The sequence below is a fragment of the Leptodactylus fuscus genome, chromosome 2, assembly GCF_031893055.1.
Source record: "Leptodactylus fuscus isolate aLepFus1 chromosome 2, aLepFus1.hap2, whole genome shotgun sequence".
Lineage (NCBI taxonomy): Eukaryota > Metazoa > Chordata > Amphibia > Anura > Leptodactylidae > Leptodactylus > Leptodactylus fuscus.
Window position 1 is genome coordinate 37,219,923 of NC_134266.1, and position 144,179 is coordinate 37,364,101.

Sequence of the window (144,179 nt, forward strand, 5' to 3'; positions counted from 1 at the left end):
CACATAGGACTGTACCTTGTATCTGTTTTTTGAAATGGATTTTTCAATTGCTTACAATGACAAGATGAGTATTACTCTCCTTATGAAACCTCCTGCCCCTCATGTAACTGCCCTGGTCCCCTGCTAGTCTCTGTTTATGGGCACCAGCAGTGACATGGTTTTATATATATATATATATATATATATATATATATATATATATATATATATATGTTTCATACCGATGACCTGTCCACAAGATAAGTCATTGGTCTGTGGTCTTTGGGGGTCTGACACCTAGACCCTACACATCTCGGCTGTCGTGGATGGGGGATTCATGCAGACTGCTCCTAGTGCAGTAATAGATGAGGTTCAGCAGCCCTGTCCACTGTGCAGTGCTGGTCCTGAAGAATTGCAGCAAGGCAGCTTTCTGTGCACTGCACCAGCTCCTGACACCTGAACAGCCGATCTGTAACCTTCCCCTCTTTTCAGCTGGGTCCACATGCTACAGACCCTTTCTGCTATAGATCCTCTACAGTTGTGTTTTTTTGTGTGGTTTGGCCATGGATTTGATGTGTTGGGAAGTCTTTTTTTCTGTGGGTGAAAATAGCTTTTTGACAAGTGGGAAGCCATGAGACTGGAAAGAATAGTGCAGTGTACCTAATGGACCGTGCTTGACCTATATAATAACTCAGATCATGGTTATTCCACTGCAGTCGTTTCCAATTACAGGTGAAGTTCATCCATGACCAGGCCTCCTCTGCACCCCGCTATCGTGGCTTCTTCCATGGAGTACGGGAAATTGTCAGAGCGCAAGGTGGGTTCAAGTTCTTGCCATTTTTGCATTAGTAGAAAACACAAATTTTGTAGGCAGAAAAGGAAGTTGCTTAAAACTACATTATGTGACCCCTTATATTCAGGTATATATTGTACTGTGTAACCGTGGGAATAATCCCTGCTATTACAATAGAATTTCCGTGCTTCCTGTATTATGGATCATGCATAGTAATGTCCATGTCTTTTTGCAACCTTACAGGGGTACGTGGGACATATCAAGGACTAACCCCCACTATTTTGAAGCAGGGCTCCAACCAAGCAATCCGGTTTTATGTCATGACCTCACTACGTAACTGGTACTTAGGTGAGTAGTTGCCACTTACACATGTAATTTATCTTATTTCACACATTAATAATATTGTATATTGCTAATAAACCATATAACATGATATTCATGGAGACTTGAAAATCACAGAAAATAGTTCAAAGTAGTTCAGACAACCCTTGGATAAGGTAACACTGGGTACTTGGGTAAGTAACTGTTTGTATGTTGTCTGTCGAATGGACCTACAAAGGAAGCGTTAGTGTTTATTCACACATCAGGCTTTCACGGCCATGTGCTATCCGTTTTTTGGAATGGACAGCACGTGGTTCCATAGAAAATAATGGATCTGGTCACACAACGGTGTCCTTTTTTCAGTGGTCCATGTGTCCGCTCCGGTAAATAGCAGAACATGTGATAGCTGCATTGAAGATCTGAGCATAAATGGCACCTGATCAATTGACGTCAGCAAGGACCAGTTAAGCTATATTCACACCATAGAGCAACATTAAAGAGGACCTTTCATCAGATCGGGCACATGCAGTTTTATATACTGCTGGAAAGCTGACAGTGCGCTGAATTCAGCGCACTGTCAGCTTTCCCGATCTGTGCCCGGTGTAAAGCGCTATCGGTCCCGGGACCGTAGCGCTTTAGTGTCAGAAGGGCGTTTCTGACACTTAGCCAGGGACGTCCTTCTGCCCAGCAGCGCCTACCATGCTGTACAGTGTGAGCGGGGAGGAACGCCCCCTCCCTCTGCTCACACAGCTCGTCCATAGACGAGTATTATCAGGAGGGAGGGGGCGTTCCTCCCCGCTCCACAGTACAACACGACCGGCGCCGCGAGGCAGAAGGACGTCCCTGGCTAACTGTCAGAAACGCCCTTCTGACTGTAAAGCGCTACTGTACCGGGACCAATAGCGCTTTACACCGGGCACAGATCGGGAAAGCCGACAGTGCGCTGAATTCAGCGCACTGTCAGCTTTCCAGCAGTATATAAAACTGCATGTGCCCAATCTGATGAAAGGTCCTCTTTAAATTCAATGACTGTAAATGGTGGCTATTTACATGATGTAACGGACCATCAAAATAGGTCGTTTTCTATTTTTGTCTATGTGATAAGGTCAAATCCGTGTTTATGACTAATTGACCAATAATCCTGGGTAACTGTCGTCATCCTAGTTAATTAGGCTGAGTGCCAGCAATAAGGAAATGACACCAGACACACAATGTTGGTATTAGTTCCTCTCTTAACCAAGGAGGAAATACTGACGCACTTTTATTAAAGCAATGTGGGGTTAAATAGCAGCAGAGAAAGGAAGAGAGATAACAACAATGTAAGTTTTCATATTCATTCCTGATTGCTATGGTACAGCTCAGACAGAAAAACTTTAAGAAGTTCCATATATAGCCAGCTACTCCTGGTCCTGCGCGGTGTCCCAAGGGAGTTGTCTTCTGGCAGCCAAGCATTTGCTTTTCTTGCACTCTGAAGTGCAGGTGCCATCTTGTCAACGTATCACTACATCCTAATTTCAAGCATAAGCAACTATATCTAGCATTCATCTTTTAAGGATTCAATGTTTTTCATACATTACATGATTATAACCTTCACACATGTTCACAGAATCCTCCAGACACTGCAATGTTTGGAGGATCCATGATAATGGGTGCCACTGGGTTGCAAAATGGCTGTGAAAGATGGATGTTTTTCACGGCTGTTTTGCACCTCGGTCGTGTGAATATAGCCTAACTGTGAGACTAGACTGACAATGCTGAAAGGTAGAATATGTAAAAGGAGAGATGTATTTCTTTTACCTGTGTCAGACAGCCCCTTTAAAGGGATTCTATCATTAGACCTGAAGAACCGAAACCTAATCCGCTTAAAAAGTGAATGCGCATAGAAACCCACGAACCGCTTGAAAAATGCGGAGAAAAAAGTCCTGTTTGGGAGACTTTTATCTCCGCATTTTTAAGCGGATTCGGGGAGAGAAACCCCAACCTACAACAGGAGCAGGTGTGCACCTAGCCTTACATGTAACCTCTGTTCTTATTTTAGGTGATGATCCCCAGAGACCTATTAATCCTATTATCACCGGAGTGTTTGGTGCCATTGCCGGGGCTGCTAGTGTCTTTGGTAACACACCTTTAGATGTTATCAAGACCAGGATGCAGGTAATGTGTTTATATCACTGCAGATCTATTTGGATAGAAAATCTTATCGTATTAATACTTAGAAGTATCTGAGCTCTGTGGTTATTTGACATTTACACTGTGTCCTCTGTATACTATTGCTCTTACATACCAACAGCTCCTTGAAAAATTGCAGGGAAGTTTGCGACTAGAATGTACGGGCTGCTAAGAGAATCCTCATAAGCAAATGACCAGAAGCTGCTTTACCCGCATAGAAGAGAAGCCTGTTTAAGGAGGGCCATTCACATCTTCCACCAACTCCAGCCCTTTGCACCTATTGATAAGTGCCGCTCCACTGATTGTCACAGCTGGAATTTTTCTAGTCCCCATCATTCCTGAGTGATTGCTGTTAGTTTTGGTGCCTAATGTGCCATATAACCTCTGTAAGGTGAATCCCACCCCTTATCTGCTCCAGCCTGACAACGCCCACCTGACTGTACAGAGTCTAAAAAATTGACTGCACTTTTTGCTCGTGAGTGGTGGGGGCTAGCTAAAAATTCGAACTGTGCCTATTAAATTATGCAAAGACTAAATAATACTGCAGATTTCAAGATGGGCCTGATCTTTTCTTCAGGTGTAAGTGTTCTTAGGAATAATCTTTCAGTTCCAGTGTGTGAAAAGAAAATATCGGACCTATAAAAGTAAAGTTTCAATTCGACAAACTTCTTTTAACACCTCTAGCACAGGATAGGTAACAACTTGCAGGTCGGTGGGGTCTGACAATTAGGACCCCCACATAACAGTAATATGGGGATCCGAATACCCTGTCTGAATGAAGCAGCGGGTTGAGCCGATGGGAAGATGGGACCCCTGTTCTTGTGATCAGTGGGGGGGGTCCTAGTGGTTGGACCCCATTGATTAGTTTTCCCTATCTTGTAAATTTGGGAGTAACTTGAAATACTGGAATACCCCTTTAAGGTTTTGCTCAATTTATTATCATGGCATCAGTTCATAGTGTAGCCATGTCTGCTTTTCATGTATATCCAGAACAATCCTATTGACTTTCATCACAGGTTTCTTGATGTTTTGTTAATGTGAATGGCAAAAATTGAGTAAGAGAAATGTAAAATCACTAATGTGAACAGAATCCTACTAGTTATCCTGCTAATAGTGCTGATGATCTATGTTCTAGGGCTTGGAGGCTCACAAATATAAGAGCACTTTAGACTGCGCGAGCCAGATACTTCGCAATGAGGGTCCCTTGGCGTAAGTACCCAGTATTTACTGATTCTTCATGACGTGGCAGCAAATCATAGTTAATGTATTATGTCTAGTTCTCGTATAGCCCTAATGTAATATTACCTTTATCCCAGAATCTTCTGGGTGACACACTCCATTATTTAGTTTAACGCAATTCATTAAACCAATCTTATGAGATTTTGTTAGAATGGTTTTCTGGCCCCAAATCGAATTTCCATACTGATGATGGATCCACAGAATGGGTCATCATTAAGTGATCTATTGGGGGGTCTCACACCAGGACAGATCATCTGTTCTAGCCTCCTCTAGGTTCCTGGAAGTTACTGGTGGACGGGCGGCGTGCGCAGCACCACTGCTATACAAGTAATAAGAGTGGCGCAGCAGCCCCGTCCACTGTATAGTGGTGCTTCAGGTGAACTGCAGTGCTGATCCTATTCTATAGTAGCAGTTAGAGATGAGCGAACACTGTTCGGATCAGCCGATCCAAATAGCACGCACCCATAGAAATGAATGGAAGCACCTATGACACTGACTTTGCCGGCAGCCGGCCGGCGTCACAGGTGCTTCCATTCATTTCTATGGGTGCGTGCTGTTCGGATCGGCTGAACAGTGTTCGCTCATCTCTAGTAGCAGTGCCTCATGTGCTTCCCGTCCACCAGTAGCTTTTGGGCACACAGAGGCTGCTAGAATAGATGGTCTGTTCTTTTTCACCTGGAGCACCAGTTTTCATGTATGGTTGCCACCTAGGGCCATCGTCGAACTGGCTAAGTGACACTTTCCTCCTGAGCCGACATCATACACTGTAAACCAAATACTGCTGATGGTTCAGATTCTGGTTCTTGTTTTCTTTCTTTGGATTCCTCTGCTGCACTGTGCATGTACCAGAATCCGGTGCATTGACGTGTGCAAGGCGTGATCTATGCCATTCACTCTTCTCTAGTCCTTATAAATTACTGAAACGACAATATCTTTCCTCCATAGGTTCTACAAGGGAACCATCCCACGTTTGGGCAGAGTCTGTCTGGATGTTGCCATCGTCTTTGTCATCTATGAAGAAGTAGTTAAAGTTCTTAACAGAGTTTGGAAGACCTCCTAACACTGCTTGTGCGACCCGGAGAGCCGCGCTCCGCCTGGCGGACGGACATGTTTTCTATTTTAATTTTATCCTCATCTGAAGCACTGAATTATGCTTGTTGGGAATATTGTAAATTATCTCAAAATGTCATTTTAACCTCTTGTTATTGTATGGTAAATGTGCGTGTAATGTCTGGATTTGCCTTAAAGCTGCCAAATACCTTGCGGTCATTGATTGTCAGATACCTTATTGTGGAATGATTTGCCTGAATTCACTTTGAACTAGACTTGAAATAATGTTTATATGGATCTAATGGGATCCACTGACTATCTCATGTATATGGAGGCCTAATGGCAGATGTAGATGGAGGGGGGCAATGGCTGGACATACTGGTTTAATGGCCTTACTATTGAACCAGCTGTACTTTTGTAAGAGTGCTTGTTCCTGATCCCCCGAGAATCGAGCAAACGCTTGTTTGACACCTGATTGCATTGCTTATGCAGCAAAATAAATGTATGATCATTGGTATGGCATCACCCATAGGATGTGTGGCCAACAATAATGTAAATGTATGGGCACATCCGTGATTAGAGATGAGCGAGTACTGTTCGGATCAGCCGATCCGAACAGCACGCTCCATAGAAATGAATGGATGCACCTGGTACTTCTGCTTTGACGGCGGCCGGCCGCTTAACCCCCTGCGTGCCAGCTACGTCCATTCATTTCTATGCGAGCGTGCTATTCGGATCAGCTGATCCGAACAGTACTCGCTCATCTCTATCCGTGATCGTTCATTGTTAGCAATTGTTAGGTTCGGATCACATCTGCGCCTGGTCTCCGTATGGGGATTCCAATCCCCTCTCTGGAGAGAAAGGAACTGCAAGCAGCACTATTTTCTCTGGTCCCCATTACAGTCTATGAGGTCCACAGGTTTCCTAAGGGAACTGCTTTTTTATGTGGATTAGGTTTCCGTTCGGGGGGTTTCCCAAGCGGACCCTGAACAGAAAATCTGAGTGCAGATGTGAACCTACCCTTAGTGGGACAATTCATTACAGATCATTGTTCTGTTCTTACTCTCTCCGCTTTGAAATAAACACATGATGTCTATGGGGGACATAGGTGATAGCCAAATAAGACCTTAGACAACCATTATCTTGTTTATGTCCAGTCATGAAACCCTATAACTATTACAAGTGGCTCCTACATCCTACACCCATGACCACATGAATGTACTTCTATATTCCACATAGAAGCGAACATACAGGAATCATATCTAAAAAAGCCCTTAAATAACTGATCTACAAATGTGCAGAAGCAGCAGACACTATATTGAGCTTTCAAGTCATTCCGCATAGGTTCACATCAATGTGTTTTTTATAATTCTATATTTTTTTTTTTTTACTTTGATATATTTAAATTGTTCTTTTGTAACATTTACTATATATCCTATATGTGTAGCACACGCCAAACACTAGGCCTCATCCCTCCCAAAAATACAATGAATGTACGATTCATTGGGGTGAATTTATTATCCTGGTCATGCCAGTTTTCTGGCGCAAAAGTGATGGTTATACACATTAGATGGAGAACAACTTACATTTACCAGAATAGCTCTTCAGGGTGCTCTGCTGTATTAACCTATGGGAGACAGCCATAGTGTCATGTAGAGAATGGCCGCCCCCACTATATGTGACTGGAGGGATTAATTGTACCTTTTACCTGTAGCACCTTACTCTTCTTTATCTTTCCTAACTTTGTGCCAATCCTGTATTATATCTATGTAACTTTGTGTGATTTTGTGGCTATTATTTGCCTAATGTCATAACTCCTAAGCTGACCGACGTCCTCACCCTCCATGCTGATACATTTAACAGCTAACCTGTGTAAATAAACCGGCCACGTGTTATATGTGGCGTGGTATAGATTTGCTTTGGTAATTATTTTGTCTTTGTGATGGGCTCAAAATGGTTCTGGGTATTGCAGCGAATACTTGAATGGGAAACGGCTGCTACTAAAAGTATGGCGGGTCTGTGTCGCAACACCGAGCAAGTAAACAATGTCTGGAGCTGTGCTCTGCATAATAATAACCAAAAACGAATGTCAACCCAGATAACCAATGTGCTATTGTGCATGACGGTTATTTCAGTTCGGTTGTTAAATATTTGCGAGGTTCCACCTTCACTTTTGTTTGGACTGATGACCTTCAAACCGAAACTGCCACACAGGAGTGAAGGCCCTGTTTGCAAGAGCTTACAATCTATGAGGTAGCGGGGGTAATACAAGAGGTAGAAATGCTTATACAGTTTTCCAGCCATCGTAATGACATAAGGTAACACAAAAACATGTACAGTGTTGGCCAAAAGTATTGGCACCCCTGTAATTCTGTCAGATAATACTCTTGTTCTTCCAGAAAATGATTACAAGCACAAACTGTTTGGTATTAATATCTTCATTTATTTTGCTTGCAATGAAAAAACACAAAAAAGAATGAAAAAAAAAAAATCAAATCATTGATCATTTTACACAAAACTCCAAAAATGGGCTGGACAAAAGTATTGGCCCCCTCAGCCTAATACTTAGTAGCACAACCTTTAGACACAATAACTGGGAACAACCGCTTCCGGTAACCAGCAATGAGTTTCTTACAAGGAACTGCTGGAATTTTAGACCATTCTTCTTTGGCAAACTGCTCCAGGTCCCCCCTGAGATGTGAAGGGGGCCTTCTCCAAACTGCCACCAAGAGATCTCTCCCCCACAGGTGTTCTATGGGATTCAGGTCTGGACTCATTGCTGCCACTTTACAAGTCTCCAGGGCTTTCTCTCAAACCATTTTCTAGTGCTGACCTGAAGTGTGTTTTGGGTCATTGTCCTGCTGGAAGACCCCTGACCTCTGAGGGAGACCCAGCTTCTTAACACTGTGCCCTACATTATGCCGCAAAATTTGTTGGTAGTCTTCAGACTTCATAATGCCATGCACATGGTCAAGCAGTCCAGTGCCAGAGGCAGCAAAGCAACCCCAAAACATCAGGGAACCTCCGCCATGTTTGACTGTAGGGACCGTGTTCTTTTCTTTGAAGGCCTCTTTTTTTTCCCTGTAAACTCTGTGTTGATGCTTTTTCCCAAAAATCTCTATTTTTGTCTCATCTGACCAGAGAACATTCTTCCAAAACGTTTTTGGCTTTCTCAGGTAAGTTTTGGCAAACTCCAGCCTGGCTTTTTATGTCTCTGGGTAAGAAGTGGGGTCTTCCTGGGTATCCTACCATACAGTCCCTTCTCATTCAGACGCTGACGGATAGTACGGGGTGACACTGTTGTACCCTCGGACTGCAGGGCAGCTTGAACTTGTTTGGATGTTAGTCGAGGTTCTTTATCCACCATCCGCACAATCTTGCGTTGAAATCTCTCGTCAATTTTTCTTTTCCGTCCACATCTAGGGAGGTTAGCCACTGTGCCTTGGGATTTAAACTTCTTGATGACACTGTGCACGGTAGACACAGGAACATTCAGATCTTTGGAGATGGACTTGTAGCCTTGAGATTGCTCATGCTTCCTCACAATTTTGCTTCTCAAGTCCTCAGACAGTTCTTTGGTCTTCTTTCTTGTCTTCATACTCAATGTGGTCACACACGGACACAGGACAGAGGTTGAGTCAACTTTAATCCATTTCAACTGGCTGCAAGTGTGATTTAGTTATTGCCACCACCTGTTAGGTGCCTCAGGTAAGTAACAGGTGCTGTTAGTTACACAAATTAGAAAAGCATCACATGATTTTTCAAACAGTGCCAATACTTTTGTCCATCCCCTTTTTATGTTTGGTGTGGAATTATATCCAATTTGGCTTTTTGACAATTCTTTTAGTGGTTTTCCATTGAAGACAAATTAAATGAAGATAATAATACCAAAGAATTTGTGATTGCAATCATTTTCTGGAAGAACATGAGTATTATCTGACAGAATTGCAGGGGTGCCAATACTTTTGGCCAACACTGTAAATATTAAAAGGTTATGGGTGTCAGACAATGGCGACTCCAGGAATAGTTTTTTTTTGTTTTGGTTTTTCCTTTGTGCAAAGCTTTGGATTTTTTAAAGGGATCCTATCATTAAAACTAATTTTTTTCTGCCTACCACGTAGGAATAGCCTTAAGAAAGGCTATTCTTCTCCTACCTTTAGATGTCTTCTCCGTGCCGCCATTCGGTATATAATCCGGTTTTCATCAGTATGCAAATGAGTTCTCTCGCAGCACTAGAGACGTCCCCAATGCTGCGAGAAAACTCTCCAGCGCTGCCTCCATCTTCTTCAGGAACGTCGTCTTCACGCGTCTTCCTCCTGTGCTGGCTTCAAACTTCTAGGCCAAGGGCAAAGCCGACTGCGCATGAAAATGGCCGCTTACACAGTATTGTAAGCGGCCATTTTTTTGTGGCCAGCAGGCATGCACAGTTGGCTTTGCCCTAGGCCTGAGGCCCAGAAGTTTGAAGCCACCACTGGAAGAAGACCCGTTCCTGAAGAAGATGGAGGCGGCGCTGGAGAGAGTTCTCTTGCAGCATTGGGGACGTCCCTAGTACTGTTTGAGCGCTGGGGCCCGCCCCCAGTGCCGCGAGAGAACTCATTTGCATACCGACGAAAACCGGATTATATCATACCTCCCAACCGTCCCGATTTCCACGGGCCATTCACAATTTGGGTGACATGTCCCGGTTGGAGGGAGGTATGTCCCGATTTCAACTCTGATCTGCGTCCAGAACACATATGCGGCTGAAGGAAGGAGCTGACACAGGTCAGCTCCTTCCTTCGCCGCTACCGCCGGCTACTGGCTTGTAGATGCGATGTGATGGCGTCACATCGCATCTACAACTGTGTCAGCGAGAGAGAGAGAGAGGCGCACAGAGAGCGGCGAGGGAGCGGGGGAGAAGGTAAGTGTAATGTGGAATGTGAAACTGGGGGCAGATGAAGGAGAGGACGGCATGACACTGGGGGCAGAGATGGAGAGGACGGCATGACACTGGGGGCAGATGAAGGAGAGGACGGCATGACACTGGGGGCAGAGATGGAGAGGACGGCATGACACTGGGGGCAGATGAAGGAGAGGACGGCATGACACTGGGGGCAGAGATGGAGAGGACGGCATGACACTGGGGGCAGAGATGGAGAGGACGGCATGACACTGGGGGCAGAGATGGAGGGGACATGAAACTGGGGGCAGAGATGGAGGGGACATGAATCTGGGGGCAGAGATGGAGGGGACATGAATCTGGGGGCAGAGATGGAGGGGACATGAATCTGGGGGCAGAGATGGGGGACATGAATCTGGGGGCAGAGATGGAGGGGACATGAATCTGGGGGCAGAGATGGAGGGGACATGAATCTGGGGGCCGAGATGGGGGGACATGAATCTGGGGGCAGAGATGGAGGGGACATGAAACTGGGGGGCAGAGATGTGGGGACATGAAACTGGGGGGCAGAGATGTGGAGACATGAATCTGGGGGCAGAGATGGAGGGACATGAATCTGGGGGCAGAGATTGGGGGACATGAATCTGGGGGCAGAGATTGGGGGACATGAATCTGGGGGCAGAGATGTGGAGACATGAATCTGGGGGCAGAGATGGAGGGGACATGAATCTGGGGGCAGAGATGGAGGGGGACATGAAACTGGGGGCAGATGAAGGGTGTATATGAAACTGGGGGAGAGATAGAGGGGGAACATATAATTTACGGGTGACTGTAGGAGGATTATACTGTGTGCGGGCACATGAAAAATTAACGTGGGCAGAGTCAACACAAAGTGGGCGGGGCTAAAGTGCCACGGCGCGCTGCCGCACATTTTGTCCCTCTTTCAGTTCTACAAAAGTTGGGAGGTATGTTATATACCGAACAGCGGCGTGGAGACGACATCTAAAGGTAGGAGAAGAATAGCCTTTCTTTAAAAATGAATATCGGAAAATGGAAGCGGGGGAAGGGGTTCTGGATAGGCCATCAATTTTTAAAAGACAGATAACTCCTCTAACAGAATCCTCTAAACAGTGAAAGTTAGTGTTGTAGTAATTTTTTTTACTAGAATAAATCACAATCTGCAGTTCCCGCTAATGGCCTCTAGATGGCAGGTTTTCTTCAAAAATAAAATCTATTGTCCATCCCTTGTACAAGCCTGTAGGCTATGATTATTACTAAGGTGTGTGAAAGAAACAATCTGGCGGGCCACTTACTTCCAAGTGAGATTCTGTTTAAAGGATCAAGTTTCTTCCAATTTCAGTAGTTTTCAGTCTGATATACAGCATGAATTTTCCACATTATTAATATACAGGGTCAGATTAAAATGATGCAGTGACCCAGGATCCCAAATACACTCACATGCTTGAGTTTTGTCTAAATAAGTGGTGATCAACCTACCGCATTATGGGGCGTCAGATGAAACCCTGGTCTCCCTTCCAATAAGCTGCTCAGTATGGCCCTCTACTCACTAGTAGGGTAACATAGTAGAGGAGGTTGGATGAAGATCCAGGTCTATCCAGTCCAACCTATAAATCTACGGTGTAGTCAATGCCTCCTGACCACCCCAGATCCACTGGGAAGTCTGAAACATGTCCAGGACTCCATGGACTCTGTGACACTTGTAGTTGCCATTTTGTCACAGTGATGTCCAATTACTGCACTGACCCACAGACAGCGTAACCCAGAGGAGACCAGAAGTGAGACCAATTCCATCTGTCGTGGTATGAGGCTGTGTTTTCCTTTTTTTCAGTCTGTTTTGGCTCCTAAACACAAAGTATTTATATAATCTTTTTCCATCATTGTATATCAGACGCCATAACTTTTTATTTTCCCAATCTATGTAACTGTATCAGAGCTTGTTTTTGTGCAGGACAAACTGAAGTGTAATGGAACCATTTTAGGGATAGATATGTCTATTTGGTTACCTGTTATTAACTCATTATAGGAGAGAATGGAAAAAAAACAGCACTTCTACCATTGTCGTTCTACACTAGGGGTCCTCAAACTTTTTCAACAGGGGGCCAGTTCACTGTCCCGCAGACCATTGGAGGGTTGAAATATAGTTTAAAAAAAAACTAGGAGCAAATTCCTCCCCACACAGTATTAAATGCTCCACAGTAGCCCCCCCTCCTCACACACTATACACATAGTATACACACACACAATTATACTTACCTGAAGTCCCATGAAGAGCCGCCGGGTGTCCTCCTCCGTCAGACTGCAGACACTGATGACTTACGTCATTGCGCCTGCGCAGAGGTCACTCTCTGCAGTCACTGTAGGCCGCGGTCACGTGGACCACGGCCTACACTGATAGCTTTCAGCTGTATGTGCATTTGCACATACAGCTGAAAGAAGGGATCACTCACTAATGGGGAATCCTCTAACGCAACGCTGTACGTGCCAGCAGAGAGGGCTTTACATGCCCTCTCTAGCACGCGTGCCATAGTTTTGCCAACACGGCCCTTGAAATTTCATTATAGGAGCGCCCCTGCCAGAGGGCAAGAAAAACGTCCTCGGCGGGCCGCATGTAGCCTGTGGGCCGTAGTTTGAGGACCCCTGTTCTACACTACAACTTTGGCATTGTTCAATTTGTAGCTTAAATAACCTAATAAATTCTCTGGGTCAATACTATTGCATCAATACCAAATTTAGATTTTCTGGAAGACTATAGGAATGGTGAACCCCATTGTTTAAGTGTTATTGTCTTATGGCAGTAGCACCATAACTACAACTCCTTAAAGGGATTCTACCATTAAAACCTCTTTTTTTGTGGATAAGACGTCGGAATAGCCTTTAGAAAGGCTATTCGTCTCTTTCCTTTAGATGTGATCTCCACCGCGTCGTTCCTTAGAAATACCAGTTTTTACCAGTATGTAAATTAGTTCTCTGGCAGCGATGGGGGCAGGTCTCAGCGCTGAAAATGCGATGGGGCCGGCCCCACTGCTGCCCGAGAACACGATCCTGCGACATCTCTATCTTTGGCTGGATCCTCCCCTTCTCTGTCGTCTTCCCAAAAATGGCCACTGGCCGGCATTCACACTCGGCTCTGTTGGTGTCTCACTGGCAGAGCCAACTGCGCAGGCGTCGGAAGTGACGCAGGAGGAAGACGACAGAGAAGGGGAGGATCCAGCCGAAGATAGCGGCGTCACAGGATCGTGTTCTCAAGCTGCAGTGGGGACGCCCCCATCGCATTTTCATCGCTGGGGCCTGCCCCCATCGCTGCGAGAGAACTAATTTATATACCGGTAAAAAACGGTATTTCTAAGGAACGGCGCGGCGGAGGTCACATCTAAAGGTAAGAGACGAATAGCCTTTCTAAAGGCTATTCCGACGTCATATCCACAAAAAAAATAGGTTTTAATGGTAGAATCCCTTTAAAGAGGTTGTCCTACTTATAGATATGCATTCAGTCCTTTAGATCATGCAAAACATCACAGGTTTTCAATTGGAATAAATGCTTTTGTGTCTAGATATTGCTGTTACATACTTGTTATGGCGCCCCCTGCTGTTATCTGTTATTTCCTGTACGAACGTCCACCTCATGTGTCCATTGTTGATGGTCGCTTATCCTCAGTACCCGATCCTCTTGTATATTGGTTGCAAAGTAACTTCTGCTACTATACAGGCCAACCAAGCAGCGACTTCTCACCAGAGCTGAACTCGTAAGGCCATTTCCATATGGATAGTAATTTACATCTGTATTTTTTGTCCTAAATCAGTAACGGGTCCAAAACACAGAAGAGGTGCAAATCTTTCCATTATGCTTTTGTTACACTTCTAATTTATGATCATTAAAGCAAAATACTGACCAAGAACTAACTTTGTGAAAGTGACCTTTGGCCATGAGATGTCATGAATAGAACACCAGGCAGCGCCATAAGAAGTACGTAACGAAAATATCGACACAACACGCAGGTGCATTTTCTAATGATTCCTACTTAGGTTTTGCTTGATTTATGAGAGTAAATTACTAGAGATGAGTGAACACTGTTTGGATCAGCCGATCCGAACAGCACGCACCCATAGAAATGAATGGAAGCACTTGTGACGCCGGCCGGCCGCTGGCAAAGTCAGCGTCACAGGTGCTTCCATTCATTTCTATGGGTGCGTGCCAGTGGCGGATCCAGGGTTTGCGGATTTGCAAATTAGGCCCCGCCCACTTTTATGTTGACTCTGCCCATTCTCATTAATTTTTCATGTGATTCCACACAGTATAATCCTCCTACAGTCACCCGTAAATTATATGTCCCCCTCCATCTCTCCCCATTTTCATATACACCCTTCATCTACCCCTAGTTTCATGTCCCCCCCTCTATCTCTGTCCCCAGTTTCATGCCATTCTCCCCCTTTATTTGCCCACAGTTTCATGTCCCCCCCATCTCTGCCCCAGTGTCATGCCGTTCTCCCCCCTTCATCTGCCCCAATGTCATGCCATTCTCCCCCCCTTCATCTGCCCCAGTGTCATGCCATCCCCCCCTTCATCTGACCCAGTGTCATGCCATTCTCCCCCCTTCATCTGCCTCAGTGTCATGCCGTTCTCCCCCCCTTCATTTGCCCCAGTGTCATGCCGTTCTCTCCCCCTTCATTTGCCCCAGTGTCATGCCATTCTCGCCCCTTCATCTGCCCCAGTGTCATGCTGTTCTCCCCCCTCCATCCACCCCAGTGTCATGTCGTTCTCCCCCCCTTCATCTGCCCCAGTGTCATGCTGTTCTCGCCCTCCATCTGCCCCAGTGTCATGCCGTTCTCCCCCCTCCATCTGCCCCAGTGTCATGCTGTCCCCCCCTCCATCTGCCCCAGTGTCATGCCGTTCTCCCCCCTCCATCTGCCCCAGTGTCATGCCGTTCTCCCCCCTCCATCTTCCCCAGTGTCATGCCATTCTCCCCCCTTCATCTGCCCCAGTGTCATGCCGTTCTCCCCCCCTCCATCTGCCCCAGTGTCGTGCTGTTCTCCCCCCCTCCATCTGCCCCAGTGTCATGCCGTTCTCCCCCCTCCATCTGCCCCAGTGTCATGCTGTCCCCCCCTCCATCTGCCCCAGTGTCATGCCGTTCTCCCCCCCTCCATCTGCCCCAGTGTCATGCTGTTCTCCCCCCTCCATCTGCCCCAGTGCCATGCCGTTCTCCCCCCTCCATCTGCCCCAGTGTAATGCTGTTCCCCCCTCCCCTTCATTTGCCCCCCAGTTTCTTTGGGCCCGCTCCATCTTTGTCCCCAGTTTCATGCCGTTCTCTCCCCACCCCCTTCATCTTCCCCAGTGTCATGCCGTTCCCCCCTCCCCTTCATTTGCCCCCCAGTTTCATGGGCCCCCTTCATTATGTTCCACCTTAATATTTAATACAAAACAAACACTTACACTCACCTTCTATCACTCACCTTCCATCGTTCCCCCGACGCTCCTCTCTCTCACTCCAGTCACATACGCGATGCAGGAGCTGTGACCTCAGCTCCTGCTTAGCTGCGGCCCGACTTGCGTGTGTAAGCGTGATGTGATGACGTCATCGCGCCTACACACGCAAGCCGGGCCGGAGCTTTAAAGCAGGAGCTGAGCTCACAGCTCCTGCATCGCGTATGTATTCAGCTCATTGGCGGACGGACGCCGATGAGCTGAAATCGTGACAGGCAAGTGCCGGGGGGCCCCCAGAGGCTCTGTGGTCCCCGGCACTTGCCCGACTATGCCGAGGCTGACCGGGACCATTTTATTAGGGTTGCCCGGCCCTGGATCCGCCCCTGGTGCGTGCTGTTCGGATTGGCTGATCCAAACAGTGTTCGTTCATCTCTATAAATTACTATTTGATCATGGGGCAACACCTATACGTATGGTAGCCCATTTGTCTGTCCATCCTAGATAACTATAGACAGGTGGTGACTTCCTCTCTTGCTTCCTCTCTTGCCCCATCACATGCACTTCCAAATCTACCAAGTTACTCAATAGTGTATATATGCAAAGAGTGACACTTCAAGGGGTTGTCCGGGATAAAATAATATTACTACTCTACGCTAAACACCCTGCCCCCACCTAACGTCTAATTAGTTTACAAAAAAAGCTATATTTCCCTGTATTTCTGGGGTGGTTATGTGACTGCCCCAGGTACATTTTCAGTTTTTTCATTAACGTTTCATTTCCCTTATTTCCGTAAATGGAATGTCACCTATACTAACCCCTACCTCAGAGTATTTACCTGTCTCCCTGTCCGGATCTTCTGGGCACAAGACATCACTTCCTTCATGCTACAGCACATGCCGGCACTACCCTTCTATTGCGCAGACACCAGCAGACGTCAAGAAGAGGAGGAGTCGGCCCCCCAGAAGGAAGTGATGTCTGGTGGTCACAAGATCCAGCCAGGAAGACAGGTAAGTATGATGGGGTGGGGGGGTTGAGTTAGTTGGGAAGGGCTAGTAAAGGGCGGGCTAGCTAGGGAAACAGGGAGGGGAAGGGTGTGAGAGAGGGAAGTACTGTGAATCAGTTCTGAGTGAAGCACAAGGCATCATGGTAGTTGTGGGAGAACAGAACAGGAAGATTTCAGGCGCTCCCAGAGAAACCCAAAAATCACTCAAAACACTGCTAAAGGTATTTGGTTACACTTATTAACCTATTAATAGCACTAACTGACAGTGGTGTAACTAAACTCTTGTAGGCCTTGCAGGCCCCAGTACAATCTTTTGTCAGGGGCCCCCTACCCTCATCCCTACAGCAAATTCTTGATAGTGATGGTTACGGGGGCAAAAAAGTTTAATCACCCTTAGTGTGGTTGGGGTAATCTGTGGGTCTCCTTGGCTTATGGGTCAGATGGAAGCTGCAATCTCAGTACTGATGCCAGTGCTTATGGACCTCCTAAGGCTCCTGGGCCCCGGTGTGACTGCCCTCAATTTACGTCCCTGCTAACTAATCTTTTCTGAAAATTAAATTTTGCTTGGAAAACCCCTTTAAGACTGAAATAGAGAAACTCCCCAGTGACCTCTGAGTATCACACTACACATAGGTAATGGTATCTGAAGAAGAACAATTCTTAAAAATGACTCATGCTGAAGGCGCATATTCCTATGTAGGCAAGTCTGTATTTACCTAAGACACACGTTCTGCTAAGTGGAAACATGGAGCAAAGTTCATTCTTTGTTCTTTTTGGAAATGATGTCATTATGTGTACCTGACCTCTCCGTACTGAATAAAGGCGGAGGATTTTTTTGTTTACTGGGCGTCTTTAGGTCCCTTGCTGAGTGTGACCTCTCATTGTTATAACATGGAGTGATACATACAGTATCTGTGATCTTCTCTTCACAATACTACTTGCTTCTGACATATTTCTAGTACTGTATTCCCATAGGATTGCATAATTATCTGCGCTATTAAGTAGAATATGTATTGCACTAAAATATGGCATATCTCAGATATAGCTCAGGAGAGGTGAGTATAAGTATTTGTTATTTTTAGTCAGCCCCTCCCCGGGCTGGCATCTATTGGACATACTGTACCCCTTTCCATTAACAATATGTATGGCGGTGAGGGAACCAGGTTTTCCCTGACTGCCATCAAGGTCTGGGGCCCTGGCTACTTCCAGCTGGCTGCGGGCCCTCTGCCACTCTGGGCCCAGACAAGGTCACACCCTGTGCGACTACGATCATTTCTCCACTGGCTAAAGGCACTTCTTGTTCCTCATATTGTGTCTCTGCATTGCAACATAATTTGTAGGTAACTGAAGCCATACTTATGGCTCCATAGACTTCTATAGGTCTAATATAGATTATAGGCAATACGCTTTCTGTCTTCTCACCATATATATTTACTGGTTTTATTGTGGTGTCCGTGTGTATGTTCTATGTTCTTATGATAAAAGTATTTTTGGGATTTTTCCCATCACTGTGGACAATTAGTTACTCATTACCATATATAGTTTGATAGATGTTCATGATTATTTGGTACTATGGTTGGAAGTAGATATACTGTATTTTGGGCTCATTTATATGGGTATAGGTATTCTGCAGATAAGTTAGGATCACCTGAGTTAAAGGGATTCGATCATTAAAATCACTTTTTTTTTTCTCAGTCATGCGTAGGAATAGCCTTAAGAAAGGCTATTCTTCTCTGCTCTGCCGTTCGGTAGAAATCCCAGTTTTCGTCTGTATGCAAATGAGTTCTCTCGCAGCACTGTGGGCGTTCCCAATGCTGCGAGAGAAATCTCCAGCGCGGCCTCCATCTTCTTCTCTGCGTGTTTTCATCCGGAGCTGGGTTCAAACTTCTACGCGTGTCCGGTTACCCCAGCTGGGTAAGCGGCCACAAGAAAATGGCCGCTTACACCAGGTGGGCATGCGTAGTCGGCTCTGCCCGAGGCCCGACAGCAGAACAGACTGCGCATGCGTAGAAGTTTGAACCCAACTCCGGAAGAAGATGCACAGAGAGGCCGTTACTGAAGAAGATGGAGGCCACGCAGGAGATTTCTCTCACAGCATTGGGGACACCCCCCAGTGCTGTTTGAGCGCTGGGGCCCACCCCCAGTGCTGCAAGAGAACTCATTTGCATAGAGACGGAAAACGGAATTTCTACTGAACGGCGGCGCGGAGAAGATATCTAAAAGTAGGAGAATAGCCTTTCTTAAGGCTATTCCTACGTGTGATTGAGAAAAAAAATGTGATTTTAATGATAGAATTCCTTTAAACTGTGTTTCCCCTGTTTCTTGCCTGTGATGCCAAGATATCCTTTTTTCTATCAATATGCAAATAAGCTCTTTGGATCATCAAGGGCATGGCTGTCGCTCCAAAAAGGTAAGTGGCAATGTCATCATTGCTCCCAAATGCTCACTTACATATTGACAAAAAAGTCAGTATCTCAGCAACAAAGGCACCAATTCACAAGAGGAAAACAATGTTTGATTCGGGTGACCCTAGCCTATGTAGGGCTGGGAAATATGCTGGGATCTGTTGATAGACTCCCTTTATAAAAGATTGTATTACAAATTATGTCACTTATCAGATAGCGTCCTAGCACTGGAACCCTTACAATCACAAGAATGGAGGCCATATATCTCGCTATATAGTTGCTGCTCCATTCATCTCCATACCTATGACGTGTTTTAAACGCTAGCTTTGAAATCTCGTGTGTCCTACAGCGAAACCCGGTGAGATGTTGGACCCATAATGTAACGTTATAGCACATATGACATCAGTAACACAAACCATAAAGACAGACATGATGATGGAAACAATAGGTAATTACCACTCATACACATCTAATGTCAGGGCGTCCCTTAGAACATGGTCTTCTACAGACAGACCTGCTGCCCTCTACAGAGGTATAAAGCTACTGATGGAAATACGGATGACAATGAGAGGAAATAACACAGGAAACTGAGACTATGTGAATGATAATACAGGATACTAAGGACTTGTCATATGGGAGTGTGGGACACGTTATTAGTGTGACCTAATAGAAAATGCATGGGTTAGGAGACTCCACTCTCGTGTGACCCTCACTGGAGAAAATAATGGGTTAAATAATAAAAGGTCAAGAGCTCTGGTCCTGGTTTTTGTGTTATTGTCAATGTAATAGTCCTTTCAGTGTCATCTAATTTCAGTGCCATTGTAAAGTGTGAATCTGACGGACAGATCCAATGACATCAATGGACATACATAGTTGAGTTTTTACGCACGGACAAAACGCTAAAGCATGTCCAGTGCTGACCGTTCTTCCAGATCAAAAAAGGACTTTCCTTGAACTTTGATGCTGTTCGGCCCTGTACCATTCCTTTTTATACTCTGTCATTCCCAAAGCACCACAGAACATAAAAACACTCCTGACATCCATAAGGCGAATCAGAGGATATTATTCTAGTCTCATGTTTTTACTGATTTTCTGATCATTTTACCTAGGAACAAATATATACTCGAGTATAAGCTGAATTTTTCAGCACAGTTTTTGTGCTCCAAAAGCCCCCCTCGGCTTATACTCAAGTCAAGCAAAAAAAGAAAAAAAAAAAAATATTTTTTTTTTTTTGGGAGGGGGGGGGGGGGGGAAGGGGGGGGTCTATGGCCAGCCGCAATAGTAATGTATAGAATCTCCCATAAAATAGTGGAAAAACAAAGAAGCTTTAAAAAAATATATAATATAAAAATAAAGTAAATAAAAGTTCTAAATCCCTCCTTTCCCTAGAATACATATAAAAGTACAAAATGACTGTGAAACACAAACACATTAGGTATCCCTGTGTCTGACAGTGCCCGGTCTACTGAATATAGGGGATCTGCAGTGCTCCTGTTCCATCGGGAAGGGGTTAATAGGAGCACTGCAGATACCCTATATTCAACCAGGCTGAATTCCAAGTAGGGAGAAAAGACCCAGTCCTCAAGCTCAGGGAAGGGGCAGACAGACAACCAAAACACCCCCTCCCCTTCCCCAGCAACTACTGCACCCAAAAACGCCGATCATTTTAATTTTTGAAATTTTCCAGTATCTGCTGCTCCCCCCCCCCCCCCGGCTTATACTCGAGTCATTAAGTTTTCCCAGTTTTTTTGTGGTAAAATTAGGGGCCTCGGCTTATACTTGAGTATATACGGTAAATGGGCTCCAGTTTTCCGCATAGATTTCATGATTATTATAAAGACACTGCACAGATTTATTAATCTGTCCAAAATGTCTGTCTTGGTTAGATCCCCTGATTTCAGACACATCCCCTGTGGTGTTTGTTAGTTCTCACTCATAGCACCGCACTAGGGTTGAGCCGATCTTGCGATTTCAGAATCGTTTTTAAAATCCAATTTCCGATCATTTTCCATCTGAACCCGATCCCAATCCTAATGCAAGTCAATGGGATTTTTTAATGATCGAAAATCGGATTTTAAAACCGATCCTATTCACTACACAGCGTGGAGTCCAAATATTGAACGCTTCAATTTTTGGGGTCCACGCTGTGTAGTGATTAAAAAATCCACCGGTTACTTAGTCCCCCCCTGCTGTCCGCTTACCTGCACAGAACCGCTGCCGCTCCCCGTTCTTCTCAATCCTCTCCTCTCTCATTCACAAGCTGGCAGAGCACCGTATGTGCCCCCCGCCTCCCTAGGTTAGTGTAACTGATGCTGGGAGTAGGCGTGGCTTGTTGTGGCTTATGAGAGTGTGGGCGGGTACCCGCCAACACTATAAGCCACAAGCCCTGCCTTCTCCCAGCATCTGTAACACTAGCCTAGGGAGGCGGGGGCATGGACAGCGCTCTGCTGGCATGTGAATGAGAGAGGAGAGGACCGAGAACAATGGGAAGCGGCAGCGGTTCTGTGCAGGTAAGTTGAGCGATTGGGATCGGAATTCTGTTCCCGATCCTTTTTAGGCGGGATCGGAGCCCGATCACAATCGTAAAATTTACTTGATTGCCGATCGGGATCCAATCTTTTCCAATCCCCATCGCTTAACCCTACACCGCACCCACGTTCTGGATAATGTGCCTGTATTAGTTGTGAAGAGATTTTCTTTTTGGTTAAAGGTGTTTACATTATAGGTTTCAACTATGAATTAGTACGGCTTGTTGAGGCTGGCGGTAACCCCTACAATATCTGCTATATCGGAGTCTTTTTTCTATGCGACATCTGAAAAAATTAAGCATTGTATGGTGCCCAAAATATCAATATGCTCGAACAGCAAAATGTACAGAAACTGTTTAGACATCAGACATCCAATAGCTTTTTGTTCTTTTCATGTTATCTATACATGGTCATAAGCGATTTATTCATTTTATATATAGCCTGTAGGTGGCGCTGTTATTGAGGCCAACGAGTTTGGAGCTACAAAATTTTCATGCGATCAAGTTCACATTTAGCAACATGAGATCATGTGGGATAAACCTCACAATGAGTCACAGCATCGATGACAACTGTGTCATGTCAGATCATTTCCAACCCTTTATACCTATCAAAATAATTTCCCAGTACATCGTATGTACGCAGCGCCACGTGATGGGAACTAACAGACACTTTTTTTTTTCTTTCCTTGGTAACTATTGATCCAATACACAGGATTTAGCTGGTAACGTATTTTTGGACCATAAGACAGACCAAGACAACAAAAACAGGACCTGCACGATGGGGCGGCTGTGGTTCTCACACAGTCCTTTCCTCTGCTATGCTGATCTGATAGATTGGAGTCAGACAGAGAGGGAAAGACATTTGCAGCCATACAGGACTCAGTCGGGGAGGGGGGGGGGGGGGGGTAACACTGCTGAACCCCCATAACTTTGGATTATAAATTGCAAAGACTTTTTAGGTTTTTTTGTTGCAATTTATGACCAATAAATATGAAGTTTCCTTATTTAGTGACTTCATTCTTTTGATCTTGAAATTTATGGGATCCTTTACTTCACTTGGGTCATTCCGACCACCAGAGAATAATATGCCACTGTTTCTTCAACCTTCACACCAGAACCTCCTGTATGGACCATTCCATAAAGGCTTTTCACAGGTCACAATAGGACAGGCTCTTTAACTATATACCTGTGGTTTATTGTATTAATAAAGATTACATGGTCTCCTACCAGGCAGGGATGGTGCTGGCTCTAGCTGTCCATGTGGTGCTGTACTGTGAGATCATGGGATTGAGATCAAAGAAGAGAGGGGGGGAATCTAAAAATGAAGATGCTTCGACTAGAAACAGAAGTGCAATATACTGTACAAAGAGGACTGCATACAAGAAGAGAGTAAGAGACAATCCGGTGTGGGGTGCAGGGGTGAAATAAAGTGTTCTTGTCAGACTTTAAGAATGAGACTTTAAGGATTATACAGGGTTTTGCAAGTGTTCAGCGCCGTGTTCATTTTTATTTTCTTGATAGGAGTCCTAAAATTTACTGGTCCATCCAAGGGCAGGGGAAAGTATCTAAGACTACCAAAGCACAGTGTGCATAGAGTAACCTGAGAAGCTAATGGCCATTTAACAAAAGCAGAGAAAGGACTGGAATACAAAGACGCCATGTCCAAAAGAGTAAAAGGAAAGAGCAGATATTTTATCCAAGCAATATGCATGTATCATGAACCGTATGGTTCCTTTAAATGCATGGTTGCAGACTATATCATTGATCTATCAGATCAATAGAGGGCTGAGAGACTGCAGTTCCTTTCCCAGCCACTTTAGAGTAGGTGGCGCTATATAGTTCCCCTTTGACACAGATTCTATCTCCATATATGAGGAAAGGACATAAAATGCAAAAAATAAAGGACAATGAGCTTTCTATATCTATGAGTTTCATAGATCCCTCAATCATAGTGTCCCTCAATCACAGTCTGGACAAGGAGGTAACATGACAACTTCTTCAAACAGATGGGATTTTAGATGGAGGTACCAAAGGATGTCACTGGCTGGTCGTGATCACTCCGAATATGTACAGTACACAACACTACAGGTTTCATTGTGGCCACACATGAGAAATTAAATAAAAAATTGTACAATTTGGGTTACAAAGTAGTCACATCAGCAAAAAATAAAATGAAGTCAGACAGCACAAGACATCTGTCATGCCTTACATGCTCTTATGGCGTCTTGTTCTGACAAGGTATTTTAACTATTTATGTATTTATTGTGATTTTTTTTTTTTTTTTTTTTTATTGTGAGCCACAGGGAAATATTTAAACTCCCTATATACAGGCTAAGGGTCAGACTGTATACAGCCACATGGCTTTCTATGAATGTTGACTGGTCCGCTTTCCTTGTATAAAGCAACAGATCGTAACTTTATTTTTATCCTGGATTTAGTGTCTTTTGCATATTCATGAAAGTGCCCGGCATGGACAGTTCCTTCCACTTGAAATGACAAGAAATCTGAGCAGAGCAACAGGACTTGCAAGAAACAAACAGGAGACGGCTCCAGTCACTTGACTCTCTGCTATCACAGCCGCTGACAGATGAACATCTAAGTCACTCTATTAATATCACACACTCCCGGTATCCCATTTCCCAAGGACTATGCTTATAGCCAGGACTTCTGGAGTTAAAAATGCAGGAGACGTGTAACCCCTTACGTGCTGAGGATATCTTAATTTATTAGCTGCAGCCCAGGGCCACATCCTCCAAGGGTGCCCAAAGTGCCCCCAGCGCAATGTTACACTATTATTTACATAGCAAAGGTGGCAGAACTGTCAGTCAACAAGAGCCTCCCGGGACTCAGGCACCAACTAGACCTATGGTGGGAACCTATAAATAACCAAGATTTGTTACTGAATCCTTCTGAGAAACAACAACCTATGGAAAGCCTGTAATTGTGTACATTGTTTGCTTCTTCTTTGAAAGGCTTGGCATTTATAGCTGCCATACCGGGTAGTCCCTCAGCTTTACAAAGAATGGGGTCATTCACTTCTTGGTAGGACAACATTAGCAATAGTAACGGCCCCCTAATCCATCCAACAGTCTTTTCTTATCTAAATGGCATCTAGACTCGCCTAGCACATGAACCAACAGTAGTCAATGGGCTCAAGAGCCATTTCTCTATATAGAACCGGTTAAAAAAAAACAACCCCCCCTCCCCCTCAAAAATCCGATAGCCTACACATTTCCATCCGTTTCTTTGGGGCTGAGTACCAATGTTTCTTGACCTGTTCTCACTGAATGGAGACTACTCTTAAGAAGTAGCAACCTGCTGGTTTCCCTAAAGAAAAATCCATGGGCACTACCCATCAACCACAAGAAGACCAAAGTCATGGTATTCCAGAAGAAGGGCCACAATAAAGCCCCCATCACCCACCTCACATTAAACGGCTCCACACTGGAGAAAACCAACAGCTACACCTACCTGGGGCTGGAGCTCAACCAACTTCAAAGTAGCAATAGAAACCCTGAAAGGAAAAGCCTGCAGAACCTTCTATGCCATCAGAAGACAACTGTACCACCTCAAGCCACTGGTGAGGGTCTGGTGCTGATATTTGATAAAGTCATTGCCCTGATTCTCCTCTATGGCAGCGAGGTCTGGGGCCCAGCCACCTACCCAGACCAGCCAAAATGGGACTCTAGCCCAACAGAGACTTTCCACCTGGAGTTCTGCAAAAACCTGCTCCATGTCCATCGTAGCACCTCCAATACAGCAAGCCGGGCAGAACTAGGCAGACTCCCCCTATGGCTCACCATGCAGAAGAGGGCAATAGCATTCCACGCACACATTCAGGGCAGCAAACCAAACTCCTACCACCACCAAACATGGCTAAGCCCCAGAGCCCTGAACAAATCTGGCACTTTCCCACCAAACGACAGCCAACCACCTAACCAAAACCACCAACAGGCAACGATCAAGGCCCAAATAAAGGGAGCCATAGAGAGAAGCACATCGAAGAATGGAGAAACAAAATAAACAATAAAGAAACTCACCATGTACCAGTCTCTGCAAAGGGACTACACCATGGCCACATACCTGGAAAATAATACCCCACCCCAAACACAGACAGACCCTGAGCCGGTACAGACTGAGCACCCACAGCCTACAGATAGAAACGGGGTGGCACAGGCAGACGTACAGCCACGGGAGAACAGACTGTGCCAACACTGTGACCGAGGGGCCCTAGAAGACTAGGCCCACTTCCTGCAACATTGCACCAAATACTCAGCAGTCAGGGCCGCCTACTACCAAAGACTCTCTGCCCACATCCCAGACTTCACATCAGCAGACGAGAAGAGGAAACTCTACATCCTACTGGGAGAAGAGGAAATGTGGAGATCGCTGCCCAATATGTGTCCATCTGCTGCCAAATGAAGGGAAGATGAGACCCCAAGGATTATTATACCCCAAATCAAACGCCCTCCCATACCCACCACATGTCTATTGCCCACTTGTCAAACAAGGAGAACAACAAGACCCCAAGGACTATTGTACCCCAAGCCACCCACCATCCCACTCCACGCCTGCCCCCACCCTCACCCACTCTACTTGCTTTGGCAATGCCAAATACCTATTCAGACGTGCCAATAATGCTTCTTTGTATTGTATTGTATTGCATCCAGATTCCCGGGCATTAAGGAGTGAATATAGGGGAGCGACTCAGGCAGTGCCTTTAGGAAGAGCCACAAGTTAAATCTGTTCTACACTGTCTACCAATAAGTATTTGGACACCTGTGGTCCGAGCGGCAATTACAGCCACAACCCTCCGGGGCTTTCCACAAGTCCTTGTATGACGGCTAGTGGTATTTTATTCCATTCGGCTTGGAGAAGACAGGTAAGTTCTTTCACCGATTTTGGTCGGCTGCTGCACCCCTTAGTTCGGCGATCCAACTCGTCTCAGAGGTGCTCGATAGGGTTCAAGTCTGGGCTCTGGGCAGGCCAGTGCAGTCGGGTAACCTGATTGTCACTGTACCAAGCCATGGTAGACCTCGCTACATGACAGCTGGCGTTGTCATCCTGGAAGTAACATTAGTCCGACCCATAGAACCGCCATAATGTAGGAAGCACACTTATCTAAAATAGTGCAATAGGCGTCGGCGTTGAGTTTACCATGTACTGGTGCCAAGGGTCTCAGCCCATACCAGGAGAAACACCCCAGACCATAACTCCACCTCCGCAGAACTTTACTGGGTGTCCAAATACTTATTGGTAGACAGTGTTGATCTTAGGCCCTCTCCTGCTGCCTTACTGATATGCCTACACCCAAATTCTGTCACTTTTTAAAACTCAAATAAAATACATTTTACACATTGCCATTGCCAATGTGTAAATGTCTTACAATAGGCAAGACCTATTGCAAGACATTTACACGAGTATGAACAGTTCATACACTGCAAAAGAATAATACCATGTGCCATAAACCGAGACTGATCCAGGAAAGCTTCTGGCATATAGCATAGGGCATTCACATGTATCATTCATTCAGTGGGGTTGATGTACATTTTAGATTGCGATGATGATGATGATGATATTAAATAACCGGATAATGGTAATTAGGAAAACCGACAAACGAAGGAAAGAATCAGTGTCGTTTAATATCAGCCATTAAGGAACAAGCAGTCTCCAGTCTTCTTCCCAAGCCCATCACACATTTCCACTACTGTTATTTGCCATAACAATAAAATCTATATTACATTAAAAAGTCAGTGCATATATAAGAGCAATACCAATAGGGGGTGTCTAATAAAACATGGTGGAGTGACTGTGACCTTATTTCACAGAATTACAAGTAATGGTGTAGAGACACAAAATAGGACCGGTCACCCCTTCCTGATGTGCTTGCCTTAGTAAATACCTGCTGTCCCCATGAAACAATGCTAAGGCTGTGGCCCCACGTTGTGGAAACACAGCTTTTTTTGGTTGCAAATTTTGCTGCAGTTTTTTGAGCCAAAGCCAAGAATGGCCACAAAACGAATGAGAACTCAGGCTCTTATACTTTTCTCTTCTGCTAAATCCACTCCTGGCTTTGGCTCAAAAAACCACAGCTAAATCTGCAACAAAAAAAAAAGCTGCGTCTCCGCAACGTGGGGCCTCAACCCAAAGCATCTTTTCTTAGAACTCTGCATTCATTGTGCCTTCTAGAAATCTATGAATAAATTGATATTTTCTGTAGGGGTGTCCTCACATACTCGGACATTGTCCAATCCGTGCTGACTGTATGGTCGCATCGCCTTTGACAAGCAGAATGGTAACACCTAGTAGTCATAAATTCCTTGGAGGAAGAACACAAGGCAGATGCTCCAAAATTGTTATTTCATGGGGAAAGCATATTTACTAAATCAGACACGTCAGGAGAGACGACAGATCTTCTATAAGGATGCAAACCACTGCTCAGAACTTCACCACTCATATAAAACAGGACATGTCGCCCCTCCCGATCGCTCAGCTGTATTGACCATAAACCACTATCTTTTCTCAGAACTCTGTGTTGCGATGTTCCTCACCACAAACAGGGTGTTACTATCCCTGTGTCTATAGGGAGCGTCTCTACACACATGGTAACCACAGGTAGAATGACAAGGGGAATCATGGTGCCCAGTTGACAGTGTATTCACACATTTCCAGGAGGAACAACAGAGGAGCAACACAACACAGATTTAGATGAGAAAAGAGGTTCAACATTTCTTTATGGGAATACAACTTATTTACTAAAACCGATAAGTCAAGAGAAGTAACAGGTCCTCTTTAAAAATAAAGATAAAATATTAAAAACCAGCACAGAGTATGCATATACATATCCGTGCCAATAGTCTATAACTTGTCAGCTAAACCACGTCATACAAATAATATATGTAGATCTGTGGTGATAGAATAAAACCTTACTATATCCATATGGCGAGTGGCGGAACATATACTGAATCCATTAAAAGCAACCCAATATAATGGGAGACGAGATACAACAGGTCTCTGTATAAAGAGTCTTGGTAACCCTTTTATCATGTGAATGAAGGGTGGCAGTAGTGAGGGCACGTGGAAGCCCTGTATGCTTGGCCTCGAATATTCTATACACAACCAGTGGACACATTGAAAAATACAAAGATTTCATTCTATTCTTTGGCTTGTGATTGAGATCCCATTGCAGTCCATGACAGTCTCCTATTGCACTGATGAGCACATAGGGATATTCTATAGAAATATTAGATGTCCAGTTTAGAAGAGGCATGCATATAATCTATGCTCCATGGGAAGAAAAAAAAAAAAAAACAGAACAAAGACCAAAAAAACCATAAAGAACAAAGCCGCAGTGCATTCACTTTCATGGGAATTAGCACCAGACTGATCGTCACAGCATTGGCTCACTTCTGTGAATCGGAGTCTCTTGCTCATCTAGGTCAGCGCCTTGTAGCACAGGCTTGGTTGGTTTGGAGGCTGAGACAATGAGCCACCAGGGTGTCATTCAGACTTCAAAACAAGTCCAGAGGTGACAAAACCAACACATCCACCTCCTTTCTGTCAAGCGGGAAACAATGAATGGTTCTGTAAAAATAGAGAGTGTCCTGAGCACCTTGTGGACATTCCTGTGTTATCTGTCTCTCTGAAGGAAGCCACAGTGTCCGCTGCAGGAGAGACAGATAGAAAGACATGTTGTCAGACGGCTGCTGTGATAAGATGAGGCCCGAGCGCTGCCAACCTTGACCAGGGCAAGCAGTGGTGGCGGAGATCACTCAAAGCGTCGCAGGTGGTTGTAGAGAGACTGAACGTAGGTGAACACACACATCGGGTCCGGCTTCCTGCCCATCATCAGCATGTCTTCAACTTCAATGAGACGGTCACAATGAGCCATTTTTCTGAAATAAATTAACAGGTGATCAATAACTGAAGCAATGATGTATGGAAATGGCAAATAATAATATTAATATAATAACACAAAAATCTGAAAATAATCTCTTTAAATATTATTGCAATAAACTCCTTTCATAGAAAAAAAAAAAAAAAATGTATAAGATTTTTTTAAAAGTATTATGAAAGAACATTAATCTATATAGTGGTGACTAGGGTTGAGCGATCGGGATCGGAAAAGATCGGATTCTGATTTCATGATCGCGATCGAAATTCCGATCCCGATCTTTTCCGGTGGGATCGAGGTCGGAGGTTATCTCAAGATCGGCTCAACCCTATTGAGGTATATATTATGAATAGGGTTGAGCAATTGGAATCATGAAAGATCGGATTCCAATCAAGCAAATTTCATGATCGGCTGGAAAATTACCGGAAATCAGATTTTAAAATCGATTCCTGAAATCTCAAGATCAGCTCAACCCTAGCGGTGACCCATACGATCTTGGCATGGGCACCATGTTTCTAAGCAAAGAACACTGCAAATTTACTACAAAACTAACTGCACTGATTACTCAGGAACGGTGGGAGAAAAAAAAAATCCAACTGTACTTGAACCATTGGAGCAGCGACTATTAACAGATGTTAAGAACGGGAGGTGGTGAAAGGTCCTCTTTGCTCTTGTTAAGGTTTTGGGAGTGCCCAGTCTACCTACTGCTTGGCATGGATTGAACATAATGTGTAACCCACTGACTCAGTCAAGTATAATGCCTTCATAAACTTCTATCATGATGGAGGAATATAGAAAAACAGGATTTGGCAGTGCCTTTTAATAGCCATTAGTTACATAATAACCATATTTCAGCTATCCCTTTAATACCAGCTTAGTCGTAGTAATTTGGTCCACTAGTTAATCTGATTTTAGGATTTATCTCCTTGTTTTAGGGGAAAAAAAACCCGTAATGTTCTCTTTGAAATGCCGCCGCTCATTAGTAGAAGCCCCGGCATAGCAGCGCCAAAACACTTGTGTAGACTGTTTTATCCTGTGCCACATTGTTCATACTTCATTTACGGCACAGTGACAAGTTCACTTCTGGTCCAAGCTGCAGATTAGTATTCAGGACGGCAGGATTTCTGACACTGGGTGCTCCCAAATCTCTGATTACATGCAAAGGATTATGATGAGGTTTGATGAGGCGTTGGTAACAATGCCGCTCGCATCCACCTGCTCTTCATGTGCTTGGATTTAGCCAGCGCTGACAGGGCTCAAGCCTGAAAACACTTTTTTGTAGTTCTGTCATTTCAGATCAGAATATGGAAGGAATACTTCCAAAAATAACATGGACTCCTATTATAACCGAACGAAAATAACAGCAATGAAAGGGGGTTTTCTGCTTTGGACAGTCCTTAGGGCGAGAGACTTTTGTTCATGGAGGCATGAAACCAAACGTGTTTCTGCAAGGCTGAAGAAATACATTGAAACAAATGAAGACATGCGGTGTCCATAAAAAATTGGGGGTGTGAATAAAGCCGAAGTCACTGCAGGCAAACAGATGCACCCCTACTGGTATGTGATGACAATGATCACATGATAATGCAGGTAAGGGGGCATTCATACGGAGTAACGCAGCGCTGATTCTTGCATGATAACTCGCGTAAGAATCCGTGCTGCAATACAGAATCCCTTTGAGTTCAATGGGTTCCGCTTAACGCATGTAACACATTGAAAACACGGTGGCTCAGTGGTTAGCACTGTAGCCTTGCAGCGCTCGCTGGAGTCCTGGGCTCGAATCCCGCCAGAAACTTTCCGTGTTTGTGTGGATTTCCGCCCATTCTACAAAGACATACTGAGATTAAAAATAAATAAATAAAAACAAAAGTACATTGTGAGCCCTATATGGGGCTCACAATCTACATAAGAAAAAAAAAACAAAAAAAAAAAGTCAACAAGTCAATGGGGGGCTTTTTATCCTATTTTCAATGTGCTACGCGCGTTAAACAGAACCCGCTGATGTCAATAAGATTCTGTTTTGCAGCGCTGATTCTTATGCGAGTTATCGTGCCAGAATCAGCGCCGCGTTACTCCATGCGAATGTCCCCTAGTATGTCCCTTCACACTCCCTACATTACTGAGCTGCAGCCTTAGCGTTAGAAAACTGCCCAAGGATACATTCAGATTTTGAAGCCAAACCAGGGGAGAACCTATAGAGGACATATACTATATCCTCTTTTTTAAATCCACCCATAATTTTGGCTTCAAAACTACATTCACTAAACCTGAAGTGCCGAATTCCCTGCAGAATTACCACTGGTCAGGGGAACCATTACACATTTGTCATTGAAATCAATGGGCTGTAATGAGGGAGAAGAATGAGAGGCCCCCTTGAATGTATATGATGAGGGGGCACATGGTGTCACTGTCCCCAGGAGTTTATATTAATTATTTATTTCAATAAATTTAATCTAATTTGGTTTGGTCTTCTTTTATTATCCCCCTATTTCTTGAGGTAATTCTACAAGATGGTGCTTACCAGTTGGGGTTAAGCAAGGTCAGCTGTGCCCTTGGCATGAGTAGGTTCTAGAAGTTTCTTTCTTGATAATCTGCCCAGTAACGGCCTAGCAGCGGATTGCCAGATGTTTCTGCCCAGCAACGAGCTTATCAGCTGATTGGACAGCTGTTTGTGAAAGGCGGGAAATTTGAAGATAAAAGACTGCTCAGCTGGTAGCTCTGTGAGAGTTCCTGAGGAGACCAGCTGGAGGAAGTCAACGCCCACCTATCTACTATGGAGGAACTATTGAAGAAGCTAATGGAGAGAGCTGAATCTGCTGGCGGAGAAGAATGGCTCCAGAGTTGCCTCTCACAGCCGGAGACAAGTGGGACATTGCGCAGCCAAGCCGAAGTACTTACCTTGTCGGATGTCGGGAGCGGAGGAGAAAGACAGCCTGCTGTCTCTGCCGGCGAAATTTCAATGCCGGCGAAGAGAAGCCGTCGGAGCCGCGTGGCCTATACCCTGCCCACTGACGTCAGGCGGGGTTCAGCGAGTGCAGGCAGCCGGACCAGGGGAGAGCAGCGTGTGGAGCCCGGATGGAGGGAGAGACCGCAGCTGCAGCAGGAGAGCGGCGGTTGCCGCGAAGACGCCGCCCTGGAGCCCAGCAGACCCCAAAGCAGTAGAGGTCAGAGGAGCACGGCGGGGGGGAGCACGGGGGGGGTCACGGGACACACAACGGCGGCATGATAGCCCATGTCCCCCCGGGCACCCTTATCAGGGTATCTCGGGTGAGAGACAGGGAAGGAGCTATAGCCTGGGATCACAACATCATTCTGAGTTGTGGTAGCTGCCGGTTGTAGATGTACCTGCCCCCCTTGCGTCCCCTGCTGCGGTGCAGAAGACAAGTTTACAGCACAGAGATGGATCCGGTGCCACTGATGACAGCTTTCAAAATCCACATCAATCCTCTGGTATAGGCCAGGAGGCCGCAACGGCTGGTGAGAACATCCATGTCAAGTCTGTGTTGAGATTTAATGCAGTTAATTAACAATTTTGCTAGTGCTTCTAAAGCATCTTCTATATCAGAGGCTTGGATTAAGCCTTCTAGTGTGATTAGCAATGTTTGTAGTGATGCGAATGTTAACCCGGTTATTGAAAAAGGGTCAGGAGTATCTGAAACTTGTGTGAAGGAAGCAATGGCTTGTGAAATTTCCCCGCTTGGCTATCATTTGAATATTTCTGTGAAAGTGCGGATCTGGAAATTAGAATTTGTTGAATTATTGTCATTGCTTCCTTCCGCAAAGGAAACATTAGTTAAGGTTGATAATAAAAAAATAAATAAATAAAATTAAAAAAAAAAAAAAAAAAAATGATGAAAGAAAGCGAGTTGCATCGCGTTCTTTCCACAATTGGTTGCAGGCCTTCTGCATATACGCTGCGGTACTAATAAAAAAAAAAGAAAAAAAGAAAAAATCCAAATTTATGTTCAGGGCTGTTCCAACATATAGTTATAATTCTAGAAGCTTACAGAAATTTTGGAGGGATGGCCTGGTTTACATATGTTGAATTATTTCATCAAAAAATAGCAGTGTACCCCTCCCTAAAATGGGGTGTAAAAGATGTTGGATTATGGTTGAATCTCATGTTACCGCAGCGGAATGCTCCAGTAAGGCAATCTACTCCTACTCAACCTACCATGTGGAAAGGAGTATGTTTTGCTTTTAATGAATCTTCATGTAGATGGTTTAATAATTGTAGGTACCGTCATGAATGTTCCTTTTGTGGCGGTGCCCACCTCATGTCAAAATGCTTTAGAAAGAATGCACTGTCAGGACAACAGCAGCCTAGTACAAAGGAGTTCTGATAATTTTAAGTCTGTTAATTTACATAAGCAAGTAGTGGCTAAGAAAATTGAAAAAGAATTAGAGTCAGGTAGGATAGCAGGCCCATTTTTGGACCCACCTTTCCTTAACTTTAGAATTTCCCCTTTGGGTATCGTTCCTAAGAAAGAACCTGGGTAATTTAGATTAATACACCACTTGTCCTACCCCAGGCATCATTCTCTGAATGATGAATTATTAAAAGAAGAATGTACAGTTGAATATGCTTCTTTTGTTGATGCATTGGTATTGTTAAGGAGATGCAGGCATGGGGCCTGGCTTGCAAAGGCGGATATTAAGTCTGCTTTTTGCTTGCTGCCAGTACACCCGAAAGGTTTTAATTCGTTAGGTTTTCAGTTCGATGGTAGGTATTATTTCGACAAGTGTCTTCCTATGGGATTTAGTAGGTCATGTAGTTATTTTGAAGCTTTTTCTTCATTTTTGCATTGGGTAGAGGAGAAAGAAGCGGGTAATGTTAATATTGTTCATTATCTTGATGATTTCTTGTTTGTAAGTAGTTCGGATTCTGATGGTTGTAGTTTGTTATTGTCTAAGTTTTTATAGATTTGTAATTGTTTTGGAATCCCGATTGCAGGTGAAAAGACTGTGTTACCTTGTTTGTCATTAGAATTTTTAGGAATAGTTATTGACTCAGAAAAAAAATGGAATTTCATTTACCCATAGAGAAAATTGTTAAGATGAAAGCATTGCTGGTTGATTTTTTAGCTAGAGCTAAAGTCACACTAAAAGAGTTGCAATCGCTCCTAGGTTTGTTAAATTTTGCTGGGCGAGTAATTCCGATCGGTAGAGTTTTTTGTAAACGTTTATACAGAGCTACGTGTGGTTTACAGTCACCACAGTCACACATCAGATTGACTAGAAGTCTAAAAGAGGATTTAAATCTATGGCTAGAGTTTCTTTCACATTATAACGGTTCTGATTGTTGGCAGTCAGAGTTCATTGAGTCAGATGCATTTCAATTATTTACTGATGCAGCTGGTGGAATTGGGTATGGAGCTTTTTGTCAGGGCCAGTGGTCAGCGGAGCATTGGCCTAAGGTTTGGTTTGAGAATGAAATTGTGAAGAACATTGTTTTACTGGAATTATTCCCTGTAGTAGTAGCAGTAGTTATATGGGGTTCAGTTTTCCAAAATAAAAGAATTTTATTGTATTCAGATAATCAAGGAGTGGTATTTGCTATCAACACACTCTCTTCTAAGTCAGAAATGGTGGTTAAATTGTTACGGCTTTTAGTTTTGTGTTGCTTGAAGTTTAACGTGTGGATTAAAGCGAGATATGTAGCAGGGAGAAATAATGTTATAGCCGATTCCTTATCTTATTTGCAGCTAGATCAATTTTTTACCCTGGTACCGAATGCAGAGAGATTTGGGATTCCGTGTCCAGTACATCTTTGGGACCTTATTTGAGATTGATTGGTGAGAATTTAAGAGCATCCATTGCACCGAGAACATGGTCTGATTACTCGGCTGCATGGAAAGACTGGATTTAATTTTGTAATTCAATAAGAGTTAATTGCCTAGCAACTAATGTAGCCTTAGTATTGATTTTTATCTGTGATCTTATGCAAAAAGGTTTATCAAGTGCATCAATTCAGAAGCAATTAGCTGGAATATCATTCTTTCTGAAGTTGTCAGGTAATCCACCTTTAGCTCCCCAATTTTGGTGAAACAAATGTTGAAGGGGCATCACAGAATGGTACCTCCTCAACCAAGAAGAATGCCAATATCAATTGTATTATTAGAGAAATTATGGGAAGTGTTAGAAGTGATCTGTTTTAATCAATTTGAGTTATCTTTATTTAGAACTGCTTTTACAGTTGCCTTTTTTGCAGCGTTGCGGATTTCGGAGTTGGTGGCAGAAAACAGCTGTTCTAAATCAGGTTTGGATATAAAAGATGTTCAATTGGATGATAACATATTGACAATTTTCTTGCTCAGGTCCAAAACTGATCAATTGGCAAAGGGTTGTTTTATTCAATTATATGGATTGCAGCAGAGGAATATTTGTCCCATTGCTACTGTAGCAAAGTGGTTAGTAACAAGACCCAATACGGTTGGTAACTTTTTGCTACATGTAAATCTTAAGCCGTTAACAAAGTTTCAATTCAACTCTGTCCTTAGAAAATGTTTATGTCAGTTGGGTTTGCAACATTTTAAAATCTCAGCTCATTCTTTCAGGATTGGAGCTGCTACTGAAGCAGCAAGAATGGGTCTAGATGATGCTATAATAAAAAAGATTGGCAGATGGGAATCACATCGTTTTAAGCTGTACATAAGACCTGAATTATTGTTGTTGTAACTGGTTTTGCTTTATTCTAGGTGATCCATTAATAATTTGGCTAATTGGTCATTCTTTTATTTATTGTGCCCTGAAGAGAGCGCAAGTGAGAAATTACAAGGAGAATTTATCATTTGATTTAAATACTGTGAGAATTTTCTGGAAAGGCATCCGTGGTATGATGTGGAAGTCCTTGATTAGCGAAGTTAGAAAGTTAAGTTTTTATGGCCAAATCCTCATGTAATTAATATTCATTTAGGTGGGAATGATATTGGCAAAGTTAATACATTGGATCTTATGTCAGAAATGAAAAGAGATTTGGCATTCTTAAAATGCTTATATCCTGATGTTATTTTGGTTTTCTCTGAAGTTAGTTCCCAGGTTAGTTTGGAACAATAGTGCAACTAATTTTTTGGATAGAATTAGAAAGCGGTTAAACAGATCCATGTCTAAATACTTACCTTGTTTAGGTGGTTTTTCCTATCGCCACATTGATTTAGAAGGTTTTATTTCAGGGCTTTATAGGAAAGATGGTGTTCATTTAATGATGCTGGTAACGATATTTTTAATGTAGGGTTACAAAATATGATTGAAAATGGGCTGTTGGTGTTTGGGGGGGGGGGGGGGGGCCTTGACTAGTTAGTCAAGGCCATGTGGGGGTTTTAGTCGCCCAGCTATCGCTGGGAGGACTGTAAGTTTACTGTATTGTTATTTGGTTTTATGGTATTTTGGTTCTAATTATTTATTTAATATTTATAAAGTTTGAAGTTTTAATGATGATTTAATTATTTATTTATTGTTGGATTGGTAACCCCATAAATAAAACACCACGGCCATTTATCTTCCATTAAAAAGTTGTTGTGTTTTTATTTCATTGATTTGAAGTTTAAAGTTAATTTAATGAAGGTTGTTTTTTCCTGTGGGTCATGTGACACCATGAGAGGCCCCCTTGAATGTATATGATGAGGGGGCACATGGTGTCACTGTCCCCAGGAGTTTATATTAATTATTTATTTCAATAAATTTAATCTAATTTGGTTTGGTCTTCTTTTATTATCCCCCTATTTCTTGAGGTAATTCTACAAGATGGTGCTTACCAGTTGGGGTTAAGCAAGGTCAGCTGTGCCCTTGGCATGAGTAGGTTCTAGAAGTTTCTTTCTTGATAATCTGCCCAGTAACGGCCTAGCAGCGGATTGCCAGATGTTTCTGCCCAGCAACGAGCTTATCAGCTGATTGGACAGCTGTTTGTGAAAGGCGGGAAATTTGAAGATAAAAGACTGCTCAGCTGGTAGCTCTGTGACAGTTCCTGAGGAGACCAGCTGGAGGAAGTCAACGCCCACCCGCCCGCCCAATATGTCAATTATGGACTGTCGTGGAGTTTTATTAGTGGGGGTTTTAGTCGCCCAGCTATCGCTGGGAGGACTGTAAGTTTACTGTATTGTTATTTGGTTTTATGGTATTTTGGTTCTAATTATTTAATATTTATAAAGTTTGAAGTTTTAATGATGATTTAATTATTTATTTATTGTTGGATTGGTAACCCCATAAATAAAACACCACGGCCATTTATCTTCCATTAAAAAGTTGTTGTGTTTTTATTTCATTGATTTGAAGTTTAAAGTTAATTTAATGAAGGTTGTTTTTTCCTGTGGGTCATGTGACACCATGAAGGAGAGAGGGGAGAGAAAGCAGGTAGAGAATATTTGCACCCACTCTCAGCTCTATGTGGTAGGGGGTGCTGATTGGGAAACCACCTCAATTAATGCTGAATATCGTAGTAGGGTATTGGGATATGGGAATGTAAGGAGACAGGTGTTCAGTGGGACTATTTTAACGCATAGTCTAGTTCCATGGAATACAAGGTTATTTGCTAGGGGCACAAGACGCCTCCACATCATTACAATGCAGGCCTCTAGTAAACAATACCATGAATTATCATGTCAATCTTACCATTTACCACATAATCCTGTACCTTATAGGTAAGCGGCGGTAAAGAGAGGAGTAATACTGGAGGACCGGTGCCGAGTGACACATTAGAGGTGACTTATACTATGGAATTCCTGTTAACAAGCATAGTTTGGTCATATTCTGTTAACATCTGGGTGGAGACCTTCTCAAATGTAGAGCCCGCACTCAGCATGCCTTTATGAAAAACACTCCTTTTTTGTGTTCAGGCACCGCAGGAAGCAAAACTGAGTCACTCCATTTATTACATTGGAGCATCGGCCTTTGTATTCTGCAGAGTCTAGAAGTAATAAGGGCAGACTTGGGTCAGATTCATACAGAGCAGTTTTGTTTCAGTTTCCATATGTATGAATGCACCATGTTCCCAACGGTGAAAAATATAGGAAGGCTGCTGGAGCGGGCAAAATCTTTATGTCCTAAGATGACCATACATATTAGATGAAAGGTGTTCCAATCTTAATAAGGAATCCCCTAACCACTGGAGGTAACCCACTGCCAGGAAAGCGTTAACGCGTACGCTTTTCTGCTGTAGATTATTTTCTGCAATGTGTGGATGTGGACGAAACGTGGGGCCCGGCCTCTCCTCATTGTGGGCACATAGAACAAGCATATGGTTATGTGAAGTCTGGGGTTTCTTTAAAAAAAAAAATTAAATAAATAAATCTGTCAGTATAAGGGCCCCTTACACGGCGTAAGCGCGCCGCTCATTTAGACACGTATACACGTGTTCGAGCGTGGCGCTTCAAAACAGAACCCATTGATTCCAATAAGACAGCGGTTCTCAACCTGTGGGTCGCGACCCCAGCGGGGGTCGAACGACCAAAACACAGGGGTCGCCTAAAGCATACCTCCCAACTGTCCCGGTCGGTGGGAGGTATGTCCCGGTGCCCGGAGGACACCGATGAGTTGAACACAGGCGATTAAAGCAGGAGCTGTCACAGCCAGCTCCTGCTTTAACGCTGTGTTGCGGCTTCTGTATGTGTACCCGCGATGTGATGACACATCGCGGCTACAACTATATGAGTGAGCGAGACTGTGGAGAGAGCAGCGGGGGAGCGTTGGAGTATAAGTTTTTTTTTTTTTTGTTTTAAACATTAAGGTGGAACATAATGAAGGGGGGGGGGGAAACGGCATGACACTGGGGACAGAGATGGAGTGACATGAAACTGTGGGCAGAGATGGGGGAACATGAAACTGGGGAACAGATGGGGACATGAAACTGGAGGAAGATGAAGGGGTTATATGAAACTGGGGGAGAGATGGCGAGGGGACATATAATGTACGGGTGACTGTAGGAGGATTATACTGTGTGGGAACACATGAAAAATTAATGAGAATGGGCGAAGTCAACATAAAATTGGGCGGAGCCAAATTTGCCGTGGCGCGCCGCATATTTTGTCCCTCTTTCTAATCTTCAAAAGTTGGGAGGTATGCCTAAAGCCATCAGAAAATACATATTTCCGATGGCTTTAGCCACTGAGAAGCCGCGCTACTGTCTGCAGCAGCGCTATTCAGCTGGAACGCACGCCGTTATGGCGCGTGTTCCAAACTGAATGGGGTCACCGCAACATGAGGAACTGTATTGCAGGGTCATGGCATTAGAAAGGTTGAGAACCACTGCAATAAGAAAAGCGCGTATATCGGCATATACGCGCGGCTTCCCATTGAAATCAATGGGCTCTGTTTTGAAGCGCCGCGCTCGGACACGTGTATAAATGGGTGGCGTGCTTATGCCATGTGAAGGAGCCCTCCGTGTTCGACCAACAGCTATCAATTGAAGAACAATACCAGACACTCGGTCCGCTATCCGCTAAAATAGCAGATATATGTGGAGTCCGACGTACCCACTTGGGTAATGGGGTCTGTTGGGTAACCATTGTTTTTAAACAAATCGATGGACAATCTGAAATTGGTGGACAAAAAATTTGTACATGCAGGAATTTTTCATCCACCGATTTCAAGAAGACCCTGCGATGGAGTCTCCGACACAGATGTGAACTTAAGCCTTATGTGTATGGCTAGCTCAATGCTAAGGCCCCACACATCAGGTCCCTTGTGGGATGACCACAGCAGACATACTGCGAGTAACCACTTGTGGCAAAAATAAAAAAATGAAAATGGCCGTTTTTCACTGCAACTTTCAACTGCAATTCCTGGGCGGCTGGCCCTGGCTTTCAACCTTTACATTGCGAGATTGAAAACCACAGGTGAAAGTGCAGCAATAATTGAGATGCTGTATGTTAGAAACCTGCAGCACAAGACACGGAGGCTGAATTCACATGGAGGAAAATGGCGCAGATTCCGCACTGATGTTGGCGTGATTCCACGCAAATAAAGCCTCCCCTAGAACTCTATGGGGAGGCCTTTTTCCGCACAGAATCTAACACTGATTCCGTGCCAAAGTTGACGTGGAATATGCGTCCTTTTCCTCCGTGTGAATGCACCCTAAGGCTAAGGCCCCACGTTTCGGAAACAGCAGATTTTGCTGCCATTTTTTTGAGTCAAAGCCAAGAATGGCTACAAAAGGAATGGGGACTACTGTATATAGAAAGTACCTACACTTCTACCTTCTGCTCAATCCACTCTTGGCTTTGGCTCAAAAAACCACAACAAAATCTGCAAACAAACCAAAAAAAAAAAAAACAACAAAAAAAAACAAAAAACAACTTTCTGTAATGTGGGGCCTCAGCCTAAGGGTCCATTCAAACACAGGAATTTGGTGTGGAATTTTCCATGCTGAAAAAAAAAAAAAAAAAGTCTCCCATTGATTTCAATGGGTTCTGCTAGCCCCCCCCCCCCCCCCAATTAGTGGAATTTTTGGCATCTACAATATACAACAGACACGTTTGCTGGTTGATCTATATCTGAACCACATGATACACTCGGCATAAGCAAATTATATTTATAGCAACAGATTCTGGATTTGTCGCTTTAGCTCCGTCCTGGGTAGTTAATAATCCATTTTACCCATTCCCATTGTATTCAATCTTAACAGAATGAAAATACAATGTCCACAATATGCAGAGAGCAGGTTAATGTATAACTGACTGTTCCTGACAAGATACAGTAAGGTGGTGTATACGCCGTATAGCTGCGCTGCGGATCGGATTCCCACATATGTCCTAAATGAAAACCTACAGACACATCACACTTTCCCACGTGAAAGCTGAAACCAGATGAATAATAATTGGTATAACAGGTTTCTACTCCTGTAGTGTGAATGAAGACCTTTTTGGTGTAACGTGTTCAGGGTTTCGGTTACACCACATCAAGAACTTTGTGTTCTGCTCTAATGTAACTGTACATGGCGAAAAGAAAGAGTTAAGAATGGCTACAGACGGAGGGATACATAACACACTCATGATCTGCACCTCCTTGGGGAAGAAGGGGAGGGGGGCCCAGATAGGATGAAGTCATTATGAAAACATTCCTGAAACACAAACACAATAAGTAAGCCCGGGGGCATGTGTACAAAGAGCAAAAGTGATTACATGTGCCAGCCAGGGTTCACACCGATACGGGGCCGACTCCGGTGCCCCCCTAAGTGTGTGAAGTATGCGCAGACCCCTTGGCTCTTCAGCCTGCGTGACATAAGCGGTTTCAGGCAGTAACACCAGTATTTCCTGCGTTCTATATTTATATACTAACTGGACATAAAGGAATGAACGCTTATATACATCCCCATGTGCTAAAGTACACACTCTCCCTAAATACCCATTAGATTTCTGCGTCCCCTCCACAGAAAAAAAAATAATTAAAAATACAGCAGAAAAGCAGGGAACACACAACTGTTTTGTAGTCAGCATTGTTCTCTGCCTTTCTGCCAATTTCTTTTTTCCAGCGTTCTGCTACACAGGTCTAGGGCCTTAAAGGGATTCTATCATTTAGAAAAGTCATTTTGAGGTAAACATATGCCTGAATAGCCTTTAAAAAGGTGCTGCCTCCAGTTCTGCCAAAGACCCTCCAGTTTTTAGTAAAAACGGGCAAATAGTATAAGTAAATGAGGCTCCCGGAGCACCCTGGTTATTCGCCATGGCCTCCGAGTACCCCCTGCATCATACCTTATCAAACGCCTCTCCATTAGTTTGTGCTCCATTACGCCCTCCTCCTCCAGACGTCCTGTACTGCCCATCTCTTCAGCACTCTCGCTCTAGGTGGTTGAAATCCCGCGCATGCGTAGTAACACTCTGTTGTGAGCATTACCGCACATGTCCAAGTGCCATTTTGTTGTGGAGAACTGCACGACCATGCGCAGCATGCTCGTGTAGTTCTCAGTACTTTGTCTTTATATTTGTACAAAGTTATTACCGAGTATTGGATCTATGGTTAGTATATGTGGGGTCATTGCATCATATGTTATATGGCGCTAACATAGCATCAGGTATTGGCTGGTTATTCTAACCTCTAACATGATAACATGGATTTATGCTCATGCACTTTATGTTGATTTCTAGTGTTGGTCTCTCTTGTTTGGCTATTCCATCTGCCCTGCTGTATGAAATTGTGTTTTAAATTGAATTTTTTTTCTTTGTTATGTAATAAATTGATATAATTTTTATTTGAATCCTTGTGTTGAATCTCTTTGGCTTGTGCTTTTTCCGTATATTTATTTCCTGTGATACACGGTCAGAAGAACAGGCGATATCTTCGTTGTAAGGTCTTATACACAGTCAGTGTTTGGCTAACATTTGTAAGCCAGTCTGGATATTGGAATGGAGTCTATTCAGAGAGAAGCTAGTATGGAAGGATTTGCATTTGTTCTGAGTTTTTGAGCTATTGCTGCAGGACTGTTCTCTCTGACGATTTCAGGTGGAAAACCAGCGGACTCCATTATAGTTTATGGGGTCTGTGGATTTCCACGGGTAACTAAGTAGTTAGGGTTTCCGTTTTTAGGGTCTTCAAGCGGACCTGAAGAATGGAAACCCAAACGCTAGTGTGAACCTAGCGTAAGGCCAAGAGTGCAGGTTTCGGGGATTAACCCTTTTCAGACCAACACTACACAAGAATAATGTGTAGTGTTCACCAGTCTGTTCTCTGCTTTACGCAAGAGAAGAGGCTTCAGCTTGTAGGGCGGCAGCACTTATGTAAGAGATAAAGGCAAGGCAAGAGGAATCCATAACAGCTATGTGATAAATGGATATCCAAGGTATTTAGAGACCTGACAACATGACATGCAAGGAGGTCTTGCCAATCAGGTTCGAAACAAACCTATACAGCCCACTTTCAGGGGAATTTCTGTACATACAGTCAACATATGGTTCCTATTGCTTGTCTGGTTAAAACAACCCGACTGATTGCAACAAGATTTGCTTAACCTGACACTTTTTTTTTGCTGTAAATGCTGACATTGCGGTTTTTGTTTTTTCTTACAGTATGCAAACTATATAATACTATATTAAAAATAGATTTTCTTTTAGATCAATTTTCCTTGCATGGTTGTTAAATGCAACACCCCCCCCCCCCCCCCCGAAAAAAAACCCCAGCACTTTTACCTACTCAATGTCTACTCTGCACCACAAAGATCAAAGTTTGTCTTTCCATTCACAGCAGGAAATAACAGTGTCAGAAAACAAGTTACTCTTGGTTCTGCTACAGATGAGATACTGTAAGTAACTCTTTATATCCCTTAGGCGACCGTAATGCCTTTGCGGTCCACAAGTTGCTGATCAGCAACTTACACTCCACAGATGTCCGTGAGCTGCCGCACTCGCCCATAGAGCTCTATGAGTGAGTCCGTGCAGTGCCGTGAATTGCGGCCATTACGGACATGTTCTAAAAAGTGCGGACCTCGGTTGTGGCCCGGCACACCACAGATCAAATATCCGGTGGTGTAAGAGGCCGCACTGAGTATAATGTGTCCGCAATTGAAAACCCTCAATTGCGGAACATTTGCGGACTTAAACTACGGTCGTGTAAGACCAGCCTTAGGAGGGTTAAGCTATATACGCACACACACATGACAGGGTGAATATGGCCAGGCTATGATCCAATGACCTATGGATGAATACAGGTATCACCTGTGACTCCACAGCCCCAATCACTTCTATCAGTGAGTCCCAGCTGCAAAACGAACATGAATAGGATTTGTCCTAGTTCTGTCCTGGACTCCCGGGCAGTGTATGAGCCTAGCACCCTGACAAAGCACATGGTCACCTGTACGAAGCCTAAGCTCTAAGTTACCTACCTCATACTAACTGAATGAGCTCATCCTGTCCTGCAGATGGATTTTTAAAAGTCTCATCAATCATGTATAAGAAGAACCTCAAAGTTATACGTATAAATAGTAACTAATAGTAGTAAATTGATATGCGTATGTAACAAATAGCAGCTCCATTTTCCTTATGTATTTGTTCCTATGGGATATGCTTTGTTTCATTGGCTTGTGGCCATAAAGGTATGTTTCTGACCCTATTAAAGCCCCCACATGGCACAATTATTGGTTTGATAGGCAATTTGGACCTGACAGGTTACCTTTAAGTATTAAAGCTGTTCTCTCTCATCAGTCTTTGGACATAGTTTTAAATAAGGGAGCGTTCACACTACCGTCGGTGTCCGACAGGTAGTGTCCGCGGTACTATTCCGTTATCGGGCCAGCAGCAGCGCATTTCAGCACCAGCTTTCGGGACAGCAGTTCAGTTCAGCAGCGGGAATTACAATGACATCCGAGGACTGCTGGCCCGATGCTTGTGCCCAGTAGCCAGTACATCAATGACCCCCCCTCCATCTCCTCCTCCTTCCAGTGCTGCCCCCCAGCTCTCCTTACATCTACCCCGTACCCTCTCCCCGCCACATGACTAAGCCGATGCTGGCCCGATGATAGAGGCCGTGCTTGTGTGTAGTAGGCAGTACATCGATCGATGCCCTCATCCTCCTCTTCCTTCCAGTGCTGCCCCCCAGCTCTTCTTACATCTGCCCCGTACCCTCTCCCTGTAATAGGCCTCACCGTAAATCTTGAGCAATGAATGCTACTAGATAGCCGCCGGACGCTGCAGAAAGTTTGTCCCTCCGGCTCGCTGTAGCTCACCGTTCCTATAGTCGGCGTGTTTCTTGTCAGGGCCTGGATTGAGCCCCGGTGTCTTTCCTTTCGGTCTCGGTACTAGCGCTGAGGTGAGGCCTAGTCGTGTGGCGGGGAGAGGGTACGGGGAAGATGTAAGGAGAGCTGGGGGGCAGCACTGGCAGGAGGAGAAGGATGGGGGAGGGGGGTCATCGATGTACTGGTTACTGGGCACAAGCATCGGGCCAGCAGTCCTCGGATGTCATTGTAATTCCCGCTGCTGAACTGCTGTCCCGAAAGCTGCTGCTGAACTGCGCTGCTGCTGGCCCGATAACGGAATAGTACCGTGTCCGCTCCTAGTGTCCGCTGAAAATCTGTCACGGACACTAGGAGCGGACACTAGCTGCGTCCGTGACACCGGTCATTCATTTCAATGGGCATCGGGTGCGTTGTTTTGCACTCCGTGCCCGTCCTTCCCTGTCCGCAAGTGAAGATGTCCGACTTCTCAAGCGGACAGAAGAACCCTGCATGCAGGGTTTTTCTGTCCGCTTGAGAAGTCGGACATCTTCACTTGCGGACAGGGAAGGACGGGCACGGAGTGCAAAACAACGCACCCGATGCCCATTGAAATGAATGACAGGTGTCACGTACGCAGCTAGTGTCCGCTCCTAGTGTCCGTGACAGATTTTCAGCGGACACTACCTGTCGGACACCGACGGTAGTGTGAATGCCCCCTAACTGGTGTGACTAAGACAATGGGAAATGTCTTTTCCTGCACAAGTCTGTGTTTCGCATACATAGGCTGTTACTCGTAGAAAGTTGTAAAACTTTGGTAATGAAAAGCTGAATATACAGCGATTTCTCTGTCACTACAATGAAGAGACCATATTCCTTGACCATTAGGCACTGTGCCTCTTGTTGCGGCTTACCTCATTCATTCTCACTAATGGAAATCAGCAGTAATACTTACAGTTTGCAAGCTTTCTTAGGCTAGGTTCACACTAGCACTTGCTATACATTCAGGGTTCCTTCCCCAAACTCATTATAGTCCACAGGTTTTTGTACGGAAACCTGTGTACCTCAGACTAGAATGGGGTCCACAGGTTTCTGCATTTAAAGCGGGCTATCTTTCCATTTTTGGGGTCCCCAAGCGGAACCGAAGAACGGAAAGCTAACCGCTTGTGTGAACCTAGCGTCAGTCTTCATTAGTAATCCCCCCCCCCAATCAGTAGGCCTTAGGAGAGTGGACTCAAACATGGGGAGAACATACAAACTCTTTGCAGATGTTGTCCCTGGTTGGATTCGAACCCAGGACTCCAGCGCTGCAAGGCTGCAGTACTAACCACTGAGCCACCGTCATTAGTAATATCTAGAGTCAGTGCAAATGCACAATATTTTGTACCACGTGTATGGTGTTCCAATTAGATTAAGACATTTGGAGTACTTGTTACTGTGTTTAGTTGTGTTGTTCGCAAGGTGAGGGAGCAGATGTGCACTCTGTCTAGGCTTAGACAAAATATCGCCCCATTGCACCACTTTTTTTTTTTTTTTTTTTTTTACTATTGCTTACAAGCTTACATGCTTGGTTACAAGTTCAGACAATATGCCGATTCAAAGAATTTGGCACTGGTTAAAGTTAAACCACACAGATTTTACAGTGAAAATAAAAACATACAAAACATAACCACTTCCCAGAAGAACATATTGTTTCATCCATGTGCATACCACACACTGGAATACAACCTAATGGGAAAATTAAAACAAACAAAAAAACAAACAAATGCAACTCCATTCTCCCAAGACATTTTTTGTGCAAGGCTCAAATTACAAATAAGTAGAGACCTAAGGTGCGTGTACAAATACACAGAGAAATCGGACAACTAGCTCATGTTTATGTGGGCCTCCGCGCTCTTACCAACAGATGATATTGGGGAAATCTTATTCCCAATTCTCTGCTCCTTCAGGAAATAAGCTTTCTCCAGTAAGAACCAAGGAAGCAGGTGTATGGGTGGCCCAGTAAGGTACTGTATATGGCCACCTATAGAAATAGTACTTACTCAGCCGTAGAGAATGCTTGTTCAAAGTTGTGTTTGGGATTTGAAGGCACCAGAGCATCATAGTCAAAGGCTTCTGGGAAGAAAGAGTGGACAAGGGCACAAAAAGCCATCCCATCACTCCAGCTGGATGAAAAGTTCTGCATATCAATGTTCTAAAAAGATAAGAAAAAAATAGCATTATACATACCATATCAGAGATCTCTCCTGTATCAGTTTGCAATAAGAAATAGCTGAAAAGAATGTTCCCAAATATTAGTGTAAATAATGATGGACATGTAGGGGATGGACAGGGCAATCTAGGCCACTACAAGTCAGGAGAAAACTGGACAGGAGATGGAATCTCGGCAGTCAGTGTCCGCCCGTGAGAGTATTCTGGTCCCTGCAGGCGAAACAGTTATTTTTTTAACCAGACACAAAGTCCTGCATGTCCAACTGTGTCCGGTTTAAAAAAAACAAAACAAAAAAAAAAAAAACGGGTTCACCGTGGAGACCAGAAGACGCTCACAGGCAGACACTTTGCAAACTCATTCAAATGAATGGGTTTGAAAACTGACCGCCGGTTTCCATCTCCTGTCCAGTTTCTTGAGCAGAAGACGGAAACCTGCAAAGCGGAGACCGGTGTGAACCTGCCCTTAGAGGTGGATTTTCCTAGGGTGTTTGGTTCCTTCCACGTTATAAAAAACATCACTCTTACATTTGATGAATTCCTTTCAATTTGGAAATGACGGAGTATATAATATTAAAATCAATGGTATTAATGTATTACAGATCTCCAAAGTTTATTCAGCAACAGAAGACTATTCTGAATTCAAGGACAATGCATGCTTTGACTAGAAGGGTACATATAAGATTTATACCTTATACACTCAATTGCTCCATATCTCCATACATGTAACATTGTAGATCACATTCTGTCATTCAGCCATATTTATTGTATTCTTTGCATTTGTCAGTCATTTACATTATGGAGTCATAAAATCCAATTGAACACCATGAACCGCTCCCTAGACTATATCTTAGTATGAGGATAAGCAATTGGTAGGATTCTAGAAAGAGCTTATTATGTGGGTACTATAGGACGGTATTATGTGGGCTGTGTATAAGAATATTATGGCAATATAGAGACATTATGTGGGCTAAAAGTACTGCCCAAAAAAAATACTGCCAGCTGGGGGGGGGGGGGGGGGTCAGGCTTTGCTAGCAGCCTAACATTGCATTATCTAAAATTATCTATCTATCTAGGGGTCTCTATTAAACCAGAAGTAATACATTTCATGTCAGCCTTCGTTCCTTCTTCACAGCTGTGTAACAGCACAGACAAGTATCTGGCATAGATAAAGGTCTTGCAGAGAAGTTGACGTTTTTACCTTGTAGCCAATGGTTTTAGAGCGGCACCATTCCAGGAGGATCTGTTTAATGCTGCTGGCGCTGGCGACTCCAAAACTCTGAGACCTTTTCAGCTTCACCTTGGATTCCCCCTTGCCTCTATAAATAGAAACAAAGGGAGATTAATAAAGAAACCCTGCTTACATAGCACAGGAGCGCGAGGCTTTGCTTGTTCAAGCACACAGGAAATTAAAAAGAATCTTTAGAGAAATCAATCAAAGAAAGAAAGAATCAATAGAGAACAATGTATTAGCTGGGGTGCAGGCTAAGGATTGCTCAGGCTGTAATAGAGAACAATGTATTAGCTGGGGTGCAGGCTAAGGATTGCTCAGGCTGTAATAGAGAACAATGTATTAGCTGGGGTGCAGGCTAAGGATTGCTCAGGCTGTAATAGAGAACAATGTATTAGCTGGGGTGCAGGCTAAGGATTGCTCAGGCTGGGGAGAACTGTACAATCTCTCCGCTGTATTAGGACATGTCATATTTTTGGCTCCTGAGTGTAAACAAAAATGTTCATATTCACTATAACAAATAGGAACCTTGAACCGAAACGCAACGTACGTTAGGACATTTTAAGTCTGTTTTAGTAAATATTTGCAGTTCAGATGAAATCCAAAATCTGTAAGGCCTAGTTCACAATTGCGTTCAGTATTCAGTTTAGGAAGTCCCAGGGAGTCTCCCCCTCCCCCCAAGTCACTTCTTTTATTCTGCTACTAGCTAGGCAGATTCTGCGTCAAAATCCACTGCCAAAAAACTCTGTGTGAACTAGTCCTTATTGCATGGAAGAGTCAGGTATTTACTAAAACAGACATGTCAGGAGGGTAGACTGTCCTCTTTAAGCTTCATGAAGTTTTAAAGAAAAACTATATGACACGTGTATAAATCCAATATGTATAAGTGTATCTGGCATAGAATTTCATTACAAAGAGACTAGAATGGGCCACATGAGGTCTAAAAGAATTGAGACTGATCAGCAAACGTTTGGACACATGTAAATTTAGTCAGCGAAAAAAACCAAACCCACAACTTATGTGGTGAACCTCAGCTGCAGATTTTCAATCTCTTCAGCCAAAAAAACACTATCTAATGCATCAAGCCCTAGAAGTGGTCAAACCTGGAAAGTATTCTGTGGTCTGGCATTGCCTTCGTATTATACAATCACGTAACATTAAACTGGTACATCCAGGCTCAGAAATCTGTCTGATAAATATGTAATAAACAGATTTACTGAAATATATATAATTCCCCCCCCCCCCCCCCCGATACTGCCCTTTACATTCTAAGGAACGCTAAACATAGAAAACGCTCAAAAATAAAATAAGATAGCACAGCTTATTAATAAGGAACAGTAACCATAGACAATGCATAAACAGGTGACTAGATAGAACTGCACTTCCTTAATTTCTAAGTTCCTTTCCTTTGATCATATTTTATATCATATTATAATTAAAATTAAATAAAGTTATATAGAAGTATTCTTTGTGTGGCTCAGGATCTCAGCCATGTCTGCTGCTCTTCGGTTTTACTATCCTGTGTCTTGCTGGAAGGCCAGGTTCACTCGGGGTTTTTTGGGTTCGGAACCTGAGGCGGTGGCCACCTCAGATTCTGGTCCAAAATACGGATAGCTACAACTGGATGTCAGTGCACTGCACCGGCATCCAGTCGCACAATCCCCTCCGGATTAGGCCCAAAGGATGGGCCTAGTCAGGAGGGAGTGTCTTCAGGCGGATGTCGCGAGGCAAATTCACCTGAAGAATGAGCATCTCGCTTCATTTTTCCCAGCTCCCAGAAAAAAAGAACTGACAGCCTCCCATGGATTTCAATGCGAGCTGTCTTTTAGATCAGGATTTTGAGGCGGATATGGCCTAAGACAACATGCTAGAGCAGAAGACACCTTACTGTGCGCCATCTGCAGAGTGGCAGAAAAATTGTAAAAGGAGGACCTCGTACCACCCCTACCAAATCAATACTTCCTTCAATAGACTCTGCGCTACACATTCTGTGGAGTGGAATTTTTTTCTCTAGCGCCCACCACTCCTGAGGCGATGGTTCCTATTATTTCCTGCACCCAATATGCTAATAAGGCTCTGCATAGAATAAGCCTAAGTAGCATATAGGGTGGTGAAAATAACAGAACCAATTTTTTTGTACATGGTGAGGGCTTCTGAAAAAATTCCAGCTGTGCCAAAATCAGTGGAGCACCGACTATTGAAGGAGACCCCATAGACTATACACTGGGGTCCACTGGGTTTCCGCCCTATAAGGGCGAAAAATGAGGAGAAAGAAGCACTACGTGTGAAACTTTTCTCTCTGCATTTTTTAAGCAGGTTCAGGGACGGAAACCCCGAACGGACTTCAAGTGCTGGTGTGAATAAGGTGTCTGCTTTCTGCAACTTTTAATTCTCTTTTGTGTAAAATCCCCGCTATAGGAGGAAACTTTATTTCAGTAAAAATTAGAAACTGCTGTTTGCCATATTGCACTCCAGTTTACAATACACAGTGTAAGACTTTCTGGAGTTGCCCCTCTATAACTGGTGGTGTATAAAACTGTAATATGGAAAAATGCACTTTTGGATTAATGAAGTCAAACTGGAGGTATACAGAGAACACGATACAACGAAAATAATCATTTGATCCCATAATACAGAGAGATTACAAACAACCACATCACTTGCACTTTCCATAGGACTGAACACTCCTACGTTTACATTGAACTTGCTGTAAATGTCTCCAAACATACTATAGCAGCTTAAGATTTAATACAAACATATATGTGACCAGGTCTAGTTTATAAGGCCACCCACGGGGGTGAAAGTACGGATGGTGGAAATGACATGTGAAAGATCAGGCTCTGTATAAAACAAAACACTCCTAAACCCAACCGTGGAAGGAAAGCTGAGGAAACATTGCATGCAACCTCGGACAAGCTGCAATGACATGGTAAATATGTGGATGCAAGACTAACTGCAGTCTTAGGCAATGTCAATGTAAGGATTGACATTGCCTAAGACTGCATTGCCGTTCGCCTACAATCCCGGTTTCTCTCGGTATGCAAATTAACTCTCTCGCAGTACTGGGGGCAGGCCCCAGAGCTCAAACAGCACTGGGGGCGTCCCCAATGCTGCGGGAGAACTCTCTCCATCGCCGCCTCCATCTTCGTCAGACTGCTCTGCCCAAGGCCTAGAAGTATGAAGACACCGCCGGAAGAAGAGGCTGAAGAGGACGCTGCTGACAAAGATGGAGGCGGTGCTGGAGAGAGTTTTCTCGCAGCATTGGGGACGCCCCCAGTGCTGCGAGAGAGTTTATTTGCATACCGAGAGAAACTGGGATTGTATGCGAATGGCAGCGCGGCGAAGACAACGAAAGGTAGGAGATGAATAGCTTTTCTTAAGGCTATTCCGACGTGGCACTTAGAAAAAATGTCTTCTGAATGATAGGATCCCTTTAAGCATAAAAACGTTATAATAGGTAACTTTTTGTGAAACACTACCCATAAATGTATAGGAAGTATAGGTGCAGCCCAATAGCATGTGGGTAAAGGGACATCAAAGGCCAAAAATATCTCAACTACCAGTCATGCATGAAATGATTTTTCTCATGATAATTCTGTTCTACAATATACTGCAAGTAAATATGCACAAGCAAGAATTTAAAAGGGTATTGCCCAAAATCCCACTATGGCCAGCAATGATATATGGCATAAATAAAGTGCAGTAGCTGCTCCAATCCAGGGAGACGTCTTCATTCACTAAGACACACACTCTTATCATGTATGATACCTACATATCATTCACTAAGACACACATTTTTACTTTTATGGTTCTTCATGTATGATACCTACATAGTGTCCCTTCCCCTCTCTCATTGAATAAAATACAGAAATGATCTATTTAGGTTCATGCATGGCAGGACCATACATAGCAAACCGGGGTTGCAGTAAATCAGTCATATAGAAACATAAAACAGTCTTGTGTGTAAAGTGCAAAATAAAATGCAGTCAGCAGAAATACTGTAAGCGTGTGCTCACAAGATTAATAACCAGTGCGTATTTACCCAAGAGATAATCATCCTTCACTACTCCTGTACCTGTCTCTGAAAAATGTACATATCACAAACCATACCGAGCCCGAATTCCATTGCCAAGAGGTATATTTTCTGACATCTTGTGCTCTCTCATATATGCAAGATCAATGTATCAGTGTAGACAGCACAATTTATAACAAATCACCTTAAAGTATTCTGGGTTGTTAAATATTCCTATTCTACATAAATTTATATTATCTATCTATCTATCTATCTATCTATCTATCTATCTATCTATCTATCTATCTATCTGAGGATTGTATCACAACACTTTTATTTACATTTTATGTACTTATTTGTGTGAACATACAAGTTCATTGAGAAAGATTTGTTAGGACTAGAGTTTCCTATGCCAATCTTAATAAAGGTCCCGACGGGTGCTCCGGCTTCTTCATATATAAAGATGCAGTCCTGTGCACCAGAGAAGAGATCAACAGCAGTTAGGAGCTGGAGCACATCTCCAATATAACTCATGCCAGAAACCGTTGTGCATTATAATGAATATATTAGAACAAGGAGTGACTGACTTGGCTTGCCCCACACAACGTGCTGAGTGATGCACAGTACATGGACAGTGGTGCACTTTTGCCGCAAGAAAGGGCCCTGTACCAAATCTGTATTACATCCCTCTACACCAGAAAACTGTCCCAGATGGATTGAGAAATTCCACCCACTGCGTTTAGTAACAAGGCTGGGCAATTCATTGTAAAATAACAAACCAGCCTTCATTGTCCTAGTATCCACCTCCTAGTGTCCGGGTCTATACCCACGGTGCTGTGTCCCCCAGTGAAATATGTGAGAAATAAAAGTCAGCTCAATGTGATAAAATAACAGGAAGCTACACCTTGTAAACAAATGCAGAAGATGCCAGGAGCTCAGAACACTGCTAAAGGTATTTCGGTGCACTTATTAACAGCACTAATAGACCCTTAAAAAAAATAAAAAATATAAATATATTATATATATATATATATATATATATATATATATATATATATATATATATATATATATATATATATGTATTTTTTATTAATAATATTATATATATATATATATATATATATATATATATATATATATTTTTTTTTTTGCCTAGAAAACCCCTTTACTATGTATAGCTTTTGTCTAGGGCTCAAACTACAAATGCAAAACAGCTGTTAGTGACAGGTGACCCTGTAATATAAAGTTACTAGTTGCATTACTATACTATTGAAACCTTCCCTGTGTTAAGAGGAATAGTTCCTATAACAATATGGAGCAGTTACCATTTTAGCAATCTATAACGTTTATCGGGGCATCACTTGGTTACATGGTTATGGAAGCAGTAAAAAGCTCTGTACACCATGTAATGGCTATGCTGGCACAAGCAGCTCAGTTTCCTTTCACTTGCATGGAAGCTAAGCTGTAGTAACCAAGAATGGCCAACTACACAGTGTACAGTGCTAGCTCTGTACACAGTGCTAGCTCCAGCAGCTGCAGTTCCCAATATCAGTTGATACATATGTAACATGTAGAGCAGATTGTAAGGAATGGTTCTCTTACTTGCCACTGTCTTGTTCAAACTTCTCAAAGAAGGCTTTGCGAACTTGGGTTCCAGAAGATCTTGGCAGGGTCTGTGACCTCATTAAGACAGGTTTTTTCTCAGGCTGACGATTCACGGCAGGAGGTGGAGAGTGAGATTTGGGAGTAACATCAAAATATCTGTCTGTGCTGGAAAGTGAACAAAAGACAACATTGGCTATTGGACAATATAAACATGACATGACAAGTAATGGATTGCAGTGTCAACTATGAACAAGTAGTCACAATATGACCACTGGAAGCGCATGGATTACCATCCTATACTTTAGTAAATTCCACCAGTGGTGTGTGTGTGTTATTGATATAGACTATGCCACAAAATTGTCATAGAAGTGGTGCATATTTGATGCACGACTAGGATTTTTACCACGTCTTCCCCGCTTTTTAAAATAGCAGACAAAGCAGAGTGGGATCAAGACTGGTTACTTACTATACTAGACTTACTATAACTCACCAGAAAACTGGCGCAAATTACAATTCTGGAGCAAACGACCTCCTGAAATATCTGGGTTCACATTTGCTTTTGATCGACTGTCAGGGTTCCTGTTCCATATTCCACTTGAAAAATGCGTTGAGGACTTTTCTCTCTCTCCATTTTTTGGGCGGAAACAGGACAGACCCATTATAGTCTAGGTTTCCATGGTTAACGGCTTTGTAAGCAGATTGGGTTTCTGTTTTTCAGGTCCTCAAGCGGACCTAAGAATGGAAACCCAAGCGCAGATGTGAACTTAGTGATACACAAAGTTATATATAGCTCTTCTTGGGGAAAGAGATATCAGTGCAATTACCCATAGCTCTTTACTGTCAGAAGGGCGTTCCTAACAGTCTAGCTGGGAACACCCCTCCTGACAGTACTGTATGTAGCGCTATACTGTGAGGGGGCATTCCTTATCACCCAGCCATGACGCTGAGTGGTGAGGAACCCCCCACCCCATCTGACAGTAATTGTCCATAGACTAGCACTAGGGGGGGGGGGGGGATTTCGTCACCACTCAGCGTCATGGCTGGGTGGTAAGGTACAATCCCTCACAGTATAGCGCTACACACAGTGCTGTCGGAGGGGCGTTCCCAGGTAGACTGTCAGGAACAACCTTCTGACAGTGAAGAGTTATGGGTAATTGCACCGATACTTCTTCCCCCGGGGCACATAACGGGAAAGCCGACAGTGCACCGAATCCAGGGCACTGTGCTTTTTAGCTACAGCCCCATGTAGCGAGTCACAGCAAAAAAGCGCTGCAGGAAAAATCACCACAGTTTTTCCAGCAGCACTTTTCACGGAACGTCCGCAGAGATGGAGAATCTACTTATGTAGCAGATTCCCCACTATATATCGTGAGCAGCGTATGGCAGCTAGTTTTCACCCATCAACTTAGATAGTAACAATCTACAGATGTAACACACAGAGAGAAAAGATACTACGAATGTGAAAGTATAAGTCACATATCAACCAGAAATAATGTTAGTTCTTATGTGCATACATGTAACAGATCGGGAAGAGCCAAATGAGAAAAAGGTAGGATTTAAGTTAAAAGTTTTAGAAATTGATAGAAATAGAATTCCATCGTTTGGGAATCACTGACGCTACATTCTAAACAGAGCAATGGCAAACTGCTTAGAATGTAAGAAATTTGGTGATGGTATGAGCCCAGTGGTTCACCCACGTAGCCTCCTAGATAACACATACAGACCCTCCTCTATATACCAGAGCCCAGATCCCATCGCACATATCTATCCGTTCTAAAGAACAACCATGCTTGATCAATGAACGGCTATTTCAGTGGGTGCCATGTAATGATTCATTAAGTAATAATTCTCCTTGATGTTCCTCCTGACATACAGTAATGGAGGCCCTCCTCGGGGACCCGACATGAATAGAGGTTAGCCAAACTAGACAACCCCTTTAACCTACACTACAATTTTAATTTCTCTGAACACTTTGCATTTGGTTAATATGGAAATTGAAGAGTTTATTTTAGTTTTCGACAAGTGTTTTACATTCATGGACAGTGTGTTTAGCTTAGGAAACGGCAGTGTGATAATTGGAATTGTGTGCAGGTACAAGTGACAGTCTGACAGCTTTGCTTTCCTTTCTTCATAGGCTCGAGAGGAAAATTAAACAAAGTGTAAACATCTAATGGAAAAAGACCCAATGCCTTAGAAGTTGCTGCTAGACTCGAGCGTCCTGTAACCAGGTCATTCGATATTTTCCATATGATTAAGTGCCAGCATTCTAGGGAAGGAAATGCAGACGCACGTACCGCAGACCTCACTGAAATTTTACAAGGCATTTTAGTTGTGTTTCTAGGGAAAGATAGAATAGTGAGTATAGGGCTGTACTAACATACTCTATAGATAGATCTCCTCAATGGCAGTCTAGGTTTCAAAGCTTTTTAAAGTCCATCAAAAATTTTTCATTTGTATTGTGCTCCTCCGCCGCCAGGACAAAGCAAATGTTGGGGTTTTTTTTGTTTCCTTTTTAGAGTGTGATACAATACACCATGCAATATAAACGTCTTTCCAATTGTGTCAGAGAGTCCAGATATATCAGCCCCAGGTTTCTGACCTGTGTGTGGTCCATGGCAGGTCTGGAGTAGGCCTCAGCCCAGGTGCAGATACTGGCACATTACTGGGCTAGAAAAGGGTGCAGCATTGCATTGGCGGTCAGTTCCATGAGGTGAAAGGAGCTATATTGTACTGTCCTGTAACCCCGAGGCCGGTGAGACAGTATTGCACTTGGTTTGTTTGTGTGGCTGGAAGTAAGCCACACGCATAGTTGGGTTAACATTACTGTTTAGTTAGTTGCTCAGACGAGCAGGTTTTTATTTTGTTTTTGCCTGAAGTTAAGGCTGTGTTTTGTTTTGCTCATTTGTGCCTGAAGTCAAGGTTTATTTAATTTTCCTGTTTTTTCTAAACAAAAACTAGCTTGCTGCACATTTTGTGCCCCGTGTCTTGACTATTTGGGTACGCACCATGGCTTCTACCGAGCTAACTTGCCCACAATATATCTAAACCCTTAAAACATCATAAACCTAAAAGGTGTAGCTTTGGCTTTACGTATATACCGTATTTTTCGGACTATAAGACGCACCTAGGTTTTAGAAGAGGAAAATAGGGAAAAAAAATTTTGAAGCAAAAAAATGGTAAAATATTTAATATATGGGAGTTGTAGTTTTGCACAGCTGCAAGGCCACATTGACAGGTGACCCTGCAGCTGTACGGGGACGCATAGAGTGGTTTTTTTTTTTGCGGGGCAGATGTACTTTTTAGTTATACCATTTTGGGGAATGTCTATTGCTTAGATCACCTTGTATTGAAAAAAAACCCGGCGGTTTAGCACTGGTGATATTGACGTTCACCGTATAGGAAAACTATTAATAGACCGGGCATTTTCGGACACAGGGATACCTAATGTGTATGTGTTTGACAATTGATTTTCTACTTTTATATATATATTCTAGGGAAAGGAGGTGATTTAGAACTTTTATTTATTTCATTTTTTTTTTATTATATTTAAAGCTTTTTTTTTTTTTTTTTTTTTTTTTTTTTACTATTTTATTCCCCCCGGGTGCTTGAACCTGCAGTCGTCACTTGATTGCAAGTCCCATAGACGGCAATACAACTCTATTGCCGTCTGTGGGACATTCTGTATATTACTATTACGGCTGGTCATAGACTCAGCCGCAATACTAATATAGCAGTGACAGGCCTGGGAGCCTTCATTAGGCTCCCGGCTGTCACCCGAACAGGTCGGCTCCTGCAATAATCGCCATGCAGGAGCCGGCCTGCAACTTTACAGGTATGGGGCCGGTGGGGACCGGCCCCGGGGGAGAAGGGGCCGCCAATACAGACCCGGCATCCGCTGTACTAGAGAGGCGGATGCCGGCGAGGGATAGACGCCGGCACAGGCGTCATACTGCCCTGGTGTCATACTGGCTTCATACTGCCCTGCATGAAGCCAGCGGCGGGGGGACGGAGGAGCGGAATAGCATCGCCCCTGCTGGCTTCATGCAGGGCAGAGGAGCGTAGCGATGTCTCAGGCCCCGGCACCTGTGGCGGCCTCTATCTCTCGCCGGCATCCGCCATGCACATACACATTCGGACTATAAGACGCACCCTTCTTTTCCCCCCAAATTTTTTGGGAAAAAAGTGCGTCTTATAGTCCGAAAAATACGGGTAATTATTGACAGACTGGAAGAGGGATTTTCTTCCAAATTGCACTTTTTGGCGGAAGGCTTCTCTATACCTTCTTGCACTCATTGCACCATTTGCCTTCATTACCCTGGTAGGTGCATTATAAACAATCCTGCCACTAATATGTATGGTAGGGGAGCTGAGTTTTTGGTATTTAGCTTACGTCAAATAAGTTTTTTGGTTCTACACAGCAAAAAACGCTGTTAGTGGCAGACTGATTATACCCAGATGTGAGTCTATTCATTATTCAGCTATACAAGTAGGACAGTCAGTGGCTGGAGGAGCTGCAGCTCATGAACACTGAGGACTACATAGTGCATGCTTATTATTGAATGGGCGAGCAAATAAAACAGCAGCAAGTATACCAGTAAGTGTTCTAAGCATGCAACCAGGGTCTGTCTCTACTTCATACACCTGCTGACAGATTCCCTTTATCCTACGCACCCAGTTACACACAGCTGGTAATATGACTTATGTCTGCATGTCACTGGTACTTTTACACATCGTACCTCTCACATACAGGGTCAGTGATGGGTATATACAAGACGTATCTGTCTCCTCTTCTCCCTTTAATTACTGTCATCACCTCTGCATAAAATTTATTGCATGTTCAAACAATTCCAAGAAGCCCTTGTAAAGGGGACATTTCTTAGAGAAGACATGTCCTTATCTTCTGGCCAAGCCATCAATCACTTTTTGTCTGCTGCCGCATTACATATTGAGACAGACTACGAGCCATGTCGATATCTTGACTATCCAGAAGAACCAGTTTTGGGGTGGGAGCTTCTCTTTTGTTTTCACTATTTTTTAAAGGTTTGATGAATTTTTTTTGCTTTATGATTTTGCGGCTGCCATCTTTACAGTTGAAAAGAGATGGAAGAGTTATTTCCTTTGTGACAGGAATCCAGACTGACTGGGTGCAGAGAATTTGTCACTACTTGTGATAACAGGTCCGGGGATTTATAGCGTTCGTTTTTTCTTTTCGCAGGTTTTACTGATTTTAGTCTCTAGGATGGGATTAAGTACAAATCCAGAGCTCAGCATATAGAAGTGATAATATAAGCAATCTATAAACTACTTCTATGTGGATTGGATCATAAAAACAACAATGTATTTAGTTATGATGGTGCAACCCGCTGTAGGAGTCCACATTTATCTTTCCTTTGTTTGCTCTTTTTCTACCAATACTGAAAGTCTATGAACAAATACTTTATAGCTGACGAATCCTCATTGTCAACTGCAACAAAGCAAACTACAACGAACGCCTGCATATACCGTAGCGCTGACGGTTATACAGTACATTATGTCAATTATTATTGTCTGGAGACATTGGCTTACATAGGTGTAACTTACACAAGACTTCCCTACTATGCACAAGGTACCAGTAATAGTAATGGGCTCTTTTATAAACCTTTAGCGATCTGGCAGAATACAAAGCAAACGCGATTTCTGGCAGCTTGACCAAAACCATGTGAACATTACTCATGGTCATTTTTCCGATTTTATAAAGTGCTTGCAATGGATGTGGTGGGACCATTTACGAAAACGGTCTGACAACTAGAGAGTTGAAATACTTGGCCATGGGAAGCACTTAAAACTTTTTTTCCAAAGTTTACAAACACAAACAGATCCTTGCTTTACATTTACGGAGCCCCTGTCGGAGGATTCTGTCATATTCAATGGGAAGAACAGCAGAACAAGCAGGGATATTCTTCCCATCAAAACAGACAACACAGACAACAAGACAACAAGACAGACAACACAGCAGGACCCAGGAGATGCGTTTATAAGCCGATTACGTCCATATTGGATTTGGTTTTGCTGCTTCTATAATGAAACAGAAAACATAGCGTGTGAAGTATGAACTGCAGAGGTTTTGGTAGGAGTCTTAATACAGGTTTTAGTAGTATCTCTGTATTTCCATAACCACCATTTATTAGGTTATTACTATGGAAGCAGGACATCTGGACAACACAGAGATGGCTCCTCTACTCTGAACCTTCTCCATTAGCGAAAAGAGAGATTTGTGATGTATAGCTGGCCGTATAGGTTACATACGTATTGGCTGAATGCTCTTATTTTTGACTGGCCATATTTGGCTGACCATATGATGTGTACAGGGGGCTTACTGACTCTTCTCCAACAGTAAGTAAAGATCAAGAAGTTGGTTTTCAACTTTTCCCCGGGAGATAAGACACCACCCCAGGTGTCTGGCAGCAACTATTGCCCCTCTCTCAAGGTTGTTGGCGAAACACTTATAGGCATCAATGCCAACTTTCATCATCTAATGTTTATGGCTGGCTTAAAAGCAGATTCTGTCCTGGCAGGTCCAACCAGTGCTGCTGAAGCCATGGCCAGACCTGGGGGTTAGAAAAGCCTGACCTGTGGATAACTGGCTTTAGGAAGCAGCTGCTTATGTGAAAGCTGGAAAAGGCATCTGAAACCGCTAATTTACTGTGAAATAAAGATAGAACGGGCAGTCCTTTAACAGAAATTTAAGCAAAACATTAAAAATCTTTTGCAATCCATAAGCATGAATTTGAGGCTGAGAAGACTACGCTGTGCTTGACAATTGTCTTCTTTTCCTTTAAGTCAATAACATGACAGCTAAGGTAGGCAAGGGTCATTGTTCAAAGAGCTGGGTCATTTCCCGATACTTGTATTCCTGGGGTAAACTGCGGTGACAGGTCCTTTCTAACTAGATCTTGCAGATACTTTGTTAGGCCGGGGCCCCACGGGACAGAAACTCCACGATTTGCCAGCAGCAGAAATGCCACTTGAAAAATCATGGCATTTTACAGTAAAAACCGTGGTGTGGACACGCCACAATTTCCAAAATCGTTGCGGTTTTGGAAATCACAGCATGTCAATTATATCTTAAATGCTGGCGATTTCCCCATACATATAATTGTATCAGAAAGTCTGTGGAGGGAAACTCTGCAAACATTCTGTCTAAAGCGCTGCAGGAAGAACCGCGATGCATTGCTGCCGTGGTTTTTCCTGCAGTGCTTTATGACTGCGGGATGTCTCGTGGGGATTTAGCCTAAAAATGTGCCCATTCTCTGGATTAAGTCTCATTAGTCCAGCCGGACCGTGATTCTACTGTCCTATACACACAGCACAGATCTGCAGTTAGACTGAAATAAAAAGCATCAATGATCAGTATAATGCAGAAAGTTCGGTTCATCCACGCAACGGATGGTTCAAGAAATATGGACATTACATAAGACTGTTTCCAGACCTAACACGGCAGTCTCTAATGGCATCTAGGCTGTAACCACACACCTTTCTGCAGCTGTGAGCCCAACACAGAAATAGGTGCTAGAAACCCCAATTTTTGGCTTAAATGCCAAAGGTTATCCTCTCCCCCACACCCCATGACTTGTTCCATATAAAAAAACACAAGGAAAAAGTTAAAATTTCTTTAAATGCAAAAGCATCCTTTTCAGAAAATGACATGTTAAGTGAATGCACACTAAAATATACAAGTGATATCACATACCTTTCAGAAATTACAGACGAGTTGGAAGCGCTGTAACTCTGTGTGGATTTTGTAGTAGAAATGCTTTTTTCTGGAAAAAATGAATACAAATTAATTTAACATTAAAAACAACATTATTCAGCAAAAAAACATTGTTCAATACTAGCAACAATATCTGGTTACACAGGTATAAGTCTTTAAAAAATAAATCTAAAAATATAATAAAAGTAAAATAATAATATTATTAATAAATAATAATAATAAATAATAATAATAAATAATAATAATAATATACAATTTAAAAAAACACAAGTACATGCAGATTTATTAACTGTGAAGGCTAGGTTCACACCAGCACAGGCTTTCTGTTATTCGGGTCCACAGGTGTACCTGAATGACGGAAAGTCTGTCCGCTAAAACAGAAGTTACCCGCAGACACCATAGGCTATAATGGGGTCCACCAGGTTTCTCCTCCATGCAGGACTTTTCTCTCTGCAGATTTTCGTTGAAATCTGAGTCAGATTCTCCTATGGATATTTCGCCACAGATGTGATCCTGGCCTTAATAGCTTCCAGCGATCTGAATATTTTATCAGGGAGCTGGGGTACATGCAGTTTCAAACTATTTTATTTAAAGGGGACCTGATACCAATAAATATAGTCATCCATGTTCAAGATGCACGCCAATAAAAAAACAAAAACACACGACATCATCTCTGCTCTTTTGATGCTCATATTATGGGAGATTTCATATTGTTCCTATGCCGGTTTTCTGACATAAGAAGCTTTTAAAATCCGAGTTGAGACCAACAACAAAAATGGTTGCAACTGGCACTTCGATGCCTCCCACACTACTTGTGATGATGGGGCAAGGCTATCAGCCCAGTTCGATTTGTTATTATTCACAACAGAAAAGGACCCAGTGGAATAACATAACTTTACAATACAGCTGTCGGTAATGTAGTATATTAACTTGCTGCAGAGAATTCTGTGACCGAAAGCCAGTTTCGTTAATTCTAATATAGGGTAAGGCCCCACGGGCCGTAAACGCAGTGATAAAGTGCTGCGGGAAGAACTGCTGTGTGATCGCATTGCGGTTCTTTCCGCAGCGCTTTTAAGAGAAAGTTCACTGAGTTTTCCTCTGCGGACTTTCTCTTCCCATTATATCAATGGGAAAGCCGCCGGCTGTTGTATAACAAATACAAAAGTGTACTGCTTTTTCCAATAAAAGTACATTTTCCATCCATACAAGTTGCTGACAGACTGAATTGTTTTTTCTATTGCAAACCCTTTTGCCTGGAGAGGGGTTTCTGCCGTGCAATTTGTGGGATGATCCCCAGATTTGCTGGTGCTGCTGCAATTGTTTTTCATAAAAAATAAAATAAATAAAAATATATAATAATAAATAATAATAATAATAATAATAATAATAATAATAATAATAATAATATTTATTGGTGTAAAAAAGCGCCAGGGAAGGTGGGAGGGGCATTGAATCTTTACTGCGTTTACCGCGTGGTATCCGACCGATTTACACCAATAACTATGCAGGGGTGGTGTTCGTTCGAATAATACTCGCTCATCTCTAAGTGTAACCACCGAGGGATTTGGCCTTAGAAAGTCTTGACACTGTCCAGTCAGTGCTTACAGAGCCAGATTGTGAAGGGCGCACTCCTTGCACCCAGTTGTCCATTTAGTCAGTAGGAATTGCAAAATGCAGAGATACAACAGCGTTGTTATAAAGGGGAATTACATAGATTTACTAAAACAGACTTGTCAGGAAGGTGATGGCTGTATGATTCCCGTATGCTGGGCAAACCCAGTTGTGAGTATAAGGATCTTGGATATGTACAGTGAGTAAAAGAAGCATGGTGGCAAGCCCAGAAACATGTCACATTAGTAGATCCATTAATATTATCTTGGTAAACGGAATAGGTTTAGTCTTGGAATTCCATAAGTTCTTGAGCTGCTAATGTTTATGTACGTTTTGATAAGGTGTGTGTGTGTGTGTGTGTGTGTGTGTATTTTTTTTTTTTTTTATTTATTTTTTCCAGGCATTTTAAAATATGTTGTATGTATTTTAAAAATTCTGAAAAAAAATTAAACTCAAAAGTTAAAAAAAAAAAAAATTCTAAAAATAAGAACGTGAAGAACCCCTTAAAATATACATTTATTCATTTTCTCACATGTTGTCAGTATTCTTTTCAGGCATGAATTACCACTGACACTGAACACACTATTACATCATAACTTACACCAGGTTTAAGTGAAAGAAGAGATGGCTACTAAATGACAAGCACATGTAGACAAATTCCACCTTGTTGGATCGGTGCGCTCCAACTCTGCTGCCTGCAGCGCATTAAAATCAGGTATCAACTGCGATCCTAATAGTTTATATTTAATGCCTATATTTCGCACGTCATCAGATAATCCTCTGCCTTACGGCACTGAGGGAATTAAGAAGTAACACAAGAAGATTCTTACCGGAGTTTGCCGTTACACCCATTGTCCTGACAACGCTGGCATTCCATGTCCTGACAGCACCTAGCAGTCACATAAAGGAGAGAAATATAGTGTTCAGATACTGATACTACATCTTAAAATCAACCAGGTCATCAGCAAGAATTCACAATGAGGTCATCCAAGCAACACCTGTTTTATTGGAAAGTTGTTGCAAGACCGTACCAGTGGTGCGTGGGGGGAAGGAGCGAGGCAGGCTCGGCTTGGTTTTCTAAGCCCTGACATAATAGATCTTTCAAACAGATCTCAGATCATTCTTAGAGATCTCAATGAGTTACAATGGCTTCTCACATTTTTTCTGTTTTGCTTTTTTAAAGGCAATGGCATTGGCTTCAAGTATGGCGTTTATTAAAGTCTCATATTCTGCCAGAAAATCAAAAACATTGTTCGGAAGTTTAGATACAAGTTAACCGTATAGTCTACTTCTATAGGTTCCATTTTCCTCGGCTTGCCTCACTCCTATATACCTCTGGGTCACCAGTGGGTCAGCACGCTTTGTAAGACATAAATAAATGAAGTTATAAGCCATGTTCCACTCGCCTGTCTTTAAGACATAGAGAAACGTCAGACAAAAATGCTTGTTCACATACTCTATGTAAAGAGCCGATCCTGCACTTGACAAGTCTGACATTTCAGGATAATAAACCACTTGTCAGATGTGTAGGATATTTCATCGCCAGTGAGCCAATACTTAGCGAAAAGGCTATATACAGTCATATCCAAAATGTTATTTTAGGCATAAGCCCCTATATTTTAATACGCAGATGCAAAATCGACTCGCACACCTAGGTCTTCAGCCAACAGTTGGTTCCGTCAGAGAACACAAAGTAGTCTTCCCCTCACCGATCAGACACCTCTACCTACCCTGTGGATAGGTGATAAACGCTTGCTATAATCCCTTTGAGTTACAGCATTCAGTACATTTAGGTAAGACATTGCGTGAGGTCTGTTGGCACAGCACAAAGTACAATGTATCACATCAAGGAACTATAAGCCAACAGCTTTTTGTTCTGAACAATTGAAATTTAGCCTAATGACCTAATTATCATCCACAGACGCGTGACCTGGCTGAAAGAACAAGATGGATAACCTAAGCAATTATGTAGGATTTACTCAATGATGTTTAACCAGCTCCGAATGAAAAACAAAGGGAGGTGCCAGCGGGAGAAAGTGAAACACTGGAGCTGCAAAGAAGAGAATGTTACAACTCAATCTGGGTACAGTGGATTCCTATTAGTGTACACAGGCCTCTAAAATATTAGATTTAGGTATAGTTATAGGTATTGTATTATATTGCAATCATCCCAACTTCTCTAATTTTTTCTGTCTTCCTCCAGGAGCCACAATGCTTTTCATGTAGTATGTGCTATAATATAGATCGATAACCAATAGAGATGAGAGAGTACTGTTCGGATCAGCCGATCCGAAAAGCATGCTCGCATAGAAATGATTGGACGTAGCCAGCACGCGGGGGGTTAAGCGGCCGGCCGCCGTCAAAGCGGAAGTACCAGGTGCTTCCATTCATTTCTATGGAGCGTGCTGTTCGGATCGGCTGATCCAAACAGTACTCGCTCATCTCTAATAACCAACCATAAATTATCAAGAGATCGAGTAACCTAACAGTGACCTCGAAGTGCACAATTATACATGGAGGATTATCAGTCACTATGCAGAATCGCCCCACTAGGTGACTGTCTAAAGCAGGGGTCCTCAAACTATGGCCCGCAGGACACATGCGGCCCGCCAAGGACATTTATTGCAGCTCACGCACCGTCGCCCACATCGCACAGGCACAGGGGAAGGTTTGTGCTGAAGAGCACGTAATAGTGTGTGTGTGTGTGTGTAATATATATATATATATATATATATATATATATATATATATATATATATATATATATTAGTGTGTGTGTGGGTACTGAGGAGTATATAATACTGTGATTACGTATGCCAGCTTACACAAACTCTCATGGGACCAATGGTCCTGCCTACATCACACCTCCTTTCAGGAAAGTGCTGAGGGTGGCGTAAAAAAAGAAGAAAAAATAACACTTTTTTATATTTTGCACAAGTAATTGTGACTTATACATGTGGCCCTATGAGTCAGTGCACCACTCGACAATCACAGCTAAAGGGGTGCAGCACTCAAAAGACAGTTTCTACCCCATTCATTTTAGCAACTGGTAGGGGTGTCGCTACCCGAACCATCAATGCTCAACCTCTGACATCACTACGACATGTCAAACGTTTTCACAAACTTCAATTCCATGTTCAGACCTAAACAAGGACCTGCTTAATCTTCTAGGACATCCTTCATTAAACAATGGAACTCACTGGAAACCTGAAATGATAATTCTTTAGATGAACCTCATCATCTACGTGAGCCAGTGATCCAGGAATTTAACCTTTAATCCTTTGGTGTCCTCACCTTGTGCATTGCTTTGTTTTGATGGCATTTCCACAGGACTTTTTGGTTCTGCGGTTTGTAGACGGCTGCTGCCATTGGACGTGGTAGAGTGCGAGTCTCCACATACTTTTTTCACCGCGGTGACCGGCAGGTGTGGCATTCGGACTGCCATGGCTGGTAAGTGTTCCTGTGTTGAAGGTATCGGAGCCTCAGAAACAGAATCCAATGGGATCTTAGATTTCTCTATTGAAAGGGTATGGGGAAGGTATTAGGCAAGAACACAAATTCGGAGAAAAATCATGCAAATATAATGACAAGAAACATCAAAAATATAATTGCACATAAGAAAACACACATAGATAGATAGATAGATAGATATTTAATATGTAAATGCTAACCATTTTGCTACTCTTCTGCATACCTACCATTATATGATTGATGTCCATTTTCCACAACTGAATAACTGGTTGGTTTTGCAGCATCAACATCATTGTGTTCCTCGGGCACAGCGCTCTGCCAAAGGAAATGAACCAAATATAACATGAATATGCCAGCTCATAGCAGATTAGCGATCACATTTAAGGCACAGGGTACAGATTATGTCAACTTGAATAATAGCAGGATTATAGAAAGCTTAGAAGCTAATACACTTTCACACTAGATGGCTGGCCGGGGCTTTATGAGGTTTTACTGGGGTTATGCTAGAGAGTGCAGGGATTACATTAATGCTATGCTCAGCCAGTGAAAGATTACTATTGCATCAATGTCAACTAATAAAAAAAACAAAGTGATTTTGTATAGATGATATATACAATTAAAAAAAATTAATACTGTAAATAGATTGTGTAGGTGCTGTCGTATTTCACTTCTGTCAAAACAAAACACGCTCTAACAAGTCAATCATTCTCCTGCGCATCATAGCATGAAAGCGAAGGTTTATTCTTACACATGTACACTATATAAAGGAACACGAAAGGCAACAGTGTCTACTATATATAATTTATTTTTTTTATTCATTGTTAAAAAGATAGAAAATTTAGGGCTGCTCTCTTTTTCAAAAGGTTACCATGCCAGTCTACAGTCTCTAACCAATTCCATTGAATGAAGATGATCTGAAAAAGCAAATCCAAAGGACAGAAGGTGAACCCAATTGTGAACGGCTGGTTAAAAACAAAAACCCAGTTTACGCTAGAGAGTCTAGACCAGTGGTTCTTAACCTTGTTTGAGGTACCGAACCCACCAGTTTCATATGCACATTCACCGAACCCTTCTTTAGTGATACATCAAATATAATTTTTTTCCAAATTCAAGACATAGGTATATGTTTTTTTTTACTGGTACACAAAATGAACCGTGCATATGGCCTAGGGTTCGACCAAACCCCGGTTAAGAACCACTGGTCTAGATATATATCTAAGGCTAGGGTCATGGGGATCCAAAGGATGCAATTTTCAAGTGGAATGGGATCCCTGAGCAACATAAACACTGCGATTTCCAAAACCGGTGTGCTTTTTCCCAGTGCTTTTTTGGCTGCGACCTGCAATATGGGGCCTTAGCCTTATATGATCAAACCCCAGAAAGAATATTTAATATATTCAGACAAACTAAATAATAACAGAATGTAATAGAATATAGCTCCATGGACTAGATGGAAAAAAAATAGAGAGAGAGAGATCACAAAAACAATGAAAAACTCATTCCAACATCTAGTGGGTTTAGTGTTTAGAATAATGGACCCCTGTATCTATTATACTGTTTAATATCCAGACTCTTCATTACAGATGTACTAGATATGCTCTTTCTATACTGTAGCAGGACATACAATGTGAGTTCGTTTACTAACTTCCATGACTGTTTGCTCAGCAACTTTCCCCTACATATCACCATTGTCACATGTATAACACCACAAACCCTTGCGTTGCAAAGCCAAGCTGTATACAGGGAAAGATCAATGTTTTGAAACTAGGCAACATAATGTAATGTAATGTATATACAAGTAGAAGGTGGGAGCCTTTGAATACATCTGTTTCCTGTAAAGACGGTGATGTAGGATTGTATACAATGGGCTGGTAACAAGCACCTACTAGCACCATCATGCTGTACGGCAGCGCACCGGCCTATGAAAGATGATGCTATCATAGAAATGCAATGTGTAACGTATTCTAAAGAATGTGGGTGTTTACAGTGATGTCCTTGAAATGTTTATATATATATATATATACACACACACACACACACACACACACACACACAGTATATGTGTGTAAAATATATGTATACCTTGTCAAAACGTACATAAACATTAGCAGCTCAAGAGAATTCCAAGACTAGCCCTGTTCTATTTACCATGATAATATTAATGGATCTAATAATGTGACATGTTTATGGGCTTGCCACCATGCTTGTATTACTCACTGTACATATCCAAGATCCTTATACTCACAACTGGGTTTGCCCAGCATACAGGAATCATATAGCCATCACCTTCCTGACAAGTCTGTTTTAGTAAATCTATATATTTCCCCTTTACAACAACGCTGTTGTATCTCTGCATTGCGCAATTCCTACTGACTAAATGGACAACTGGGTGCAAGGAGTGCGCCCTTCACAATCTGGCTCTGTAAGCACTGACTGGACAGTGTCAAGACTTTCTAAGGCCAAATCCCTCGGTGGTTACACTTAGAGATGAGCGAGTATTATTCGAACGAACACCACCCCTGCATAGTTATTGGTGTAAATCGGTCGAATACCATGCGGTAAATGCAGTAAAAATTCGATTCCTCTCCCACCTTCCCTGGCGCTTTTTTACACCAATAACTATGCAGGGGAGGTATTCGATCGAACACTACTCGTTCATTTATAGTTACGCCTACTTGTCAATTTATTCAGAGTTAGAGCAATACAGAGCTGTCAGAAGGAAGAGGAAGGAATTTTTATGTTAAATTGTTATACTGAGCAGGGTATGGTGCAGAGGTCTTGGGCAGGTGCAGAACAAGAATGCCTTCAGCTATATATATATATATATATATATATATATATATATATATATATATATATATATATATATAGATAAAAAAATAAAGTTAAATACTTTAGCTTATTTTTGTCAATTACCAAAGAAAACGAAAAGAAAAAACTAAATTGGGTCAATATTTGATATGACAAACCCTTTGCCTTCAAAATAGCATCAATTCTAGTTCTTGTACACAGTTTTGGAAGGAGCTTGGCAGGAAAGCTGTTCCAAATATGTAGGACAACTGAGCACAGATCTTCTGTAAATGTATCTTGACCAAATCCTTCTATCTCTTCAAGTAACCCAAGACAGACTGGATGATATCGAGATCAGGGCTCTGCGGGTGTCATATCATCACTTTCAGTACTCCATACCCAAACAGTGGTCACACTATATATAGATGGGATTTAGATTTCATTTTTGTTAACAGAAATTAACACCTTTTTTTTTTTTTCTTTTTTAAAGCGTTCGTGCTTTGCAGCTTTTTTTTTCCAAATTAGCCTGATACGTTTGCACAGTACTGTACCCACAGTGTCGGGAGTGAGTGGTTATAGTGAGACCTGGTTCACATCTGCATTTGGCATTTCATTCAGAGAGTCCACATAGGGACCCCCGAACGGAATACCGAACACATTAACAAGCAGTGAGCAATGAAAGCACACGGACCCCGCAGACTAAAATGGGGTCTGTGTGTTTTCTGCGTGGTGTCCGCACAAGTCATGCGAAGAGGAAAGTAGATCAATGAAGTAATTTTTTTTCTATGCATGACTCATGCAGACACCGTACGGAAACCACACAGACCTTATTATAAGTCTATGGGGTTGGTGTGTTTTCACTGCTCACCGCTTGTCAATACGCTTGGTATTCCGTTCGGGGGTCCCCAAGCGGAATACCGAACGCAGATGTGAACCAAGCCTAACAGTCTCTGTACAGAGTCACGTGCCCAATATTACAAAAAAAAAAAAAAAAACCCTCTCCAACTCCACTGCAATATCAATACATAAATGGATTTCTCTGTTTTTACTCTGTTGGGGAAAAAAAAGAAGCTGCAAAACTCAATAGAAAAAAGCAACTCTGACTAGTTCACCACGTAGACAATATCCATTTCACTTTCAACCTTTTGTGACCTGGTTACCTTCTCCAGTAAAGCGGGAATGGGTGTAACCATACGCTTGCACAAAAATACAACGGAGCAACCCAGTGGTTAAAGAGAAATTCTCCGTTCCCCTTTTGTGAACCGAAAAATAGCCTCAATACTTTAGTACACGGCTATAACTATAGTGGTAGGTATATTGTTTGTACGGTAATGGAAACAGAATATTTTATACCAATATATCTGGGACTAACCCCGGCATTGCCACACCATACATGTCCACAAGAGTGCTGCTCCGAAAAGCCTGGACCCTATTTACCTGCTAGGATATGCATGTAGTACATGTATATAGCTTATAAGGCTTATGTATACCTGCAGGGGCAAATGACAGAGACACCTCTTTGAGAAAACCTCCTTTTTCCCCTGATAGGATTTCAGTTTTTCTATACTATCCATCTTCTTTAAGAAAACCACTTTTTCATGCAATTTTAAGTGATCATCTCAATCTCAGGTTTCCCTGTATATCACCGTGATCTTTCCAGAAACCTAATCCACCTACTAGCTAGACCAAAGGTTCCAGATTCCACTCTTGTATTTAATGCATGTAAGTTTTGCCCTCAATCTTCAGCTAAAGGAGGAAGGCAATGACCTATACATAGATGAAATGAGATAACTGTACGTATCTAGAAGTCCGAACAGCTTCTCACAAATATGAAGGTGTTAGATGACTTCATGAAGCCCACAGCTGCTTTACTTCAAATCATCCTCCCACCCTGCACCAGGACACGGATTACACTGTAATTAAGATTATTCTGCACAGATCTGATATCCATTGTCCTTAGGTGGTCTCCCAGAGCAAGAGAAACTGGGAGGGGGGGGGGGGGGGGGAACGACCAAAAAAACCCAAACAAACAAAAAAAAAAAAAAAGAAAAAGAAAAAAGAAAAAAGAAACACAATTCTCCTTCTCCATTCCAATTACATAGAACCTAATTTGGTTGGGGCTACACATCTTTTTATTTCACAGTCAAAGATGGACCTGCACTATCGTAGGTGGATGAGGTCACAATGCGACAGAGTGCCAAAAAGATCCATCTTTAAAACAGTATTTCCAGGTGTGACTTCCTAGATGTCTTCCCAGCTTACAACATGCACTTGATCAGTTCAGGTCCTAGAATTCTGTACAAACCGTCTGCTAAAATAAATCGCTTCCAATACATCAGAACCCGCTTGCTATCTATCATCCGTAATACGCATTTTAATTAAACCAGTGACTACTTGGCATTGGGCTTACAACCAGTATAACCAGTACAGACCTCTTGGCTTCATTGAATCTGTTGTGAGAGCAGAGAGCATGAAATGGTCAGTGTATCCAGGCAGCGCGCCGACTCTTAACCTTTGGAACTTAATTTAAAAATACTTCTCCGATTAGGTTTCAGACTCCATCACAATGTGCCCCGTGTCCATCAAATAAATGTATCATTGTAGGTGTTATCAGGAAAATGCATACCGCACAGCCCCATCCTCTCACTTACACTGACACTTCTGTTTGGAAGCCTGCCTAATATCTGCAGCCAGACACCCCTGTCTATATCATAGTGCCAGCTTCCCTGTCATCACTCAAGTGCCAGCCCCCCTGACGAACCGTACGTGTATTCTCTTCTACTATACACCAGTATGTACTACCATTACAGAGGACTTGTTACATTGAACAGAGTCCAACCCATCAGCATCATGCTATAGAGCAGCAGGAGCGGAGTACACGATAGTTTGCTAGACACTCATTCTTGGCTTAGTCATATAGAGATCGCTGTCAGGCACTGGGTAGAACTTCACTGGACTCCTAAGCCAAAAAAAAAAAAAAAAAGTGTATGGATTTAAAGGAGTAGCGCAATACACTTATCAAACGTTGCGATGAGCAGACATCCTTCTGCTGTCCCATGTACTTGGTTACCACTTTTATTTGGGCTACTATTATGCAATGCCTTTCACCTAAATCAGGATTTGGTTTTCACCTAGCCTTGCGGATTAGGGTACAGTCACTGAATGTTGAGTCTATTTCCATCCAGATAGATCAGTTATATTGTTTGGCTATGTGCATTTCCATTCTATATTCTGGTCTTGTTCTAGTCGAGTGTATTTTCTAGTTCCACAGAGTTCAGAGTCCTCAAAAACTTTTTGGGACCTGTCATTCGGTTACTAAGTGGTTTTATCCTGGCTCTTGGATTGAATTCAGATAGGGACAGGTCGGTAGGGCTTGTGTTAGGTTCCCTGACATTTCATCTGCCCCTACCTATGTGCCATACACCTGCCATTCACTACATTACTGGATTGTCTTTCTTGCTCAGTGTTCAGTAACTTTTCCTCTCATACATTGGCATGGGCTTGGTTTTTGCCAGTATTGATAAGTTATTCATGTGGTCTGCAGTTATACGTGTACCACGGGCCAAATTTAGGACATGGGAAACTTATCTGTCCCAAAGTCCAGTTTTGTAGTCTTGTGCACAACCAATATTTGATCAATGGGGGTCTGGCACTAAAATGAATGGGAGACAACATGAAGTAACGACATTTTGGATACCAGGCTCCATTCACTGTGTAGCTCTAGTGCTGGTAGCTGCTATGAACAGCTATTGGGTAGGGGTGCCGTGTGCTGGACCCTCACCTATCTAATATTGATGGCCAATTCTAAGGGATTATAATTTAATTTTTCAAAATTTCTTGTGGGCCATAAAACAGAGGAGTTGTGCCAAATGAAGAGCCATGGTCGAGACAAGTCTTTTCTTTCTAGGGGCTTCCTTCTGTAATGTAGTGGGGGTCTGGGTGGGAGGCTTCACGCCTGATGTCCATATGTCCTTACGCAGTGACACACGTGGACTGTGGCGACACTGCAAAACCGACTCACCTTTCTCCTTGCCCTTGGTACTGTCCATGAATGAACCCACACAGTGGAGATGTTGATATAAGCCTAAGTAAACATTTACTAGTGCAAAGCGATGTGACTAACATGTTGTAATGCTATGACCACACTGATAAATACATCATGGCGGGTTTCGTTAGACTTACATTATATTAATGAACAACAGCTGCAAAGATAAATGTTTTACTATGGCAAATAGATCACCGCTCCTATTGCACAAATACACAAACAGTGACATGTGCTGTGCTGACATTATGGATCCAGACGCTCTGTGTTGAAATAGTAGACACAAAAGGCAATAAATGACATTCCCTGGAGTTTGTGATCTCCCTGCAATGATTAACCGCACCATCCTCCTCAACAATACCATTTGGATACAGGCCGGCTCCGGCTTTGGCGTCCATGTCATAACATTCATAAGTGCTGTGTTCATACTAGAAGTCTGCATGGCAAAGAAAAGCCATAGTTTATTAATGTGATCATGTAAAGACTCTCAAGTATAAATAATCTCAGGACATACGCACCACATGCCGACGTAGAAATTACTGACTCACGAGGCCAAGAGCAAAATACAGCTTGTGTCGTCCCAAGAAAAAGAATCACATCACAACCTCTCCATGACCAAATGAGCCAACACATAGGACCAATAAGAGTGATAGAAGTAGTGGAATAAAGCAGAAGTCTGCTAGTGTGAGCAAATAACCTGAAATATGTAATGATGGAGACCATCACCAAATCAGACCTGCCACGCCAAACTGGACTAAACTGTAGGGAGGGACTAGACACTGGCCAATTGTAACCAACTAAACAGATCACATCCTAAACTGGTCCCACTGTGTGAGCATCAAGTAATGACCTTTCCTATGGGGCCGCTCACTAAGATCTCTGCTGCTGAAAAGTCAAGGAATAAGCTAGTAATGCAGTCATCACAGTCCAGAATTCAGGCAAGTATGATGGGGTGAGGGGGGTGGAGTTAGTTAGGAAGGGCTAGTAGTGGGCAGGCTATCTACAGAAACAGGGAGGGGGTGTGAGTGAGAAAGGAAGGAGGAGGGAGTGACAGAAGGAGGTGTTATGAGTCAGCTGTGAGTGAAGACCAAGGCATCTTGGTAGTTGTAGTAAAACAGAGAACAGGTAGATGCCCACGTCAACCAAAGCAGAAGATGCCAGGAGCTCACAGAGAAACAAAGTAGTCACTCAAAACACTGCTAAAGGTATTTGGGTGAACTTATTAACCCATTAATAGCACTAACCCTTTTTGAAATTTTTTTTTTTTTTTTTTTTTTTTTTTTTTTTAAAAACCCCTTTAATTCATTTCCCCATGGATTTTTTTGGATGCCACATCAGCTTTTTTTTATTTACACATTATATCTATTGTTAACAGATTATATATATTACATAAAATCATATATTCAGCACGGTTTCAGTCCAGCTGGCCAAATCATTCAACAACTAGTGAGATGTAGCCGCAGTTAGTAATAGTAAAACACAGTACTGGAGTGTCTGAGTATTGGAGGCCGTATTACTCATTAGATAAGGAATCTACCAGAGCTGTATTTATGATTATTAATTCTGGAATGGTCATGAAAGTTAATATTTAATACATGTACCTAGAGATAAGACCGATAGAATCAGAGCTGAACCTGAGGGTAGGTTGTGAAACCTGAACATCTGAGGACAACACTGAAATTTTTTTGAATTATATTTATTACTTCTCCTCATACACTTTATAAAGTCCCACTAAAGGAGTTACAGTAACCTGCTGGTACTTGCGCTATATACATTATCTGTAACAGAAATCTGTGCGAGACTCAACTTTCTACTATGGATCATGCTCTAAGGGTAAGGTCACATACCGGGTTTTGCAGCGATACCCAACATGCAAAATCTGCTGCAGAAATCTTTACGCCCTTGGCCGCAAAAATTTCCCATTTACTTTAAACACTTCCAGTATTTCCTCTACTGACAATGGCTGTGCAATTGTAGCCTAAGGCTAACGAGAGGAAGTTTTTTTTTTTGGTTACAGATTTTATTGCATTTTTTTTTTTTTTTTTTTTTTTTTTTTAGCCAAAGCCAGGAATCGATCAAGTAGTAGGTAGAAGAATAAGAACTTCCTATTTATTTTCCAAATCTTTTGAAGCCATTCTTGGCTATTTCTCAAAAAAAAAAAAAAAAACCACCAAAACAAAACAAACCCCCCCCCCCCAAAATGCTGTGTTTTTCCAATGTGAGGTCTTAGGCTAAGGCCACTTGTTGCGGAAACGCAGCTTTTCTGCGTTTTTTTTTTTTTTTTAGCCAAAGCCAAGAAAGGCTACAAAAGGAATAGGAAATATCTAGGAAGTTCTTATACTTCAACCTTCTGCTCAATCCACTTCTGGCTTTGACTCAAAAAAACCACACAAAAAAAAAAAAAAAAAAAAAAAGCTGCGTTTCCACAATGTGGGGCTCCAGCCTTAAGCTGGGTTCACATGGAGTTTTTTTTAGATAGAATTTTGACACAGCAATCCACTCCAAAAAAATGCCTCCTGCGGCTAGATGGCGGTGCAGTACACCAGCATCCAGTTGTAGCATTCTGCTCCGGATTAGGCCCAAACGAATGGGCTTAGTCAGGAGGGAGTGTCGCGCCGTGGACTGATTCAGCCACGGAATCCGCAGCAAGATAGAGCAGCTCACTTCTATTTTCCACGAGCGGGAAAAATAAACGCTAGCGAAAAAAAAAAAAAGTGAAACACGCTTTTTTTGGAGCCAGATTCTGATGCGGATTCCACGTCAAAATCCGGACCTTAAAAAACTGTGTGTGAACTCAGCATTAGACTTAGGTTTTTTTCGGGCAAAAATGTTAATATGGTCATCAATAGAAGATAGTTGGGGGTCTGACACCGTCACATGATGTCAATTTATAGCCCAGAAAACCCCTAGGAGGCTGGAAATTGCCGCATTTTCATTAGATCTGTGGAAATTCTGGCGTTTTTTGGTGAGGTTTAATAAGGGCAGAAAGTCTGTCGAGGAAAACAAAAAACTGAAAAATTCTGTGAAAAAAAACAGTGTTGCGTTTCTGCTGCATTTTCTTGCTGCGTTTCGCTACGTGGGGTTTTAGCCTGGAACAGACTTGTAATATTTTCTAATAAAAGTCATCACGTTTCCCTGTCTGTGCCTTGTATAATGGGGAGTGATTGAAGCCAGATGAATGATCGTAGGCTAGACAAAGATGATTAAACCTGGATACTTCTGGCACGCAGCACATGCTTACCGATGGAGGCCGTATACAAATGGACCCGCTGTTCTGTCTTTTCTGGAGCTGGCATCCTGATTTTTTTCCTCTGCCTTTTAATAAGATTCCTCCTCCTCCTCCTCTGCTATTTTACAAGCCACTCAGAAACAAAGCCTCGGGCAATGACAGGTGCAAATTCTGAGAGTCCGAAACATAACACAGAAGGTCCCCTGGAAACACTAGGTTATTGAAAAGGATTTCGGCTGCAAAGTAAATGTAACCTTTCCCATAATAACGGGATTAACCCATCACTTCCCAGCAAGTCCCCAGCCTCCATACTCATTATTGAAGTATTTTAGAAGTCATAACTGCTGTACATCACCAGAAACTGGAATGTACTCAAATTACCGCGATTCATGAGCCGGAAAATAAATGTGGTGAAAACATTATCCTTCTGGTAACTACTGAAGGTTATGGAGGGGGCAGGCTACACATGAAACGCTGCACACTAGACTGGATACTATGTAGCAGTGGTATTTGACCTTGTCACTACAAGTGCGATACACCAAGACAGTCTTACCTTATTGTTAAGAGTCTTTAAAAAAAAAAAAAAAAAGTCACATTTGGTGAGGTCAACACTTTGTTCATTATAGAGGGTGGCGAGGTTCAATAAACTCCTGCTACTGATATGTGGCCACTTTGTCCACCTGTCCTTGTGCGGATAGTGGTACACTGACATATACTCAAAACTAAGCGGACGGCTCTGCTCACATCTAGGGATATTTTCTACTGCTCTGCCGTCTAATAGGAGCAGAGGAGCAAAAATGACAATGATATCCGATTAGAGATGAGCGAACAGTGTTCTATCGAACACATGTTCGATCGGATATCAGGGTGTTCGCCATGTTCGAATCGAACACCACGTGGTAAAGTGCGCCAAAATTCGATTCCCCTCCCACCTTCCCTGGCGCCTTTTTTGCACCAATAACAGCGCAGGGGAGGTGGGACAGGAACTACGACACCGGGGGCATTGAAAAAAATTGGAAAAAGTCATTGGCTGCCGAAATCAGGTGACCTCCATTTTAGACGAATAGTGGATTTCAAATCCGGGTCATATGAGAATGTGAACTTTGTGACTATGAGACAGGGATAGCTGTACAGGCAGGGATAGCTAGGGATAACCTTTATTTAGGGGGGAATGTTATTAAAAATAACTTTTTGGGGCTCTATCGGGTGTGTAATTGTGATTTTTGTGAGATAAACTTTTTCCCATAGGGATGCATTGGCCAGCGCTGATTGGCCGAATTCCGTACTCTGGCCAATCAGTGCTGGCCAATGCATTCTATTAGCTTGATGAAGCAGAGTGTGCACAAGGGTTCAAGCGCACCCTCGGCTCTGATGTAGCAGAGCCGAGGCTGCACAAGGGTTCAAGCGCACCCTCGGCTCTGATGTAGGAGAGCCGAGGGTGCACTTGAACCCTTGTGCACCCTCAGCTCTGCTACATCAGAGCCGAGGGTGCGCTTGAACCCTTGTGCACCCTCAGCTCTGCTACATCAGAGCCGAGGGTGCGCTTGAACCCTTGTGCACACTCTGCTTCATCAAGCTAATAGAATGCATTGGCCAGCGCTGATTGGCCAGAGTACGGAACTCGACCAATCAGCGCTGGCTCTGCTGGAGGAGGCGGAGTCTAAGATCGCTCCACACCAGTCTCCATTCAGGTCCGACCTTAGACTCCGCCTCCTCCGGCAGAGCCAGCGCTGATTGGCCGAAGGCTGGCCAATGCATTCCTATGCGAATGCAGAGACTTAGCAGTGCTGAGTCAGTTTTGCTCAACTACACATCTGATGCACACTCGGCACTGCTACATCAGATGTAGCAATCTGATGTAGCAGAGCCGAGGGTGCACTAGAACCCCTGTGCAAACTCAGTTCACGCTAATAGAATGCATTGGCCAGCGCTGATTGGCCAATGCATTCTATTAGCCCGATGAAGTAGAGCTGAATGTATGAATTCGGCCAATCAGCACTGGCTCTGCTGGAGGAGGCGGAGTCTAAGGTCGGACCTGAATGGAGACTGGTGTGGAGCGATCTTAGACTCCGCCTCCTCCAGCAGAGCCAGCGCTGATTGGTCGAGTTCCGTACTCTGGCCAATGCATTCTATTAGCCCGATGAAGTAGAGCTGAATGTGTGTGCTTAGCACACACATTCAGCTCTACTTCATCAGGCTAATAGAATACATTGGCCAATCAGCGCTGGCCAATGCATTCTATTAGCTTGATGAAGCAGAGTGTGCACAAGGGTTCAAGCGCACCCTCGGCTCTGATGTAGCAGAGCTGAGGGTGCACAAGGGTTCAAGCGCACCCTCGGCTCTGATGTAGCAGAGCTGAGGGTGCACAAGGGTTCAAGTGCACCCTCGGCTCTCCTACATCAGAGCCGAGGGTGCGCTTGAACCCTTGTGCAGCCTCGGCTCTGCTACATCAGAGCCGAGGGTGCGCTTGAACCCTTGTGCACACTCTGCTTCATCAAGCTAATAGAATGCATTGGCCAGCACTGATTGGCCAGAGTACGGAATTCGGCCAATCAGCGCTGGCCAATGCATTCTATTAGCCCGATGAAGTAGAGCTGAATGTGTGTGCTAAGCACACACATTCAGCACTGCTTCATCACGCCAATACAATGCATTAGCCAGTGCTGATTGGCCAGAGTACGGAATTCGGCCAATCAGCGCTGGCTCTGCTGGAGGAGGCGGAGTCTAAGATCGCTCCACACCAGTCTCCATTCAGGTCCGACCTTAGACTCCGCCTCCTCCAGCAGAGCCAGCGCTGATTGGCCGAATTCCGTACTCTGGCCAATCAGCACTGGCTAATGCATTGTATTGGCGTGATGAAGCAGTGCTGAATGTGTGTGCTTAGCACACACATTCAGCTCTACTTCATCGGGCTAATAGAATGCATTGGCCAATCAGCGCTGGCCAATGCATTCTATTAGCGTGAACTGAGTTTGCACAGGGGTTCTAGTGCACCCTCGGCTCTGCTACATCAGATTGCTACATCTGATGTAGCAGTGCCGAGTGTGCATCAGATGTGTAGTTGAGCAAAACTGACTCAGCACTGCTAAGTCTGCATTCGCATAGGAATGCATTGGCCAGCCTTCGGCCAATCAGCGCTGGCTCTGCCGGAGGAGGCGGAGTCTAAGGTCGGACCTGAATGGAGACTGGTGTGGAGCGATCTTAGACTCCGCCTCCTCCAGCAGAGCCAGCGCTGATTGGTCGAGTTCCGTACTCTGGCCAATCAGCACTGGCCAATGCATTTCTATGGGGAAAAGTTAGCTTGCGAAAATCGCAAACTGACAGGGATTTCCATGAAATAAAGTGACTTTTATGCCCCCAGACATGCTTCCCCTGCTGTCCCAGTGTCATTCCAGGGTGTTGGTATCATTTCCTGGGGTGTCATAGTGGACTTGGTGACCCTCCAGACACGAATTTGGGTTTCCCCCTTAACGAGTTTATGTTCCCCATAGACTATAATGGGGTTCGAAACCCATTCGAACACTCGAACAGTGAGCGGCTGTTCGAATCGAATTTCGAACCTCGAACATTTTAGTGTTCGCTCATCTCTATATCCGATCCATCACATGATGGAATCAATGGCATCTGATGGACCCCACGGACTAGAAAAAGGGGTCTGTCAGGTTTACATCATTTTACGGAACACAAATAGTCCAGCTGTGTTACTTCACCCGGCATTTTCGGTGGAATCTCCAATGGGGGTGCGAATACAGTGTACAACATAGATGTGAACACAGCTCAAACTTAAGTCTTCTGAGTCCAGGAAAAGCAAGTGATCTATACATACACACATATACAGGATACAATACATACACCCACATATACACTATATGATACATACACACACAGGATACAATACATACACCCTCATATACAGTATATGATACATACACACATATACAGTATAGTATATGATACATACACACAAACATACAGGATACGATACATACACCCTCATATATAGTATATGATATTTACACACACATATACAGTATATGATATACCCACATACAGCATATGATACATATACACAGAATATGATACACATACAGTATATGATATTGATATATATATATGATATAATACATACACAGAACATTGGGGATATTATTTATTAATAATGTCACAGGATGCTCGAATTTATGAGCTGTTAAAGGTGCAAATTGTGACAAAATGCTGCAATTCCCAGAATACGCCAGGCTCTTCACCTCTTTATGTCACTGCAATGCAATGCTGGCATGCATTTATACAAGTATATTGCAAACGGCACATATTACAAGTATTCTTAGGCTGGGTTTGTTGAGTATTTGGGGATTCTGTTCCCCATTCCGCTTGGGGAACAAGGCATGTAAAAAGGGTATAGCCTAACACTGGTCATTAATCAGAATCAAGGTAACACTCCGAATTAATCTTAATAACTGCCCAGCTCAAATATGAAGGCTGTTTACGGAAATACAGAGGTCAATAGCTTTAGTCTGTCCAAAAAAACAGAACTTATATTGACAAATCTGGAATGAGGCCTGCTGCCAAGTATAATAATCACCAACATATCGAATGGATTAAAAGTTGCACATCATAAAGCCAGGTCTTTTTTTTTAATGTAGATTATGAGCCCCAGATATGGGGTTCACAATGTATATTTTTCCCTACCGGTATGTCTTTCAAGTATGGGATGGAAATCCATGCAAACACGGGGAGAACATACAAACTCCTTGCAGACGACTTTTTTTTTTTTTTTGCCCTTGGTTGGATTTGAACCAGGGACTCCAAGGCTGCAAGGCTGCAGTGCTAACCACTGAGCCACTATGTGGCCCCCTAAAGCCAGGTCTTTTCTTGATGCACACATATGCCTGGTACTGAACAACACAGAGTCACTGCTGTCATACCTAGCATACAATTTTGCCTGTGGTAGGACAGCTTTCTATCAGGTGTGGCTTTATTTGTGGATGTGCAGGCATTGCTCTGGTTACTGGGCAAAATCCTCAACTAAAGGCCACAATGGCGAATCAGAGGTAGCCAAGTCCTACGTAGACCAAGTGTGGGGGGAAAAAAACCCAAAACCATATAGGCTAAAAAATTAAAATAAAGAATTCTGTAAATCCGGATCAGTACATGTGGGGTCTGTGCTAAACCACAGATAGTACATAAAAATGCTCAATGCTGTCCACGGCTGTAAAAAACAAGGGCTGTAGAATCAGAAGCCCAAACCACCAACTCAGACTCCTCTATTGAGCCAGACTCAAGACATTGGTTTCTGTATACCTGTGTGTATGTATATATATATATATATATATATATATATATATATATATATATATATATATATATATATATATATATATACACTCACCGGCCACTTTATTAGGTACACCTGTCCAACTGCTCGTTAACACTTAATTTCTAATCAGCCAATCACATGGCGGCAACTCAGTGCATTTAGGCATGGTCAAGACAATCACCTGCAGTTCAAACCGAGCATCAGTATGAGGAAGAAAGGTGATTTGAGTGCCTTTGGACGTGGCATGGTTGTTGGTGCCAGAAGGGCTGGTCTGAGTATTTCAGAAACTGCTGATCTACTGGGATTTTCACGCACAACCATCTCTAGGGTTTACAGAGAATGGTCCGAAAAAGAAAAAACATCCAGTGAGCGGCAGTTCTGTGGGCGGAAATGCGTTGTTGATGCCAGAGGTCAGAGGAGAATGGCCAGACTGGTTCCAGCTGATAGAAAGGCAACAGTGACTCAAATAGCCACCCGTTACAACCAAGGTAGCCAGAAGAGCATCTCTGAACGCACAGTACGTCGAACTTTGAGGCAGATGGGCTACAGCAGCAGAAGACCACACCGGGTGCCACTCCTTTCAGCTAAGAACAGGAAACTGAGGCTACAATTTGCACAAGCTCATCGAAATTGGACAATTGAAGATTGGAAAAACGTTGCCTGGTCTGATGAGTCTCGATTTCTGCTGCGACATTCGGATGGTAGGGTCAGAATTTGGCGTCAACAACATGAAAGCATGGATCCATCCTGCCTTGTATCAACGGTTCAGGCTGGTGGTGGTGGTGTCATGGTGTGGGGAATATTTTCTTGGCACTCTTTGGGCCCCTTGGTACCAATTGAGCATCGTTGCAACGCCATAGCCTACCTGAGTATTGTTGCTGACCATGTCCATCCCTTTATGACCACAATGTACCCAACATCTGATGGCTACTTTCAGCAGGATAATGCAATGCCATGTCATAAAGCTGGAATCATCTCAGACTGGTTTCTTGAACATGACAATGAGTTCACTGTACTCCAATGGCCTCCACAGTCACCAGATCTCAATCCAATAGAGCATCTTTGGGATGTGGTGGAACGGGAGATTCGCATCATGGATGTGCAGCCGACAAATCTGCGGCAACTGTGTGATGCCATCATGTCAATATGGACCAAAATCTCTGAGGAATGCTTCCAGCACCTTGTTGAATCTATGCCACGAAGAATTGAGGCAGTTCTGAAGGCAAAAGGGGGTCCAACCCGTTACTAGCATGGTGTACCTAATAAAGTGGCCGGTGAGTGTATATATATATATATATATATATATATATATATATATATATATGACTGACACCCATGATGAGACAGATTCGGTGTCTCATTTTCTGTGGCATAAAATGATTAGTAATGTAAAGGGGTTATATTGAAGCAGGAGCGGGTAACACTTTTCTGACTTGCTGTTCAAGGTTTTCATGGACCCCTAGGCTTTAAATCACCATTCGTAGTCTGCAAAATGGACTAAAAACATAGTAAGCTCCATAAAATGTCCGTCCACACAATATGAATGGACATTGGACATTAAATTCAATGGGAATGCATGCAGTCTGAATAACACAAACATCACATGTTCGCTAAAAGCAAATCTGTGAATAAGTTTTAGGGCTGGGTTCACATCTGCATCAGAGTCTCTGTCTGGAGACTCTTTCACAGGGTCTGCGGGAAATCCTTGAAGATGCAACTCCAACTTTTTAGTCCAGTTTAAAAGAATGGACACCCAACGATCCCATTTCAGTCAGTGGGGTCCGCTGTTAATGTCTGCCATTTTACTGGTCCGTGTGTCCCAGGCGCAGATGTGAACATTATGTAAGCAGAGGAATATTATAATATATATTACATGTTTATGATTTATAAATCTATACTGTAAAATACAATGAAGAGCAGCGAACATACTATATTAGGTCTAGAATTCCTGTCGGCTCTTCAATCAAGATTCGCCATCTTTACTGTGCTTGGGTTTCTGTTTTCAGGTACGCTTGGGGAACCAAAAAAATGGAAACGCAATCCACCTACAAAGTGGCGATCTGTGGAAACCCGCAGACTCCATAGACTATAATGGGGTCCGCCAGGGTTTCTGCTAGAAAAATTTTTGGATACAGATTCGTGGACAGAATCACTGAACGTAGAGCGAGCACTGGTGTGAATCCAGCCTTAAATGGTAATATTGATAAGAAAAAGGGGTTTAGAGAAATTTGGTAATTCTTTACGTCAGCATCCTCACACGTTTTAGTTGCTGAAACACTTCGTCTACTACTAGAACGTTCTAGCTGTGCCCCCTACTGTATAATAAAGGTCAGTCTTATTCATCCAGGACTAAACAAGGAGGGGGGGGGGGATTAAATGCTCCCACTGTCTATTAGGAAAGCATAAGCCATTAATCACACTAGCAGATCCCAGGCAGATATCACCTCCCATGCTGGAAGCAGTTCCAGCTGTAAGCGCTGCCTCGGGGGACAAGCACAGAGCCAGCTGTGGTAAAGTGATGTCACCGGGAACCAATGAGGACGTCTCCGCCAACAGCTGTCTGGACCAGCAGACTTATTGCAGGATGGAGTTTACATTTAGACCCATTTTCCTAGAACCAGACTTTGTATATCACAAGTGATTAAGAAAAAAAAAGAAAAGGATCACGAATATTTGGCGAATGCACCCCAAATGCTTAACCCTTTCATTTAAACTTTTCCACCTATTCTAATAAGACCTTATTCACACGTTGTATTGTCTCCATGAACGGCACACAATCGGATTGATCTCTTTTAATGTGTTTTGTCCATGGCTCAAGCTGTTTTTCACTTCAATGATGGCACAATGAAACATAAGAGCTAAGCAAGGTCTAGGATCTGCGAGATGTACAGACCCATAGACAGTGATGGGACTGACTGGTCTGATCCACATATGGATTGAGAAGAGATGGAGGTCTGCAAATGTCCATTTAAAATCAATAGTGGGCTATCTATGGAGAACTCCGACAGCTCAGGACAGTGAAAAATGGACACGTGAGTAAGAGTTCAGGTGTATAAAAAGAGTTAAAGAGCTTAGTAAGGTCTAGAGATGAGCGAGTAGTATTCGATTGAATACCTCCCCACCATAGGTATGCGTGTAAGCGGCCGAACACCAAGGAGATTTGATGCGTTTAACCCCTTGGTGTTCAGCCACTTACACGCATACCTATGGCGGGGAGGTATTTGATCGACTACTACACGCTCATCTCTAGTAAGGTCCTATTAGAACACAACCAGTCATGGTGGATTTGATGTAGAATTAAAACCCGTACGCAGTACAATCCAGGTGAATGCAGTGCTGCTTACTCGTAGTGGGTTTATCTACAGATGTGAGGGCATGTGGCGCATCTTTTAAGCTGTAATAACAATATAATAAATTTTATTTATATGGCACCAACATATTCTGCAGCGCTGTACAAGCTGTGATCTAATGCAGCGGCTGTAAGCCCACCCGCGGGAGCCAAGACTGAACCTTTATTATATCTGCGAGAGTCACCCAGAACCCCCATAGATCATTGGTATAGAGATAGTGTGGCCCTCCGTGTGGTTTACATGCCACAAGCAGAGATTCTCACTCGCTGTACAAACTGCTTCATAGATGTCAATGAGACAGCGCTGTATATCCTAAGGATAGACCGTCAATGTTAGAAACCACGTAACCCCTTTAAAATGTTTGGGGTTGGGTACAATGCCTCTGCCATCCACAGAACCTGAACGCGGCCTTAACGGACTTCTCTAGTTAGAATATTTCCTTGCAGGCACCAATTATATCAGATATCGATTTATAAAACTCAATAGGCATCAGATTAGCAGTCTGGCAATGAGAGGCTAGGGTAGCGAGCCCTCATCTTATTACCCCTTAATATTTTAAGCCCCCAAAACTGATCAGTTTCTCGCACAAACAAAAATCAGGGCCTGCGAGTGGCGCACAGCACTATAAATCTTTCAATACGTGCCTACATAGAAATCTTAACATTGGTCGGCACTTTCCAACAATAAACAAGAAAGAAAACCTTTGCAACATGCGGTTCTACTTTCTACGCGCTGCCAATTCCATCTGGCAGACAAGACAGACGAGGAATTCTGCACTTTAGAGTAACTAGTACTTTATGTGAAGTGGTTGTGTAAACACAAAGGGTTACAGTGAGGAGCTAAACAAATGTCCCAGAGACAGACCGACTACGAGAAAGCTCCTTACAGAATATTTATCACCCATCATGGCTGTCCCCTCTTCTTCCCCTTACATGTGCAAATAGCCCGAGTCTAGAGACAGGGAGAATAGACAAATGGAGGCTGTTTGGATAGGCAAAATAGGTAGCGGCAAATGGTGATACTACACATAGCAAGACCACTCAACACACATAAAACTGACTTGTTGCTTTAAGTTGGTTTGACAAGGTACAGAACTGAGCACTAGAGCAACAAGGGGTTTATCAGGCGAGTAATGGCTCTTCTGCTATTTTATGCCTTTAGCTTTAAACCATTTAAGGCGATGGCCCCACATGGCGTCCCGCACCAAAAAAAGCGCTGCGGGAAAAACTACAGTGGCAACACATCGTGGTTCTTCCTGAAGCGCTTTAGACAGAAAGTTTGGAGAGATTTCCTCTGCAGACTGTTTCAATTATATCTATGGTGAAACCGCTGGTGTTTGCGTAGGTATAATTCACATACTGTGATATCCAAAACTGCGCCCGTTTTGGAAATCACGTTGTGTTCGCATTGCGGTTTTTACCGCAAAGTGGGCATGCAATTCACTAGATTACCATCCACATTACCCTGACTGTAAAACGCAGTGGGCAAATTGCAGCATTTAAGCCACATGGGGTCTTGGCCTAAGGCCTCACGTTGTGCAAACGCAGCTTTTACCATATATACGCGAGTATAAGCCAAATTTTTGAGCACAGTTTTTGTGCTGAAAAAGCCCCCCTCGGCTTATACTTGAGTCAAGCAAAAAAAAAAAAAAAAAAAAAATTTGGGAGGGGTGGGGGGTCTATGACCAGCCACAATAGTAATTAGAGATGAGCGAGTACTGTTTGGATCAGCCGATCCGAACAGCACGCACCATAGAAATGAATGGATGCACCTGGTACTTCCGCTTTGACGGCGCCCGGCCGCTTAACCCCGTGTGTGCCAGCTACATCCATTCATTTCTATGCGAGCATGCTGCTTGGATTGGCTGATCCGAACAGTACTCGCTCATCTCTAATAGTAATGTATTGAATCTCCCATAAAATAGTGAAGAAAGAAAAGAAAAAAAAAAAAAGTTGTAAATCCCTCCTTTCCCTAGAATACATATAAAAGTAGGAAATAACTGTGACACACATACACATTAGGTATCCCTGTGTCTGACAGTGCCCGGTCTACTGAATATAGGGGATCTGCAGTGCTCCTATTCCGTCGGGAAGGGGTTAATAGGAGCACTGCAGATCCCCTATATTCAGCCAGGCTGGATTACAAGTTGGGGGGGGGACAAAAACAAAAAAACCTCAGTCCTCAAGCTCAGGGAAGGGGCAGACAGACAACCAAAACACCCCCTCCCCCCCATAAGGCATATACTAGAGTCGATGAGTTTTCCCAGTTTTTTGTGGTAAAATTAGGGGCCTCGGCTTATATTCAGGTCGGCTTATACTCGAGTATATACGGTATTTGTTGCAGATTTTGCTGTATTTTTTTTTTTTTGAGCCAAAATCAAGAATGGTTACATAAAGAATGGAAATATATAAGAAATACTCAGATTTCTACCTTTTGCTCAATCCACTACTGGCTTTGGCTCAAAAAAAAAAAACGCAGCAAAATCTGCAACAAGAAAAAAGCTGCATTTCTGCAACGTGAGGCCCAAGCCTAAAGGGTTTATAGATTACCAGATTTTTCCAGAATTAGGTCAACCGTGTGCCTAAAAGCTAAGACCAACGACAATGTTATTTTTGTTGATGAAATATGTGATATAAACCTTCTCGTATATCCTAACATTTACAACATACTCCAAAACATAAAGGTGACAGACATCAAGTTTAACATTTATCTGGCGTCTATAAACACTAGAACTAAAATAACCTCTCACGCCCACTATTGGTAAGCACGGAGTACGTAACACACTGACATGTGTATATAGCAGGATCTATGTAACCCTATCACACAATACTTACACAAATGGAAATATTTATAGTTCTACAACATCACATGAAGACGCTCCTTGGTGTACAGGAAGACTAAAGACAGCTGGGACACAAGAAATAAGAAACATCTGCTTACATCTATGGAAAGAGTTACTTTGTCCGTCTTCCCAAAGGAATAAATAAATAACTATTTAGCTTGTGCAGAAGAGAAGGGAGAGACTACAAAGTACGGTCACATGGCGCAAATATACTATAAATCACAAAAGTGACATCACAATTGTATGACTGCAATTTTTCTCCCATGTTATATATGGTTACAGCCACATGAGAAGGGCCGCCAGGGATGTATAGTAGTCCGCACACCCCTTAGAGCAGTCCCAAGCAAGGCGTTTCTTACATGGCCATGGGTAGTTTATAAAGGCAGCGTACATGAAGCCATCGCTGCACCTCTTTCCAGAAAAGGATGCATACGGACAAGTATCTCGCCACAAAAGAAAGTAAAGCCATAAAACAAACACGCCTTACATTTTCCAAGAACACTATAGAAAATGAAAATAGTCCTGCGATTTTGTTGCTGTGAGGAACAAAGACAAGCTTTCTTTTAGACCATGTCAGTGTCTTCTTATACATGACATAGCTGAATCTAGCCCGGGCCTCATACGTCCTACTGCCTGCCCTGTACACATTGGGTGGAACTTATTGTCGCGTCTTCTGACATAGAAGTACAATAATATTGAGCAACCACATGTCCACCGCCCTGTGCCTTGCTCACCACTTTCAGAAATCGAACAGGCAAGCCTCAGCCCAACATATTAATTTTTTTTCTAGCACAAGTAATAGAGGAATCCTATGGAAGTTCCTGACTTACACTCTGCCGTACAGGCCATAGGCCACATCCCATAGTCAACATATCCCAACAACACCTCCAACCAAACCAAAAGGTTTCTTCCTCATGTGACAGTGTGGTTTGAGAGGTTAAGATTCTCGGGTGCAAAAGAGGTCACCCCCAAACGGACAAGCACCCTCCACGTGCACTATGATTTAAAGGGGTTGTCCCATCACGAGGATCCTATCTATACTGCTAGTTTATGTGGATTTATGACTTTTCCTAAATGCATTGCTTTATCAAAACTGCTTTGTTTGGCCGCTATCTTAATTTATTCACTTTTTTGTTTACACTCCGTTTCTATGGCCCTTGGGATTATCTGCTCATTTGTCAAGTGATGTACTTGCCTGCTCTCAGGGAGGAAGGGAGAGGCTGGGAGCAGCTCTGAGCTATTTGTGTCTTTTAAGTAGCGGAGCTTCTCAGAGCTCTTATCAGCTGGTTTAATTGAATTTGGCTGGTAAGGGCTGAGATAGGGAGTCCCTTACATCTGTATGTAATGCAAACTGACTCAAATCCAGCTCTGCTACATCAGCTTCAAACTAATAGTAATTCATTTACAACCAATCCTGTGCAAGTGAAACCCTGCCCACCAATGTGCGGAGAAAAGCAGGAAGTGAAGAGAGCACAACAGCCTGCAGGTTAGTGAACAAGCGTCATGGGAATACCCCTTTAACATAAACTTCATCGGAAGGTGATTTCTAAAGAGCTACTGCAAAGTGTGATTAGAGTCTTATGAACTTGGCATAAACGTATTCCTTGGCGGTAAATTCATTTACGTAGCACGTGAAGGTAGGACTACACGCCGTGGCAGAAACACAGCAATGAGGAGAACCCTATGTCACTGAAAACCAAGCGCCCATACGTGCCACCATGGGGGTTCTACTACCATATTATATCTCTTCCTGATTATTACAGGGATAGGTTCTGAATGGAGCGCTGGTCAGACAGGCCCTAACAGGCACTGTAGCATAGATAGGTTGCAGAAATGGGAAAAATCCCTTTAATGGCCGCACACTCGTCTTAAGTTGATTCACCCTTGTGATTCTGCTTTGGATGAACTACTATGTAGTAGATGGAAAGGAATGTGCTTACAGTATGGAATAAATAGCAAGCGGGACTTTAAGCCATCTCATAAGTGAAACAACGTTTTTAAATGTACGAAAAGTTGCCATAATGTCATAAACGGCGAGATCAGCCGGGATATCACACATTTTATTGCTCCTTCACCACACAAACCAATAGGCTACATAATGTAAATTCACTTGTCACTACTCTATATACAATAAAATAGGATGGAAAGTCTGACTACAATATAATAGCATGTTATTATGGCTTACTGTTCACATTGGGCCCAGTTTCCGTTTTGCTTGAAGGGAACCAGCAATAAAATCTAAAACGCTGACAACCCTCCAAAATATTCATAAATGAGGAAAAAGTAAAAATAACAAAATCCCATAAAAACGTGAAGTTTCAGGTGCAGGAATTATCTTTATGTTCCATAAAGTGATATTATTGGGAATACACAGATTCTGACATGAGAAGTATATAGCAGGATCCTGGGGTATAATAGAGAGGACTGGATTACAGGCGGTCAGCCGATCGTTGGATCAACGGGCTTGCTGACTGGTTCCAATAGCAGACGGCAGAAAAGGAAATGAAACACTGATGGAAGTCTTTCCTGACTTTGTGACTTTTATAGCTGCTTTTTGCGTGTAAACTATGACATCGATATCTGTACGGCAGATCATAAAACTAAAAAAACCTACAAGTGCTTTATGCGATTGTTTTGTAGTAGATATCTTAGAAACAATACTACCTCCTTACAGCAAAGTCTGCTCACGCTTGTAGTAATATGGCGGTTATAAAAAAGCACGATACATTAGGATTCTATCTATAGTTCTATTCCCAAGTTACTTATTTCCTTCCTATTGCTTATATACACTCTATACCACTGGATTTTATCACTTACATCAGATTTCTAGTTTACAGTAACAGCATTGACAAGTTCCTTGTGTGGCCGGCAAGGGCCCGGACTTCATAAGCCTAAAGGGCAGATTCAAGGCATGCATACAAAGTACAAGTAAAGTACTGATCGGAATTGGGGACTATATTTAGGCTCACAACAAGTTCCCAGGGTTCCTGAAATAGATCTAGTACTGGACATTACAACAGGTTTGTACCTGTTGGTCAAACAGATATTATTCACAAGTGTACCCTCCTGAAACAACACACATCTAAGGGGCCAGCTCTAGGGCTAACAGAAGGAAAGCGGAAAGGAACAATAAATAGGTTAGAATAATCGGGAGCCAAAACCACAGGAAACATAGAACATGAATAATTGGAAAGGTCCAAAACTGAAAGCAGAGATGTCTATTTGGACGGTTTTATTTCTGGAATAAAAAAAAAAAATAATATCTGTTCTGTAGATAAAATACAGGAGCCTCAAAAGCATCACAGAAACAATCTTCTACACCACCGTACTACTGTATATATTGGTTTAGACAAGGCACTGGTGCACTATGGTAGTATGGGAATTTCTTCTTGGCTTATTTTGGTCCTGAAAAAAAAAAAAAACCTGCTTCCTAATTAGTGTGAACTAGTCCTAACAGTTTGGGAGATTCTTCTATTTTGCAGGAGATATAGATAGACCTATGTTAAAATATTATTTCAAGGGGCCTTACAAGATTTTGATATTGATGACAGATGAGCTTTACTTTATCACATCATTGGGGGTCTGACACCCACAGATCAGCAGTCCTCAACAGCATGGGAACTAGACAGTGGACAGAGCTGGAACCAGATGGCTCCATCCACTGTGTAGTAGCTGGGGTCCGACACCCAGCATCCATGAGCATGAGAACTAGACAGTGGACAGAGCTGGAAGCAGAGAACTCCATCCCCTGTGTAGTAGTTGTGCTGAGTTATGGAAAAAAATAAGAGCTGATCTGCAGTAACAAGCACAACCACTCACTACACAGTACACAGAGTCATGCATTTCCATCTATAGTTCGAGCAGATAGAGGGGGCTGTTGGCCCACCTTTTGCATTCAAAGCACATTCTACTCAAGTCAGGACGAACAGCTATTCAACGTTTATGGCGACTTTATTGAAGTAAATGGGATGAGCTACTGTGCATGTATATATGAAGCAACCCATTCATTGTACTGATCACTGGAGGTCCCAGAGGTCAGATCCTTCACCATCAAACAATGGCCATCAATGTCAGTCCCATAAAACCCATCAAATAAAGTCTTACAACTGTATAATGTATTATTCTGCAACTTCCTAGTATTATCTGAGATCTCTTTATGCAGTTGGTGAATAGGACCATCCATTCTTTTTCCATCTGCGTTGATGAAAATCCATTTAAGAATACAGACAGAATACAGATTATTCACACAACTGAGTCTCCGCCATGAAACTAGATCCTTGTGTGTTCTGGCTATACCAGCCTGCAGAGAAAGGGGCTCCTAGTATTACAGACATCTATGACGCTAGGAATCCCTGCTGTCCCATGAAAGATTGTCCGACATGGACAGACACTTACAGCCAAGACTTGGAGGGTCAAAAAGCCTGAAATTCTGAAAAGATAAAATATAATAATACATCTCTTCCGTATCCTGACTTTGCTACAATGTATTAGCGCAGGTTAGACATGTCAGCCTGGAATCTAGACTGAATTAAAATGAAATGTAGTCGGTTTATAAACCAAGGCTGGCTAAATAGACATCTCCATGGGCATGAGCAAGAGTGTGCCGCGAAGTGAAGCCATCTGTTTGGATCATGTCTAGCCATAATACAACATGTTCTCCTGCTCCTCGACACTGATGGACACAGACAGATCACTCTGTAGCTAAAAAGGTCATTGCTGATAATCCAGCCATATCCTGCACTGGCTGCACACAGGGATCTCCATAGGTGTCCTTGCTTCTATGGCTCCCTTCATTAAAGGGGCTCTATCAGCAAAATCATGCTGCTAGAGCCCCACATATGCGTGCATAGCCTTTAAAAAGGCTATTCAGGCACTGTAAAAGTTAAATTAAACTACCCCCCCCCCATTTTAAAATAATAACTTAAAAAAGAATGTTCTCTACTTACGGAACGTGCACCCTGGGCGGGCATTCAGGGTGTGTCTTCATCTTCTTCCCCGCCTCTTCTTCCTCCGATGTCTTCGTGTCCCGTCCTCCTCCGGCGCTTGCTTGCGGACACTGATAAAAAAAAATAGCCCGGGCGCATGCGCAGTAGCCGTAGTAGAAGCCGCGTGCTACTGCGCATGGGCTATTTTTTTTTATCAGTGTCCGCGAGCAAGCGCCGGAGGAGGACGGCACCCGAAGACGTCAGAGGAAGAAGAGGCATGGATGAAGAAGACGGCGCACCCTGAATGCCCGCCCAGGGTGCACGTTCCGTAAGTTGATCACATTCTTTTTTAAGTTATTTTTTTAAAACGGGGGGGGGGGTAGTTTAATTTAACTTTTACAGTGCCTGAATAGCCTTTTTAAAGGCTATGCATGCATATGTGGGGCTCTAGCAGCATGATTTTGCTGATAGAGCCCCTTTAAATGTCTAGAAGCCACGGAAGCACGGGCCGCAAAATAGGACCTGTCCTATCTGATGTGGCCTGGACTGTCGGCCTGCAGACGGGACTGTGAAAATCATGGTCGTGTGCATGGGCCCATAGAAAAGAATGGGTCCGTGTGAAATCCATGGATAGCACACTGATCCACATCGCAGTCATCTGCAAAAGGTCTATAGGCGTATGACAGGTCGGTGGAGTCAGAAGGTCAAACCACCAACTCAGTAAAGAACTAGCGTTTGGATTCCTAGGAAAGTAAATATGTAACAAACCATGTATAGAATTTATTGTACGATGCAGATAATTGTATAACATAAAAAAATGGTCAGATGACTATTTTTTTTTTTTTAGCCGAAACCACTGGATGAGAGAGTCGCAGCTTGCGGTATTTTTTCACCTGGCGATCTATGACAGATCTATGACGGACGGGCACCATAGTCTCACCCCAGAAAACAAACAGTTATTACAGACTGGCATGGTGCGCTGTTATTAGTGTATCTATTACATGAGCTCCTTGGTTGCACTTTTTTCCTTTCCAGATCCAAGTTTATGTGGATATCACTTAGTAAGAACAGAAGTAGGACAACATGTCCACTGGGATCCGGGTCACGCTGGAGGGGATGCTACTATCAACTTACTTTTGACAGAAAGTCATTTAATTTTAGTACATGATCTCGAGCCCTGATGATCTCGCTGTATACTCTCTATACATTACACAGCAGGTGGCTTTATCCTTACTAGTCATAGTGACACAGCCGCTGACTTATCCACCTGTTTTAACACGATAAACCAGACAACCTGCAGGGCTGAAAGGGGGAAGGGAAAGAAGAATGGAAAGCGTTGCCCATAAAACAGCAGCGTCATTGAGCTATTTCAGCTGCGCTATATAGTGCACAGCAGGTGACTTTTAGGAAATCGGAGGAAAAAGTGTTATCTATGGCAATGTCAAGACAGTAACACAACAGAGGCCGTGTGTGAATCTCTAGATGATCTATGTCCGATGATACTCTGGGAGAGCAGGATATAGGTGACAGCCCCGGACCAGTCCGACTTCCAGAAAACTCATTTACATTACAGGAAGATTTGCTAATATGGGAACAATTTCACATAAACATGGAAATAAAGATCCCGCTTGTTGGGTTGTACTATAGTTTGATTCATTGGGTGGGACAACTAAACAAATTGTATTGGGCATCGACACAAATGGCCATAAAACTAATAATTTCACCATTAGCAGAAACAACATAATATAAACATGATATAAAATGAGAACGTAGGGAAAAAAAAATAAAAAATACTGCTCTAAGCAAATGAGTTATGTTTTCCAAAGATCTGATAACCCATGTGTGGACACAACTTAATACCTTATGTACACTAAATATATTAACTAAAACCACACAGTCAATGAGAATATAACATAAAGCCATAAATCTGTCCCACCACCGAACAGTCATTGTAATGTTATAGGGCGCTCAATAACATCTCTGTGCAAAACAGGAAAAAAAAAAAAAAAAAACTGCATAGATAAAATAAAACAGAATAATCTCCAATAATACAACAATCCCTAAAAAGATAGTCACAACAACCCCCCGGGACGTTGGGATTACCTGAAACGCACAGGACATGCTGAGGATAAAGCCTCTGCGTAGGAGCTCTGCGGGACAGTCTGACACAATGACTGGGCAAGGGGCTACTTAAAGTGGTCAGCTATTTTTAACAATGGCATGAAAGGGGGAGGAAGGAAGGAATTCCACACCAAATGTCCAGCAGTGAAAGACACAAGAAGGGGAGGACTAGATATAGCCACCGATTACATGAAATTGCCTACAGTACTGCATTCTGTCAAGTCATTTTGGAAATATAATGTATAGGCATCTAAACCCGTTACCCAAGAACGTATTATTAGTTATATATTGTGATTTATTCCATGGTCCTGTACACACATGACAAGGTTTAGACACATAGTACAAGTACTGCAAATACAAAACTAACTAGATGACTAACCAGATACAAGTAGGAAAGTGGAGCCTTATTCTGCCAAATGATAGTCTCAGAATTTTATATGGAAAAAAATACCGTATAGATTGTACACTTTCCAAGGTGCTGGAAAACATATTTTCTTTTAATGGGGCTGTCCAAGATAATGGAAACCATGCCCAGGAAGGATCAAAGAAACCTCGACTTACCAATTTTATCCCAACACTTCTCCAATGCGGCAACTCTGGTCTTCCCTGCTGGCTTGGTTTACTTGGCCATAACGATGGCGCCCTGTATAGGTCACATGACTGCTGCAGCCAATCCCTAACCTCAGTGGTCTTGTGTCTTTTACCGCTGAGGCCAGAGATTGGGTGCAGGGATGATGTGATGTATATGGAGAGTCACTGCAAGGAAGACCACAATGGTGGCAGAGGAAGCGATGTAAAGGACAAGGATGCAGTGATACTAGTGTAGACATGTCATGTCAGACCAAATATAACCATCTGAATGGAGCCTTAAAGGGGTTGTCATGTTATGGACACTTACCTCCCCCGTCCCCATCTACAAGTTTGTGGATAAGTGTCCGATTGCTGGGTGTTCAAATGCTGGATCCCCCCAGTGGGACATGGGGACCAATATTCCCGCTATGGTTTCCTTGTGAATGGAGCGCCAGTGTATGACCGCCGCATCATTCACTTCTATGGGGCTGCAGAGCATTAGGGAAAGTTCACACAGTTTTTTGGTCAGGATTTTGAGGCCCTACCGCCTGAAAATCCTGTCTTAGGGTGCATGCAGACTACGTAACGCCGGGCGTGTATGAGAGCCGTACACGCCGGCGTTACAGCAGGGCTGCCGAACACTTCCCATTCACTTCAATGGGAGCGCTCGTAAACGCCGCTGTTACGAGCGCTCCCATTGAAGTGAATGGGAAGTGTTCGGCAGTCTGCCGTAATGCCGGCGTGTACGGCTCTCATACACGCCCGGCGTTACGTAGTCTGCATGCACCCTAAAAGGACAGCTCCCATTGAAATCAACGGGAGCTGGTCAGTTTTTGTTTTTTTCCTGGAAGCCGGTTTGTTCCGGCTCCCGGAAAAAGAAGTGCGATGCTCATTCTTTCAGGCGGATTCACCTCGTGACCTCCGCCTGAAGACACTCCAGACTAGGCCCATTCATTTGGGCCTAATCTAGAGCGGAATGCGTGACTGGATGCCGCTGCACTGGCATCCGTATTTTGGTCCGGAACCTGAGGCGGCCTCCGTGTGAACTTACCCTTACAATCCTGGCAGTCCCATAGAAGTGAATGGACAACATGTTTTGCAAGTGCACTGCTTCTCCATTCACATGAAGGCCTCCTAGTAACCCATCCTCCTGATGACATATAGTGTAATGTTTCCTTAATGGTCCCATATAATATAATACCCCTCACAAGTCAAATGCCCCTGATAACGGCCCCATATAAAATATAATAGTCGTCACACATTATCCTGTCCCCATCGGTGGCCCCTCAGACATTAGCATGTACATCCCCATGGCTCCTCAGACATTAATCTGTCACCAAACCCCCTTCCCTGTGGCCTCTCAGACAAGTAAATTGAATTGTACAGAAGTGTTTTATGAGAAAGGAAAAAAAAAAAAAAAAAAAGTATCTTCTAATTTGAAGGTAAAAGATAAAGATTGGGTTTACAATAAGGTCATTTTATTAACAGAACTAAACAATAAGAAGGAAGCAAAAATGAATAAAAGCCTTCACAGCCTACGCCAAACATCTAGTACTAGATCTACGCCTGAGAGTCAACAACTTATAGAATAGGAGTTACAATGCATTATAAGGAGGAACGTCCAACTTGCGTTATATACTGACACATACGGTACAAATGGCTGACAGCTCACACAAGTAACTTGTGCCTTAAGTATAAAGGGGTCGTACAAGAAGTGTGATATATATATATATATATATGCAAATTTGCATTATAAATCATCCTAGAAAACTGGAGCATAATAAATATATTGGGCCAAGGTGTCCCCGGCTTGCCCTGCTCCTCCCATATTTGCACAAAGAGGCCAGCAGGGCGCAGAACGGTGGTCGTAGCATACTTTTGGCACAAGTAAGGGCAATGTACCAAATGTGTTCCATATCCCAGTTTATTTGCACAGGATTGATAAATTCCCCCAAATGCGTGTGAATCTAGTAATAGTGTTAAAAAATAAATAAATCTGCATTTCATTGCAGAATCAGCGCTGATAAAAAGCCTCCCATTGATTTCAATGTGTTACGTGCATTAAACGGAACCCATGGAAGTCAATGGGAGTCTTTATCAGCGCTGATTCTGCCGTGAGTTATCGTGGGAGAATCAGCGCCACTTTACTCCGTGTGAATGCCCCCATAGGAGTAGTTTCACACCAGGCATTTTGAGTTTTTTTGTAGCAGTTTTCATGCAGTTTTGTTTTAGTCTAGGCCAGAAATGGTTTGAAAATGGGAATGAAAAGTATATTAAAACATCTCTTTGTTTAAATCCCATTCCCTATGCAGCAACTATATAGCAAATTGCTCTGAGTTATCTGCCAGAAATTTTGGTCCAGACACACATGGTGATCCCGGCCCATGGTTTGGCATTGTATCAAACATTAGGGTAGAGTTACAAAGACTGCCATCTTTATAACCCCTGCTCCAGCAGCTTACTCCTACATCAGACATACCCCCTCTGCCGGCCATGTGCCTGCACTGAAATCTATTCCAACTTGTACCCGCACAGATTTCAGGGGCCATTTATGTCAGTAACCTAAGGTCCAACACAAACTCCCTTCTAAGAAAGTGGTAAGAATAGCACAAAAATAAAATAAAAAAAAGTTGAAAAGGCCCAATTCACACAAAAAGGTGCAACTTTTCAAAGTTTCTGTTTTCGGGTCTCCAAGAGAACCTGAAGAACGGAAAACTGAACACTAGTGTGAACTAGTTTTTCCCCTCCAATATGCAGCAAGCTATAGCGGTGGCGTATTCAGGCTGAATGTGGCGTTTTATGTTGGTTATGTTTTTTTGGTCTCAGAACAAAAATCACTTGAGGGAGGTTTTAGGCTAGGAGTAGAGATGAGCGAGTACTGTTCGGATCAGCCAATCCGAACAGCATGCTCGCATAGAAATGAATGGACGTAGCCAGCACACGGGGGGGGGTTAAGTGGCCGGCCGCCGTCGAAGCAGAAGTACCAGGTGCATCCATTCATTTCTATGGAGCATGCTGTTCGGATTGGCTGATCCAAACAGTACTCGCTCATCTCTAGCTAGGAGTAAAAGTGACTGACTGCGATTCCCATCATTTGACCACAAATCAGTGTGAGCTACATAGGGATTCTGACCATGACTCCTGTCACATGACCAAAGAGCAATGTAATGTCTCGCCCTGCGACCCCTTCACTAATGTAAATGAATGGAGTCTCGCCACAACTGCAACTTTTAATCACAGTAGTACAAAAAGTTGCAGTAGCCTTCCCTTACATTAGTGAATCTTTGCTCATCCCCACAGTTGTCAAGTTTTCGTGTAACCCTTCAACCCACAGAATGTCAATTAATGCTGCGGGTTTCAGCCTTTGCATTGCATCTGCAGAAATTCCTACATGATGTCAAGCGTTAATGGCTGCAATGATTTTCAGAGAAATTTGCCAGATTCCCTGGTGTAAATTCAGTTGCACATCCACAGTGTGTGTCCCAGCCTAAGGGCTTATTCACATGACAATGTTCTATCCAGGAAACACGGTGCATGTGCGGGGAGCATTTCCTGGATTGCTTTAGCTCAGTTCAGCAGACTAGTGATCGGGCTGCTCAGGACATCCCTGTATCATAACTCACTATACATTCACAGACTTGTAGTCATTCTCGGAAATCAAACTTGCACGTGGAGTGTGGATTCCGAATAGAACACGGTTGTGTGAAATACATGACATACGCCAAGCGCTCTACTTCCCTGATCGTATATTGGAATATAGGTTACGTATGCCAGTCGCTCATGGAGTACTGTCTAATAATATGAAGTTATCCACAAACCGCAACAGAGATCTTGAAGACAGTGAATAACGAAACAAAGTATATAAGAGAACTGCAGAGCTTTTCACTACACAATACTGGAATATTTACGTCTCACAATATAAAACACCAATTCACGAGAAGACAAAACAATGAGTGCTATAGTATAAAGCTGTGTTCACATCTGCACGGGGAAATCCAATTTTTGCGATCTGTCAAACGTACCTAAAACATAATTCTACAGTGGACTTCTCAGGTCGCTATTTTTCCAAGCATTTTTGACAGAATCAGCGACAGGTGTGAACACGGCCTTATATATAATGAGTCCCACAACTACATTACCAGGTTTACCATTTTCTGGTTGCAATAAAATTTGCGCACGTTACCATGTGTAACACTTAGGCTACATTCACATGACTGCGGTGCAAAACCCAAGCGGCACAGGTGTTCAAAGAGCTGCCATTGTGTATGGAGGGATCCGTGAAATGGACAAAACGAGAACGTGACCTATTTGAGAGTACGGGATACCAGAGCACCAAGATAATGGCCATGTGAATAGGCCCCCATTGACTTGTATTAAATATAGCACTGCCATGTGATGTCCCACGGCTCTTATTCACTGTTGTGGGACTATAGCTTTATAGGTTATAGTTTTGTCCCTCATTTATAACACTTTTGCCCTGTCCTTATAAATGTGGCATATATTGCCACCACCATGTTTTCTGCCTCGTTGTGTTATTGCATTAAGAAATTTGCAGATTTGTGTTGGAAGTGGAACTCCCCTTTAAGTGCTATAGGTAACACTAACCTGAGCTTTGGCCGACACTGACAGCAGAGCATGGCTGGAGAACCTGGTCTGTCCCTCTCCGCTCAGTCCTGCTGCCCGGCTCAGTGCTTCCACCTGGCGGCTAAGCTTCTCGACCTGTTCCCGTAGGCGCCGGTTCTCGCACTGTAGGTCGGTGACTGTACGGGAGAGCGGTCCGGCCAGCCTCAGCACGTCCTCCAGCTGCCTCTCCACCCCGCGCCTGAACTCCTCCATGTCCGCCTGCAGCCCCTGCACAGTCCCCCGCAGCGGGCACACCTTATCCTCGTCCGGCATACTCCTGCAGCTCACCGCCGGCCACACCGACACCTCCACGCCCTGCTGATCCATAGTGTCCGAGCAAACGTGCAGCGACTTCTCTAGCTCAGAGCACGTTACACGCTCATGTCCTGCGGCGGTCACTTCCGCTGTGTGTGAGGAGGTGATGCTGGAGCGGCTATATACAGCAGGCAGGGGTCACCTCTGGGGAGTCACCTGTCACTGGGTGTGAGGAGCTGGTGCCGATACTAGGCGGAAAAGGAACGCGTCTACCTGACAGGGTGCTGCACTAGTGTCCGGCTATACTACCTGTACTACTGGTGCTGCTCACTACTATCCCTGCACTACTATCCCTGCACTGCTCAACACTGCTGCTCACTGCTATCCCTGCACTACTATCCCTGCACTGCTCAACACTGCTGCTCACTGCTATCCCTGCACTACTATCCCTGCACTGCTCAACACTGCTGCTCACTGCTATCCCTGCACTACTATCCCTGCACTGCTCAACACTGCTGCTCACTGCTATCCCTGCACTGCTCACTACTATACACTACTGCTCCTGTAATTCAGACCACTACTGCTCACTACAGTACTTCTGTACTCACTACTACTTTTTCAATTCATCTGCTGCACTGCTTGCTGCTGCTTCTGTATGACTAACTGCTGGTGCTGCACTACTGTCCCTGCACTTCTGTCTACTGCCCCTGTACTACTGTCTACTGCCCCTGCACTACTGTCTACTGCCCCTGCACTGCTGCCCCTGTACTACTGTCTACTGCCCCTGCACTGCTGTCCCTGCACTACTGTCTACTGCCCCTGCACTTCTACCCCTGCCCTACACTCTGCTGCCCCTGTACTACTACCCCTGCACTACACTCTGCTGCCCCTGTACTACTGCCCCTGCACTACACGCTGCTGCCCCTGCACTTCTACCCCTGCACTTCACTCTGCTGCCCCTGCACACTGCTCCGTACCACTGCTTACTACAAGGAGTGCAGGACCGCTTCTCCTGTACTTTCAGGCAGTTGCACGAAGATGCTCAGTCAGGGGAGGGACAGAGGAGGAGGAGGGGGGAGTCACAGCCTTTCTCTCCTGTGTTACCATGCTGTGCCAAAATAAACAGGCCCCTTATCTATCTCCAGAGGAGAACAAGAGGAGGGGGATGAGGTGACAGCGATGAGGAGAGAGGCTGTAGTAAAGCTGACTAGGGCAGATAGTAAGATCTCTCCTCACCATTGTCATGGGGACTGTAAATACTGAGAATATACAGACTGAGCTCGACTTGTTTCTGGCACTAGCAGTAGATGCAATAAACAATAGATTGTACTCTCGAATATATAGACAGGTACATGAAATAATACTCATACAGGTATAGGCGAAAGAAAGATATCCCTGGACTGAAGCTGTAAAGAGTAAGACGGGTTACTTCTATGAAAGCAAGGAGCTGAATGTCCACATCTAATGCTGCCTGTCTTTGGCTAAACATAGGATCAGATAGGTAATATCCAACCTGATATATTTGGCTTTACTTCTGGGGGTTACGTCATTAACCCCTCACAGGTTCACACAGCAGAAATTTGTATTGGCTGAAAAATTCAGCTTCAGGAATGCGCCAAGGAATTTGCAAATTCTGCACCAGCCAGGTAGAATATTTCCACCTTCCATTCATTTCAATAGGAGTTATCAGCCAAAATCTGCCTGATGATCGAGCATGAAGCTTATTTTTTTTTTTTTTCTGTTAACTGAAAAACATCAGTATTTAAGGTAGAGTTTGGAGCCGAGTCAGAATCTCTCTCAAAATCAGCTCCAAATTCAGCTGTGTGAACCTAAAGCTGGCAGGCAATTTCTGCTGTCCTATGTGAGAGCAGGAAATAATAGATGGAGAGAAGCTGAGCTCTGCAATATATAGGATCACTAGCCTCTGCCCGCTACTTTGTCTGCGTGTTTTTGGTGTCGATGATCCGCCTATATTCAGCAAATTGCTGCCATTGATGATCCGCCTGCTCCAGCGTTTCGTCAGCTCTCAAGCTGTCCTGCTGCTGAACTTGTTCCTCACGCTGTACCTGTGATTGTTCCGGCATCTCAGCAGCTCGCTGGGATGCCATATAATGAGTGTGTTGTTGGTGTTGATGAACCATCTGCTCTGGAGTTTCGGCAGCTCTAAGAACCACTTGAGGAGAACTCTGTTGAGTTCTAGCTTCCTTCATAACTCACGTTGTTTTAGAATTTTGCGACAAATTAGATTTTCTTTATCCCGACATGTTTAAAATTGGCCAATTTTTAAAACTGCCAATTTGGATTAAAGGGGTTTTCCCATGTCAGTGTCTTAGCACTTGAGCAGATCAGATAATATGCAAGTACTTGTACAATGGAGTCCGTATGTGATATATAGGGTTATGTGATAGAGGAGAGAAGCTGAGCTCTGTGATATATAGGGTTATATGATAGAGGAGAGAAGCTGAGCTCTGTGATATATAGGGTTATATGATAGAGGAGAGAAGCTGAGCTCTGTGATATATAGGGTTATATGATAGAGGAGAGAAGCTGAGCTCTATGATATATAGGGTTATATGATAGAGAAGAGAAGCTGAGCTCTGTGATATATAGAGTTATATGATAGAGGAGAGAGGCTGAGCTCTGTGATATATAGGGTTATATGATAGAGGAGAGAAGCTGAGCTCTGTGATATATAGGGATATATGATAGAGGAGAGAAGCTGAGCTCTGTGATATATAGGGTTATATGGTAGAGAAGCTGAGCTCTGTGATATATAGGGTTATATGATAGAGGAGAGAAGCTGAGCTCTGTGATATATAGAGTTATATGATAGAGGAGAGAAGCTGAGCTCTGTGATATATAGGGTTATATGATAGAGGAGAGAGGCTGAGCTCTGTGATATATAGGGTTATATGATAGAGGAGAGAGGCTGAGCTCTGTGATATATAGAGTTATATGATAGAGGAGAGAAGCTGAGCTCTGTGATATATACGGATATATGATAGAGGAGAGAAGCTGAGCTCTGTGATATATAGGGTTATATGGTAGAGGAGAGAAGCTGAGCTCTGTGATATATAGGGTTATATGATAGAGGAGAGAAGCTGAGCTCTGTGATATATAGGGTTATATGGTAGAGGAGAGAGGCTGAGCTCTGTGATATATAGAGTTATATGATAGAGGAGAGAAGCTGAGCTCTGTGATATATACGGATATATGATAGAGGAGAGAAGCTGAGCTCTGTGATATATAGGGTTATATGGTAGAGGAGAGAAGCTGAGCTCTGTGATATATAGGGTTATATGATAGAGGAGAGAAGCTGAGCTCTGTGATATATAGGGTTATATGGTAGAGGAGAGAAGCTGAGCTCTATGATATATAGGGTTATATGATAGAGGAGAGAAGCTGAGCTCTGTGATATATAGGGTTATATGATAGAGGAGAGAAGCTGAGCTCTGTGATATATAGGGTTATATGATAGAGGAGAGAAGCTGAGCTCTGTGATATATAGAGTTATATGATAGAGGAGAGAGGCTGAGCTCTGTGATATATAGGGTTATATGATAGAGGAGAGAAGCTGAGCTCTGTGATATATAGGGATATATGATAGAGGAGAGAAGCTGAGCTCTGTGATATATAGGGTTATATGGTAGAGGAGAGAAACTGAGCTCTGTGATATATAGGGTTATATGATAGAGAAGAGAAGCTGAGCTCTGTGATATATAGGGTTATGTGATAGAGGAGAGAAGCTGAGCTCTATGATATATAGGGTTATATGATAGAGGAGAGAAGCTGAGCTCTGTGATATATAGGGATATATGATAGAGGAGAGAAGCTGAGCTCTGTAATTTATAGGGTTATATGATAGAGGAGAGAAGCTGAGCTCTGTGATATATAGGGTTATATGATAGAGGAGAGAGGCTGAGCTCTGTGATATATAGGTTATATGATAGAGGAGAGAAGCTGAGCTCTGTGATATATATAGGGTTATATGATAGAGGAGAGAAGCTGAGCTCTGTGATATATAGGGTTATATGATAGAGGAGAGAAGCTGAGCTCTGTGATATATAGGGTTATATGATAGAGGAGAGAAGCTGAGCTCTGTGATATATAGGGTTATAAGATAGAGGAGAGAAGCTGAGCTCTGTGATATATAGGGTTATATGATAGATGGAGAGAAGCTGAGCTCTGTGATATATAGGGTTATATGGTAGAGGAGAGAAGCTTAGCTCTGTGATATATAGGGTTATATGATAGAGGGAAGAAGCTGAGCTCTGTGATATATAGGGTTATATGATAGAGGAGAGAAGCTGAGCTCTGTGATATATAGGGTTATATGATAGATGGAGAGAAGCTGAGCTCTGTGATATATAGGATTATATGACAGAGGAGAGAAGCTGAGCTCTGTGATATATAGGGTTATATGATAGAGGGAAGAAGCTGAGCTCTGTGATATATAGGGTTATATGATAGAGGAGAGAAGCTGAGCTCTGTGATATATAGGGTTATATGATAGAGGAGAGAAGCTGAGCTCTGTGATATATAGGGTTATATGATAGAGGAGAGAAGCTGAGCTCTGTGATATATAGGGTTATATGATAGAGGAGAGAAGCTGAGCTCTGTGATATATAGGGTTATATGATAGATGGAGAGAAGCTGAGCTCTGTGATATATAGGATTATATGATAGAGGAGAGAAGCTTAGCTCTGTGATATATAGGGTTATATGATAGAGGAGAGAAGCTGAGCTCTGTGATATATAGGGTTATATGATAGGGGAGAGAAGCTGAGCTCTGTGATATATAGGGTTATATGATAGAGGAGAGAGGCTGAGCTCTGTGATATATAGGGTTATATGATAGAGGAGAGAAGCTGAGCTCTGTGATATATAGGGATATATGATAGAGGAGAGAAGCTGAGCTCTGTGATATATAGGGTTATATGATAGAGGAGAGAAGCTGAGCTCTGTGATATATAGGGTTATATGATAGAGGAGAGAAGCTGAGCTCTGTGATATATAGGGTTATATGTCACAGAGCTTTTATGCAACATAAAGATCGGGTTGGATTGTGTTATATGCCTTTAATGGAGAGTTCGATATCCTTACAACCATTGTATGGCAACTGAGTACTTGGACTTTGATGTTTTTAAAAAATAGGCACACCATACGAAAAAGTTGCCAACCCCTGCTCTAACATATCCTGTACTCAGATATGGCAGCAGAGATGACCTGACCAGTGATGGGAAATTCTCTTTTCAGTGGTCTGGATTATTTGGCTCCTCTCACTGAGATAAAGCTCTCTCTTGCTGCTCTCTATTCAATGCTATGTTCTGAGTTCTGTAGACAAGCAGTATTAGGTTAGAAGAGGTGGAGTTAGCTGTTTAGGGGGATGGGTTTAACTGTTAGGGATTAGGTGTCTACAGAGCAAGAAATGCAGAAAAGAAAATCAACCCTGAGCTCTGATGAAAGAGACAACTCCCATCATTCAGTGAAAACGACCGGGTCACTCGTGAACATTACATCACTACACCTGACATGTTTCCTTTTAGGGATTTTTTCCTAGATGACCAGACACTTGTTTTAAGGGAGTGGTTTATTGGCCATATCTGTTTAATTTGTTGGGTTAAAACCAGTGGCGTAACTAGGAATGGCGGGGCCCCGTTGCAAACTTTTGACATGGCCCCACCCCCCAACTGGCGCCGACGTCAAAGACCTCGACCGGCCCCCTCCTCCGCACTCTATTATGTCCCTTAGTGGCCCCTGCACATACCGTAGTATTATCCCCCATAGTGGCCCCTGCACACAGTATTATGTCCCTTACTGGCCCCTGCACACAGTATTATGTCCCTTACTGGCCCCTGCACACAGTATTATGTCCCTTAGTGGCCCCTGCACACAGTATTATGTCCCTTACTGGCCCCTGCACACAGTATTATGTCCCTTACTGGCCCCTGCACACAGTATTATGTCCCTTACTGGCCCCTGCACACAGTATTATATCCCTTAGTGGCCCCTGCACACAGTATTATATCCCTTAGTGGCCCCTGCACACAGTATTATATCCCTTACTGGCCCCTGCACACAGTATTTTGTCCCTTACTGTCCCCTGCACACAGTATCATCCCCAATAGTGTCCCCTGTACACAGTATTATACCCCCATAGTGGACACCCATAAACAATTATTATACTCTGGAGTCTTTTCAGACCCCAGAGTATAATAATTGGAGACCTGGGGGAATAAAAACATAAAAAATTACTGTTTCTTACCTGTCTCCGGGTCCTACGCTGTCTTCTCCGCTGCCATCCTTCTGAAATGACGTCAGACGTCACATTACCCGGAACGCAGGCCGGGTTCATGTGACGTCAGAGACGTCAGAAAGGACGTCAGGACGGAGGCCTGGCAGGATCGTGGAGAGGTAAGTAACAGTGTTTTTTATGTTTATTACCTCTCCCAGTCCGCCGATCATTAAACTCGGGGGTCTGCAAAGACCCCCGAGTATAATGATAGTATATGTGGGGCCCGCTGTGTCACTTACCGATCCCGGCCCAGCCAGGATCGGCAAGTGAATAGGGCCCGTTACGGCCTATTAAAAAAAAAACCTGCAGCAGTAGCAGCTGTCACCGGGCCCCCTAATGGCCTGGGCACTGTGGCAGCCACCTCCGCTGCCTCTATGGTAGTTACGTCCCTGGTTAAAACACAGAGAAGGAGATTTATAAAGACTGGCGTTTTCAATGCCAGTCTTCATATCCCATGTGCCAGTGGCGTGTGTGCCTGGAGTGAACTCTATGTAGATTTTCAGCATCATCTACACATGCCCCATCATCTTTTATCATAACTTTTTTCTTAAGTAGATTGTGAGCCCCATATACGGATCACAATGTACTTTTTTTTTCCTATCAGGATGTCTTTGTAGAATGGGAGGAAATCCACACAAACACGGGGAGAACATACAAACTCCTTGCAGATGTTGTTCCTGGTGGGTTTCAAACCCAGGACTCCAGCGCTGCAAGGCTAACCACTGAGCCACCATGTTGCCCCATCTTTTATTATAACTTTTAAGATACTTTCTGTAATCTTTAAAGAGGCTCTATCATTGGGAAAAGTCATTTTTAACTAATCACATCCTTGCATAAGCTTTAGAAAGTCTATTCCACACCTACCGTTAGTATGTAGATTGCCTCAGCGGTTTCTGAATAAGTCTGTTTTTATTCATATGCTAATGAGCCTCCAGTCAGCACAGGAAGTTCCCAGCAGCACTCGTCTCTGCTATTATCTCCTATGTGTGTGTGCAAACAGGAAGCTGAGTCAGCAGGAGCAGCCTGTGCTGTATACACCCATAGGAAACAATAGCAAAGAGGGTGCACGATGCATTGTGCACCAGTCTAATTAGAATATGAATAAAAATGGACTTATTCAGAAACCACTGAGGCAATCTACAGTGATAGAGCCCCTCTATCTAGAGGAATATGTATAAAAAGTAAATTATATTTTTTAGATTTATGGTTCTTTATTTTTCTAAAATTAGGAAAACCACCATAAAATAAAGTCTTGTGCTCAGCAAGGCTTTGGTTTGACACGGACAAAGTGTATATTACACAGTAGTCAGTGAGGATAGATGCAATTCTAAAGCACTTCTGTCTTTCCGTTAGGGTCTCTCCCTGTTCCTGGTCACAACTTCAGGAAGTTTAAAGGGAGTCTCCGCAGGAAAATCAGTATCAAACTGTAAGTGAAGATAAAAAGGAGGTAAAAGCAGGAGTGAACACACCAATAAGTAACTTACTTTATTGAACTACTTTACTGTTTATTGTAATTGGGATAATGGCTTGCAAGGTTGGCCATTTACTTCAGGACACAGTATGGTATACAATGGGAAATTTTGCAAATTTTCCCACCTGCAAAAAATGGAGAGGTCTGTGATTTTTATCGTAGGTACACTTCAACTGTGAGAGACAGAATCTAAAAATAAAATGCAGAAAATAACATTGTATTATTGTTAAATAATTTGCATTTTATTGCATGAAATAAGTTTTTGATAACCAACCAGTAAGAAGTCTGTCTCTCACAGACCTGTTAGCTTCTCTTCTTCTGCACTCATTACCTGTGTAATAGACACCTGTCCACACACTCACACACACTCCAACCTCTCCACCATGGCCAAGACCAAAGAACTGTCTAAGGCAGGGGTCCTCAAACTACGGCCCGCGGGCCACATGCGGCCCACCAAGCACTTCTGTCTGGCCCCGCCGACAACGCCGGCAGGCGTGCATTTATAATGAAGCTCCTGGGGAGCTCAGGCCAGGCCATGGAGTGCACTTCACTTTACCTATTGAAGGGCACCGCACCAATGTCTGTGCGACCTGCTCTGCCTCTGGCCCACTGTTTAAAAAGTTTGAGGACCCCTGCTCTAAGGACACCAGGGACAGACTTGAAGACCTGCACAAGGCTGAGTGGCCTATAAGATAATAGGCAAGCAGCTTGGTGAGAAGGCAACAACTGTTGGTGCAATTATTAGAAAATGGAAGAAACACAAGATGACTGTCAACCTTCCTTCCTGGACAACAGGCCAGATCTCACCTCATGGGGTAAGAATGATTCTGAGAAAGGTCAGGAATCAGCCCAGAACTACAAGGTAGGACCTGGTCAATGACCTGAGGAGAGCTAGGACCATAGTCTCCAAGATTACTAACACACTACGCACTCATGCATTAAAATCCTGCAGGGCGTGCAAGATCCCCCAGCTCACTCCAGCACATGTCCAGACCCGTTTGAAGTTCACCAATGACCATCTGGATGATCCAGAGGAGACATGGGAGAAGGTCACGCAGTCAGATGAGACCAAAATGGAACTTTTTAGTATCAACTTTTTGCTGGTTGGTCGGTGATCAAATACTTATTTCATCCAATAAAATGCAAATTAATTATTTAACAATCATACAATGTGATTTTCTGGATCTTATATTTAGATTCTGTCTCTCATAGTTGAAGTGTACCTACGATAAAAATCACAGAACTCTCCATTCTTTGTAGGTGGGAAAACTTGCAAAATCGCCTGTGTAACAAATACTTATTTTCCCCACTGTATGTATGCACTACTGGAGCAAGTGTTCCAGGGTGAATACCGCTATGGCAGAGCAGAATGCAACACTGAGGGCAACTGACAAACACGAGCGGAACATGCTACTCACTGAACAAGCTGTCAATGGGTTGTAGAGCTGGAGGGGAAGCTCTGATCCTCTCTAATAATACGGGACTGTTGGTGAAAACCTCGGTAATAATGATCACAATCTAATCACATCCTACGTAAATTGTAAAAAACCAACAAAGGTTGTGAGGGGAAAATCCCTTAATTTTAAAAAGGCAATTTTCCAAGATTAAAGACTGTATTTCAGGATATAAATTTGTAGGAGGACTTGCAGGACTTTTCTCTGCCACTTTCAGTAGGAAATGTAAAGACACCAGGCGTACCATATTATAGTCAATGGGTCCTCCAGTGTCCTTGGGTAAACGCTGTTTAGGTGGTCCAGCTCTTCATAGTTGGGGTCCTCCGGCAGACTCGACTGATGGAGAGCCTGTGGCAGATGTGAACCTAGCCTATGAAAAACTTCTCATATGGTCCGCTTGTCACAGAGGTCATAAATATTGAGGAAAACATAACTATTTCTATGACTAGCAGTAGACACAATAAAACTGTATATTATACTTGTAAGTGTTTACACAAGCTAGTAGAAGACAAGGCGCTGAGCAGTCATAATTTACTTATGTGACCTCTGGTGTTGTCATATAGCTGGGATACAGAAACTTGCTTACTCATCTGTTCGTGGAGAAGTCTAGGAGGCGTTAGCAGTAAGGATTAGGATTTACTCTAGGATAGACAATAAAATGATTGATCATTGTTTTTCACAACTAATGTGACTCAGTAAACCGAGGCAGTGGATAAAACAGATTCCGCATGAGTCTGACGTATAAGGATAATGTGCTGCTGTGGCTAAATGCACACAAACAGTTCATATGTTGGACAAGTTTGTCCAACTTTTTGTCCACTTTTCTCTCTACCGCTTTTAGTATGAAAATGGAGGACACCCAGATGAAATCCATACCTCCCAACCGTCCCGATTTCCGCGGGACAGTCACGATTTGGGTGACATGTCCCGCGGTCCCGGTTGGAGGGAGGTATGTCCCGATTTCAACTCAGATCTGTGTCCAGAGGACGCAGATCTGAGTTGAACACATATGCGGCTGAAGCAAGGAGCTGACACAGGTCAGCTCCTCGCTTCCCCGCTGCGCGCCTCTCTCGCTGACACATATGCAGCTGAAGCGAGGAGCTGACCTGTGTCAGCTCCTCGCTTCGCCGCTGCCGCCGGTCTCGCTAACACATATGCGGCTGAAGCGAGGATCTGACCTGTGTCAGCTCCTCGCTTCGCCGCTGCCGCCGGTCTCGCTGACACATATGCGGCTGAAGCGAGGAGCTGACACAGGTCAGCTCCTCGCTTCAGCCGCATATGTGTCAGCGAGAGAGGCGCGCAGAGAGCTGCGAGGGAGCGGAGGAGAAGGTAAGTTTAATGTGGAGGTGGAACGTGAAACTGGGGGCAGATGAAGGAGAGGACGGCATGACACTGGGGGCAGAGATGGAGAGGACGGCATGACACTGGGGGCAGAGATGGAGAGGACGGCATGACACTGGGGGCAGATGAAGGAGGGGACGGCATGACACTGGGGGCAGAGATGGAGAGGACGGCATGACACTGGGGGCAGAGATGGAGAGGACGGCATGACACTGGGGGCAGAGATGAGGGGACATGAATCTGGGGGCAGAGATGGAAGGGGGACATGAAACTGGGGGCAGATGAAGGGTGTATATGAAACTGGGGAAGAGATAGAGGGGGGGACATATAATTTACGGGTGACTGTAGGAGGATTATACTGTGTGCGGGCACATGAAAAATGAACGAGTGGGAGGAGTCAACACAAAAGTGGGCGGGGCTAAATTCTCCGTGGCGCGCGTAGCGCACATTTTGTCCCTCTTTCAGTTCTTCAAAAGTTGGGAGGTATGGAAATCTGTGCGCCTTCTCTGCCTCCACTGACCCATTCATTTGCTTCAGTGAGCCTGGGCCCGGACAGGATTAGGACATGTACTTGTGAGCATGAAAACAGAACTAGCACACTGACAATGTACATGAAACCTCTGGTGGGGACATATCTGCTTTAAGAACAAAGGGCCAGGCATGTTAAAATTTAACACACCCATCCTTTCTTCTCCAACATATACTGAATGGGCAGCCCAGTCACTCAGTGGTTAACCCTATCCCCTTAAAGAACTGGAGTCCTGTGGTCAAATCTAGCCAAGGACAAAGCCTGCAAGCATAATAAATTAAATAATAGATATATTTTCCATATATATTAGTGGTTTGACTGGTCTTAGGGTAAGTTCACTTCTGACGTAGAAACCACCAAAAATCGGCAGAGAAAAAAGTCTGGCATGAAAAACTTTTCTCTCTGCCACTTTCAGTATGAAAATGGAGGACACCCAGCAGACCCCATTATAGTCAATGGGTCTGCTGGTGTCCATGCATGACTGCTGTTTTAGGAGTCTGGCCCTCCATTGTTCGAGTCCCCTAGTGGACCTAGAGCTTGGCACCTATCCTTACCTAAATTACTGGGTTTGGTTGACCCACAAGCCCCCATAAATATTAGTATTCGCTGATTTTAGTGGAACCAGCTGACTACTTTATGTGTATGAGGGCCTCCTAATGATATTGGTGATAAGAAGGACCAGACATGTTTAATTGTTTTTCGCCTTTGTTCGCTCAGGAGGTATGCTGCTACCTGAGGTGTTGTGCCTTGCTTATTCTCTCCCCATTAATAACACACTCATGCACGATCAAACTGAGTGTGCATGTTTATGGGGAAGTTGGTAGGAATACGTGTTGGCCGTATGAGCTTTTGAAGTCTCCTATAATCTTATCTCATTGGATGTTAAGTTGCTTTTAGTTTATTATCCTTCTTATCTTTGCTGAAATACACTTGTTTCCAGGTAGGCATGTCCTCATACACCTGTACACATTACTCAATGCGAACAGGAAAGGTTATATAAGGGTATGGGACCCTAAATCTGCAGGGACATTTAGAGGTGTTTTTGCTGTAAAATGGCATGAGTGATTTTTTGCCTGCATTTCCCCTCACATTTCCCTTTCATGCATTGTAAAGCTTACAATCTGCACCACACCAGCGCCCGATCTCCGTTTTCAGGTTTCCGTCTTCTGCCAACAGAAGACGAAAACCTGACAGACCGTGTCCGGCCATGAGCGCCGGTGAGCGTTTTGTGCTCTCCCCGATCCTGCATGTCCGACTTGGTGTCCGGTTAAAAAAAATGGATTTGAAAATTACTGCAGTTTTCCGTCTCCTGTCCAGTTTCGGGCAGGAAACGGAAACCTGCAAAACGGAGACTGGGACACAGATGTGAATGAGCCCTTACAAGCGGAGCCATAATTTGCACCTGAAGCATAAGTCACTTGGCGCTGCAGTATGTGGATGGGATTTGTGTAAACCTCATCCACTGAACTACAACTATAAATCCCGGCAAATTTGCCCTCAGCCTTAAAAAAACATGGGGGATGAACAGGGCAGCAGCCTGTTGTGGGATAGGAGATGGATTTTAGACTAACTCCAGTAAACATTACTCATAGGTGATGAAAGTCAAAGAGTAAAGTTCCCTGTAAACACATATCAAGTCTATTTTTTGCATCTGTAAAGCTGTTTGTCTCTGTGTTAGACCGAGACAGGCTGAAAAAGGTAACTATAATCCTGTGCTAAATATAATACTCAAGAATAAAAAATATGATAAATCTGTGACGTAAATGAAATTAAATACAGTAAATTCAGTAAATTGTGTGCTACAGATAATCTACATAATCCAATACAATATTCAAATGGTTAGTGGAATGTAACAGTGGGCGCAACATTCAGTTCATTAAAATATTCGGAGCAGGCGTACAGAATGGTACATTGTGCCTATTTAACTCAAGATAGTAGATATGGAAACAGATCAAAAATTCTTGATGAATGCTTTAGGACTGTAAACAGAGAAATACTTTTCTCCATACATGGCTGCCTTGTTCTAAACTCAAGATTATGGAAACAAGTTGCAAATCAAATGACTGTATTATTCTAGTGGCTGAATGCGATGCTTGATGCCACACATGGCAACGTCCTACTTGTCCGGGCTGTCATCTCTGACATAGTCTATACGCCTACTTATACTATTACCCTGTTTCCCTGAAAATAAGACGGTGTCTTATATTAATTTTTGCTCCCAAAGATTCGCCATGTCTTATTTTCAGGGGGTGTCTTATTTTTTTCAAAGAAGAATTCACATATATTGCTAAATATAAAAATTATAATTTATTAAATACTGTACAGTATACAAATATTTTGATAGATTTGTAGAGCAGGCGATTTTGGGATACACAGGGATACCTAACAAGTACGGTATGTGTTTCACAGTATTTACATACTTTTATATGTGTTCTAGGGAAATGGGTTGATTTGAATTTTTAATACTTTTATTATATATATATATATATATATATATATATATATATATATATATATATATTCTTTTTTTGCATTTATTAACCCCCTGTAATACATTACAGACAGGCAACCTGCCTTCAAAAGAAATGACGATTTTTTGCAATGCAATTGCAAAGGTCTGATCACTAATGCAATGCATTAGTGATCAGACCTTTGCAATTGCATTGCATTGCAAAAAAATCGTTATTTCTTTTGCAGGCTGAATAGAGCAGCCTGCAAAAGAAAAGCACTGCAGACAGGCCGGGGAGCCTTTACAAGGCTCCCGGCTGTCATGCCAACGTGACGTCGGCCCTGGAGCATGCTCCAGGTGCCGGCGATCACCGGTGCCAGAAGGGTTAATGCCCACGGTCGTTGTGGGCACCGACCGGAGGCATTAGCGCTGGATGTCTGCTGACACCAGCAGACACCAGGCGGCTATGGCGACCGCCCGATTCCCGGGTGGCCGCCATAGCCGCCTGGTATCTGCTGGTGTCAGCAGACATCCAGCGCTAATGCCTCCGGTCGGTGCCCACACACACGCTCCCATAGAAATGAATGGAAGCACCCGGCACGCCGATTAACCCCCTGCTTGCCGGCTACTTCCATTCATTTCTATTCACTACGTCTTACTTTCGGGGGAGCACCTTATATTAGGCAAGGCAGCAAAATGTCTGCCATGCCTTACTTTCGGGGTACGTCCTATTTTCAGGGAAACAGGGTACTAACTAAGTGCAAATCATTATATTATGTTTGTTTTTATACTTCAAAGCTTTAGTATTTTGTTATGTAGTTCGATAACCTGTTCCCCTATTTCCATAGAAGCAGCATCCATGCCCTGTCCAGCCTGGCATCGAGCTCCATAACAACATAACAGAGCTTCAAGCCCCATAAAGCATCTTAAGGTTAAGGCCCCACATTGCATAGGCTGAAAAACATGCTAATAGAAAGGAAAGCAAGAATTTGACCTGCGGCAGGTTGAAAACCCAGATCGCAAGAAACTGTGTGCTGCAGAATTTTTTGGCAGTTTGTCAGTTGGAATTCTTCCTGGACAGTCAATGCAATATTTCCTTGCTGTTTACCTGGGGGTCTGGTGATACAATGTATAGGTAACATCTTTTGGTTTGGTGGAACTCCAACGCATTGTTATTGCTTTTCTTATTTTCTATGCAGTGGTAACTACAGAAATACAGTATTACATGAGTGGCCTACTATCCAAAATATAGATGGAACATGTCTGCCAGCCCAAAAGATGCTGTTTGGTGATGTTGAGGAGCATATGGTCTGCAAATAAATTGTGGTCAGTTTATAAGGCAATGGCAATGAGCTCAATTGCAAGGGTGAATAAGGCCAAAGTTAAGGGAAAGCCTTGACAGGTTCCTCAGTGAATATTAATAGGGGTCAGTGAATTTGTTGGTATCTTCAGGTACATGATTGAGCTATGGGTCTCACAGGTCAGTTTCAACAGGCCTTACATGTCCTTTTCTTAGACCCTGAGTACTTGAGTAAGGTACGTCCATGTCAGGCTGTCAAAGGCATTTTCAATGTCTAGTGCAAGTAGCAAGGTAGGCATTGTATGTTGGGCCAATGTACAATATTGCATAACTTCCTAATATTGTCCGAGGCTTGCTGATTGGGTATAAATTCCATCTGGTTATAGTGAACCAAACATGGGAGCAGACTATTTAAATAGGAAGCTAAGGACAAAAAAATGTTTAATGTCTATGTTCAAAAGTGATATCAGTCTATAGTAATAGGGGTAGCGCTATCTTTATTGGGTTTTGGGATTACTGCTATTAAAGGGGTTGTCCTATGAATTTAAGACTTTTCCTAAATGCATTGCTTTATCAAAACTGCTTTGTATGGCCGCTATCTTAATTTATTCACTTCATTGTTGACACTGTGTTTCTATGGCCACTTGGCTTATCTGCTCATTTCCCATGTGATGTAGCTGCCTGCTCTCAGGGGGGGGGGGGGAGAGGAGGGGCTGACAAGCAACAGAGCTCCTCAGATAGGGAAGGGGGGAGGTGAGAGCTCCGGGATTACTGTGCTGTCTATCTTCAGCTTTTCCACTTATCTGCCGGTTTAATTGAATTTGGCTGATAAGGGCTGAGATAAGAAGTCCATTACCTTTGTATGTAATGCAAGCTCTGTTACATCAGTTTCCACAACAGCTTTGTACTGTGGTAATGCATTTACAACCAATCCCTCATTACTGAATTCAGCGCACTGTCAGCTTTCCAGCAGTATATAGAACTGCCTGTTCCCAATCTGATGAAAGGTCCTCTTTAATGTGCTAATCATATTTGTGGGGGAATGCGCCGGCCTTTAGGATATAGTTACACATCTGTTGAAAATATAATAAAAGTATTTCCCCTAAATTTCTTATAATATAATGATGAAAAATCATCAGGCTCGGGGCCTTACTATTTTAATGGGCATCAATCGCAAGTTCACTTTCTCTATGGTAATTGATGCTGTTTATTGATTTGATTTAGATTTTTCTTTTGTTCATTTGCTTGATTTTGTTAATTGACAAAACTAAAGTATTGACACTTCTAATTTTGCAAGCATTTTTACTATACAGGTTTTTTCCCACACTATCCTAAATGTGGCAGTGTGACTTCTGGAGTGGTATATATGCCACTAGACTTATGTACAGCACCTTGGGAAAGCAGGATGGAAGGGAAAAGTTGGGAAACGGATGGTTCATGTGGATCTGCACACAAAGGAGCTGTTATTTAGGGTTAACTTGTAGAATGGTGGAAGGGCTCTATAAATGAAATCCCTCCCATAATCCTCCCTGTCTGGGGAAAACAGGCTTTGTGCCAGGGCCTGTGGGAGCCAGAACCAACTGTAAGCCATGAGTTGTCACATAAACAATTTGAGGCATATGGATGCACCCCAGTCACATCTACAGGCAGTGCACATCACCTTGTCCGAGGAACAACATTTTGCCGCACATGTTTCATTTCAGGAAATCATTCTGTATCTGGTTAAAAAATGAATCAAAATATTTGAGTGTCTTTTGTATTCCTGAGCTATGTCATCTTACATGAGGACCACGTCTTATGTCTATAGGTGTGCACAACTATTTTCTTTGATGGTCTGTTGATCATGGAGCCACGGTTTACACCAGTTGTCTTTCTCATATTGTGTGTCAAACTGAAGAACCTGTCAAAAAGAAAACATCTGTTAAACAAGATTTCCTTTTTGTAATCATATATGCTATGACATCATGAATTCAATAATTGTTTACAAAATTGTTTATGATTATATTTGATCAAGATTCATTACTCTGCAGGAACTGAGCTTAAATTTGATGATGTCACTGAATTGAAGCAGGACGCACAAATTACTCCAATGTGAGACTAGTTACACATGACTTATTAGAAATCTGATGGCATGCAACGTCTTCTAATAACTCCCGGAGTCACTATTTCTTTTCACAACAGTACAAAATGAAAGGACACATAGGAGATATTCTTTGGGCAATGGTCATTCAAATAATTGTTGGTCAGATGTCCCAAACACAGAAACAACAATGATCTTTGATAGGGTCGTCCAAGTACCTAATAAATTTTACACATGAAAGTTGGACAAGTGTTAAAAAGGAAGTAATGCAAAGTAACCATGCCTGTGTGCACTGGTCATAGCTGCAATTGTGTAAGGAACATTGGTAGCATGAATGTTCATCAAAACTAGAGCCAATAAATGACTCCTTCCAAGAAGCAAGCAGCTGTGTTATTCTGCAAAACAAAACACAAAAGAAACAGCAGTGGACAAAGGCTTGGTTGCTTCCTACCATCAATGTGCATACTGCTAACCCACATGTACAGTACATGTACTACAAATGTGCACCTAAAACCCATTGCCCAACCATCTGCAAAGATGCTTCTCATATGACTATAACCAATGCAATGACCTGGACAAATCCAACAGGACAAATTTCATTTAGGAAAATTTGTGTTGAAGATGAGCTCTATGTAATGATCATTCTTGTCAGTGAACAATAGTAGGCCAAATGTTCAAAATTGGTAATTTCAGCAGACATTTGCATGCCCAGCTTTCAGCTGCTAGGTAATGGGTAACTACATCACATTTCCATTGTACTCTTTATGATAAATCTCCCGATCAGCATGAGCATGGCTGAACACAACCACAGATTTAACTTGTAGGTATCATCAGAAAATAGCGTAAGCTTTAAGGCTGCTTTCACACGGAGTAATGCTCTGCTCATTCTGTCAATCACGTGTCAGAGTGAGCACAGTAAAACAGAATCCCATTGACTTCAATGGGTTCAGTCTTACGTGCGCTACCCATTGAACTCAATAGGAGGCTTTTTTACCTATTGCTTTCAATGTGATACGCGCGTATGAGCGGAGCATTACTCCGTGTGAAAGCAGCCTTAGATAGACACATGCGATCTTCTATAAGTCCAAACAGCTCAAAAAGAATATTGTGTCTTTTGGCTAACAGGATTGATCAAAGAATCCTGGTAACAGAATCTTGGTAATCCTGATCAAAGAATATGGTAACAGTTATAGTAAAAGTTCATTGCTCCTACCCGCCAAATGTTTGTCTCCATTTTTGCTCCATTGGAAATAATAACAATTTGGTCAGGTTTTTGTAAATCTATAAGTTGGCTCTCTTATTAGTCATGGCTAGAAGAACTCCAAATGCACTTTTTTTTTTTCCCCCAACTGAATGTGGCTTTTTAACATCATTTAAAGTTGGATGTAGCTCTCGGTGAAGAAAGGGTTTTGAACCTATGGTCTAATGTATGTGGAGGCCTCCTGACAATGTATACAGGGAGCGATAAGGATTGGGCAGTTAGATTTTAACCAGAGGCATAAAATGAAACTCCTGGGTCCCAATACAAAATCTGTAATGGAATTAATGAAACTAACAACAAAAACATAAGACATTCCGTCTATGTGTGATGAAATATCTTGGTAAAATGTTACTTTCCTAATTAATTTCCTGTTTTCTTTAGAATCCATGTATCACCCTGAAGCTGAGGCCCCACGTTGCAGAAACTTAGCTTTTTTTTTGGTTGCAGATTTTGCAGCATTTTGTTGAGCCAAAGCCAAGAATGGTTACATAAGGAATGAGAAATATATAGTAAGTTCTTATACTTCTCCCTTCTACTCAATCCACTCCTGGTTTTGGCTCAAAAAATTGCAGAAAAATCTAAAAAGCTGGGACACAGCCTTCTTGTCGTTTTCCTGTACTTTCTCTACTTTCACATCCTTATCCTAAGTTCTTGTGACACAGACTAGCACTTTGACACACATTTGTGTCATTATACAGGTGTTGAATTACAGTCGGGAAAGGAACTAAACATTTCCCCCAGACAATGGATATCTTTAATGACTCACGTCCTTGTTTATGTCAACTTGTAAATGTATATGTCTGGCACAGAAGAAAAATGTAATAATAATGTTGGACATACACATTAAAGGTAAAGGGTTTGTCAATGACCCCCAGTGCAATGGATTGGGATAATATATTGTCAGGGTCTGAGGTTGCTGGGTGGGGTGGCATAGACACACAAGTCCAGATTTTTAGTCCAAAAAGGTAGTTTTATTTTAACTCCGCAGTGCAGCAACAAAAGAAAAGAAAAACAATACAAAATAAATACCTGCCCGGCTAGGCTCTAACTAAACACATAAATAGGTTACCTCACCTATAATAGCAGATTCAATAGAAAAATTTAATGGTACAAGACACAGCTCCCACAGTGTGACCTTCCAGCTGGCCCTGCAGTCCAGCTCTGTCCAAAGTCTTGCTGCTGGAGCTGACCTTTTTGAACCTCATTGATGAGGACACGCTGCAGAAACATCCACAATGTGTGGACTGGAGGGGATGTGGAATGACAGGTCCCACTGCCAATCCTACCTGCCATTCCTAAAAAATCTAGCCCAATACTGATTATGTAACAAAATGCTCAGCAGACAAAAGCTGTCTGCTGAGAACAAGGAAAAGGTTTGTTCTCGTACCGTGTTAGCCAGTGGTTATGAAATATAAAAAAAAAAAAAAAACCAAACTTGCAAGTCTTCAGTAGGTGATACCTTTTTTTAATGGCTAACTCATTAGAAGAAGAAGCACAGAGTAAGCTTTGAAACATCATATTTTGTCATCATTATGAGTTACCCATTAAAAAAGGTATCACCTACTGAAGACTTGCAAGTTTTTTGTTTTTATATAATGCTGAGAACAAGTCATTCCTGGACTTTCTCTCATCTTGCCCACCTGAGTAGTCTGGGCGAGATGTACACCCTCTCCATTATTTTACTGGCCATCAGCTTACAATATCTACAGGATAGCTCATCAGTATCTGAATGGTGGGGTGCTGAGACCTGGACCCCATCTGCCGGAAGCTGTATGTAGGGTATTTGGCTGAATGCAGCTCTGCTCCTATTCAATCGAATGGGGGCAGAGAAGCAGTACCCTGGTGCCACCATTACATTGTACAACAGCTACAGCAATGGTGTTCAGGGAACTGCAGCTCTGCTTCCATTCATTTTAATAGAAGCTGAGCTGATCAGTTCAGGGTTTAGGTGTCTTGGACAACTCCTTATAACCTACCAATTTAAAGATATCAATTGAGAACCTAATGTGACCCATTTAGAAGATGGGTTCAACGATATGGATATGCATTAATACTGAACAATAAAATACAATGTATTAACATAAGTAAGAATCATGGACAATGCCAGGCAGGGGGAGACAGGAACAATAGACAGACAATACAAAAAACATGCAGACAGTTTTAATTGCGTAGTTTCCCAAAATGTCCTGCAATTAAAACTATCTGCAAGGCCAAGAAGATAAAGTGAAGCAGTCAGCATCCATCAGTCAAGTGGGCCCCCTCAGAGCTAGGGGCCCCATTACTGTCAGGAGTATCAATTCAGCCGCTATACCTTTAAAGTCACCCTGTCAATTTGGGAAGCTTTTGCAGTTTTCAGAAGTTCCCTGGGTTTGACCAATTAGCAGCTGAGGAGGCCTATATAAGATTCTTCCCTCCTGACTCAGGTTGTCAACTAATTTTGTTTCTTAGTTTGGCTCTGTTACATTATAGGAAATTTTTTGGATTGTGTCATTCTGACTCTTAGCTTGTTCTTTGGATATTTGTTTGCCTACTGAATCTGCCTTTGACGTACTCATTTGTATTTGGCCCTTGGCTTTCTACTGGATATCGCTTTTGTCTTCTGATTCTTTCTCTGACGTCTTCTGGTTTTGATCTGTGACTATATGACTATTCTCCTGTTTTTGATCTGCCCAGTAAGTCAATTGAAGGTCCTACTTTTGGTCTCAGTTAACGGAGAATTTATTATTTGTACAGTTACTGTTTGGTGACAATTCAGACCATTTGATTCTGCAAAAGTCTAACTGGCCTTGAGGCCAGCGCTGGTAAAGGTGTCTGTAGGTCTGTCTTTGGGTCGGAGTGCTGTGCTGATTTTAAATAGCTTGTTCTACTGTTTGCTGTTATCAGCCAGTTCTTGCTTTTGCTTTTCTACTCCCAAAAGCCCTCCATAGTATAATGCACTATAGTGGTCCTACACAATATAATGCTCCAGAGCAACCCCACTGTGTAATTAACTGGTAATGATCCGCCTATATTCAGCAAATTTCTGCCGTCGATGGTTTGCCTGCTCCGGCATTTTGGCAGCTCTTAAGCTGTCCTGCTGCTGAACATATTCCTCACGCCCTGCCTGTGATTGTTCCGGCATCTCAGCAGCTCACTGGGAATCCATATAATGAGAATGTTGTTGGCGTTGATGATCCGCCTGCTCTGGCATTTTGGCAGCTGTTAAGCTGGCCTGCCGCTGAACTCATTCCTTGCGCTATGCCTGTGCTTGTTCCGGCATCTCAGCAGCTCGCTAGGACACCATATAATGAGCGTGTTGTTGGCGCCGATAATCCCCGTCAACTCCGCTTGAGGAGAGCTCTGTTGACTTCTAGCTACGTTCATAGCTGCCGTTGTTTTAGAAGTTTGCAACAAATTAGATTTTCTTTTTTCTGGAATGTTTAAAAGTAGCAAACTGCAAATTTGGATTAAAGGTGTTTTCCCATCCAGTGTATCACCACTGCCTGGAGCAGATCAGATAATATGCAAATGCATGTACACAATCCACTGAGGGTTAGCTGAGTGTTTACACAGAGAGATAACAGACCTGGGACCTGAGATAAGCTGCTGCAAGAGAAGTGTTATATAGTATGTGAACATAAATTCATAACAGTCGTGAACCTATGTAATTTACTGGGATAAAAAGTAGCCTATGTTTTAATCGAGGTTACAATCTATCTATGTGCCAAATTTCACTCACATCTGTTTTTGTGTGATTGAGTAACAAACATCCAAACACACAAACTTTCACATTTATAGTATTAGTAGGATAAGGGATCTTTTTACTGGTTTGGCGCATAATGGGCAATTATATGAGGCATAAGAGATCCGCTGGACTATATGGTGACATAAGGAGGACATTATACTGTTGTGGTATAAGGGGGACATTATATTGCATGGGGGCATAAGGGTCTATTATACGTGTGTGGACATATCAAATGCAGCTAAAAATTTCACCTGTGTTTTTCGATCTTTGCAATGCAAAGTTTGAAAGTTACTGAAGACCTACAGCATTGCAGCAGGTAGCTGGTGTTTTTTGTTTTGGTGCCATTTTTCAGGGAAACACTGCTGCCGGATGATTTCTACTGCAAAGGGGCCCACTGAGGCTCGTCACCTAAGGGCCAACACAATTTTGGAGCTAACCCTGCTGCTGGACCTAGAAGATGCTCCTAATTTGTGTACACCTTGTCAGGCACCTCCGCCAGGGCCAGGATTATCAAGACTGGTGAAGAAAATGCCAGTCTTGATAAATCAGCCCCAGTGTATCAGTCTTTTCAGCTACATCTACTCTATGCCATGCTGCCGATAGTTCAGACTGTATTTCTCAGTTTGACAAGTTCCCAGTACAGTGAATTTTATCTGCACAGCTGTCACACCTGAGATCCTTTGTACATACCTCATTACTCATTATTTTTTGGCGTATCCAAGAAGTAAAAAAGATAATTTATTCCCCGGGCAACAAAACAAACACAATACTAGGAGCTCAATTAGCTAAAATGTCAATACATCAAGCAAGATACATAAAATTCAAAGTCGACCTGATAAAAGTTACTTTCAGGTTTTTGTAGGATCCCCTCTTGTTGTTTGAGGAGCATTCCTCTATGTAATTAAACGCGCTGGATGTTTTGCTAATTACTTGCCGACATACCACCCAAGTGCTTAGAATTCCTCTTTTTAATGTGTCCAGGAGGAGATTGGGATAAGTAGCAGCCCTCAAGGGCTCTTAATTAAAAATGCTATTCATCTGCAAGGTGCTCACGCATTATAGAGTGGAGACCTTGTCATGAAGCATTGCAAAGGTATGCATCACTCGATGTCTTTATAAATTAGTGACATCTTTATGGAACTGGTGAGAGATGTATGAAATACCACTGCATCAATCCTTAGACTTTATTGAGACCACAAGTCCTCAATGTAAAACGCATGACACAGATTTTTATTCTCAGCTGATTTGCGTTCATGGGACATCCATTCTAACACATCACCCATAGACTTGAGTTTATTCAGGGATCTGCGAAACTAGGCGAAAATAGGATATCCCTATAGACTCATTTATTTTTAAAAATGGCCGTCACTTGGCCGTTTTTAACGTTCATGTGACTAGAGCCTTAGTCAGTGCAGTGTCTGCTATATTCATTAGTATTGACCTGGTGTTCCTTCCAGTCTGTTCAGGGTCCAGACAATGGGGGGTGCAGAGTTAGCAATCACTACTGGGCCCTGGAGCTTCAGCTGTCTCAATGACGCCTCTAAAACATAAAAAGACACCAGTATGGGGCCACAAGGTGGCTCAGTGGTTAGTACTGTAGCCTTGCAGCGCTGGGGTCCTCCAAGGCTTGAATCCTGCCAAGGACAACATCTGCAAGGAGTTTGTATGTTCTTCCCGTGTTTGCGTGGATTTCCTCCGACACTCCACAGACATACTGATAGGGAAAAATGTACATTGTGAGTCCTATATGGGGCTCACATTCTGCATAAAAACACACCAGTATATTCTTTATGTACAATTTCTTGTTTTTTTTCTTATGCTTTTTATATATTGTAAAACCTTCTTTTTCTTCTCAATAAAAATCAAATTTAAAATAAAATAAAAAGATACCAGTATAAGGCTCCATTCCCACGGAGTAACGCACCGCTCATTTACACATGTAAACACGTTTCAGAGCAAGGCGCTTCAAAACAGATCCCATTGACTTCAATGGGTGCTGGCTTACGCACGCTACACATTGAAATCAATGGGAGGCTTTATAACCCATTGATTTCAATGTGTAACGCGCGTAAGCCGGCACCCATTGAAGTGAATGGGATCTGTTTTGAAGCGCCTTGCTCTGACACATATTTACGTGTCTAAATAAGCGGCGCGTTACTCCGCGGGAACGGAGGCATACAGATATCACATTGTAAGTAGGAGACTCATTGCGGGTTTTGTTTTGAAGCTCAGAAGCTTTAAGTTATGCCGTTGTCTATGGTCAAATAAAAAATTCAAGTGTGCCACATTACATACCGTATATACTCAAGTATAAGCCGAGTTTTTCAGCACAGTTTTTGTGCTGAAAAAGTCCGCCTTGGCTTATACTCGAGTCATTAGCCCTGAATGCAGCCTCCGCTCCCTTGCTCTCCAGACCCCGCCCCACCCCCCCTCCATCACACGCCGAGTGACGTGGCTACGTAAGCTCAGGCCCGCACCTGGCGTGTATCTTTGTTCCAGGCCTGCTAGCAGAAGTACCAAAAAGTTTGAAATGAACAGCAGCAGCAGGAGTGTGGCCATGCTGCAGGCCCTGGCATCCGCCCCGGTGTCTGGATGCCGGGTCTGGATGCTGGGTCTGTAAGAATAATGGTGGCGCTCTGCTGCAGAGTGGTCGCCATAGCATCCGGCATCTCCGCTGTAACTCACTGGCTTCAAGAAGGCCCTGAAGACTCAGCTATTCAGGAAGACCTACAACCCCCAATAACACTACTGTCACCACATCACCATCTGTACAGTCTCTCCCCTCAACTTCTGTCTCTAACCCTCTTCCCTCATAGACTGTAAGCCATCGCGGGCAGGGCCCTCTACCCCACTGTGCCAGTCGGTCATTGTTAGTATTATATTTGTTTTGTATGTTTTGTATACCGTATGTAAGCCCTCAAATGTCCAGCACCATGGAATTATTATAATAATGTACAGCATCATGGAATTAATATAATAATGTACTACACCATGGAATTAATGGTGCTCTATATATACATATATATATATATATATATATATATATACAACAACAATGGTAATAATAATCATATCATAATAATAAATAACACATACCTTTAGAGATGATATTATTGTTCAAATATTTTATTGTATTTTAGGTACATGGCTATTTTTCACATTCTAATATATCTGTAGTAACCAGTCACATCCCTTATACAATGCCATCTCAAGGCAACAGAGCACCTTCAGTGACCGCTACATCCAGCTGTGCTGTGTGAAGGAGCGACTCAGGAGGTCCTTTATCCCTTCTCCAATCTTGCTATTCAACCTCTCACTTATCTCAAGTGGAGACACCCCCTCCTTGCTCAGAAGCACCCTGCAACTCGTGAAACACCTCCATCTCCCACAATAGTTGATGGGTGGCGCTCACCTCCTCTCCCGCCCTGCTCAATGACCTCTTCATGGATCACCAAACATGCTTAGAAAGAGCTCTCATAGGCGTCAATGACTCGTGTGCAGGCAGCAGGTTCCTAAGGGTCATGGGACTGCTGTAAAGCATACAGTATATCTGAACATCAGGTCAGGCAAAATGGTTACAACCATAATCTTTTACAGACAATAGAATACATAATGTACATACAATGTATCAGTATCTGGCTTTAATTAGTGAAATATAAATGTGATTCATTCTCATCATAGATTTGCTTAGTCTAATGTTCTTTTAATGGCACTTAAATGACTTCCATATATCTTGCTGCTTGTTCTAGAAAATACTGACACACTATGCATAATGTATGATATCCACCAAACTCAGTATTAGAAAACTGTCAACCCAGTGTCGGACCAAGACTCAGAGGGAAGTATTTTCTGCATTGCCATACAATGCTGGACTGGGTTTCCTTTGGCCCTGAGCGTCCACTATCCTTCTATAAAGAACATGTGTACGTTAATGTTAACTAGTAAATCTTGTTATCATGGTTTACACGACAGATCAGCAAGTGAATCCAATTATAAGGTTATTTGTGAGTCAGCCTATTAAAAATATACCCCAGTGGCAAATAAATGGATCCAAATGGGAATGGGACCACAATTACGTCAATGTCTAATCCACTGGAGGTATGAGAATGTTGCTATGCACTTTTGATGAATAGGATACACATTGAGGTCATAACTTCAACCAGGCCCCTCCTGTAGATCCAAGAGCCCCTAAAGAAGCCCCTTCCAATGCAGGGTCTAATGGTTATTCCACAGTGATGCAATCAGGCTATACTATACTAAGCTATATTATTATACAACAGTACAAGAGGAATAGTAGGGACAAAGTGCTTCGAGCTATGTAACTTGAAGAACAACAAACAGGTGGAATGCTAAAGTAGTGGTTTAATACGGAACCCAAGAGACGCCTATATCCATCTAGGGCTGGCACATCTATAGCTTGCAAATGGTTTATCAGCATATACATTTTCTGTACCATCTTTACACCTTACTCAATAACAGATATTGCCGTCGGAACAAACCTTCACTTTCTCTGACATTCTTGGAACAGAATTTCTTACTAAGCAGATATGTAAGAGCTATTAAAAGGCATCACTGCTATGCTGACACTAGACCCAAAGTCAGCCCTGCCAAGATGAAGTTGGATGTGAATCATATAATGGACACAAGATACTTATCATGAAAATGATAACTGGTGATGTGTGTGGGGCTCCCAGTTCCCTGGGTTACTGCACTATGTTCTCTTTTCTTTTTGAGGGCCTCATTTGGTAACTTTAGTTGCTTTTTTGATATTTAAGATACCTTTGGATTTTCTTTATTCCTGATATTTTTGGGATTTTATCCAATATATTTTATTTCAGTTATTTTCCATCTTTGTTTTTTTTCTCTTTGATCCTTAAAGGGATTCTATCATTAGAATCATTTTTTCAGGCCTACCACGTCAGAATAGCCTTAAGAAAGGCTATACTTCCCTTACCTTTAGATGTCTTCTCCTCACTACCATTCCAGTGATAATCACGGTTTTCACCATATGCAAATGAATCTCCAGACAGCACTGGGGGCGGTCCCTTGTGCTGCCTGCAGACTCTTCAGCGACGCCCTCTATCTTCTTCTTGTGGCCGCTTCTTCTCCGCATCTTCAACCGAAAACACCGACTGAGCATGTGCAGCGGCCATTTTCCTGTGGCCAAACAGACAATCACGTAAGATGCTAGATGATAGATTCCCTTTAAGCCCTCGTTCATATATGTGTTTGGATTCCATCTGGGGGAGTCCGCATGGGGACTTCCCTGAACGGAATACCAAACGCAATTGCAATCAATGTACTGTAAAAGCACATGGACCCTATAGAGTATAATGGGGTCCGTGTGCTTGCTGCGCGCTGCCCGCATGAATTATGCAGACAGGAAATTACCCTAATCTACTTTTCTGTCTGCATAAGTCATGCGGGCAGCGCACAGCAAGCACACGGACCCAATTATACTCTATAGGGTCCATGTGCTTTTACAGTATAGCGCTTGCAATTGCATTTGTATTCCGTTCGGAGGATGTGTCTTAAATGCACCATGATGTGCACCAAAATTGTATTGTAAATTTCTGGTTCAAAGTAGGTCAACTAAAGGGTGGCATAAAATTAGACTACACAGTATAAATATACACCAGATTTAATATCCAGCATCTACCACTGTGATAAATCTGGTGAATTTTCAGACTGCCTGTCTAAGTTTGCACTGTTAGGTTTTTCTGCTAGCAGAAAAAGGAACCCATTGAAGTCAATGGGAGGCCTTTTTTTCAGCACTGAAATTCCACACCAAATTCCTCACCATTTTCCTCCGTGTGAATGGACCCTTAGACTTAAACTATTAGTAAATCTGGGCCTGTGTGTTTTGGTGTGGTAGGCGTTTTTTATGTATGTCTTCTTGGCAAAGACTGTACTTCATAAGGGTCAATTTTACTCTTATGAGGGGGTATTTCCATATACCTTTGGTGTTATTTGTGAGATAAATGAAGCCCTGGTAAACAAAATGCAGATGCGAACAGAGCCTTAATCAAAATAGCTAAAATATTACACATTATTATCTGCGCCGCCAGATATTAATTAGCGATAAGCCAATTGGGTGTGGATTACAAGTCTACTCATTAACCCATGTATCCATCTGCATGCTCTTGGGGAATGCAAGCTTACAAAGCTCTCTTTCCTGTGTGCAGAGAAGAATGGTGCTCGCTAGTGCTAGACATAAAATCTCCTATCTGTGACTATCAGCTGTTAGTGGCTCTCTTCCCAGAATAGAGCTCTTTCCATGCACTCCGTGCGCATCCAGTTACACACAGTTAGAATGTCACGTGCCAGACAGAGTGGAAAAAGCACACTGGGTTCATTTCACGGTAACTTAAAATAAGTACTTTGGAAAGTTATGGGCCAGGTAGATCAAAATCCTTTTATACGGCAAATATGTGACACTTAATCTGAGATCCCAGAGGACACAACTGTAAATACATTCTAATTATAGAAAGATTCTTCTTATGTTTTTTTATTTTAATAATTTTTTTTTGGCTGCAGGTCAAGTTTGCTATTGTTATTACAGTATATTCAATTATTATTGCAGACGTGCCTCGATATACAGTAGTTCTTCTTTTAAGCTATTCAAATTTTATTCATCTGGTTCTAAGTTTAAACATGACTTTTGGTGCATTATAAACAGTTTTTAATCACATTAAATCAACTTTTTTCCATCGCATTCAATGGTTTTTGTTGTAAGTTATCAAGTTGAAGATGTTTGTACCAAATTCGTAATGTGAATTTTCAATGTATTAGTAATACTTCCCACAATACTAATAATGCCCCCCCCCAGTATGTCCCCATTTGTAACTGTGCCCCTCTAGTCCCCCAATAGTAGTAATGTTACCCAAGTATGCCCCCATTAGTAATAGTGCAACATGGAACAATGGGTAATATTTCCTAGTAGTGTTTTCCATAAGAATAACACTCCCCAGCATACCTGTTGGTAATATTGACCCCCTTGTTGGTAATATTGGTCTAAAAACTTGTCCACAATAAGGAAACCATGGCTGGGTTGGGTGACAAGTGCCTGAACATACACTGTCTACCAATAAGTATTTGGACACACATGCAAATGAAGATATCTGCGGTGTCACACCTTCCACCGTTAAATATTATGTAGGAAACAGCATTGGCATTAGTCGCATGTAAGATGCCATGAAGTGCAGAGTTGTCTGATTTTGAGAAAGGGGTAATTGTCGGGTACCACAGAAATGGTCGATCCTTAAGGGACATACAGTAGCAATTAAACTGAATTATCCAAAATCGACAGTGGCCTATGTGATTACGAAGTGGATGGTGAACTGTGATTGTAGGAACGTGCCCCAAGATGGCAGACCCCTGAAACTGGGAGATAGAGACTGACGGGTGCTGGCCAGAGAAATTTGGAACCGCACTCAACCTATGGCTCACATACACCAGGACTTTCACCAGGCATCCGGGAGTATTGTGTCCATCAATCCCATCTGTAAGGAAGCATCTGCTGGGCTCTACCAACTATTGGATAGAAATAAATGTTGTTTTTCTATTCTACCACAGGCGTCCAAATACTTATTGGTAGACAATGTAAAAAGTTTCTGCATTTATACTCATAGCCATTGGCTACTGAACTAGACAACAGACTGTCACCACTAAGATGGTTAATGAAAGTCTTTCAAACTCTGCAAAATTTTTTAGATTTGCAAAAATATTGAACTTTTAATTGTTTACAAATTTAAATAGTGTTATGCTTATGGGAAAACCCCTTTAATTTATCTCAGTCCTAGTATGGGACATGACCAATATAGGGCGTAATAGCGGTATGTTACTCCTGACACCTACTGCTGATGGTGCTGACTAGTCATCCTAATGACCAACCCACAATGTAATAGTACATCACAGTCCAGAAAAGTATTAATACATCGTCTGAAATCGAGGATCCTTGATTCTATGCAATGATAGGCTTCCTATTTTTCAATGGAACACACAGTAACCTGTAGATGTTGCGTGTATCAGTTCATAGTCTCAGGGTGAATTCATACTGACATAGAAATGTGTTGCAAGAATATGTGAGATTGTTTAATTCCTCTGAATAGAGCTCGCCTCCAAACAGTCCTATACAGATAAATGACAATCGTATTATATGATCTGTAACAACTTGTATGCCATTAAAGTTCCAAGCAGAATTGCTCTTTAAAGTTCTTAAACAAATACTGTCCATACACCTACAGTTTGTGCTTTGTGTGACACTATACAAGTCTCTAAGTGTAATGTCCTTACATGTCTCAGATAAATGATCACATGCTACAAATGTTATAAATATTATAAGTAAATCAAATTTTCAATACTTGTCATATAAGAAAGGTTTCTGTTCTTTAGCTAACAATAGCAGAATGATACATGCACATAAGTGCTTTTTGCACTGGACAGTGTGACAAATGAGTACACAAGCATTTACAAGAGCACTTCTCTGAGCCTGGTAAATAATCCAAAAACATCACAAACGCACAAGTGGTGCTTCGGTTACAAGAATGACAAACTCAAGTACGCTCCAGTGCTTAGTAAGAACGTTCTGATATACACAAGGAGTGTTGCTGTGTGGTCTACTAACACCTGAACAAGGTCACTATATACTTCTATATATCACAAAAGTGTAGGCATTTAGTCAGATTCGGGGCTTCAGCTCAAAACTGTAAGGCCTTGTGCACAATTAATGTCCGTGAAAACCAGTCGTGTATGTCCATAGAAGTGAAGCAATGAATAATAGCAATGCAACCACCATTTTTATAACGGCTGTCACATGGCCACTATATGATTTTCAAGGGGTCTAGTCAGATGCCCATATCTATGTCTGTTATCATGAACAAAAATAGTGCATGTCAGTTTTTGTGACGACCGCGAAAAATGGATCATCAAAAAACTGACATGTTAATAGATACAATGAAATCAATGTGTTGTTAATACAGACCTGTGACGGGCCTTGCTAAAACATCTGTTACACATCTTTTTTTTGCGGTCATGTGAATAAGCCCTAAATGGGTTCGCTACCATTTGGACAATTCCTACTTCTTAGAAGGGTTGCTTAACAATAATAAGATCTCAATGTGTACCCCTTATAGAACCTCCAGAGATCAGCTATAATATGTAATCCTTCCCAGGATAAGCAGGGTTCTCATTAGTTGGACCCCCAGCAGTCAGAAGACCCTATCGACATACCTCCATTTTCAGGGATGTGAAAACGTCTTTATGAGGCTGGGTTCACACAGTGATTTTTGGACCGAATTTTGATGCAGAATCCGCCCCAGAATCCTGCTCAAAAAAACACTTTCCATTGACTTCAATGGGAGCCGTTCACTTCCTTTTTCCGTGAGTGAGCTGTCCACGAGCTGAAAAAGAAGTGAGCTGCCCTTTCTTGCCGCAGATTCCGCAGCTGATTCCTCGGTGCAACACTCATTCATTTGGGCCTAATCCAGAGCGGAATGCCGCGACTGTCGGAAGGCGTGACAATCACGGCTAGCCACGGGAGGCGTTTTATGGATAGGATTCTGAGGTGGATACCTAAGTCAAAATCTGGTCCAAAATACCCTGTGTGAACCCAGCCTTATAGTCATTCATAAGGAAATGTAATATGGCTATTTTACATCTCATTTGGGTAATTTTTTTAGGCTGCTTTCACACTGTAGTCATTTTCATCCATGACTTCAAAACATCACTGACCAAACATTGACTTTGTGAAAACAGCCTTGCTGAAGAGGTGGCCACACATGCGCAAATCTCTTGGTTCATTTCTCTTGGACCTCTAGGAATAGTCAGGCCTTCCTGCTCAGTTATTCTCACTCCCATAAATGTGAAAGAGTCGCTCATGTACAACCATCTCTCCCTCAGGCAGTAAGCCAAGGGTCAAAAATATGCCATCAATGTCCCAGATGTGACTATCCCTTTAACCCTTTCCCGATAATCCGCTGTAATATTATGTATGTCAGGTATTTAAATATGGCGGCCACCCACTGGGTCTAACCACAGCATAACCACATTTTCTTCTCCTGCCCTTAGGCACCAGTATGGTGAGGAGGCACCTGTGTACCACACAATCCCCAGCCGGGGAAAGTGCAACTCAAAGACATCAAGCATTTTGGTGAGGCCTAATACAGCAAGGCCAGAATATCAAAGACTGTCCCAAATGTGACTGGGGTCAGAGCAAAAAACAGACCAAAACTGAGCAAATCCTGTGAGAGGAGGCGAGGGGCAGTGACAGGCAGTGAGGCCCAAGTTTAACCATGTTTTTAAGGGAGATTTTTTTTTTACTTAAATGCATATCGTATATAAGCATAATGTCTTCTGATAGTAACTAATCTGACCGAGGCTAGAGAAAAAGTTCCAACTATGACGGAATCAGCGGAGTGATGACTATTAAAGGATTAAAATTGGTGGAGTTAATGGAGGTGGTTCTCTTTAAAACCAATCTCTGGTCAAAATGACTAAATTCGGCCATTTTAATTGACAAAAGTTTAGATTTAGATTGTGACCCAATGTTGCAGAAACTCAACTGTTTTTGTTGCAGATTTTGTTGCATTTTTTTGAGCCAGAGTCAGGAGTGACTACAAAAGGAATGGCAAATACAGTATAAAGGACCTCTTATACTTCTCCCTTCTGCTCAATCCACTCCTAGCTTAGGCCTGGTTCACATTTGCGTTTGGTATTCCGTTCGGGGAGTCCTCTTGGGGACCCCTCGAACGGAATACCGAACGCATTGACAAGCGGTGAGCTTACGAAAGCACACAGACCCCATAGACTATAATGGGGTCCGTGTGTTTACCGCGTGGTGTCCGCACAAGTCAAGCAGAGAAGAAAGTAGTTCATAAACTACTTTTCTTTCCGCATGATTTGTGCGGACAATATGCGGAAAACACACGGACCCCATTATAGTCTGTAGGGTCCGTGTGCTTTCATAAGCTCACCACTTGTCAATGCGTTCGGTATTCCGTTTGAGGGGTCCCCAAGTGGACTCGCTGAACGGAAAACCAAACACAAATGTGAACCAGGCCTAGGAAACCGCAGCAAAATCTGCAACAAAACCAGCTACATTTCCATAACGTGAGCCTCAGCCATAGAGTCTTCTGATGTGTATGGGCAGGGTGATGGGTCTCCAGGCATGATGTGTCTAGGTGAACACGTTCTTTCCTTACACCACTTTTACCACTGGAGCCAGAGAGTGCCTACAAGTTAGTTTCATGTATAATAATCTCCACGAATATTGGGTAACTGTATAAGTAATAATAATAATAACCTTACTCATCCCCCTCAGTCAGTTATATGCAGATATCCTTCTAGCGCAGGCTGTTATGTTTGGAAATGCATTGCTGCTGGCAAGTAAAAGTCATACACTGTCAGAACAAAGCTTCCCTTATAACGCAGGTCTTTTATTTCTTCATTATAAAAGGAAACCATAGACTATGTACAATAATAAAATGATCTTGTGTCCTGGACAGGGAAGTGATACCACTGCAGGTCTCCGGGGCTTTGTTATAAAGTTCTATCCCCTGGTTTCATGTTCATTGAAATGCATCTGAGAATGATATTAAACATGAAGGATGATATTGAGGGTTTGCATTCAAGCACAATGACCTAGTCAGCTTTTCTTGTGCTAAATCTTGTGCTGAATATAAAACCCTCTGCTTAGTGCCTATTCTCTTATATCCTCAGTATCCTGATTTCATGGTAATTATATTATTCAGCAAGTTTAGCATTTCCTATGGCCATTCAGGGCCCCGCTGTACTGTCCAAATAAATACGTTCTATTATTCGCTTCTACTTTGTTTTGATAGCATTTCCAAGAAGTAACTGAGACAAATCATTGGAGTAAAAAGATACTGATTGCCATTTAATTGTAGTAAATACGGCAATTTCGGTTTACTTTCCTTGTTTGTATCATGTTTATTATTTTATGTTTTATTCTGGCTGCTGGTTTATTACAATGTGGCCTTCTAATGATTTGGATGTCGGCTGTTCATCATTGCTCAATCCTCTGAGGTCGGTATAAGTTGTATACACTGCTGGAATTATCTTTAGAACAATTGCCAATGACTTAGAATTGACAAACCATCAGCCGTCAGGTTTGCTGTATTCAGTATGCAATGTGCATATTATCCAAGTTTAAAACCTACAATAGCTTTGATGGATAGGAAGAGATAGATGAAATAACATGAAAGTGGCTTCTTGTAACACAGTTTCCAGCAACAGACTTCATGGAATGTAATTTGAAGTTCCTGATGCCTAACGTGAAATCTGTACTGGTGTCTATACCTACTTTATTCCATTTAGAATGATGACATAATGGCATATTTTATGTGGCCAAAGGACCTTCAGGGTCCCCTAAGGGTCCAGGGCTCACTAGTGACTGCTACCTGCGCACTTCCCCATAACTACTACCCAGTGGTGAACCTAGCCTCCCTGCTGCCTGAGGCAGACAATCAAAAGATGCCCCCCAACGACTGAATACCGGGGATTGTTCGTCTTTTGATTGTCCACATCAGGCTGCAGAGAGGGGGGAAAGGGTGCTAATGGTAACATTACAGTGAATACAGTGCAGTAATATTTTGCTACTTACAGGAGACGTCTTTCCGTATTTCCAGACTCTTCCCTTTGGAAGGCCATAACCACTTCTTCCAGCTGTGACTTGTCTCTGTAAAGTTTGCAACACAGACATCTTTGACTCCTCACTTCACCACGCACCAGACCCGTATATATATATATATATATATATATATATATATATATAGTCCCACAGCGGCCTCTATTATTCCGCACAGTGGCACAATAGAGTCTGGAGCATAATAGAGATTACAGGGGGCCACTGTGGGGCATAATAGAGGTTGCAGGGGCCACAGTGGACCCTGAAACTTCTATTATGCCCCGCAATTGCTCACCCATCTATTATGCCCCATAGTGGACCACCCATGAACTATTTTTATACTCTGGGGTCTTTTCAGACCCTGGAATATAATAATCAGAGACCCAGGGGAGGTGAAGAAATATAATAAACACTGTTACTTACCTCATCGGGAGCCGGGCTTCTGGCCTGTATGGTAATGTCCCAAACGTCATGTGGTCTGGGACATTACCATACAGGCCCGAAGCCTGCTAGGATTAACACCAGATCCAGGCAAGATGAGTAACAGTGTTTATTATGTTCCCTCACCTCCCTTGGGGCTCCAATTATACTTGGGGGCCTGAAAAGACCCCCGAGTATAATAATAGCGGTAGTGGGTTCACAGTCTGGGTCCTGTCCTGCTCTCGGCCATCCCCAGTCCTATAGCATAAGGGGAAGTGGGGGGCAGCCATGAGCAAGCCTGCGGAGGTAGGTAAATAGGCCGCTATCTGTTGGGGATACTCCAGCAGGTAGCGGCCTGTTAAAAAAAAAAAAAAAAAAAAAAAGTACTTACCTACCTTACCACTGCTGCTCCTGCTGCCGCCTCCTCCTTTCACCTGGCAATAAGACATTTGCATTTCAGCGCAGAGACGCAGAGGTCTAAACCAGCCCAGGATAGGGCTGCTCGGTTTGTTTTCAGAGCGGCCCTGTCCTGGGCTAGTTTAGAAAAAAAGTTTTAAAAAATAGTCAATTTCCCTTGGCTGCTGCCCCCTCCGAAAGTGTCGTCTGAGGTGGCCACCTCAACTCGCCTCATTAGAGGTGCGGCCTTGCTACTACCCTGGGTTAAAGAGGTTGCGTTACATTACATTACGAGGTTTTCGTACTGTGTATAAAGTATGGGATATAAAATGTAACTTTGTATCTTGTTTTTGGTGTAATTCTGAGAATACGTGAGACTTTTGTGTTGAATGTAATTTGTATTTCAGCTGCTATACGGTGTTGGTATAATCTGTACATAGTGTCTTTGGGACAGAGGTATTTCAGGTTAATATACTTCGATATACGACATTGTATGATTTGCTATTTTGCGCCAGTATATGTAAGTTTTGGGCACAGGATACTCTTGAGCAAGCAACATAAAGTCTGTCCCTGTGCATGACAGTTTAGTAACTCCATGTGCCTCTTATTAATAGCAATTAACCCCATAATGTCCCTCACATTAACCCCTGTGTAAGAGTTACTGATAGAGATGAGCGAGTACTGTTCGGATTAGCCGATCCGAACAGCACGCTCGCATAGAAATGAATGGACGTAGCCGGCACGCGGGGGGTTAAGCGCGCCGGCTACGTCCAAGCGGAAGTACCAGGTGCATCCATTCATTTCTATGGAACGTGCTGTTTGGATCAGCTGATCCGAACAGTACTTGCTCTTCTCTAGTTACTGATATGTGAGAGACTTGGAGGTAATAATTAAGTATCTTCATTATTGAGGTCTTTTATTAGTACCTCCATATGTCTCACATATTAGTAACCTTTATATGGGGCACACAGGGGTTAATATGAGGGACATGATGGGGTTTATTCCTATTAATGTGAGGCACATGGAGTTACTAACGCTAAACTAATAACCCCAAATGCCTGACATTAATGAGAATAGGAACTAAAGGAAGGGAGCTGTGTGTTTCTTACTTTCAGTTTGCTAGCAGCTTCCTCTCCTCCTCGGGGAATGTTTGCAGGGTGCAGATGGCAGGAGCTATCACTATAGCAGGCAGGCAGAGACTTGAGCGATTAAGCTCCACCCCCTGGGTTTCCTGCACCCCTCTCAAAGGGGAGTGTCCTTATGCCTCAGCTCTAGCAGAGCACTGAAGAGACTCGGACATCATTTAACTCTTGCAGGTCCTGTGCTGCTGGCATGCCAGTGAAATATGAGATGAATATAAGAGTGCCACTCTTGGCACGTGTGCCAGGGGTTGCTGACCTCTGCTGTAGAGGATAATATGAATTTTGTGGCTTGCTATGGTCCAAAGTGTGTGAGATTGCAGAGATGGTGGTGTGAGTTTGGGTTTTGTGGGGGTCCTGGGAAAAACGTATGTGCGCTATTGTGACGAAAAGTAGCCTATTGCACAATCGAGTGTAGTGACTATGCTTGTGGAAAATTTCAGCCAAATCGGTGGAGCGTTTTTTTGCGTGATTGACCGCCAAACATCCGAACATCCAAAGTCACAAAACCACAAACTCACAAACATTTCACATTTATAATATTAATAGGATTAAAAACCAGGAATGTTTGAACCACTTGTACGTAAACCAAGGAGGCACTATTGCAAATAAAAGAGCTTCCTTTTTTAACTAATAAAATGAAAGCTGTCATTTGAGGTAAATCTGAGGTAAGTCCTCCATTTTGCTAAGTACACTTTTATATTCTACATAATATTCACTGACACTAGGTTCATACTAGCGTACGGGTTTTCATTCTTTGGGTCCCGAAAAATGGAAACCCAATCCGCTTAAAAAGCAGTTAAAGGGGCTCTATCAGCAAAATCATGCTGATAGAGCCCCACATATGCGTGAATAGCCTTTAAAAAAAGGCTATTCAGGCACCGTAAAAGTTATATTACACTACCCCCCATTTTAAAATAAAACCCTAAAACAGAATGTGTTAAACTTACCGAACGTGCACGGGGGGCAGGCATTCAGGGTCCGCCGTCTTCTTCATCCACGCCTCCTCTTCCTGCAATGTCCTCGGGTCCCGTCTTCCTCCGGCGCTCGCGAACTGACATTTGCTTAAAAAAATGGTCTGGGCGCATGCGCAGTAGCATGCTGCTTCTACTATGGCTACTGCGCATGCGCCCAGGCCATGGATAGGCTATAATGGGGTCCATCAGGATTCCACGCAATCTCCTCCCAAAAAATGCGAAGAGAAAAGTCATACTTGCAGGACTTTTCTCTCTGCATTTTTAAAGCGGAAAGGAGCCTGGAATCCCCAAAAGGAGACTGAGCGCTAGTGTGAACCTAGCCTTAGAGATATATCAAAACTAGAGATAAGCGAATAGTATTCGAAACTCTAGTTTCGAATACCTCGCTCCATAGGAATGAACGGAAGTGGCCGGGGCTGGGGGCCGGCGCTTAACCCCATTCAAGTTTCGAATACTATTCGCTCATCTCTAATCAAAACTGGTACTAAGAAGCCTCCTCAACTGGAGTAGTTACTAATAGCAACCAATCTAATTTCCAATGTCATTTTCTTACAGGCCCTTTGGACAATGAGAGAAGCGATGTAATTGGTTGCTATGCTCCAATTTTGCTTGCATTAATTTTTGTCAGTTCTTCCTATTGTCTTCCAGCAAATCCGGCTATTGACAGTAGGATATTTCAGGACTATCCAAGCATTCTACAGATGGAGCGTGGTAGGAGACTGAGTTTCTTAGTATTTCTTATATGGCGGGAAATGATGGGATTTGCTTTCAGTCATCAGAGATCTGGCTTCTCCTTTCATGACTTAAAGAACGATAATTACTTTTGCAGGAAAATCGATAAACGTATTATGTCTGAATACTTTGGCACAGGCCGAAGGAATATATTTTGTTTCTAAAGTGTAAAAGACAAGATGCACAAGACGTGCCTGCAGCCGCACTGAAGAACTGTAATCCAGATCTACTCAGCCAAGTGAGAAACGACTTAGGGGATGTTACTACAGTTTCCAAAGGATCTAATTCTTAATATATCACTGAAATACAGGGAGGAAGAAAATGAAGTCTATGACCTAATCTAAGCACCACTCCAAGATATAGTTCACTGCCAAAGTGTCTGTATACAGCATATCGAGGGAAAAGATCCTAATTAATAAATTAACCCATCCGTCTCATTAGGACTGACATTTACTGTCCAGTCCTAATGATGATATACAAGAAGGTCCATAACTCATGTATGTCTTCACCAAGTCTGGTAGAAGCTCTAGCTGATAGTATGGTGTATACCAGTCACAGACGCTTATGCTTATAAATCCCTAAATCTACAATGAACTTATTTTCCAATACTCATCCTTTAGCCTAATAAATTCTATGTTTATTCCTATTTCCGAAGTCACTGCCAGCCTATTGTCTGTTTATTGTCAAGCAAGCTTTTGTATAACCTGCAAGATCATATTCTAAAATGCATTCTAAGGCTACAACAGTGTGCATGTAGCGGGGCTATCGTTGAACAGCATGGACGGTATGTGGATTATATCTATGTGCCACCCGTGTCTTGGCCTCATTCAGTCAGCCCAAAATTGACAGGTATAGAACCTGTCTTGAGTTATTATACAAGAGGTGAAGGGTTAAATCCTTACACCATCCAACTCAAACTCTCAACACTTAAAGGATAGTCCAGGGTGAAACCCTCTAAAGGGAACTAAAGAATCTACTTGTAAGGATTGGAGTCAGGGTCAGGCAGTGCAAAGTGACACAGCTGGGAAAGCAACACTGTGCAGCTAAGGACAAAAGGGGTCGCAGGCCCTGCAGCTATAACTATGCTGTAGTATCTGAGATGAGGCAGACCAATGCACTTCCTAATTGAAGTGCGCCTACCAAGGCTCCTGACACTTCTATCCGGCGGCTAGGATAAGGGGAGAGGAGGCCCTGAAAGTCCTAGGGACTGGAGTCACGGGGTCACACCTGAACAGAAAGCACAGTGTACTGCAATGCAAAACAAAAGACTAAAACAGCATGGAACCAGGGAGGACCACAAGTCCCAGCAAGACACAGAAGAGAAAGCGAGGTCAGACGAGCAAGAGGTCGAGCCAGGAGATATAATAAAGGTACCAAATCAAAAGACAAGGGAGAGTCAAAAATACAAGCCGGGTCTAAAAACCAAGAGACATATGGAAAACAAACAGACAGGGAATTAGACTGAGCAGGGGGACCAGGAAACACAAAGTGAATGGCTGGCAAGGATCCATGCCTGGGTGGGGTTTAAATAGCAGCAGAGAACACACCTGATGGCTAATGACATGGAGACTGAAGGCAAGGAAAAGATTAACCCTTAATGACCTAAGCACACCCAATAGAACTCCTAACATGTCTCCCAGGGAGACGCCGCGCAGCAAGGAGACCGCGGCGACTCCGTATCCTGACACTACTTCTCTGGAATGCTCTATCCCCGACAATCAGATTAACTCCCAATTTATAAACTAAAGACACATCTTTTCAGACAGGCCTATCCCAATTCCTAACATAAACCCTTCTGCCGTTAGAATCCCTAAAATGAATCCTCCTCTGTTCACGCTCCTGCATTATCCCACAGGATATGATGCCGTATCAGACTGTAACTTTATATATCCAGGCACTCGCTGCACTGTAAAGGACACTGACTGGTGACGGCTCATACAGATTTATTTATGCGTAATGTCAGTAACCTCTACCACATAAGCAATGCTACCTCCGATGCCGTCCCTGCTACCTCTTGTGTCACCCCCTCTACCTCATAGGGCTCTCAGCCACATTGTGTGTATTGACTATTTCTCTGTAATATATCTTTTTGTTTGGGGCCCTGAAAAACGGAAAACCCCATCTGCTTAGACAGTGGCTATATACAGTAGACTGTAATGGGGTTTGTTGGGTTTCCGAAAAATGCAGAGGATTTTTTTTCTATGTATGCCAGATCGGAGCTGCAGTAGAGATGACTTTTTGCACACTGATTCAGTAAGAGATATATGTGTCTCCTGCGCACAGTTCACCAAGACTAGCATATGTAATGGTGTAATTTCTGCTTATAAAAGTCTCTAGGGTGATGTCACCTTTCCAGCTACTAGTCAGCTTTATCATTTCCTGCCAGAACATTAGCACTTACAGAACTAAAGTCTGATAGGTGTGATATCTCAGGGTGAGACCTGAAAGTGTCAAAACTTACTGGATTTTTGAAGATATGGGTGGGGCAAGGCGTATTTTACAAGGGATTTCATACAACTGATAGAAGAAATTCCCAGGCTGAGATTGAAGACAGACAGTTTTGGAAAATATACTACTATATTACAAATGCTGTGTCCACCAACAATCTGTTAGAGTCTGGATATAAACAGCTTGTGTGTGAATCAATCCAACTGGACTGCACTTCGCTGGATGAGAACTTTTCTCTATGCAGGTTTCAGTATAAAACTCGTGGAAACATGGTGGATCCCATTATAGGCTAACCATTTTTAAGTGGACAGGGTCTCCATCTTTTGGGTCCTCATGCAACAGAGAACCAAACACCATTGTGAACCTAGCGTCAGCTGATCCAAGTTGGTTGATGGGTGATTAGGAGAGAAATAAATGCAGAAAAATCTGCAACAAAAAAAGCCGTATCTGCCTCAAAATCCTAATCAGAAGACTTCTCCCATTGAAATCAATGGGAGCCGGTCAATTCTTTTTACCGGGAACCTTTTGTTCCAGAAAAAGAAGCAACATGCTCATTCTTTCAGGCGGAGTCACCTCGCGGCATCCGCCTCAAGACACTCCCTCCCTCTAGGCCCATTCATAGCTGCACTGGCATCCAGTCGCAGCTACCGTATTTTGGACCAAGAAACCCAGTGTGAACTTACCCTAAGGTCCAACATTGCAGAAACAGTGTTTTTTGTTGCAGATTTTGCTGCGCTTTTTTGAGCCAAAGGTGTGGCTTGAGCAGAAGGGAGAAGTATAAGAGCTTCTTGTATATTCCCCATTCCTTTTCTAGCCACTCTTGGTTTGGTCCCCCTAAAAAACGCAGCAAAATCTGCAACAAAAAAAGCTGCACGTCCGCAACATGGGGTCTTAGTCTAAATACCTGACAAGGACAGATTCAGATTTACATTATCATACAGATACAAGTTAGAAGACTGTGTTAAGAATCAGTTGGAGTGAGTTCACCTCTATAAACAGTTGTCAAAGTTTGAGCTTCTTCTTTGGTCAATTTACATGTCTCAATTATGTGAACCATTGGGGAGGGGGGTTGTTCATTTCTAATAATAGCCTTGAATTGCATTTTATGGCTTTCAAAAATCTCTTCTGCTTTTATTGGCTCCTTTCACATCATTTGTGGTTGATACATAGAGCTTTATTAATAGAAAGACACATAAATAACTTTCTTCAGAACGTTTACATGCTGTTATGGAGGATACACAACTTAATATGGAATGTTTTCAGTCTGGTTAAATAGAAACATTTCCAGATAATTTCCTCTCACACATACATTGTCAATGCTTGGGATGTGTGCACTGGGGCTGAGGACAATGGGTGTACCTACTTTTATCCTTATTTTCAATTGTAATTGTAATTTTTATCAGATAGAATACAAGTAAAGAAAGGGAATGTTAGCTTTTTTCTTACAACTTGCAAAATTTTACCGACATCTATTGATAATTTTATTTATAAATTTTCCAATTGTATGTTTATTTAGTTCCATTTTATATGGTTACTGCCCAAAACAAGATCAACTCTAAAGGACCTTTACTTTAGGGCACATTGTCATCTACATAGATGTACAGTGGTGGAAATATCAACTACTGACCGTGTAGTGGGGCGTGGGGCACGCTGTTTGACCATTATATGGTTTTAAAGTTTTGTCTGATATATGTTCTATCATGACCCCTTATAATTTCCTAGACAGTGCTAATTTCCATAATACACAAATGAAATGTAGCTCTGAGCTATGCTGTTTCCAGATGAAATGTAGTTCTGAGCTGCGCTGTTTCCATAAAACCCTACTGTGAAGGATATCACCTTACCAAGCCGCTTGGCACACCGCGATCACCCTTCTTACTTTCCATTCACGGTCTGTGAGTGTGCTGAGGTCATAGAATAACATGAAATGAGCTTTATAAATTTTATATATTTATTAACCCAAATGGGTCAGTACTAGCCACTAACATATACAGAAATATACATCAATGAATTGTCAAGCAAATATGGGTAAAAGCACAATACAATACATAAAATAAAATGGAATAAAAGATAGAAAAGAAACAATGCCAAATGAGTCTGTAGATTGGTTCCCTGGGCCCTAACTCTTAGGGCCCCTTCACACGGAGTAAACGCGCGTGTATTTTGGCAAAATACACGTGTAAAAAATACACGTGTAAAAATCAGTCTCCCATTGACTTCAATGGCATTTCT

The 144,179-nt window shown here is 42.9% G+C and overlaps 2 protein-coding genes across 2 annotated transcripts in view; one reads left to right on the plus strand and one right to left on the minus strand.

Moving 5' to 3' along the window:
• LOC142194484 (tricarboxylate transport protein, mitochondrial-like) overlaps positions 1-6,195 on the plus strand; it is a 22,337-nt gene extending 16,142 nt beyond the window's left edge. The window contains exons 5-9 of the mRNA XM_075263636.1: positions 712-796; positions 1,016-1,120; positions 3,132-3,247; positions 4,398-4,471; positions 5,447-6,195. Coding sequence (XP_075119737.1) covers positions 712-796; positions 1,016-1,120; positions 3,132-3,247; positions 4,398-4,471; positions 5,447-5,561 — 495 coding nt within the window. The 3' untranslated portion in view covers positions 5,562-6,195. The remainder of the gene's footprint in view (positions 1-711; positions 797-1,015; positions 1,121-3,131; positions 3,248-4,397; positions 4,472-5,446) is intronic.
• Positions 6,196-27,427: 21,232 nt separating this feature from the next.
• SMTNL2 (smoothelin like 2) lies at positions 27,428-102,261 on the minus strand. The gene is made up of 9 exons (XM_075263626.1): positions 101,013-102,261; positions 67,449-67,536; positions 67,045-67,266; positions 64,581-64,640; positions 62,119-62,188; positions 54,387-54,554; positions 48,740-48,857; positions 47,373-47,524; positions 27,428-29,700 (listed from the first exon to the last, which is right to left on the minus strand). Exons 1-9 carry the CDS (start codon positions 101,355-101,357, stop codon positions 29,574-29,576), a joined length of 1,350 nt encoding a protein of 449 aa, XP_075119727.1. The 5' UTR covers positions 101,358-102,261; the 3' UTR covers positions 27,428-29,573.
• Between the last annotated feature and the right edge of the window lie 41,918 nt (positions 102,262-144,179).

Bases quoted from the DNA above. Each gene is read 5' to 3' on its own strand.
- SMTNL2 (XM_075263626.1), bottom strand. From the start codon at position 101,357: ATGGATCAGCAGGGCGTGGAGGTGTCGGTGTGGCCGGCGGTGAGCTGC. The intron at 67,537-101,012 runs GTTAGTGTTACC...TTCCTTTGGCAG, and splicing joins CAGTGTCGGCCAAAGCTCAG to AGCGCTGTGCCCGAGGAACA. The intron at 48,858-54,386 runs GTAAGAGAACCA...TTCTATTTATAG, and splicing joins TTTGAACAAGACAGTGGCAA to AGGCAAGGGGGAATCCAAGG.